Below are 144,179 nucleotides of genomic sequence, written 5' to 3' on the forward strand. Positions count from 1 at the left end.
ATTTTTTCTTTTGGGGCGAATTTCTCCATCTCATCTTTTTTTCCAGAAAAGAAAAGAGAAAAGAAGAGGAAAGAAAAGAAAAGAAGAAAACAAAAAACACAACAAACAAAGAAACAAACAAAAAACAAAAAAACTGCATCCTGAGTGTGTTTTGGTCTGCTTGTTACAAGAATCTAGATCCAAAAATAAAATTTAATTTAATTAAAAAACAATAAAATAAATAAAAGAATATGTAAATATTAAAAATGTATATATAAAATACTAGGAAAAAGTAAAAAAAAATTAAAAAAATAAGAAAATAAATGAAAAAAATAAAGAATAAAAGTAAAACAGAAGTTAGATCCTATTTCCCCTAGAGCTGCAGCTTTTCAGCATTATTCTATTGACTTGATGGAAGAGAGTTCTTTCTCCTGGTCTTCTGGGGGCGACACTTGCTGCCCTCATTCTCAGGCTGACTTGTTTCTGTGGAAATGCACCTCCAAACTGCAAGGGAGCAGGGCTTGGTGTAAGTGGTTCTGGCCTCCACTAGGTGACACTGTTTTGCTCCCTGAAGTCTTTCAGCTCTAAAGGAAGGAATGAACATGGCCCCACCCCTCTTGTAACCCTGGTTTGCAGCAGAACCCCACATTCCCGCAGCTGGTGTCTAAGCTTTTATTATTATAGGCGTGTGACTGAGTTTCAAAACTCCAAATTTTAGGGATTCCTGGGGTGCAGAGCCACATGGCTCCTCTGGCAGAGCGTCTCCTCACACTTTTGCTGGCTCATGGAAAAAAAAAAAACAGTGGCAGGACTGCACAGCTCTTCAGCATTTCTGTCGAAACAGAGCAGAAAGCCAGCACCCCTGCTTGCAGCCCTCAACTGGAGCAAATTCCCTCTCTTACGTCTGGAAACAGCACTGAACATTGGCACAACCCATCTTTCTTGCAACCCAGGGGATTCTTGGACCACTGTGTCACTCCTGGTATTCTACCATGCTTCACCACTTGAGCACCTTTTAGCCAGGCACTTCCCCCATGGGTAGCATAGTGCTAAAAGTTCAGATTTTGTGCTGCACAGCTTATACTGCTTTGCTGTAGCCTTGGTAAGCAGGCTTCCTCCCTGCAGCCAGACCCAGAGCAATTTCTCTTCTGATAAACTCTCTGTACCTCCTGCGTTCTAAACTGTGATCCATTTTCTACACGTGACCTTGCAGTTTTTGTTCATTCAGACCTCCGGTTGATTTCTTTGATGTTCACAGTGATTTGATAACTATGTAGCTATGTTCAAAGGATGAGACAAGCTTAGGGTCTCCCTGCTCTTCTGCCATCTAACTCCTTCCTCCTGTAAAACTATTAACACTAAAAAGAGTCTGGCAAGATAACCAGAAAGAAGATCAACCTCCCTATAAGCCATTGCTCTTCTGGTCAATAACCAGTTGGTACTAGACAAGAGCAACTAAATACTTAAGATACTTAGAAAAACAATTAATAGAGGTGCCAATGTGGCTCAGTTGCTTGAGCCTCTGACTATTGACTTTGGCTTAGGTCATGATCCCAGGGTTGTGGGATTGAGCCCCACCTGGAGCTGAGGGTAGAGTCTGCTTGAGATTCTCTTGCTCTCTCTCTCCCCCACTAGTGCTCTCTTTTTCTCTCAAGAAAAAAAAAGCATCTAACAGAAAATATTCAAATCTTACATGAAGAAAACCATAAAAGTGTTAACATTCCCTTAAAATTCTGATCAGTGGAAAGGTGTAATATTAGAATGATGTAATATAGTAAATATGTATATAAAATAAAACCCTGATTAAATATCCTAGGACCTATTTGTCTATTTGAATCCAAAAGAACTATATATTCATATATGTCATTTATATATGTTACATCTGTTTGTTTTTACTTATTCAACTTTTTATTATAAAAATGTTCAAATACACAGAGTAGATGTGTATATATACATATTTTAAATAAACAACCATAAACTTAATAAAAACTTAACAATTAATACTAATCATATGCATTTATTTACTTGCTGAAGTATATTATAATAAGGACTTAAAACATTCCTGTATAATTTAGGATAAATTTCTTTTTTTTTTTTTTTCTAGGGATAAATTTCTAAAACATAAGAACATTTTCCTACATGGCCACAATAAAGGTAGAATGTTTAACAAAATTAATAATAGTGCTATATGAATACCTAATTCATATTCAAATTTCCTCAGTTGTCCTAAAAATGATCTTTCCTGCTCATTTGTTCAGATAAGGATCATAGAAGGATCTACATGTGGCATTTGGTTGTTGTATCTTTTTTCTCTTTTAATATAGGGTGGGACTCATTCTAACACTCCTCCCATACACACACACACACAATTTTCTTTTTTTGTCATTGACTTGTTGAAAAGACCAAGACAGTTGTGTCAGCTGTCCTGTGTTATGAACGATGCTTGGAATTTTATTGTTTTTCATCATCTTGTTTAGACTCTTTCTCTTTTCTATGCCCTGTATTTCTTAAAAAATAAAAGTTAGACGTAAAGGCTTTCTTAGGGATAGGTTTAAGTTTTTTTTTTGGCAGAAGTGCTTAATAGGTGATGTTGGTTTTACTTATATCACATTTAGAGATATAGAACATTAGGTTGTCCACGGCTGTTGTAGCTATGGTTGATTATTGGACTGGAGTGGTAAGAGTCTGATTGCTCCTCTGTCAAGTTAGATTTTTATTACTTACAATCATAAAGTAATCCATAGACTCGTACTTTGTCACCATGTAAATATTGGGGTCCCCAGCACCTCTCCCTAATGATTTAGCATGCACTGATAAGCTTTTCCTGAATAAATTATTTCAATATAAGTTGCAAAAAGAAGTTATTTATTTTTTAATTGTATTACTTAATCCATATTGATTAGTTTCCATTAGAAAGAAATCCCTTTATAACAGAGACAATTTGGGTATCCTGAAATTCATTTACAATTAGAATGGGACAATAAATACTTAATTCTTTCTTCTTGATTAACAATGTAATGAGTATCTTAAGGAGTTAGTGTGATAGTCATCTCCCCTGATAACAAATAAGGCTTTTATTTTATTTTTTCTTTTCTGAAATCCTTATGAAGTGTATCCATGTGTTTCAATTATAGCCATTTTTCTTTCATTGGGAAAATTGCTTCATCTTTGGAGTCCTTGGTTCCTCTGCTATTTTGACAAAACTTAGTAGATCCTTAAAAACTTCCTTGCTTTATGGCACAACAAGCTCTCTTTGGCTAAACCTTTATATGACCTGGTTCACACCTGAAAATTGCCATAGTCCTAAGGAACCTTGTTATTTAGAGGCCAAAATCAGAGTACTAAATAGGTTCATTGTCAGAGGCAGCATTTTTTCCCTTTCATGTAGAGATTTAGGAAATATAATTTGTTATTAGAAAAAAAATGACTGCATATGGTGTTTCCAACACATTGAATATTACAGGGTTTTCCTTTAGATTATTTTCTTTTATAATGATTTCTTTTTGCCTACATAAAAAATGAAATAATACTATTAAACTAAATAAAATTAGTATATTGAGTGCAAAACAATAGTTTCTTAATCCTTAGAATGTATTACTTCAAGGCACCACAACTGAAATAAAATGATATCCACACAAAATTATTAAATATAGACCAATGAAAGAAAATAAGGATTTCAGAAAAATTTTTGGAAGGCATTTCAAATCAGTGGTGTCTTATATTGTTTGGGATGTTATAACAGAATACCATAAATGGGATAGCTTATAAATGACAGAAATTTCTCATAGTTCTAGAGGTTAGAAGTCCAAAATTGAGGTGCCAGCGGATTTATTGTCTGGTGAGGGCCTCCCCCCTGGTTCAGAGAAGGCCATCTTTTCACCATAATAACACACAGGAAGTAAGCAAGGGAGCTCTTTAGGGTCTCTAATAAAGGTCTCTTTAAAAGGGCACTAATCCCATTATGAGGGTCTACCCTCATGACCTAATTATGTCCCAGAGGCCTCACTTCCTAATATCATCATATAGGGTGTTAAGCTCTCAGCCTATGAATTTAGGGGAACACAAACTTTAGTCTGTAGCAAGTGATAGCTATATCAAGATTCAATAAATGATGTGCATGTATCCAACCACACACTTGGAAACAAATATGTTAGATTCCTCTGTCATAATATATGTAAAAGTAAATTTAACTTGGATTCAAAAGCTAAATGCAAAGAGCGAAAGTATATTACAATAAATACATTTTTTTAACTTTCAGTCTTAAAGAAAGGAATGCCCTCCTCAAGAATATAAAAAACCCAGATTCAAAAAAGGTAAAGATTAAAGACTACTTACAACAAAAGTATAAGAAATGGGACACTATGAGAAAATATTTTCAAATGCACTATGCCATTATACAACAAAGAAGAACTCCTATCAATTATTTTTTTAATGTTTATTTTTGAGAGAGAGAGAAGCACAAGTGGAGAGGGGCAGAGAGAGAGAGGGACAAAAGATGTGAAGTGGGTCTGTTCTAATATCAGTGAGCCTGATACAGGGTTCAAACTCACAAACTGTGAGATCATGACCTGAACTGAAGTTCCTATAAATTAATTTTTAAAAAACAAAACTTTAATTAAAAAAAGAAAGATGTGAACATGTAATTTACAAAAACAGAAATACAAATAAACATCTGAAAAGGTGTTCAATCTCACTAATATTTAAGAAAATACAAGTTAAAATAAAAACAAAATAAGATTTTGGCAAAGATATTGACAAAAGTTGATGACTTGAGCCACAGAATTTGGCAGGTACATGGTCTGGAGAAGTGAACTGGGGGAGAGAGAAACCATAGAGGGTAGGGAGCTGTTTTTGCAGAGAGAGGACAGAGAAAGAGGAGAGAGTGCAGAAAAAGCCCTCCCCCCAAAAGTAGCTGGAGAGGAAGAGAAAGAGTGGAAACACCCACAAGGGACTGAAAAAGAAAGGGATAAAGAAAGGAGAGGGTTTCAATACCATTAGGGCTTTATAAACAGAGTAGAGCAGAGTGGGAAATTCCACAGGTTAATACTTGGTGGTGCTCTGGTGGGAAAGGTGAACCCCCAGGAGTAAGCAGAGAGATCTGAGGGGCCCACAGGCTACACAGGGAGACGCAGTTCCCCTGCTGGGAGCACCTTAGGTAGAGGCCATATGATGTCCCCATAGGCAAAGGTCCCAGCGGAGGCCAGAGACAACATTTGCTGGTATTGGAACAAAGACTCCAGGGTGCAGTGAAACCAGGCCCTGGCTGTGTATTTTGTTTTGTCACAATCTCTGAACCTCTGCAATGGTGAGAATGTACGAACGTTCCCAGGTGCAAGTCAGCACCTGGCCATTGTCTGGTGAGATCCTCCCCTTGAGCGTCAGAGCCAGTCCAAGCTGCAATGCTCTCAGAAGTGAGGGGTTTGGAAACACAGCCCCATATGAGATATAATTCAGGAGGGAGGTGCTGCCTGGCAGGCTGATGGCTTGGACATGGACAGTATAGAATCAGGGAGTGGATGGAAGATGGACACAAAGGAGGGGTGCTTGATTGCTTGTCAGTGAGAGTGTAGAGTTCCAGTGCCAGAGACTGGGAAGCTGGATGAGGCCATTTTCACTTTTCCCTTGCATGTGCACACATGCATACTCATGCCACACGGTTGCACCCCAGTAAGCTAAGCAGTGCCACCTAGTGGAGAACAGAGCCATTACATCAAGCCCCGTCCGACTGCACCAACCAAGCTCAGGCCTAGAAGACCACTGCAAGTCTCTTCGCCTGCTTAGTGTATGGAATATAAAGTGCTTCATAGTTAGACTTCCAGGGGAAACTGGATGTAGTTACATTCGGATCTCAGTCTGTTCACTGATCCATCTATTTGTTTTTTGTTTTGTTTTGTTTTTCTTTTCTTTTTTTAACTTGGATACAGAAAGAGAAAATTTTATTTTTATTTTATGTTTTTTTATTACCTTTAAATTTTTTACTATTTTAATTTTTTAAATTTTTTGTAAAGTTTTTAATTCTATTTCACTTTCTTCATTTAATTTTATGCCATTTTTTGTATACGAAAATTTTAACATTTTCTTACCTTTTCTCTTTTTTTTTCTTTCCCTTTTTTCTCTATTCTCTTGAGCTTCTTTCAAAAACTAGACCAAAACACACCAGGATCTAGCTTCCTTTATTTGCTTTTTGTGTTGTCTTAAAATATTTTAATTTAAATTTTTTATTTTATTAATTTTTTTTCCCTCCAAAATGACAAAATAAAGAATTCACCCCAAAAGAAAGAACAGAAAGAAATGACAGCCAAGGACTTAATCAACACAGATATAATCAAGATGTCTGAACTAGAATTTAGAATCACGATTATAAGAATACTAGTTGGGGTTAAAAAAAACATAGAATTACTTTCTGTGGAGATAAAAGAAATAAAACCTAGTCATGACAAAATTAAAAATGCTATAACTGAGATGCAAACTTGAATGGATGCCACAGTGGCAAGGATAGATGAAGCAGAGCAGCGAATCAGCGATGTAGTAGACAAAATTATGAAGAATAATGAAGCAGAAAAAGAAGAGGGAAACTAAGGCAAAAGAGCATGATACAAGAATTAGAGAAGAGCAACTCATTAAAAAGGAAAGACATCTGAATCATAGGAGTCCCAGAAGATGAAGAGAGAGAAAAAGGGATGGAAGGTTTATGTGAGTATATTAGTGGAAAACTTTCCTAATCTGGGGAAGGACACCGACATCAAAATCCAAGAAGCACAGAGAACTCCCATTAGTTTCAACAAAAATCAACCATCAACAAGGCATATCATCATCAAATTCACAAAATACACAGACAAGAAAAGAATTATGAAAGCAGCAAGAGAAAAAGTCCTTAACCTAAAAAAAAGATCAGGTTCTCAGCAGACCTATCCACAGAAAGTTGGAAGGCCAGAAAGGAGTTTTAAGATATATTCAATGTGCTGAATCACAAAAATATGCAGCCAAGAATTCTTTATCCAGCAAGGCTGTCATTCAAAATATAAGGAGAGATAAAGAGTTTCCCAGAAAAACAAAAACTAAAAGAGTTCATGGCCACTAAAACAGCCCTGCAAGAAATTTTAAGGTGCACTCTATGAGAGGAGGAAAAAAAACAAAACAATAAGACCAAAAGCAACAAAGACTAGAAAGGACCAGAAAGCATCACGAGAAACACCAACTCTACAGACAACACAATGGCACTAAATTCATATCTTTCAATAATCACTATGAATATAAATGGACTGAATGCTCCATTCAAAAGACATGGAGTGTAATATTGGATTTAAAAAAACAAGATTCATCTATATGCTGCCCATGAGAGACTCATTTTAGACCTACAGACACCTGCAGATTGGAAGTGAGGGGATGGAGAACCATCTGTTATGCTAAAGATGCCAAAAGAAAGCCGGAGAGGCCATACTTATATCAGACAAACTAGACTTTATAACAAAGACTGTAACATGAGACGAAGAGAGCATTATATCATAATTAAGAGGTCTGTCCATCAAGAAGACCTAACAATTGTAAATATTTATGCCCCCAATGTGGTACTACTCAAATATATAGATCAATTAATCACAAACATATAGAAACTCATTGATAACAATACAATAATAGTAGGGGACTTCAACACTCCACTTGCTGCAATGGACAGATAATCTAAGCAGAAAATCAACAAAGAAACAATGGCTTTGAATGACACAGAGAACTGGATGGACTTAATAGATATATACAGAACATTTCATCCTAAAACAGCAGAATTCACATTCTTCTCGAGTGGATATGGAACATTCTCCAGAAAAGGTCACATACTGGGACGCAAATAAGCCCTCAACAAGCACAAAAATATTAAGACATACCATGCCTAATGCTATGAAACTTGAAATAAACCACAAGAAAAAATTTGGGAAGCCCTCAAGTACATGGAGGTTAAAGAACATCCTACTAAAGAATGAATGGGTTAACCAGGAAGTTAAAGAAGCAATAGAAAACTACATGGAAGCCTTTGAAAATGACAACACAGTCCAAACCCTTTGGGATATAGTAAAGGTGGTCCATAGAGGAAAGTAAATTGTGATTCAAGTCTGTCTTAAAAAGCAAGAAACCTCCCAAATATATAATTTAACCTTAAACCTAAAGAAGCTAGAAAAGGAACAGCAAATAAAGCCCAAAGCCATCAGAAGGAGAGAAATAATAAAGATTAGAGTAGAAATAAGTGATGTAGAAACAAACAAACAAAAAAACCCCACAGTAGAACAGATCAACAAAACTAAGAGCTGGTTCTTTGAAAGAATGAACAAAATTGATAACCCCTAGCCAGACTTAAAGAGAAAAGACCCAAATTGATAAAATCATGAATGAAAGAGTAGAGATCACAACCAACACCACAGAAATACAAATAAGTATAAGAGAATACTATGAAATACTATATGCTAGCAAACTGGACAATCTGGAAGAAATGGACAAATACCTAGAAACATATAAACTACCAAAACTGAAATAGAAAAAAACTATATTTGAACAGACCCATAGTCAGCAAAAAAAAATTGAATCAGTAAAAAAATTGAATCAGTAATTAAAAATATCCCAACAAACAAGAGTCCAGGGCCAGATGCCTTCCCAGGGGAACTCTACCAGACATTTAAAGAAGAGTTAATTACTATTTTCCTTAAATGGGTCCAAGAAATAGAAATGGAAGGAAAACTCCTATACTCATTCTATGAAGCCAGCATTATGTTGATTCCAAAACCAGACAAAGACCCCACTAAAAAGAATTTCAGACCAATATCCCTGATGAACATGGATGCAAAAATTCTCAACAAAATACTAGCAAACTGAATTCAATAGTACATTAAAAGAATTATTCACCTTGATCAAGTGGGATTTATTCCTGGGCTGCAGGGCTAGTTCAATATTCACAAATCAATCAACGTGATACACCACATTAATAAAAGAAAGGATAAGAACCACATGATCCTCTCAATAGATGCAGAAAAAGCATTTGACAAAATACAGCACCCTTTCTTAATTAAAACCCTCAACAAAGTAGGGGTAGATGGAACATGCCTCAACATCATAAAGGCCATATACAAAAGGCCCACAGCTAATATCATCCTCAATGGGGAAAAACTGAGAGCCTTTCCCCTGTCGTCAGGAACAAGACAAGGATGCTCACTCTCACCATTACTTTTTAAATTAGTACTGGAACTCTTAGTCTCATCAGTCAGACAACAAACAGAAATAAAGGGCATACAAATTAAATTAGGCCTTATTTCTCTACTGGACTAACTTCTAACTCTTTATCATCTGTAAAATAACAGATGAATGGTGAAAGACCCAGAAGACTATATGCAATCTTTCTTTTTTTGTTCTTTTTCTGTATTCTTGAAAATGTTTAAGGATATCATTTAATGCTAATTTAATATTTGGGTTAGTCTGCTTTTCACAGATTTTAGCCAAAGAGAGTAATTTTTTGGTATTTCTATTTCAATAATTATGATGTAATGTTTGTAATGACTATTTCACAGGGATGATGTGGGACCCATTATAAAATTCTTTAACAATTCCCAAGGAGGACATCAGAATTATCATTTTTTCTTACTGATATTGTTTTCTCAATGCCAATAAATGTATTTTATCATGTTAAAAAAAGAATAGCAAATAAAGGACATTTTCTCTCTTCCTTCAGCTATTTATTAGTTTCTTCTGGTGGAAATATATTAAACTACATTTTTTGGTAGATTTTTACAACTTTTTCTTTATACATGTGTATATATATGTATATGCACACACACATAGAGAGAGAGAGAAAAATTAAAAATATAAACAATTAAGTATATACATATAAGGCGTTTGTAAGATAATTTGAAAAATTATCTTACAATATCTTTAATATATCTTACAATTATCTTTAATATATACATTTTCAGGTTTTGGTATTAGATGCACTTATTTTTAAAACTTCCTGAGAGATGGATATTCAGAAATTTTTCAATTCAGTGTAGAAAGCCATAAATATACCAGCTTTGAGTACAATTCTAAAATATTTGGGCTTCATAAAAGTTACATTTTATTTTCCTAGGACACAGATATTTTAAAGTTAAATTTTTCGTTTTCATTAGCAATTTCCAAAAATAAATCACAGTAAACCACCCACTGTTAGAACAAGGTCATCTGGATTAATCAGATTTAAATGGGAGGCAGAGCTCAGGAACATTTTGTGAATTGTGAAGAGGTTTTGTAATCAAGACATAAACACTAAATTCTATAGAACTTCTTAAGAACACAAAAAGCATTATTTTGATTTCCTCCTTTCCAATATTCTCATCAAGATGCAAATACATGGTACTTAGTATTTCCTAATTATAACTTATTAATCAAATATTAAAAAACAACTGCACTTTAGGAATTTGCAGGTAGGCATTAGTCTTGGTTTTGCAATGCAAAGAATAAAAGGGGACCACTTATGAATAGGAGGAGGAGCTCAGGTTTGCTTCCACATGTCCCAGGAAGAAAAGCTTCCTGGTGAAGAAGGCAGTAAAAAGAAATGTTGGCCCATGAACAGTTAGAGCAGGGTGTTAAGAGTGCACTTTTCATCTACATGGAAATTGAGGGTAGACATGTGCTATTTGTTTGTCTATAGGAACAAAGAAGTTGTTTCATAAAGCAGTGCTTGTCAAAGATTTCTTTTCCACCAAAATGTCCCTCAGAGGAAGAGATTGAACTGAGTCTGTAACTGTAGCCCAAATCTCTCCAGGAATAGGAAAATTTATTTAAAATTTAGCTTATTATTTAAAATATTCACTTGAATGCTGTATTCAACTGTTTCGTGTATCCACGTCTATATTCTACTTAAAAAGTTTTAACTTGTTTGCTTTTTTTGCTTCCAGGTAAAACTGATATTCTGAAAAGGTATGAATTTGTCCTGTAGCTTTGAGAAGCCGCCCTGGAATATCAATCCATAGGGGGTGTGCATTTTCCAGTTTGTGATGCCACTGATCTCATTGCCCCAAACAGCAGTAAACAACATTGATTGTATATTCAGTATGTTCCAGATGCTGTTCTAAGCCCCTTAAATATATTAATTTATCCCACCCTAGCAGTGATGGATAGGGTTCTTAAATTTTAATTTAGGTTGAGGGTATTGAGAATTGCTGTTATATAATGGAAGTTTGCACAAATAAACAGTAATGATGAGATATCTTGATGACTTTGGTAACTTTTTGCATTTTTTCAATTCTTGCCTTGGCCTACCCTAAAAAAGAGAGTTTGTAATGTTTAAAGAAATTCAAATTGCTCAATACCGGTAACAATTCTGGAATAGATATATGTATAAATTAAATTTTATATGTAACTTTTTGGCTAAGATTTCTTCTCAATTTTATATCTTTTGATCTTTGCTAAACATTTGGTTTCTGTTACTTATATATAAAATAGTTGATTAGGTATAAATTTAGTGACTAACTAATGACATTTGGTGAATTTTTGCTTCTGAATTGCTTTGTCTTGATGCTATTTTATCTTTATTGTTTAGTTTGGGTCAAATGGATTGGTTGGGGGAAAGTTGGAGAGATGTTAAACTTAATGTAATTGAAATGATGTTCAATAACCGAGTTTTCCCCATAGCAAGAATTGTTGATCTAATGGATACAAATGATTTAACCAAATGAATTGTACAGTACAAGGCAACAACTTTGCTAAATAAAACCACTAACTTGTTTCCGTACTGCAGGCTTACTTCAATTTGCACATAGCTCTTTGTTTGGGGTCAACGGCTATGTATGCCCTGATAGTAGAAAAATAGCTTTCTTTCTAACTGAGCTTTTTCAAAGCATCCTCAAGAGATAGTAAATGAGTGGGTAGTTTGATTAAGGAGTTTTACATATGGATAACTGTTTTGTAAGATTGGGTTAATATAGCAGAAAATCTCAGCTGAGATTTTAGATTACAGCAGAGGTAGTATGCCAAAGAAAGAAATTGTAAACTAAAGAAGACTTCCACTGTCTTAAAGTCATTAAAATGCATCATATTCCTTCATTTTGATTTAAATACTTAAAAGCAATAATTTTTTTATGCCTCTGATATTCAGAAACCTCCTTAGAAGTCCCTAAAAATGTGGTACTGGTATTTGTGGGAAATTTTGTACTGAAGCAGAGTCCAATATTAGGGTGGGTCATGCCATATTTGTTTGTTTTCCCTTGATTTTAACAGATATCTTGTAATGATAAATTTTGAAAGGACACTCAAGGCATGGAGGTATTAAATAAGAATTTGGTGTTGAGAATTCAGTAGTAGAATCTGGCACATAGTATGTGATCAACAAATTACCAAGTTCTAGGTGCTGTTTGAAGCAATGGAGGTTCTGTGGTGAACAAACAGGCACAATTTACTGACCTCCTGAAGCTTATATTCTGGTGGAGAGAGACAGGTGATAAACCACAAAGTAAAACATATTCTATATCAAATAGTATAAGTATGATGGAGCAAATGAACCAGGAAAGAGGATTTAAAAGTTCCGGGGTAGTGGAGTGTGAAATTTTGAATAGAGAATTTAGAAATGTCCTCTGAGAAGTTTCAATTTTAGCAAAGACCTGAAGCAGGTGAGTGATCCTTGCAAATAGCTGTAGGAAGGCATTTCAGGCATGAGGAACGGCAAGTAAAAATGTCCTGAGGCAGGAGCCTGTGCAGCATTTTCCAGGAATAATCAGGCAACTCTGTGGAAGGTCTGAGTGATTGGAGGGACCAGTAGCAGGGGATGAGATCAGAGGGATAATAAGTGGGGATTTTTATTCCATGTGGAGATTATAGGCTGTGTGAGACTTTTGCTTTCGTTTGGAGTGAAATAGGAGGCCACTGGAGGGTTCTGAGCAGAAGAATAAATATTCTGACTTACATTTTTATGGAACCACTCCAACTTCTGTGTTGAAAAACACTATGGCTTCTGTATTTTCTTCTCACCTCTGAAGGAAAGGGGTTCGGATAGATCAGATGAGAGATAATGGTGTTACAGACTATCATGGACAGAAATGTAGGATTTGGGATGTATTTTTCAAGATAGTACTAGAAAGATTTACTCATGGATTAGATGTGAGATGTGGGGGAAAGAGTCAAGAGTGAACTGGGTTAAGTCACTGAATGTTTGAAGCAGCCACTTATCAAGATGAGAAGATTGTAGGAGAAGATTTGGGGAGGAACACAATATATGAGCAAGTTCTGATGGTCCTGTAGGAATTCACCAGGAGAGAACAAGGGTGTGGAACCAAAGATACGTAACAGCAATGAACCTTGAAAATACTTTATTTGGGAAGTGGTGAGACATTCTGTACGGTGTAAGCAGCACACATTAGGGGCTGGCAGACTATGGCTTGCCAGCCAAATCTAGCACACTACCTATTTTTGTCTGGCCCATTAGCTGTGCAAAACGGCTGGCAAAATCAAAAGAAGAATAATATTTTGTGACATGTGAAAATTAGATGAAATTGACATTTCAGTCTCCATAAGTAAAGTTTGCTCAGAATGTGACCATGCTCATTTGTTTACATATTGTGTATGGCTGTTTTTGCACGAAAATGTCAGACTTATGTTGTTAGGACAGAGACAATGTGGCCTGCAAAGGTGAAAAATTTACTCTCTGGCCCTTTACAGAAGAAGTTTGCCAGATTCAAAAGGGAGCATTAGTTGGAGGCAGATGTGAAGTATCTTGTGTACTTTGCTAAGGAGTTGGGACTTGATTCATCAAGGGTGACTATCTTCCGAAATATAGCAAATAATGCAGTAAAATTCTGGTCCATCATAATTCCAAATGGAAAACAAACACCGAGACTGCAAGTGATTTGCCCAGAGCTTCCCAGCACTTCAGTTCAAAGTCTAGGTGAGGACTGCAGAGTCTCAACTCCCAGAATCATAGTTTTATTCCTGTTCCTCATATTCTACTTTGGAACCTCTTTAAAAAAATTTTTTTTTAACATTTATTTATTTTTGAGACAGAGAGAGACAGAGCATGAGCGGGGGAGGGTCAGAGAGAGAGGGAGACACAGAATCTGAAACAGGCTCCAGGCTCTGAGCAGTCAGCACAGAGCCCGACGTGTGGCTCGAACCCACGGACAGTGAGATGGTGACCTGAGCCGAAGTCGGAAGCCCAACCAACCGAGCCACCAAGGCACCCCTGGAACCTCTTTATACAAGAAAGTTCTTCCAAAAATCTCATAGAATACATATGTCTGCTCTAGAATTCCAGGGGAAATAGAGTTCAATGTTTTATCCTAACCTACCTACATATTTATTTCATAATCAATCAAATTTATATGAGAAAAGAAACTTCATAAACTTTCAGTAAAATGAAAATGAAAATTGAGCTATTATTTTTAATAAAGTTTGTTCCTGAGCAAAGCTGAAATAGGTTGAGATTTGGCACTTGCACTTTTGCCTGTTCTTATTGAAATAGTCTCATTTGACTCATTATTCTTTCTTGCCATCCTATTTCTCTTAAGCTATGAAAAGGAAAATGTTAGTGATAGGTCTGTAATAGAGTCTTTAATTATTGTCATGGATTCTTACAATTTTTAAAATCTAGATACTGTTGAATGGAGATTTTATGGATTGACAAATTATTCCAGGGAGTGATCCAAGGAGAAGCAATAAGAATTATTCTGTTATTGCCAATGCTATGCATGGTTAAACAATATATCTGAACCAGAAAACCCAACCATGGGGAAAAGGATGGGTTGCAAACAGGTTAATAAATGGAAACAGGGCGATATCATAGCAAACAGAGGTGGGGCACCATGCAAAGGAGGAATGCAGTAAGAACAAGAGAGTAATACACTTAGCTATCTCTCTCAGGTCTGATGCTGACTAATGGTGGATGCTGGGAAAAATCTTGATCCATTTTTTCTAAAGGAAAACAACTTATGAATCAACTTCTTCCGGCTAACCACAGCTCTCATTCTGTTCATCGTTTACAGGTTGTGCTTACCACTGTGATTATTTCTCAGTTGGCCTGTGAAAATGAATCTTATTGGGTAGAAATGCTAAACTTCAGCCTTCTGTTTGGGCATAAGTCGTGGTGATGCATTGCCACAACAGCTGCCTGGGTATGATGGAAAGTAGATTGCTGCCTCCTGCCAAGTGTATTAGAGCTTGATTTGTCCCTTTGAGCATATCAAATGTAAATGTGCACATAACACATTTAAAGAAAGTTGAAATGGAACCCAGTGATCCAATATTATCAGCAAGTCCATTCTGGAAGTACACAGAGGATGTTTATGGGAGCCAGTATGGTATACTTAGATGAAGCTGTATTTGAGGGTTGAATATATACCGTCACTGAGAGCCTCATGTGATCACACAATATTTTTCACTGTAGACTGTATTTCTAAATTGAAAAACGTATCATACTTGTCAAATGGCTGCAACATACATGGCAGCTTAATAAACAGTGGCTTTGCCGCTCCAGATGTTCTGTAGAGATTTTAGGAGATGGCTTTGAGTATTGATTCAGTTTGAAATAATGTTCCTGGTTGATCATCTTGATAATGAAAAGAACTTGTTAACCCAAACAGTGACACCAGAGGGAGCTCTCTTCCAGAAATCACTGTAGAGAGGATACGAAAGCTATAAGTAAAAAAATTAATTAATTATTCAGTCAGAGCACCATAATCATTGACAATAGGAGAGGGTTTGTGCCTCACCAAGGAAGGACTATCAGATATTCTAGTCAGTAGTGAATCTGATGTTTTTAAGTGCCACTGTCCCCACACTGGTGTGGGTTGGGACAGTACACTTATGGGAATAAAATGATAATCCTAAATTATGGCAGGTTGTCACTGGACAGGGAGGCTTTTATCATTGTTTTCTAATGACTCAGGCATCATGGATACAAAATGAATTTGTCTTCCTTTTGTAATTGGTTTGGTTAGGACAGATGATGAACTTACTGTGCCTACCTATCTGAGGTGAGAAGTGATGTTAGAAAATGACACATGGCAATCTGTATCTGTAAATACCTGTATACTGGTATCTAGGATATGGTTATATCAAAAACCAAATGGAATCTAGAATGCCCCCCAAATAATGCCTTCTAAGTCACCATCCCAATTATTGGGAATGTGTGATACATGGAAAATGTTGTTTCTGTGTAAAGAAATGGAGAATGACACTGTAATTTTAACTCATTTCATGGTGTGTTAAATGTAACTTTAATCTTTCTGCCAAAGACGTATAGTGTAACAGATGACTAGTTAATTGATGAAATTATACTGTTATTAGAAAATATTTTGGGGGGGCGCCTGGGTGGCTCAGTCGGTTAAGCGTCCGACCTCGGCTCAGGTCATGATCTCACGGTCTGTGAGTTCGAGCCCCACGTCGGGCTCTGTGCTGACAGCTCAGAGCCTGGAGCCTGTTTCAGATTCTGTGTCTCCCTCTCTCTCTGCCCCTCCCCTGTTCATGCTCTGTCTCTCTCTGTCTCAAAAATAAATAAATGTTAAAAAAAATTAAAAAAAAAAGAAATCATTTTGGGAGGTTGATCTGAAGCCCACAGAAGATATATCTGGAAACAAATTGGTCAGAAATATGAGTGAATTTAGGCTTATTTTAGAAATAATTACACACACAATTAAATACCTTCATTAAAACATAAACTGGTTCAAATAACCACAGGTGATAGCGGAAGAAGAGTAATCAGATTTGTAAGAGAATATGAAAAGATCTGTGAAGAAACATGGCTACAATACATGCTTTGTAGAGGAAATTTGTATTCTTCATTGGATGAACTGAAATTATGGTAGTTGTCAGGATGTTAGTAGACTTATTCTGTATAAAATATTGTAAGACAAAACAATATTGTAAGACAAAGAATAAATGAGATAGCTGAGAAATATGTGTCAAAGGGATCCTGGGTGATGTCAGAGTGTGGGCCAGAAAGGAAAATGTTAATCTCAGCCCTGCAAGTCATTTTCTCCTTTTGCTGTGAGATGCCTCTGGAAGGAAAGATATATAAAAAGCCTTTGTAAACATTGTAAGATAGAACTCCTGGCAAACACAGTAATGTTATTTACTAGCAGAAGAATTCTCACACATGAGTACTTTAGTACATGTATGTACTAGGATTGCTTGTATGGCCTAGGATTGCTTGCATAAAACCTGGAAATATGTGAATTTATGGGGCATGGCTACCTGGAACACAAGCTATGTAATCATCTGTGTATGAAACTGGAGATGTTTCAGGACAGAAATACCTTTTTTAAATATAAGCAATGCTTCTGCATGTAACACTTATAGCTCATGTATTAAATCTAGACCAGAGCAGATACTAACACAGCCACAAAAGGATCTGGGGAGTGGTATTGGTTATCCCAGACTTCTCCACCCTTCTCTTCTCTCATGATTTCCTGTCTCCTTGAAATTGTCTGTACGGTTTAATTCTGAATAACTTCTCTGATCCTTGTAAATGCGATTTGACAGTTCAACCCTTTTATATCATTTCAAACTACATCCTTCAATGCTGAAGATTTGTCACTATAACCCCTTAAATTGCCCAAACCTTTCCTCTTCACTTTAGTCTTAGCAAAACTTGCCTGCCCCTTGATCCAAGTTCTCTAGATCTTGCTCTCAACTGATAAATTGATCGTTAATAATTAGTATTCACTTTTATTATTATTTTTTTAATTGAGAGTGTTCTATGGTTAAAGAAACTGATCTGGAGTCACTTATCAAAGAACCTTGGTGACAGTATGTATTATTTTCTGGTTTTCTTCAAATGAAGGTGATTTTTTTTTACCTTTCGAACCATTCATGTAACTTTTTGAATGCCTTCCCTTGACACAGTCAGCCTTGAAATAACTGTTTTGTCGTTAACATGTCTTATTTACCACAGGTAAGGTAGAAAGGTATGTCACCATTTTCAAAATCTCCCACAATGTTTAGAAAAATATTTTTTGTGTGGAGACACTTCATGAATATTTGACAAATTAAATTGAGTGGAAAGATAGGCCTCTTGGTTTTTCTCAAACTAGGAGAAATTGTAGTGATAACATTATTAGCATAGGTGGGCAAATTCTACTCCAGTTTATTTTTTAAGGTCCCATCCTTAGAAAGAAGAAGATGAAATGTCTTTCCTCTTTTATGTTTTATTTATTGAGAAGAAAGAGACAAATGTTTATTTTTCTTTTCAGCAAGGGTGGGGAACAACTTCGAGGAGTTTTACTGAGGCTGTCCAGCAGGTTTTAGATAACTCCTGAATTTGCCAGTAATCAAAAATATGGGAAAAAGGAGAAATGAGAGAAATAGAGAAATTAAAAAGCCTATTATGTATTACTGATTTGATAAATCAATAGCCGAGGTTTAATGAAAAGTCACTGAAAAGGCAACAATGGGGAAAATTGGCATTTAGAGAAACTTGTAATTTGTTTGTTCCTAAGAAACATTCATGTTGAAGTCCAATTAAGATCAAAATAGTTTTTATTGGCAGTTCATTAAGCCCAACAGATGGCCAGTGATTTCTGTTGAGGGAGTTACAGTTTACAAATGAGGATTTTAGTGAGTATTTAGATACTTGAGTATCTCCTCTTAACAGCACCTCCTATTTTCCCCATATCCACTGATGTATAAAAAGTCCAATCTAGCAACTTGACACTGAGGAGCAGTGGATGTGGCAAGTTCAGAAGTCAGAACCTTTGCAGGTTAGAAAGTGCTGGGAGAAAACAATCGTTAGTACTTTCCTGCTTCAGTCACTTTTTCTCTGGCAATTAGACCTAGGTTGGGAACCTTTGGTATTTTATCTATTTATGAAAACAAATAGCCATGTGGGGAAAAAAAGGAAACAATTATGTTAACAGAGTTGTCTTTATTCTCTCTTCTAAAGCTGTTAATAAAACTCAGCAAGTATAAAACCACTTTGTTAGGAAAATAATTTATCATATGTAGCCTTAGGCTCTTAAAATAAAAAAAAAACTTCTTCCTTTTTTTTCTAAGACTTTATGATATCTTTGTGAAATAGATGTATATCCCATGTTGTGCATTTTCTTTAAACAGGGATCTTGATGTGGGCTGTAGTTTCAGTGGGTTCTATTCTTATCAGCTATTTTACTAGCCATGGACAAAGAGACCTATCGGTATATTTGTGGTTTCTCTATGTGAATGCAACATCAATATGAATTATTAAATTTTATTCTCCTGATTTCCAGAAAAAAAATGAGAATGACGACTTCCTTTGTCAATATATCTCAGATCAGGATTCAGGATATTTCCCTTTCTTTAGAAAATGATTTTTAAAAATTTTTCATATTTATTTATTTATTTTTGAGAGAAAGAACAAGTGGAGGAGCAGCAGAGAGAGAGAAAGGGAGAGAATCCTAAGCAGGTTCTATGCTTACAGCGCAGAGTCTCATGCAGGGCTTGATTTCACAAACTGTGAGATCATGACCTGAGCGGAAATCAGGAGTCAGACGCCTCACCGACTGAGCCACCCAGGTGCCCCTAGAAAATGATTTTATGTTAGGATCATTTCTGGAAGGCTCATCAAAGTTTAATGTGATATGTTCGCTTTTACTCTAGAAGTTGGTATTTCAACACTACTGTGTAATACTCAAAAAGCCCTAAAATTTAGTCTCAGAGTAGTGTTGTGATAAAAAACAAAAACAAGAACAAAAACAAAAACAAAAACTATAACCTAAAAATCATTTCATGAAAACTCAAGTTTTTTCCTTGAACATCATGAAAAACAATGATTTTGCCCAGGTAAGTCATGACTCAAAACTCTTTTTGCTCTCTTAATAATTAACTTTTGTTTCTTCACATAAGTTTTGAGGCTGTTTAGATGATAAAACTCTTCTCACAGGATTACTTCATGTATTGGTACACACTTAAGGAAGGAAGGAAAGATCATTTTCCAGTCATGTCCTGAGAACTTGATGGCTGGGTGATACCAAGAACCTGATGACTTGTTTCCTTGTTTGCAGGCTAATTAATTCACCGTCTTCTTGAAAACAAATGATGACAAACAAGCAAACAAAAACCACACAAAAACAAGCGTGCTTAAATACTGCTTTCATCGGATTGCTTCTAGCTCAGAAGCTCAGTGAGTGACTATTTCATGTTTTGTTAGAACTAAATTTCTCCTTGTGGCTTTTAAGTGTCTTTTTACATTCTGGCTAAATTGTTAACTCTCAAATTGCTTTTTCTCCAGCCTGATCTCTGTATGGCTTCACCAACATGCCATATATATTCATTCTTGCGCACCTTTAATAGAGGTGTTCCTTTGTTCTGGAATTTCATCCTTCCTTCTGCTTATTCCCAACTAGTCCAAGAAGAATACAGGCACTAACTACCAGCTTCTTGGAATCTTCCCTGACAACGCCACCACTTTTTGAACCCTCTATTTAAATTCCTAGTACATTCACATTGAGTTAGGCAAAATGTTTTATTTGATTAATGCAACATTTCATTTATCTGTTATTGTTGCAAATGATTATGGTCACAAGACTTTTCCAGATGATGAGAGCACTGCAAAGTATTCAACATCTCTGCCTAATTAGATAAAGAATATGGAGCATACTTAAAGTTATTGATGATTCACGATCATTATTGTGTATATCAATTGTTACACTATGCTATAATACAGTATATGCCAAGTGTATAGAGCTATTTGCTCTATGTAAGCCTTTTTCTGAATTCACGTTTTCCTGTTTCTTTTCTTGATATGGACTTTTGGTTGTAATCTTCTACTCTGTGACCCATATTTCTGCCTTTAAAATAAAACTACATTTTCCCCTCCATCTACTGTAACCCTTTGGGATGGGGCAGACCCTTCTTGTTGGTGGCACAGTGGTCAGGACAGCACATCATCTTAATTTCTAGGGCCTTGGGACAATTTGTCCACATCAGGAGAATAATTTCTTACATTTTCCAGCCCTGGGGTGTCCCTTTATGCCATTCTGATAGCCAGATGGAATGGGCAAGTGGATACAGAAGCATTTATTTATTACCATCAACAAACCTGTGTATCTTTAAAAAAATGTTTATTAACTGAGAGAGAGAGAATGTGTGTGTGAGTATGAGAAAGACAGAAAGAGAGGGAGAGAGCGTGAGAGAGGATCCCTGGCAGGCTCCATGCTGCCAGCACAGACACCTATGCGGGACTTGATCCCATGGACCATGAGATCATGACATGAGTGGAAATCAAGAATCGGGTGCTCAACTCATGGAGTCACTCAGGTGCCCCAACAAACTTGGGTATCTTTGAGGTCCTTGTCTTACTTGCCTGGTCTCCATTTGGATCTGAGATTATTTTAAATTTGCTTTTTAAAAATAGTACTTCACATCTTTCTATCTTCAATGTGATAAGAATATAAAAATGTCTTTTGAGCATTTATGATAAAATAGGTTAATTCTGGAAAATGATGATGTAAAATGATAATGCTTTATGTCTTTGTTTGCTTTATATTGTAGAAGATTTCTCATACATTACCAATCTAAGTCTTATAGTCACACTGAATGGTAATTTCTGATACATTCATTGCACAGATGAATAAAGGGAAGTTTAGAGAGAGAAAGAGGTTAAGCTGCTGGTAAGTGGGCTTCAGACTCATCTTATGGCCCCTATTCCTGTGTATCTTCATTTACTACCTCACCCTCTGAGCAAGGCATTGTGCTAAACTTCAAGAAGCTTTTTGGCTACTCAGAATGGATAGAATGATCACAGAATAACCACGTCATTAGAATGTGATAAGTGCTCTGTAGATGTGTGGCAGTGCAGTGGAAATTCAAAGGGCATGGCCTGGTGTGTGTGTGCCTGTGTGCACACATGCATTTGTATGTATCTGAGTGTTTGCCCAAAGCAAAACATATAAGAAGGTCATTGATATTGATAAGGAAGATGTATCCTAGGTAATAGGCCTTGGTGTGTGTATGAGCTGGAACAAGATGGTAGATGAAGCCATAGGTTGGGGAAACACAGAGTTGTACAGTAAGACTCATACAAAGTATACCAAGAAGATTTGTGGGGGGTAAATGGAGACTTAAGGAAAGCAAGGAGGGTGGTGATTACCATGCTGAGGACTCTGTCCTTAAAATTTTCCCACAAGGGGAGCATGGGTGGCTCAGTTGGTTAAGCATCCAACTCTTGGTTTTGGCTTAGGTCTTGATTTTGTGGTTTGTGGGTTCAAGCCCCACATTGGAATCTGCCCCTGGCAGCATAGAGCCTGCTTGGGATTCTCTGTCTCCCTCTCTTTCTCTCTGCTCATTCCCTGCTCATGCTGTCTCTGTTTCAAAATAAATACACTTAAAAAGAAAACTGCTTCCCATAAATGGGGGACTTGGTTTAATTGTGAGGAATGGAATTAGATATAACATTATAATGAATTTATTTTCTTCTTTGGTTGATGAAAAGGTGGGATTGGCACTTAAACTTTCTGAATAAGAGGCTAGTATTGAGAATTGCTCTTGATTACTATGTTCCAGACAGCATTTGTTTATATCCTCATGCAGGGAGAGTTTAGAGATGTCTTGATATTTGTGTAATCCAATGCTCTTGTTTCCACTCCAGACACAGATTATTTAAAATAGTCACTGGAGAAGAGATCAGTAATGCCATAAAGACCCCTCACTGGGATTTTAATTAAAGATAATGTATTTATGCTCAAGAAGAAGGTTATTGGAAATTATTAATAACACAATATAACTTCATAGGAAGAATTTTATATTTTTCAATAACTTGTCTTTAATATGGGTGATGTTTACACCATTCCCACTTTCTTTTTTCACCTAAAGCTTTAGTAATGCTCTTTTCTTTTCCTAAATAGTAATTGTATTGACCAGCTACTAACTTTAAAAAAAAATTTGTCTCTTTACGACAAATTAAAACCACCTACTTGACTGGCTGCTTGGGTAAGCAGCTAACACAAGTAAAATTAACTCTTTAGTCCATTTTAGGATGAAATCTGTAATATATAAAATATAACTAAGCCTTCTTTTTCTGTCTCTTCATTTTAGTGGGTGCACTTGGATTTGCCTTGCCTTATCTTCTGGTAAGACTTTCAGGATTAAGCAATTCCTAGCAAAGAAACGAAAGCAAAATCATTCCCTTCCTCAAAGAATTCAGATGAAAACTGGTAATAAGATGAAGTATAAGCCCAGGACACTGGGAAAGAACCAAATCAGCATTGCAAAAAACAGCCTGTATGATGCTAAACATTTTTGTGTTATGTTGAGTTCAAGCTAGAAAGACTCTTAAAATACTTCATTGCAGTTTTTTTTTTTAAGAAAAATATCAGAGATTGAGGCTTTTTAAACTATTATTCATTAATTGAATAAAAAATTTAGAAATATAGGGCACCTGAGTGGCTATAAATATAGCACCTGAGTGGCTCAGTTGGTTAAGTGTCTGACTCTTGATTTTTGCTCAGGTCACAATGTCATAGTTCATGGGTCAAGCCCTGCATTAGGCTCTTAGCACAGAGCCTGTTTGGGATTCTCTCTCTCCCTCTCTGTCTCTGTTCCTCCCCCACGTGCTTTCTCCCTCTGTCTCAAAGTAAAAAAAAAAAAATAGAAATATATATAATATATATGTAGGCCACTTTGAACTAAAAGTAAAATCTGAAACATCTTATTTGGTGGCACACTTTTATAACAAGTTTCCAAATAGGAATAAGCCCTTTGAAGATCAAATAATCTTTTTGACTATAATTGGGTCTAGTTCTATTGGTGCCTAATATTTTCAGACTTCAGTGGGCAATATCAAGAAACTTGATTTTCTATATGTTACTTTAAATTTTGAGCCATGGTTTTTAATTTTTCTAAGAGATAAAATCAGGACATACATCATATACCTGTATAATGCCATTCTATCCCCTTTAAAGAAGATTTATAGAAAAGCTATTATATCTTGTTATTGCATTAATTGCAAACAAGATATTATATCTGTATCTTAATGTAAGTTCATAATATGATTCTATTAATTTGTTACTTTCTCAAACATGGTTTTTCCTAAAAGTATTTTAATCCAAATTTTTGTGTCTTTTATAAATATTCACTAAGAGATATATGTGTGTTTAAACATTATCTCTCTAGCTCTTTGCAAATATCAGAAAATGACATTTCTGGATTTTGTATTCCATCTATTAATTGATGATCTCAAATTTATATCTCCAAACTGAGTTGCTCTCCAGAGCTCCACATTCACATAACCAGCTTCTTATTTGATGTCTTCACTTGGAGATCTAATTGGTATTTCAAACTTAGTATTTCCAATTAGGAATATAGACAGACTCTCTAGTCTCTCTACCTCAGTCCCAAATCTAATTTTCTCCAAGCCATTATACCTCAACTATACCAATTGCTTAATCAAAAGAAGAAAAGAAGAAAAAGAAATCAAGAAGTCATTCTTGATTTTTTTCTTTCTCTTATTCTTGCATCCAGCATGTCAATAAACTCTACCCCCCTCTTCTAAAATAACTGCAATTCTAATCTGACCACTTCTCCTTTATTCAGTTTGCTATCACTCATCCAAACAACCCTCATTTCTTGCCTTGATTTCTACAATATCTTCCTGTTACTCTCCTGCTTAAAACCTTCTGAAGGTTTCAGATTGTGCATGAAAGTTCATTTTTAAAACTATGTATACAAAGTGTGCACATAGTATACACAGTGGCAAAGAATGCTGGTGTCCCCAGCATCCTCCTTTCTTCTCTTCTTTTTAAGCACATAGCTAAACTATATTCCCTACCTCCCTTGTGGAGGTGGGCTGAATTTGGGCAATGGAATGTAGGCAGAAGTGGTTGTTACTTCCAGGCCTGGCCCATAAAACATGTCCCTCTAGTTTCCCTTCCTTTTGTGTGGTCAAGTTGAAGGCCTGTGTTAAAGATGGTATTCCCACAAGATGAAAGGAAGATGACTTCTTCACTCACCATGGAGCAAACCACCTACCCCAGGCAACTAGAATGTGACATGTATAAGAAATAAAGCTTTACTTTATTAAGCCACGGTTTTAGTCCCCCCCTGATTTGGCTCCTGTTCATCTCTTCAAACTCATGATTTTTGTTTATTTTTTTGTTTTTAACTTTTCTTTTTTATGTCTCTCCTTTCTCACTAAGCACCAGTTACTCTGTCTCCCCCCCAACCCATAAATTCACACAAATCAGAATCTTTGCACTTGATATCTTTATGCTTGGATTGTTCTCCCCTTCAGGTCTTTTACTTCCCTTCTACTTCTTTCTCTTCAATGAGATTATCAACTCAAATGTCATTTCTTCAAAGAGGCTTTCACTGACCACCCATCTAAAACAGCCTCCCATAGTGGTCTACCTTATATTGTATTACACTAACATGTCTTTGTTTTAGCAATTATCAGTACCTGAAATGATCATATTGTGCTTATTTTTTGCTCCTGTCTTCCTAGAATGTCAGCTCTTCATAGATTCTTCATATTCACTGTTATGACTTAAAAAAGTGCTTGGCATATATTAGGTAATCAATAAATATTTGTGAGCTGATTGACTATGATACATAGGTATGTTATTTGAAGATAGGAGTTGTGTCCTATAACTGAAATGTATATAAAGCATAAATCTCATATAAGCCATAACATTTCTAATATAATGTCTCATTTAATTGTATGTAAATAAGGTACTAATAGAAAGGAATAGGATTTGGAGGCAAAAATATCCAATTCAAGTTTTGAAACTATTGTGTGATCCTAAAAACTCATTCTTTCTCAGGCTCTATTTCCACTATTTACACACTGAAAGTCTATAATATATAGCTTATTCTGATGGCAATCTCATGAGATAAGGTGTTTGTGAATAAACAGTTTAAGCTATATAGAGTTCACTTAGTATAAGAGTTAAGGCCATGAATGTAAACACATACAAAATACTTTGTGTGTAGATACCTTGTGTCTAAATACTTTGTGGGTAGGCAATGCTGATAAGTGATATGTATGTTAATGAGAAATATTATTACATATTATTAAAAGGCAAAGTTCTCTGAGGTGTATAACGCTTTCAGTCGTCAGTTTCTTTGGGCCTGAAAATAAAAAGGTTCCCCCCCCCCCTTTCCACCGGGGTTTTTTTTTCTCCTTTTTTTTTTTTTTTTTTTTTTTTTTTTAGCATGCTTCTGTTTCTGTCTGGTAAGGGTAAATTGAGTGTCAATATATGGGTGAAAACCTGAATTTTTATTCTCATAGAAATGTAAAAGTTTCTCTTCAGTGATTCTATTTAGCATTATTCTGAGAGGCCTATGCTCAGATTGTCCTTTATTGGCTTAAAATCTCTCCAAACTCACCAAACTGGTAATAAACAGTATCTTGGGAACAAATATTTGTTGTTCATAAGCAAGTCTTACAACTGGACTATTATCTGTGTGTCCTTTCCCCAGAAAACAATATATATTACAACAAATAGAACATGTAATGCTTGTAAAATTCCTATGAGAAATGCACTTTGAGAAATTAGTCCTGCATGCTGTTTAATATTGTTGCTGGGGAAGACAAAGACTTGTCCCCTGAACCTGTCCCAGCGAGGAAGTGAATGAGAATTGGTTATCACCACTGTTCCTTGTTGTGCTCCAGAGAATATAATGAAGTGATCAGAATATCTCCTGCCTTTGAAGTCCCTGTTTCACCCTCAAGTGAAATTGTAGGCTGTGGGCAGTCTTCTCTCTGTCTGCCTCCAAGAGCAAGGGGCCATGCCAGCTCAGAGTTGAGACTGGAGATGGTCCCAGATTGCTCAGAATTTTCCTTTTTCAGCAAAAGGCTGAAATGCAATGTGAGATATATCCTAATTGATTTTTTTTAAGGCATTGCTTCAGGGGAAGGAATAAAGGAGAGTAGAATATTCCTTTGACTGGTTTTTGTCTCCTGATATGCTGAAGCATCCATCTTATTCCTTATTAAAAAGACAATCAAAATAAGCCTAGTCCTCACAAGAAATCATTTCTGATTTTGACAAGGCCCCCACACAAAGTTGTTTTTAAATGCCATTATGCAAGTTTTCACAAAGCAAGTGTTATCTGCTTTGTCCTATTCTGTAATATTGGCAAAAGAAAATTTTCTTGATTTTGTTAATGAAATCTACAAATCAAGAACATTTGAATAGAGACCTAGGAGAGCACTTCTATTAATGTTTTATGATTCTTATTTAAAAGAACATAAAGGAACCTGAGAGATTTTGTGTCAGGATGGAATTGAAATGCATTATTGCTTACCAGTGAGAATATACAGGAGGTTTTTCCATAAATTGGATTCTAGCTAACCTAATACTCTGCTATAAAGAGGCTTTTACCTTATGGATATGTATTATTAGCAAACTTTATGGTGCTAAGTATATTGCACTTATACGTCTAGTGGGGCCTGATCCAGCTTTTGAAAATTGTGCTTAATTAAACACTTGTGCCTCACTGAACATGCTTACTCTGGAGGGAGGAAGAGAATGTGATCATATTGAGCGAGTACTGTGGGTACGATATGGGTTAGGTATGAGTATTTGTTTATGCTTCATTTTGCACCAAGAAACCCTACCATGGCTAACCTGATCCTTTTCTTCCATACTTGACAGTTCTTGTTGCATTAAAAAAAGTAACTTTTATCAGGAAAAAAAACACAAAACAAAACCAAAATTCGGAGGGGCCCAAACCCTAGCTCTTTGGACAAATTCCATAGACATTTTAGAAAATGCTGTAAATGCACAGAGTCAGCAAATTTAGATGGTATAGTGAGTGTAAAATGAACCTGAAGACTTACCCTCCCATTTGCATTCAAATCCTGAACCTAAGGTTTGCCACTCTTGAACCTGTCTTAATGTATGCATTGTGTGCCTGAATCCATGTATACATAGATACATCCTTATATATCAATAAGAAAATAAGCTTTAGAAATTGTTTGTGAAAGGAAGGATGCTATCATAGTGTGTTAAACTTGACTTTTGAAATTTAGTTCATCCTGGGGAGCTTTTGTTAGCAAAGAATATAGATCTACTTTTGTCTTTTCAGTCAATATGTACTAATTCCATTGTGTGGATGGACAATAATTTATTCAACCATTCTCTTATTAATGAATATTTAGATTTGTTTTTCTTTTGCTAGGACTAATAATACTGCTCAATAGTCACCATATATATTTCAGTGAGTCTTAAACAGAATAAATTCTCAGAAGTTGAATTTCTGGGTTAAAGGACAGATACACTTTAAATTTTGGTGATTTGGCCCAATTCCACTATAAAAAGTTGTAGGTGGTTTACAGATGTACCAGTCATATGCCAGACAGACTCTTCCCATACTTCTACCACAACTGGCTTTTACTAGACTTTTAGTTTCTGGTATATGATGGCAAACTTAGAGGTTTGGACAAGGGTAACCTGATTGGTGAAATTTTTGCAAAGTAAATTAATAGAAAGGTAAGCAATTGCTTTCCTTTCAAATAACCATAGAGATTTGAAAGCTGAACCAAAGAGTTTGTCTTGTGGTCATTAAAAACTAGTAGATGCTTACCAACCTGGGACAGTCTGTGGGACACTTTTCTTCTTGGGAACATCGAGGGAGGCTTAACTGTGTCTTTAGTTAGTCTTGGAAGAAAACATTCTTGATGCCTGCTGGGATTTTAAAAATATTTTCTAGCCAATTCATCTTAATGTATCTATTATTATTCCTAAACTTTTGCTGCAAATGATAATATGTTTAGCAAAATGTTTAGCCAAATAATTACCCTCTTAATACTAACAGCTACAAAAGAAAGAGCTTTACAAAAAGTTATTTTACTCCAAGTTATTTTATTATTTCAGACTAGGCCTACAAGTTTTCCTATAAAATTGGATGGTCTTTGAATTGCTCCATTATCCACATCTAGCTTCACTGGAGGAATCTGGCTCTGGATGGTTGCTTAGTCATAATGTGGTTCATCTCAGGAAGATTTTCTTTTGTTGTTGTTGTTGTTGTTGTTATTATTACTATTATTATTATTGTTTCTGTTTGTTGTTTAATTGTTGGAAAAAAAGCAGCAACTACCATTGTGACTTTTTCTTTTCAAAGCTTTTCACTAAATCCAGGGAACTAGCAGACTAGTAAGCAATTTCCCCTTAAGCCAAAATGAGTTTCAGGGTTCCTTTTATCTCTAGAAATGGTGATATTATGAAAAGTTTCTTTTTGGATTTTATGCCTACTTGGAGAAGACTGATGTCATGTAAAGCATTTGCATTTCAATCACTTGGAGGGTTGGTCTACAAGGGCAACCTTTTGTCCATAATTAATTTTAGTGGGTTCTTTCATTTGCCCTTATCTACACAAGCATTTCCACTTGTCTGGCTTCTATCTCTTCTCTCATCTGGTCTTTCATTAGACCTGGTTGACCTGAATTGGCTCTGTTCTCTGTCTTTTATTTCACATGTGCTCCTGTGACTCCCTCTGTCAGCTAGTCTTGGTGGTGGGCATTCATTTTATTCTTGGCGGAGTTCCCCATGTGGAGTTGTGTTGCCATGCTCCTGTCTTGTGATGACAGTGCTGAATCTCCTCCTTTACCTCTTCAGTTACCCTTCAGCTAAACTTCACTGCAGTCCAACACCTTTTGTTTCATGGTAACCGGGTCATTTTACAGCAGGAACTGCTTTTTCAAAATTTAGTTTTGAAAGTCAACTCTAGAGTTGAAATAGATAAAATAAGATAAAGCTTCGACTAGTTAAACTTCCATATTTTCTGACATCTTTTGCATACATCAAATGTACTATTAGGCTTAGTCCTTGACAAAATAAAATGAAGCTAGAAAAAAACTTTATTCTCTCCTGGGGATAATATTGCTTCTAAATCCCAGATAGCTATTTTTTCCCCCTCCAGTTTTATTAATGTATAGTTGACAAATAAGAATGTTATATATTTAAGGCATACAACTTGATGCTTTGATATATGTGTACATTGTGAAATGATCACCACACTCAAGCCAGTTAACATATCCATCATTTCACACAGAATTTTCTTTCTTCCTTGTCTCCTTCTTTCCTTCCTTCCTTCCTTCCTTCCTTCCTTCCTTCTTTGCTAACAACACCTGAGAAGTATTTTCTTAGCAAATTCCAGTATACAATATAGTATTTTTTTTAAGTTTATTTATTTATTTTGAGATAGAGAGTGTGAGTGGGGGGAGGGACAGAGAGAGAGGGAAAATCCCAAGCAGGCTCTGTGCAGTTAGCACAGAGCCTGATGTGGGGCTGGAACTCACAACACCGAGATCATGACATGAGCTGAAATCAAGAGTTGGAAGCTTAACCAACAGAACCACCCAGGCACCCCTACAATATAGTATTGTTAACTATAGTCCCATCTCTGGAACTTATTGATCCTGCATAACTGAAACTTTATACCCTTTCTATTTCTCTTTCCCTCTGCTCCTGGCAATGATCATTCTACTCTCTGCTTTTATGAGTTTGACTATTATAGATTCTTTTTTTTTTTTTAAAGTAGGCTTCATGCCCAATGTGGTGCTTGAACTCATGACCCTGAGATCAAGACCTGAGCTGAGATCAAGAGTAGGATTCTTAACTGACTGAGCCACCCAGGCACCCTGACTGTTTTAGGTTCTATGTATAAGGTAGGTCATGCAGTGTCTTTCTTTTTGTACATGGCTTATTTCACTTAGCATAATGTACTCTAGGTTCATCCATGTTGTCACAATGTGAGGATTTCCCTCTTTTTTATGGCTGAATAATATTCCACTGAGTGCATGTATGTGTATATCACGTTTTTTAATGCATTTATCTGTTAATGAACATTTAGATTGTTTTCATGTCTTGGCTATCTTGAATAAAGCTGCTGTACATGAGAGTGCAGATATTTCCTAGAGATGCTGGTTTCATTTTTTTTTTCTTTAGGTATATACCCAGAAGTAGAACTGCTGGATCATATAGTAGTTCTATTTTTATTTTTAGAGAATCCTCTGTACTGTTTTTCATAATTGTTGTACCAATTTACATTCCCACCAATAATACACAAGTGTTCCCTTTTCTCCACATCCTGGTCAACCCTTGTTATCTTTTGTCTTTTTGATAGCCATTCTAACATGTGTGGTGTTATCTCATTGTGGTTTTCATTAGTCTTGTTGAATACCTTTTCATATTCCTGTTGGCCATTAGTATGTCTTCTTGGGAGAGATGTCTATTCAGGTCTTTTTTTGTTTTTTGTTTTTTAATTAATTTATTTACTTTAAGAGAGAGAGAGCAGAGGAGAGCAGAGACAGAGGGAGAGAGAGAATCCCAAGCAAGCTCCGTGTTGTCAGTGTGGAGCCAGATGTGGAGCTCAAACTCATGAACTGTGAGATCACCACCTGAGCTGAAACCAAGAGCCAGTCGCTTAACTGGTGGAGCCACCCAGGTGCCTCTCTTTCATTCATTTTTAAATCAGGTTACATATATATTCCATTGAGTTGTATGAATTTCTCATATATTTTGCATATTAGCCCTTATCAAATATATGGTTTGCAAATATTTCCTCCCATTCCATAGACTGTCTTTGCCTCTGCTGATTGTTTGCTGTGCAGAAATGTTTTAGTTTGATGCAATTCCACTTAATTTGTTTGTACTTTTGGTGCTATATGCAAAAAATCATTGCCAAGACAAATTTCAAGAAGTTTTTCTCCTGTATTTTCTTCTACGAGTTTTACAGGTTCATCTGAGTCTTATGTTTAAGTATTTAATCCATTCTAAGTTGATTTTTGAATATGGTGTGAGATAAGAGTACAATTTCATTTTTCTGTGTTTTTCCAAAAATATTTACTCAGGCAACTAAACTTTACCCATTGTGTTCTTTAGCACCCTTGTCAAGATAAGTTGACCTTAATTGTGTAGATTTATTTTTGAGCTCTCTATTTTGTTCTATTGGTCTATGTGTTTTTCTTTATGCCCATACAGTACTGTTTTGATTTCTGTAGCTTTGTAATATATTTTGAAATTAGGAAATGTGATGCCTTCAGCATTTTTCTTCTTGCTCAAGATTACTTTGGCTATAAGGAGTCTTTCGTGTTTTCATACGAATTTTAGTTGTTGTTTTTTTCTATTTCTGTAAAAGATGCTATTGAGATTTTGATAGGGATTGCACTGAATCTGTAGATCATTTTGGCTAGTATGGACATTTTAGCAATATTAATTTTTCCAGGCCATAAATATGAGATGTCTTTATCTGTGTCTTTTTAAATTTCCTTCACCAATATTTTACAATTACAGTGTGCATGTCTTTTACTTCTTTGGTTATTTCCTAAGTATTTTGTTCTTTTTCGTTGCTACCATAAATGGGATAAAAAAACTCTTTTTTGGATAGCTTGTTGTTAGTGTATAGAAAGGCCACTGATTTTTGAATGTTGATTTTATGTCATTCATCTTTTTTAAAAAAATTTTTAAATGTTTATTTATTTTTGAGACAGAGGGAGACAAAGCATGAGTGGGGGAGGGGCAGAGAGAGAGGGAGATACAGAATCTGAAACAGGCTCCAGGCTCTGAGCTGTCAGCACAGAGCCTGATGTGGGGCTCAAACCCACAAACTGTGAGATCATGACCTGAGCCGAAGTCAGAGGCTTAACCGACTGAGCCACCCAGGCACCCCTATATCATTCATCTTTACTGAATTAGTTTATTTGTTCTAACAGTTTTTTTTTCTACTGTTGTTTTGAGACTTTTGGGTTTACTACATATATAATATGTCATCTGCCAACAGAGATAATTTTACTTTTTCCTTTCTGATTTGAATACCTCTTATTTCTTTTTCTTATCTAAATGCTCTGATGAGGATTTCTAATACTACATTGAATAGAAATGGTGAGAGTGGGCATTTTTGCCTTATACTATATTGTGGAGGAAAAACTTTCAGTTTTCCATATTGATTATGATGTTTGCTGTGGATTTTTCATTTATGGCTTTTATTGTGTTGAAGTAAATTTCTCCTATACCTTTTTTGTTGAGAGGTTTTTTTTTTTAACATTTATTTATTTTTGAGACAGAGAGAGAGAGAGAGCATGAACAGGGGAGGGTCAGAGAAAGAGGGAGACACAGAATCTGAAACAGGCTCCAGGCTCTGAGCTGTCAGCACAGAGCCCGAAGCGGGGCTGGAACTCACAGACCATGAGATCATGACCTGAGCCGAAGTCAGATGCTTAACCGACTGAGCCACCCAGGCGCCCCTAGAGAGTTTTTATCATTAATGAAGGTCAAATGCTTTCATAAGCAGAAAAAGTTAGGAATCTTCAGAAAAAGAAAGAAGTCATTTTAGGCCTCCAGCTATTGTCTGTGATCTATGTCCTACCACACTTTTTGCAGAACAACTTTGGAGGAGGTGTCAGAATTTCAAAGAAATACAAAAACTCCAATAACCAGAGATTTTAAGGGAACAAAGGGAATGCAAAAACTAACAGTCTCTACCAGGCCAGGAAATAGCCTAGCAATAAGTTAGTGCTAAAACTCCCAGTGCTATTTCAAAAGTAAGCAAGGCCCTGCATTTCTTTTTTTTTTTTTTTTAAATGTTTATTTATTTTTGAGAGAGAGAGAGAGGGCGCACGGGCATGCATGTGGGGGAGGGGCAGAGAGAGGAGACACAGAATCCTAAGCAGGCTCCAGACTCTGAGCTGTCAGCACAGAGCCCGACACAGGGCTCAAACCCATGAGTCATGAGATCATGACCCGAGCTGAAGTTGGACACTTAACCCACTGAGCCACCCAGGCACCACAAAGCCCTGCATTTCTTACCTGAGATAAGGAGCCCAAGACCCCATCCAGTTTATACTGGCTTGGTCTCAGAGCCCCAGAGCCCCTTCCCCTTGGTCCCAGTTACCTCTACCTTATAACCTTAAAATCTCTGCCCAGGGAGGAGCACAAAAGGCATTAACATAACTTAGGATGTCTTTATAGGCAATTTTCGAAGTACTTTGTGCCACCTTATGCTCACAATTAGTCTTTCCATGTGATGACAAAACTCCCCTTTCTGAATATTCATCCTAATCCTAAATGAGAGGAACCTGCTCAGCCAGATGCAGGGAGTCAAGGCTTTGGAAATTATTCCCCATGATTTGCTGCAAATAGTTTCCTTTGTGTGACAACTCCACCTGGTGTAGTCTCTAACTCATTACATTAATGTGGTGTATGGCATTGATTGATTTGCATGTATGCGTTGAATCATTCTTTCATTCCAGGTATAAGTCCTACTGGACCAGGGTTTACAATTCTTTTAAAGTACTATTGATCACATTTCTGTTTTTAAACATTTATTTTAATTCTTTACTGGGATATCTTTATTAACTTTATCTATCCACCATCCATTTACCTATCATTTATCATCTATGTATTTATCATCTATCTCAGTTTAATGTACGATGATTCTGGCTGCAATCTTATTCTAAACAGTTTGTTTACTGAACCTCCAGAAAGATGCTTTAAATCAGTCTCTCTGTAAGGTAATTTAGTTTTTTTTTCTTTTTTTAAAAAATATTTATTTTTGAGAGAGAGAGGGAGAGAGAGACAGAGTGCAAGCAGGGGAGGGGCAGAGAGAGAGGGAGGCAGAATCCAAACAGGCTCTAGACTCTGAGCTGTCAGCACAGAGCCCGATGTGGGGCTTGAACTCACTGACCCCAGGATCATGAGCCAAAGTCGGAAGCTTAACCAACTGAGCCACCCAGGTGCCCCAGTAATTTAGTTTTATTTAAGTCTGGGTACCAATCATGTCACTTAGAGATAATTGGCCTTGGGTAAATCACTTAGCCCTGAGTTCTCCATTTTCTTATTCATAACATGGAGACAATGATCCTTATCTCAAGCACTCTTAAAAATAACAAATGAAATAATATATATGGAAGTGCTTTATAAATAGAAGTGCTATATAATGTTAAGCATTATTATTATTATTTTGGGGTAGATTATAGGATTTGGAACTTATATCTTTAGATATCTCCTAAAAATCACTTGGAAGGTGTCAATAGGAAAAGCATTCATCTGTGTAAATTCTTCAGTTCTTTTAAACTTTTCTATTGTTAGACTTTCATCCAGGGAAAAATGATTAGCGCTGGTTGAGAAAAAGAGTGCATGTGGGGGAGAGGGGCAGAGTGAGAGGGAGAGAGAATCTTAAACAGGCTCCATACCCAGCTTAGAGGCTGACAGGGAGCTCTATCCCATGACCCTGGGATCATAACCTGAGCTGAAATCGAGAGTTGGATGCTTAACTGACTAAGCCACCCAAGTGTACCTATTGAGAGATTTTAAAACAAAGAGGAACATAATTAGACCTATGGTTTTGAAAGTTCACTCAGGCTGCAGCCTGAGAACGAAGTGGGTGTTAGTGTGAGTGGAGGCAGAAAGAGTGAGGAGATCATGTAGGAGGCAGTTAAACTGATCACACCAGCAGATAATGGCATTCTGGATTTGGCAGCAAAGACCAATGGAAGTGTCAGCTTTGCAAAATTTTAAGGAGGTGGAATCAACCAGATAGGAAGAAGAAGAGTTATAAACAACATACTGGATTTTGGCTTGATTAGTGAGTGGAAATTTTATAGCTTTTTCCTGGGGTGGGAAACATAGGATGGTTTTTGTTAGCAGGATTTTGCTGCTTTTCATGGGGATGGAAAACACAGAAGGAAGAACACATTTATGGGAGCAGTTATTGGTTTATTTTTGTACAAGTGGAGATTGAGACATTTAAGTGGATAAATGTCATTGCAATCACATAACTTTTCTGAAACTTAGGAGGACACTGAACTAGTGGTAGTGGTAAGTGCAGCCCTAAGAGTAAATGAGATTATTTAGGGAGAGAGTTTGTAGACTAAAAGAGGACAAGGAACGAGACTATCGACATTTAATCAATAAACAGAAAAGGTCCATCCCCTGCCTATCCTATTTGAGAAGAAGTAGCTAAGATCATCAGGAAATTGTGGTACTGGCTACATCAAGAAATGATAGAGTTTTTTGTAAAATGGCAGAAATACGGGCATGTTTAAGTTGTCTTTGGATGGATGACAGAACAAGAGAAAAAAATAATATAGGAAAAAGAGAGAGGGGATAAACAGAAAGAGGCCACTGTGGATGGATCTAGAGCACTGCATGAGGCATTAGTCCTAGGAAGTTGATACCTCCTTATGAAAAGGAAAAAGGAAGAAGAGTAGGCACAGATGCAAAGAATTGAGGTAGTTTCCCTCTGGGGCTTCTGTCATTCTCTGTAGAGGAGGAAGGAAAACCATTTACTGAATGGTGAGGGATTTGGTGTAGTTTGAAGGTAACAGAGAGATTTGAAATATGTATTTTGCAGAGTGAATGAAAAAGCTAAAGAAGGAAACATGAAGATGCTTGGAAGCAAGTAGCTCTTTGTCGACTTGGAGACCTCAAATGTGTCATGAGACTAATGTGCCTGTTTGTATAATTTTGCTTGAAATGGCTCCCAGTGTGTGTGCCGGCACAGAGAAGATGAGAAGTTGGATTCATCTTGTATTGGCATGTAGTTAGGAAAGACTGATGGAAGGAAAACAACGCAAGCATTGCAGATGGTAGCAAGGGAGTTGTTGATGTGTTGAACTGTGAAGTCCAGGGAGAATAGAGAAGGAAGAAAGGTTGAAGATAAGAAAGGATCCAGGACCAGTGGAACAGATGTTCTGGAAGTTTACTGTGTGAGAAATCTTGTTGGAAAGAAGTTGTGATCAGAGAGGTTAATATTTGAGTCTAGGAGGTTTGGGTTGGATCAGTGCCTAGTAAGTAAACCTGAACCAGGAAGGAGGTCCAGTATATGGCTGTTGAGAGTAAAGATGAAATGGATGTCCCTGGAATGCAGGATGTTAAAAAATGATGGGATTAACCTGATGCTTGAGAAATCCTATTTCTTGTTGAAGCCACCAAGACCAGTGGTGATGCTTGGTACACATCGGAAGACTGTGATATGAACTCTAAGGTTTTGTTGTATAAGAGAGAGCTGCCAGGCAGTTAAAAGATGCAGGGAATTGGAGAGAGAAATGATAATCTGAGGTGGGGAAAGTGGCAGTCTGGGGTCAAAGTTGGAGCATCAATTTGTTTTATTTGGCTCACCTTGTGTTTTTAAAATTTGATTAATTGCTATCATTTAAATATGTGAGTTTTCATACACATGTATTCACATGCACTTGTACATACAGGCACACGTGTACATACAATGCATTGCCAGTTTTGCTTATAAATCAGAACAATCTGGAAACAACAGCACAAATTTTCCTAAGCAAGAACTGTATGAGGTAAGTGCTTGGCAAAAATTTGAATAAAGAGCAATTTGGCATTTAAAGACTGTTTTCCCCCTTGCTCTTCCTTTGTCAATAGGAATACATATTAAACTTAAGATATACAGAAATTACATACATTTGCAACAAGATATGAGGTGAAGTCTGCTGAGATATAGTGAAAAATTTTAACATCATAGTTCATTTAAATATTATTATATTCTATATATTCTAATTTCATGATTTTTAAATAGATCATTATGGGCTTATGTCAAAGGACTTGCTTCTTCTATTATGCCTTTGATAACATTGTTCTAAGGTGATTTTGTGCTCTGAGCTACGTTATTTACTGTTCTCTTTTAAAATTTTTTTTTTTAATTTTTTTTTCAACGTTTATTTATTTTTGGGACAGAGAGAGACAGAGCATGAACGGGGGAGGGGCAGAGAGAGAGGGAGACACAGAATCGGAAACAGGCTCCAGGCTCTGAGCCATCAGCCTGACGCGGGGCTCGAACTCGCGGACCGCGAGATCGTGACCTGGCTGAAGTCGGACGCTTAACCGACTGCGCCACCCAGGCGCCCCTCTGTTTAAATTTTTTAATTTTAATTCTAGTTACTTAACATACAGTGTTATATTACTTTCAGGTGTACAATATGGTGATTCAACAATTCCGTATATCATCCTGCACTCATTACTATTCTATTTTTGAAGGACCACAGACTTCTTAGCTCCTCTTGGCCTTGTTTCCTTCTGGACAAAGAATTGCAAGAGAGCTGTTTGTTTTGTTCCTTCAAGACAGGCCCTCTTCCATCAAGAACTTTACTATAAAAAGAAATTTGGTGGCTGACATAAGATTTAAAGATTCTACTTCTGTTCTTCTGACTTTTTTTCTTAGAAACATATGTTTCTGTACTCTCTGAATTCTAAATTTAATCATTTTCTCTGCCTTTCTAACATCCGAAAAATCTTGTCCATAACTTCCCACAAGGGAAGCATTAATTTATGCATAAAAATATAAAAAGTCATATATGTTTATTTGGAAAGATGTTGTGATGGTTAATTTATGGGTCAACTTGACTGGCCACAGGGCACCCAGACATTTGGTTCAACATTATTCTGGGTGTGTCTTTGAGGGTGTTTCTGGAGGAGATTAACATTTAAGTTGGTAGGTAAACTAATGCAGGGAGAATCTCATCCTATCTGTTGAAGGCCTGAATTGAACAAAAAAGCTGACTCTTCTTTGAATAAGGGGAACTCCTCCTGCTTGATTATTGAGCTGGGATATTGTTCTTTTCCTGTTTTCAAACCTGAACTGAAAAATTGGCTCCGGTCTGCAGCTTGCTGACTCTTAGACTAGAACTTACCCAATTGGTTCTCTGGGTTCCCAGACCTTTGAACTTGACCTAGAACTACACCATTGGATCTCCTGGGTCTCTAGCTTGCTGACTGTAGATCTTGGGACTTCTCAGCTTCTCTATTATGTGAGCCACTTCCTTACAATAAATCCCTCTCTGTGTAGATATATTGGTTTCATTTCTCTGGACAATCCTGACTAATATAAATGTCAAATGGAGATAAGGTACTTTTCTAAAATTTGATTCTTTTTTTTTTTTTTTTTTTTTGGAATGGAGAGCAGGGAAGGCAGGTATCTATAGAGACAGAGCCTGAACATAGATGCTATTATGTCTTACAGAACTGGTTCTCAGCAGATGTCTTGAGTAGTTTACATTAAATGGGACTATATAGTAAATACTCACATTTTAAATTTGAACTTAGCTTGTTCATTTGAGAATGTAGAGATAGAGATAACTATCTTTGATGTTCTAAAGATTTATCATCCTACTTATCTAGTCTGTGTGCTTATTATAAATGATTGCTTCAAATAAATGACTAGAAAATCATTCTGATAAAAAGCATATTTTTTTTCTAATCCATCAAATACTTGTTTCTTTTTAGAATCATGACAAATGTGAAATTCAATATTCAGATTAAAGTGCTTCATTTCTATTGGGATCAAGTGTCCATGAGGCTACAATGTCTTCCTTAAAACGTTTTTAAATCTTATGTGGTCTGATATTAGTCTCAATACTTTCAACAAAAGCCTTGAAATATAACTTTTTTATTGGGAAATAAAGACATTCATTTAGTAAGTAGATAGTGTGACAGATGATAATAAGATCAGAGATCTTAGACTTGGTCATAAATATATGCCCTTTTCAGGCAAAATGCTACCATTCAATCTTTCAACCAGTCAAAATCTTGTTCTTGAACTAGTCTGCAAATTTCAAGTTGTATGAATTCTATCAGGATACATTAGTACACTAAAGAGGTAAAATATCTCTACCACAAAATTAAAGGGGATCATTGTACTTTTGAGAACTTTAATTTTGATGTTTATTTGTTTATTTTGAGAGAGAGAGAATCCCAAGCAGGATCGATGCTGTCAACACAGAGCCTGACACAGGCTCCATCCCACGAACCCTGAAATCATGACCTGAGCCAAAATCAAGAGTTGGACACTTAACTGATTGAGCAACCCAAGTGTCCTAAGAATTTTAGAATTTTGTATTGTTTTTATTTTTGGTCCTGCAGAAAGATATATCCATTTGTTATTTGCTTAAAAAAATAGTACAAGGATACAGAATATGTATGTTCTAAGAATTTTAAACAAGTTCACAAATAAAGATTTCTCTTTGGTTCTATTCCTTTTTTCCTGTGACTATGTTTTTGTTTTTAAATTTCAGCTCCAATCATGACCACTGAGTTGCACATATGATCCTTAAGTTTTACTTCAGCCTGTTTGTGTATGAGTGTGCTCATGCTTTATGATACTAGTTGAATTGCTGGTGGACATTGTTTTTAGCTTGGAAAATCTTGCTATGGCTTGCTATTCTGATGCCCTTTTAACTTAGAAAATATATATTTTTTAATTACCAGAAGCATCCTGGAAATATTTCTATGGCTGCCATATTACAATTATTAGGTGGTTTTAAGGTATTTTTAATTTGATATAAAAGGAGTGTTTTTAGCAAGACTTTTGCTAGGGTGTGTAGGGCTGAAAGTGTTATGGACAGACTTGTGTTCCCCAAATTCATATGTTGAACCCCTAACCACTGATATGGCTGTATTTGGAGATAGGGCTTTTAAAGAGGTAGTTAATTTTATTTATTTTTTTATTTAAAAAAAATTTTTTTTAACGTTTATTTATTTTTGAGACAGAGAGAGACAGAGCATGAACGGGGGAGGGGCAGAGAGAGAGGGAGACACAGAATCGGAAGCAGGCTCCAGGCTCTGAGCCATCAGCCCAGAGCCCGACGCGGGGCTTGAACTCATGGACCGCGAGATCGTGACCTGAGCCGAAGTCGGACGCTCAACCGACTGAGCCACCCAGGTGCCCCAAGAGGTAGTTAATTTTAAATGAAATCATAATAATAGGACCTTATTCCAATTTGACTGGTGTTCTGTGAAAAGACAAAGAGTCACTAGGAGTGCACACACACCAAGAAAGGGTCATGTGGGGACACATTGAGAATGTGGCCATTTGTAAGCCAAGGAAAGAGGTCTCACCAGAAATTGACCCTGCTGGGACCTTGGTCTTGGACTTAGAGTCTCCAGCACTGTGAGAAAATAAATTTCTGTTGTTTCTGTCTATGGTATTTTGTTATGGCAACCCTAGCAAACTAATACACCAGGCAAACATTTTTTACAAACCATCTTTTCAGGTGGAATGTTCCTGGCCAATTTCATATTTTACAAGGAGAAGTAGGTAGCAAAACTGTTATTACTCCTGATGTCATTGTTTTGTTTGTATTAATAATATAGATCTTGCTTCTGCAGTTTCCCAATGCCATTTATTTAATGCTGCTTCATTATCCATGGTGCAAAATCATTCATCATGCCACCCATGAATATTAGTGTCCCATGACTCTTTCAAAGGTTGTTACTTTGCTTCCTTGATAATGACTACAAATTCAAGACATACCCAGAGTGTGCAGGAAAATGTGAAGCATACCTAAATCATTTTCTGGACATACTAAATTGATCTTTCAAAAGCTTTAGAATAAACATAGACCAACACATCATCCAACCATGTCTTTTCTTGGACTCTTTAAGCTGCAATTATTGCATTCCTAGAAAGTGATGTCTTTTGATGGTAACCCCACCCCTGACTTTTGTGAACTCCCATCTCTCCACACTGCCATCCGTGGGATAACTGAGGTGCTGATAAGAGCAGTCCTGGATGTAAGGAATGTTCACCCCTCATCTGGAATGACTTAGGACTTGTAGGGGAAACCATAGCATCACCATGATGCGAGGCAAGAGAGGGCACTAATGAAAGGACCTTGTTGGTATTTGCAAGCAATAGCTCAAAAAGCCTTCACTGGAGAGACGCATAGCTATCTGTGGTTAGTTCAAGGAGAGGTGAAGTTTACATCCTGCCACCATGGCAGTTATGTGTGGGCTCAGGGTAAATAATGCCTGCCACCACCCCCTGTCACCCTTGGGTATTGTAGACTGAGGCATGTTGTTGGAACACCAACCAGCAAGAACAATGCATGTGTGGCTCACAAGGGTTGGTATGGACTGTAGGTAACCCACATCACCAGATTCATCCATAGTGAGACCTGAGTGAGATACCTCAAACTGTGTACCACAATAGTGAGTGAGAAGGATCATGGAACTGGGCCCTCCATGGGGACATGATATCATCCCAAAGGTCTTCTGTGCCTCTGGTTGTAGAGGGGGTCAGAGTCCCAAAAGACAGAAGCAGAGTCATGGCCTCCACAGATTCCCATCTTGTTTAGCCCAGGCATCCTGCTTTGATGGCATTACCTGGCTAAGCACTCCTGATACTGAAAAAGAACTTGGAAAACTTAAAGAAAGATATCCAAAGCTTTAGAGCCCCTGAGACAATGACTTCTCTGGATCTAAGGGAGACTGCTCTTTAGCACCATGCTAGTGATGGTCTATGTTTGGCAGTTGGTCAACCGGTTCTGCCCTCTTTTCACTTCCTAATTTTATTCATTTCTGTCTTCGTGGATATGTTATCAGCACTGCCAACCCCTCCTTAAATTAGGCAGGTTTTAGACTAGCGTCTATACAAGGGTTAAAATTTCCATTAACCCTGCCTGAAAACAGCAACCAATTAATGTTTGACTCGGTAATAGCATTTTCTTCTATTACAAGTATGTCATGTAATCTTTCTTCTGAGTGTTCTTATGTATATTATAATATTGTATTAAAACATGGTTGTATTTCTATTGTTTTCTATTGCTATTATAACAAATTACTAGAAATTTGGTGACTTAAACAGTACAGATTTGTTATTTTATAATCTCATTGGGCTGAAAGGAAGATGTAGGCTTCTTCCTTCAGGAAGCTCTGGGGTAGAATCTAATTCTTTGCCCCTCCCGCCCTTTTTTAACCTTTTAGAGGCTGTCTGCATTCCTTAGGTAGTGGTCCCTTTCTCCATCTTTAAAGGTGCAACACTGCATCTCATTAATTCCTTTTCCCTAGGCACAATTCTCTCTACCGCCTGGAAGGATTCTTTGCTCTTAAACACCCATGTGAGGAGACTGGGCCCTCTTGGATAAACTAAGACTATCTCCCCATCTCAAGTTCCTCAACCCTAATTACATTTGCACAATTTCTTTTGCCATATATGGTAATATATTTTCACAGGTTCTAGAGGATTATGGTGTGGATATCTTTGGGGGTTAGTAGTATTTTGTCTACCATAACAGTTTTAACAAAAAAATAGGGTGGCAGGATCTTTATGCTCTTTAGAGTCCTGCCCATCTAATGACATTAAAAAAAATCATGCTTAAATCCTTTGATCATTTACAGGTAAAGAAATTTAAAAAAGCACCTATGCTACATGCTTACAATTTTTTTAAAGATTTAAAAAATTTTTTGAGTAATCTTTGTAGCCAATGTGGGGCTCAAATTTACAACTCCAAGATTAAGAGTCACATGTTCTGGCTGAGCCAGCCAGGTGCCCCACAATTTTTTATATTAAAAGATGTGAATATATCACAAATGGATTATTCTGTTTCATTTTTTGTGCCCTGAAGTACAACTTGAATGATATAACATCAATAATTATTACTGACAGTTTCCTTTTCATTCTATGAACTAGAAAATGCCAGTGTTGACATTTACTTAATATTCAGTTATGTGTACAGAAAGATTAGAGCCCTAAATTTACCACAACCCCCAAACCAAAAGGAAAATTTCAGCCCTGACAAGGAACTGTTCATCACCTAAGGCATCTTGTTAATTTTATTTTGGGATCAAGGAATAAAGGAATGATGGGCCCAAGTGCCTCCAACCAGGGCCTCCTGGGGCTGGTTGATTGGAAATGTAGCTCAAAGAACATGGGAGTTTTTAGTTAAGAAATGAAAAGTTCTTTCGATGTCTTGAAATGAGAGAAATGCTCTGATATCATGAATGTTGGTACTATGATGCCATAGAATTAATAAAATTCCTGACTTTTGTTTTGACCCCATAACTAACTTGTGTAAATAAAGTGATTTACCTGAGCCCATTTCTTCCTCAGGGTAAATGAGAAACTTGAGGTACACTATCTCCAAGGTCTTATTTAGTTTTAAAATTTTGTAATTTCCCATGTTAAAAAATACATTGCCTTGGAATATAATTTACATTGATTGCCATTTTCAAAAAATTAGTTTTAACTCAAAATTCATCCCCCTTCAAACCTAATAGATAAGTGCTTGATAGTCCCATGTGTGTGTTACTATACTGACCTGAGCATATATCTAGAATAACAGTCATATTGTGCAGTAGTCGAATTTATGGGTAACACTCTCTTCTCTGGGGTACTCTGTTTCTCTAGGCTGGCTACTCTACTCAGTATTCATTATGTGTCTGGAATTCAGCATAGGGATTGTAATGTGGTAGGTCCTAAAAAAATATTTTTTGAATAAATGCATTAATGCACTATTTCTCAATGTAAGTTCTGTGTATATAATAGTCTGCTGAGATCCTTTGCAAAAGGAGTTCTATAATATAATGCTTGTTAAATGTGACTTCTCGTTCTTTATATGAATATTTACAATTAACTAAGGATTTGAGAAGTTCTGCAGGAAGGAAAGTGATTTAATTTTGTATAAGCTTGAATTTTGCACACATTGGACTATGAAATCATTTAAAATAAAGATGACTATCCATGCAAGATGCTTTGTGAAGCAGTACATTGACTGATTAAGCATAAAATTCTGATAAATATGACCTTTGGTAATTCTAAAGGAATTCCATATTCTTAAGAAATTTATTATATCAGTTATAATATGATCTTTGCCTACCTCATCTCAAAATATTCTCTCCAGACATTATTACTCTAGTTTCACAGGACTTCTCAAGCCAGCAAATAATTTCCTGCTCAGAGTCTTTGCACCAACTTTCCCATATTCTCAGACTACAAATTTGTTGTTCTCTCTTATAGTGTCTTGTTAGTTTCCTTTATAGAATTTATCACTGTTAGTGGCTCTATTTAATATTTGTCTTCTTCATTAGACTCCATGATAACATTGGTCATATATATTTTGTTCACCATTTTAACCCAATTTCTAGTCTATAATATGAGCTTAATAATACTTTTTGAACAAAGAGAATAAGCTGGTTGCTTATGATAAACCAGTTTGAATAAACTAAGCTGAATGATAAACTTTGTTTTTTTTCTTCTTCTTTCTTCTTCTAGTTTTAGGAGTCATAAAGTTGTAGGATATTCAAAGTGTGCAATGTGATAATCTGATATATATATATATATATATGGAGAGGATTCCTCTATCAAGATAACACATTCATCACCTCACATATTTACTCTTTTTTTTCTGATGAGAACATTTAAATTCTAGTCTGTCAACAAATTTCAATTATAGGATACAGTGTTATCAGTTATAGTCACCATATTAGACGTAAGAGCCTCAGACCTTTTTGTCTTATAGTAGAAAATGTGTACCCTTTTACCAACCTCTCCCTATTTCCTTTGCCCTCAAATCTTTGGCAACTACTTTTGTACTTTGTTTCACTGAGTTTGGCTTTACTTTTTTTATTGTTTATTTATTTTGAGAGAGAGAAAGAGAGAGAGAGAGGAAGTGGGGGGAGGGACAGAGAGGAGAGAGAATTGGAAGCAGGCCCCACGCTATCAGTGCAGAGCCCGATGCCAGACTTGATCCCATGTCCGTGGGATCATGACCTGAACCAAACCCCAAGAGTCAGATGCTCAAATGACTGAGCCACCCAGGCACCCCTTCATTAGAACATTCTAACTGCAAAGTACTAGAAAATAGAATTTTCATGGGAGCAAGAGAAGAGAAAAATGAAGCAAAACAAACTGTTTGGTTTATAGCTTAGTAGAATGGAATTACATCCCTTGAACAGAATTTAAGAAGGAACCCAAATTTTAGAGGCCTTTTAAAATTCTATTTCTATAATTACAAATTCCTACATGAAGTTGAATGTGTAGGAAGTAGAAAAGAATTCAGATATTTGAAAGCTTTATTATTTTATCAATATTTATTGTGATTAACCAGAATTTTACGGAGTGTTCAGATAGATTGGGCATCTTTCTAGGTATGAGAACTACAAAGCCATTTGTATGTATGATGCTTTGTAGTTTATATTTTTATGATTAACAGTGATAACAATTAAAAAAACACCAAAATATCAAGATACTATAACAATTTTTTCAAACATAAGCCTTAGCAATTCTCTGTCTCTGAGGTAGGTGGAAATGACTAATGGATTAGCTCCTTTGAGCAAGAGGAGAGCTGGGCCCAGTGGAATTGTGACTTAGTCCTGGTCAATAGTACGTACGGGTACCACTGGAAATCGCCCTGTATTTGCTGATCTGTTCTTCTTATGCTGTACTGATGAGTTTGTCTCTCTCTTTCTTTCTCATCAGCTTGATACTTTGGAAAATATTTTAGCCTAATATTTTAGGCAGGGTGGAAAGCTCAGGAGCTCTTATTTCAAGATTTATTTCTTGGGAAAAAATAAATGGAGTCAGCAATCATTTTCTCCAGGAAAGTCCTCTTGAGGCAGCTGAGAGTTGGTGGGTGGAATGAATGCCATGCTATGTGCTTTAAAGCAATCATTGCAAATGAGTGTACTTCCATAATAATATGTCAAGCAGTTTCTAATACCCAAGGTGAGTGAATTACAAAGAAAATATTAAAACATATATATGAAAGAGAAAGATTAATTCTAATCCATTTCCTGCTTCTGATATATATTTCTTGAAGCTTTTACATGTGTGGCAGTCCTGAAAGCTCTGAATGCTCTGTGAAAGAAGATATGATCTTTCTCTAGGGGTTTCTTTTGTGTGAAGCATGAAGTGCACAGAGCATATTCATTATTTTGTTGTAAATTATACCTTCCTATCTGGGTTGTTTTCATTTAACTAGTTTTGGTTTCCAATGTACTTAATGCTTATGATCACAACTGGTGTCCCATTATTGGCTGTTAGATGCTGACTCAAAGGTCTTTAGCAGGGTTTTCATTACTTGAAAACATCATTTGTTTCTTCAGTAAACATTTCTTGAGCTCTATGTGCTAGGTACTCGCGTTCTATGAGTTGGGTCACTACCCTGAACAAGCAGGCAGAAAGCCCTATTCTGGCTGAGCAAAATAAAGAAAGAAAGTATATTGTATGCTGGATAGTTATTACTGCTGAGAATACAAGTCAAGGAAATGAGGTATAAAATGTCAGGGATGGCCAGTGAAGGGGTCACTGAAGAGTAGTCTTTTATGTAAAGACCTAAAGCAAGTGAAGGAGCTGTATATCCCTGGAAGAGCAACTGAAGAAGATGGAAGAGCAAATGTAATGCTCAGAGGCAGGAGCTTGCCTCTTGTCTTCAAGGAATGGAGAGGAGGCCAGTGTGTTTGAAGTGGTGTGAATGGTGTGAATGAAGAAACATAGTAAGAGATAAAGTTAGTGAATGTGGGCCTCATGTTGGGCTTTGAGGTCATGATGAGGTTTTTGGGAGTGACAGTGGGGTTTGTGGGTGCAGAGCCAACAACCAAGAAAGAATTCTTGAAGACATCTTTGGTGAGAAAAGGTGATTTTTATTGAAGCACAGGAACAGGACCCATGGGCAGGAAGAGCTGCCCTGGGACCATGAGGAGAGACTGGTTATATACTACGGAGTTGGGAGAGGTAAAGTCCAGAAGAAGTTTCTAGCAAGATTTTCCTATGCTTAAGAAGACTCACAGGATAGTGTTGGCCTAGCTATTGTCAAACTAGGATTGTTTTTCCCTCTAGCAAAGCATTAGAATTAAGACAGTAGGGAGTTCTTGGAGAAAAGTTTTACTCTGCCTGCCTCAAGTATTTGCCAATGGGCTGCAGGTTATAAGGAAATTGAGTTCTATCTGCCATTTCCTTCTGCCTTTGTTCCCCCCATCACTAGGGAGGGGCGATGGAGATTTAGGTCCTTCAGGACTATGATCTCTATAAGTTAACCATTTGTTTTTCCCCTTTCCTTTGTTTCTGGGCAGCCAGGAGTGCCTGAGGAATATCACACCTATCGCACCTGGTTGGGGGTGGGTGTTTGCTGCTGGCCGGTCAGCTTGCCTTACTTATGTTCCCTCATCCGGCATAGTAAGGTCTTTACAGTAGAATCATCTGGGGATCTCAGGACACCACCAGGACCAATTAAATTAAAAACCTGGGGAATAAACACAGGCATTGATAGTTCTGAAGCCACTCAATGTGCAGCCAAGATTGAGAAACGTTACAATTAACAGTGGAATAATATGATGTGAATGACATGATGGGATGTCCATTTACAAATATTCACTTTAGCTGGTACTTTGAGAATATTCTGAAGGGGGAAAAAAAGAACAGTGGTTACCAGTTGGGAGGTCACTGTAAAATTCCAGGCAAGAGATGGCAGCACTGTGGGATGGCAAGAAGTGGTAGAATTTTGGATATATTTTGATGTATAAGTTACATCCTTTAAAAGTTCTGTATGCTAGTCTGCAATAAGTAGCTTATGTAGCTCAAGTATGTGAAGTATCCTGGCACTGATTCCTTTGTAGCCAGCATAACTATAATGGTTTCGAGTAAGGGGAAACTGGCATTGGAGGTGCTTGTAATCTTCTGTTTCTTGACCTGGATAATGATCACAGGTGTATTCGGCCTGTGAGAATTCATCAAGTCGTACATTCATGATTTAAGCACTTTTTTGTATGTATTTTATTCTTCTCCATAACAAGATGGAAGAGCCTATTTTAGAATTAAGAAAAAAAGTACAGAGACTTAAAAATACATTGGTAGTGCCTCTGTCTCGTTTGATAGCTGCAGGATGGTGCAGGTGATCATGAACATTTGGACATCCTTGCTTTCTAACTCCCTGATGAGCTATACCTTTCATGTGTGCCAGTTTTCTATAGAGACCTTTGTTGACCTTTGCCATAATCATGAACTTGTAAGATATCTGTTCTGTTGTGATGAGGTTACTTAGATGAAGCTCTTTCCCTTCTCATTAGTATCAGACCTGGTGGGATTGAGGCCTTGTGGAAGTGAGATGGATCTTTGACTTGGTGATGGGGGTAAGAGAGGGCATGTCTAAGGTCACCATAGAGCAGAGAAATCACTTAATTTGAGAATCTTTGCTCTCTTTAACACTGACTTTGCAATGTGACCTTGCACTTTACTACTCCTGCTGTCTTAAAATGTGACTCTGTACTTTGAGGGAGTTCAGTGAAAGTTAATATTTGAAAAGGTTGAATGGACCCAAAAGACAAATGACTATAATAGGATGATATCCTGAAATGCACTAATGTGCTTTTTTTCCTAATAGACTTAAGCAAAGGTTGCATTTACAAACAAAAATGAATAGAGTGAAAGATTCTTATCTTGTAGAAAGGAATCGATATACCAGACATAATTCTCTGGGATACTCATTTGTTGGTGAATACAATGCATTAAAAGAGAGAATTTGCAAGAAACCAAGTCACAGTGAATACATTGGCACTATTTCATGGATCTATACCTAGAAAGAGTATGCTTAGAGGGACCTGCCAGTATTTGCTTGGCATTGTGAGTAGGGCACTTGAAGGGACAAGTTGGATACTAGAGCTTTGTGTGATATTAAGGGAGAGCATCATTTGGATAACCACACTCAATTCTGTTCTCTATCCAAATGGTTTGAGTTGGTTTTGAAGGTAGAGTTTCTCTGAAAGGGATGCCTATCCATGCCTAATGACTTTCCAGGGCAATATCTGATAATCCTTACATGTCAGTTAATCAACATAAAAGCAATCTCAAAGAGGATTTTTATGCTGGTTTGTTGTTGTTTGTTTGTTTGTTTTTTAAACCTTGCCTCTAAAAGCTTGTGAGAAAGGAGGGAGGAAATCTTTCCTATACTGAAAGAGATGCAAAGATACCAATCATTGGCTTTTGCTGGGCTGACAGTGCACTTAACTTCTGCTGCAAATGCATTTTATTTTAATAGGATGATGTGGAAAAGGATGCTTTGCCACATACATGAAGGCAAATATTGCACCACAGGGCTTGTATTAATTGCCATATATACCATATGCTCTGCTTAATCAAATGCATTGCCTTGTGCAAATCTCTTTTCCTGATAAGCCTAGTGTAGCCATCTTTCATTTATTTCCTTTTTAGGGTTTAGTGTAGGCATTCAAGCTAGTCAGTACTAACACTTAATATTTTGGAAACATTGTCATTTCTTTATTTTTTCAAAAAAATTGTTTTCTAGACTTGAAACACATAATAAAGAAAGCAGTGGGGATTTTGAATATTTAGATTTTGCTTAATTAAGTTTTGTGGGCTTTAAGAATATGTTCGGTATTTATAACTTTGAGGTTTTTAAAAAAAATTTTTAATGTTTGTTTATTTTTGAGAGAGAGACAGAGTACAAGTAGGGAGGGGCAGAGAGAGAGGGAGACACAGAATCTGAAACAGGCTCGCAGCTCCGAGCTCTCAGCACAGAGCCCAATGTGGGGCTCGAACTCCCGAACCGTGAGATCATGACCTGACCCAAAGTTGGATATTTAACCGATTGAGCCACCCAGGTGTCCCTGTAATTTTGAAGTTTAAATTAATTTTTTTCTTTTTTTTTAACCTTTACCTCCTGAGTAAAATAAATCATTCTGAACAAAATTCAAAATAAAAGCAGGATTTTTCCATTTACTTCTCACATAATGGTACCATATGTGGCCTGTGCTTTCTGAGCTTCCATAGGAACAGAACCTTGAGGATGGGTCTCTATTTTGGTTCTGGATTATCTGAAAGTATTTTTCCGATCTGATGAAATTTAGCATCACTAATAGCACTGTTGCCAAAGATAAAGGGGACACTGTAGTCCATGACATGCTATGGGTAAAATGCTAATGCTTGGTGTTGGGAAACACAGTTCGGTGGATCTTTCAACCCCCCATTCAGTCTCCTAAGTATGGGTGTTGGGCCTTGGACAGTTCATTACCAGGAGGTAAAGAGCTCACACAGGCTTGTGCCAGAGTTATCAACTTGTGGGAGAATATCTTCCTCTGGTTGTAAGCCCAACATCTTTTCTTTTGTTCTGCATGAGTCAGCATCCTATGGACCCTGGCCAATATCACTGTTAGGTCTGTCCTCTGAGAGGAGGGGATGGGATTCTTCCAATGAGACACAAGATAGAACAGCCCTGTGTTGGCTGCCAGTAGTGGCCCACTGGCCATGAGGGACTGACACCCACTATTGAGGCTGATCTTGTTCTCTCTTCTCTATGTGAATAAAGCATTATTCCATCCAGTGCTTGCGTTGTGTTTTCCCTGGTGACTCTGACACCAAGATGCAATGGGCAGAAGTGTTTGGAGTCCTGAGACTGGTAACAGGTGCATGGTGTTCTGCTAGATAGGCTGTTTCTAAGTGTACAGGAGAACTTGAAGGAAGAAAATGGTGGTCTCAGGTCTCAGGAGGGACTAGAGTTCATCTAATTGGCCTATGTAAATTTTTATTTAACATAAACAGAGGGCTGAATTTTCTGAAAACCAAACCTAATGTCTAGCCCTGAAGTTTTCTAAATTTTTTTGCAGAATTTTTAATGTTGATTACATGGATTTGGAAGAAGTAGAAACTAAAAAATTGAGATGGGGACATATAGACTGATCTGATGAAACTGAGGACATTGGCTTTCTTAATTCTGTTGAGCCTCCTAGAAGAGGCTCCTGTCCATTGTGTGTGGAGGTTGGTTTCTACTTCTTTGAAGAACATCAAGTCTCCTTTGAAGTAAAAGCCTTGCAAAGCACTACTGATCCTTCTCAAGACATATGTCTATTCAATATGTTCTAGATCCATAACCAGACTGAAATCCTGGGGCTGGCCCTGGGGTTTGAAAATGTGACACATAAAATAGTGCCATGTACACAAAGATAACTGCAAGATTTTCCCCAATTTTTATTGATAGAATCCTGGGTAACATGTATGGGAATGAATCCTAAGGTAGAACAGTGTGAGAGAAATATAGTCATGGATTGAACTGAATTTGTCAATATAGATGAACTAAGCAGAGATTCTGGATTTCATGTTTTAGCTTAAGCAGCTAATATTGCACTAAGAGTACTTGGTTAGTTCATTGAAACATGGGCCCCAAGATGACCTACACTAATTAAAGTTGAAATTTCAGGAGTTCTTGGATGTACTATAGACCTAGGAGAGGCTTAAGAAATTGTAATGTAAGAGGTGGTATGTTACATAAGATTTATGCACCTAACCCTGAACTGTATTTCATAGGAGGATCCAGAGAACACTTTTTGCATTTAAACTATAAGAAATATATTTGTAAAGGAGACCAGTATCCTTTAAGACCTCTGTAGTGGCTATTCTTTATAGATCAGGACTGATAGTGGGTATGCTGTCATTAATAAGGCCGTTAAAATTCAAAGGCGATGATGAGATCCTGAGTGGCAGGGCCACCAAAATGTGGCCCTTAATTGTAAAAAGCAAGGTGGGTGTAGTTACTATATTAGACAGCAGAGCTGAATCAGTATTCAGAATTTGATCTACAGGGAGAGAGAGATTTTTGGTAATCATGGTGTCTGTCAAACTGAAATATTTTTACAGCCTCTTATAGTCTTACTTGAATTGTTTAAGTGGCAAATTCTAGGTCTGGGAACAAAAGCCTGACTTGAATAACAACAGTGGAGTCATGTCCTCTTGATTAATTCCCAGACATGAGCCAGTTTCCAGATCCAGAATTCCTTGAATGAAGGGGAGGCCAGGTTCCCTTGAGGAGTGATCCTTTAAAATAGCCAACATCTTATATTGGAAATCTCAACATTCCTTAAAGGGACCTATTGTTATTTACCAGGGTAGTAAAGTGAAGAAGAGAAACAACCAGTGTTTTTGGCAATTACTGGATAGTGGTCTCATAACTGACACTTACTTCTAGAAACCCTCGATGCCATTGTGGTCCACAGTCAGAGAAGTGGCTTATGGATACAAGGTAATCAATAGACTTTTGATTTGGATATGAGTATACCAATGGGTCCTTGAATCCATCCTGTGATTATTTCCCCAGTTTGGGAATGCATCATCATAATAGGCATCCTCAGCACCTCGCGGAATCCCTACATTAGTTCACCAACCAATGGAATGGTGGCTATTTTAATAAGAAAGGCCATGTGGTAGGTAGCTCATAGACCCTTTTCTGTTTACCAAAAGAATAAATCAAAGACAAAGTACACGTTAGAAGTCATTTCAGAGAATATGGCAACCACTGGGTCTTGCAAAATGGTGACTCACATCTTCACCCAAGTTGCATATTGGCTTGTGCAGCAGACAGATGGGTCTTGGAGAATGTCAGTGGATTGGCATACCCTTAATTGGATGCTAATTCCAATTCTAGCTGCTGTTCCAGATGTGGTTTTGTCTTTGGAGGAAACATACTCTCATAACTTGGTATGTAGCTATTTACCTGCAAATGCTTTTTTTAAAACCCTCTATTATAGTTAGTAGAGACCAGATAGAGTGGTGAAGTGATCTTTTGAAGATGTTATTATAGCACCAGCTATATGACAACACACTGAAGGGTTGGGACAGTATTCTTCAGGATGTGGTATATGCTTTCCATCAGTGTGCAATACATGGTCTTGTTTTTCCCAAATCCAGAATTCAAGGGTCCTGGAATCAAGGAGTGAAAATGGGACAGGATCCTCTCATAGTTCCCCTAGTGATCATCCAGTAGCAAAATGTTGGCTCCTTGTCCCAGTGACTTTAGGCTCTGCTGATTTAGAAGTCAGAGTTCCCAAGGAATAATGCTTCTACAAGGACACAGTACTGGTTCCCTTAATTTGGAAGTTGAGACTGGTCACTTTGGGTTTCTCATGATAGTGAATCAGCAGGCACAGAAGGAGGTGCTGTGGTGGCTGGGTTGTTTATCTTGATTATCAGGGGAGTAATTATGTTGCTGCTATGCTGCTTGGGGTTGGGAAGGGTGTGTCTAGAGTGCAAATATCCTTGGGGTACCTCTTGGAAACTTCATAAGAGTTAATGGAAAAAACATAATAATCTAATATGGATGGCCCAAACACTTCAAAAATACAGGTTTGAGTCACCTCAACAGGTGAGGAAAGTTGAGTAACAAAATTGCTTCTAGGGCAAAGGGAAAGTGTAATGGATGGTGGAAGAGGGAAGGTATGCATACCAGCTACAACTGTATGACCAATTAGAAATAAGAACTGTAATAGTCATGATAATTTATCACTTATTTTGATATGAATGTGTTTGCATATACATTGTCTATCTATCTGTCTGTCTGTCTATCTATCTATCATCTATTTATCTCAGTTCCTTCCATTCCCTCATCTTCTATTGCTTTACTATCGACATAAGATGTACTCTTAGTGGTTAATGTGTACTGTAGAACATCAAATAGGGAGTTTGATGCTGATCTGCTGGCTCATCTTGTTGGATGGAGTACAGCATCATCTGTGTTTGTAGCCTCTCCAGATCACCCTTTTAGTTTTCTGAGTCTCAGACCAGGCACATATGGTGACAAGTACCAGTCTCATTTGTAGGTCACCAGTGTGATAGAGGTTGTAAGTATTCCAGTGGGTTCATTGATTTAGCTTTGTCTTTGAAGATTTTAGTCCATCTTGTTCTACATCTTTTTATATCCAACTTTTATTCCTCACCATAGGCCCTACTGACCTATAGCCACTTTGGGTTCATCAACAGACGCAGAGTTAACAGTCATCCATAGATTTCATCAGGTCCCCTTCCTGTCCTCTGGGGCTGATTCCCCAACCTTTGCCTTCTGGACTTATACTTTGTGTCTCCTCCCACCATTGATTAAGTCTAATATCTATAATAAATCTCTTAATTTGCAACACGTATATTGCTGGGACCCTGATACAGCAGTCATCCTAATCATTAACATTAAAAATTTCTGTATTGCCAATATTGTTATAGTTTAATTTTTATTAGATCTGAAATTAAACTATAAAAATGGGTGTTTTGAGTATTATTAGGATTTTGGTTTCATTGAATAAAATGTGGTTGGTTTTAAGAAAACGTTTAAGATTTGTAACTGTAAGGCTCAAATTGGATTTTTACTGTTTTTTTCATCCCTCACTTATTGAACCAAAACAGACCATTCTGAACAAAATTCAAAATATATGCAGGAATTTTCTATTTAATTCTCACTCTCTGGAGCCAACTGTAGGTTGTGATTTTCTTTTTTAGTTATATTGTTGACTTTTGGGTGAACCTATAACTTCTGTGCATGTATTTTTTGAAGGTTGACCTTAAGAGTCCAATATCACAGGATCATGGTGAGAAAGTGTCAGTTTCGCTGTGGTGGCATTTTGTGACTTTATTGTTATATTTAAATGTTAGTAGTGCTCCCAAGCATGTGCATTTCATTGTGCCTGGAGCATAGTATTTTTGCTAGGTCATGGACACATTAGCAAAAGAAATGGAGAGAATTTTTCTATGCTTTTATCCACTGTAGATTTGATCTGTTATATTACATGCTTCTTAAATTTAACAGAAAGTAATGTTCCCCCTCACTGTATATTTCACTGAGGAAGAAATCTAATAAATAAAACTATTTGGTTCCTGGAGAGAATCCCAGGTAGATTCATCACAGTAGAATGCACTTTTGACTTAAAACTAGTATATCCACCTTACATTGCAGTGAAAGAATCAGGCTACATAGAAGCTGTTAAATAAATGTTATAATGTAGGCATCCTAATAGTGATCAAAGTTATATTAAAGAATCTTATTATAATGATATATTTGCATAATATCTAGTGTTTTATGTTCTCTGATTATCACTGTGAATCATCCTTGTTCATATGAAGCTTTTTAAAAATTGTGCTATATTGCATGGAGCTTTATGTAACATTATTTCTTGGACTCCAGAAAAAAGATGAAAGATTTCTTGTTTCTTAAAAGGTAAAAATTGAGACGATTTTTAAGAGGTCAGAGAATGCTTTATTTTTGACATACATACAGGAAAGAAGAAAGACTCCTTTTCACATTTGCAATGGAAGTCATTCAAAAGTCAGAAGTAAAGAGGAAAACCATTTCTTGAGCTTTGGCCTGATCAGATGCCACTGTGATTTGGTGTAGCATTCAACTATTCACCGTGTGAACCGCTGGGATGTAACTCTGATAAAAAACAATAAAAGTAAAAAAAAACCCCACATAATAATAGTTGTCTGTAATGTTTATAAAATTGGTCAAGGACTTGAAAGTAATATCTTTGATAGGTCAGGTCATAAATTCTCTAAATTTGACAGTCCCCTCAAAAGGAAAATGCAGGCTTTCAGACAGCTGCCAACTGGTAAAGAATTTTTATCACTGACTAATCTTACCTTGTGATTTAGGAGATGCTAGGGATTACATGAGGCTTAAGTTAGGCCAGCTTCCATTACTTTATCTCCTGTATCCTCTTTTCAGTATTTTGCTGTCATCAAGAAGTTACATAAATATTCCCAGGGTATAATCAGTCAGGCGGCCCATCTTGAGCTTTCAGCTGGCTGTCAGGTCATTCTAGGGAAAATGAAAGCTTTAGAGGACAGGATAAGGTTATGCATTGCAGGAAGCATAAAAAAGGTATCTGCTCATGTGCTAAAATAGACTTTACTAAAATGATAAAAATCATTTCTCAAACTGCAGATGTTGGATTTTATCCTATTTTGGCTTACTAAAATTGTGAAAACATAGTTGCATTTCTGGACAAATCCTTGCTTCCTGTTCATCTTTTCAAGCTCTAAAATGAGGAGTGGAAAATGAAATGCTTGTTCCATTTTCTTTCCATTTCAGTCTTAATAGTATATGAATCAGTTTCTCTTCACTATATTTGTTTCAAATAGTCTTTCCCCCCCCTTTTTTTTTAACAGGCCAACTTATTTTTATAACAACAATTTATGCTTGGATTTTCTTTGTTTTACACACACACACACACACACACACACAGACACATCCCTACAGACATACTTCTTTTTCTCAAAAAGCACACCTTGGGAAATCTTCGTGTGTGCTATGTTCTTGAATCTAAGATCATGTATACATGGACTAAAAGATAGTACTAGTGTTTATTGCACCCTCTTTAAGATATGGATCACTTCACAGGTGGAAAGAAGTGTTAATCTAAACATTGAGAGTCTACCCTTATTTCCTGAAGAATGGGAAAAGAACACAGAGGAGGAAACTCACAGGGAGTGTATTGGGAGAAGAAAGGTAGAGTTTTGGAGTTGGAAAGCCCTGTACAGGGTGAATCATTGAAATAAACACAATTGGGAGTTAGTGTACAATTTGTGGTGTTTGTTGCAGTAATTTGTTAGATATTGTGTTTCAATAATAGTATAGTTGGAACTTTGAGATTTATCTATAGTGTGCCTTTAAATTTGAGATCTAACACAATGTTTTGTAGAAATTTTGACATCTCATAAACAGACATATGAGTGTCAGTGCCTACTAGAAGCATGGCAGGTGTCCAATAATTATTTATTGATTTATGGATGTTATTAGCTAAAGGACCCTTATTTATATTCAGGGTCACTATCATTTGCTGGCATGGCTGAGAACTGAGGTCCTAAGAGTTGTGACCTACTCAGGGAACCCAGAAGAGTCAGGATTAGAATCCAGATTTTCCAAAATAAATTTATAAATAGTACTATCACCCCAGTCTTGCAACAGCAAATTTATGCCGAGATGTAAAAAAAAAAATGTAATGGTACTGGTGTCAGGTTATGTGTTGTGTATTCTTGTATGTAGTAGGCAGGTCAAGCAAATGCTGTGCTCTACTTGCCAAGTCCTATTTTTCTCTTAGTCTTATAGCTTGGATTTTATTACAGTGACAGTATCATCAAGTAATTTTCTAGATTAAAAATTGTGGTGTATCTTTCATTGCAGGTAAACCAGAATAAGAACAAATAATCTGAACCATCATAAAAAGAAAGTGTCATTAAAGGTAATCTTTCTTTTTACTTTTTGAGACCTATGATTTTGACAAAAATTGTAGTGATGGTAAAGGTGTGGCCTAAAATGGCTGGCTGTTTCACTCTTTTCTATATGCAGAAGATTGAATTTTGTCAGGGCCAGAGCACAAAGGGCACATTTGCTTTATTTAGCCCACCCACAGGGAAACTGATCACAAGTCCCTATTCATGTATGCAATTTTCAATTTATTTATATTTCATCTTTTGCTAGGTAGCTATAATATAAAATAGCAGGATGAACTGAATTAACAAGAGTAAGAAAAATGAGTCCTAGCAAAAATAAAGGAAGGGAACTAAAGTAACTACAGGTAGGTTAGTTCATGGAATGCACCTTCTTAAATCCTACATGCAATATTACCAATATTAAACTAGACTCGTCTTTAAGATTTCTAGCAGTGAGTGAATAAATAGGCAGTAGGACCAGTCTTAGTTTCTGTGTCACAATGTTGACCAAGAGAAACACAACCATATGTTATACTAAGGACAGACATAGGCACTGTGCACCAAAATGAACAATGTCCTTGATAAAAACAAAGAGCTTCATTGAGCTCTTTCTTATAACCTTCTTCAATCTAGGTCCTTAATGGTAATTCAATCACATCAATTCATAGAGGTCACCATGATGTTGTGTAGGTAGACTGCTCTCTTGAATGGTCTAATTTAACTCAGGGACAAATTTTAAAGAATCCAGAGGAGAGATTAGATGGCACATGCTTAGAGCAGTCTTCCATAGTTCTTGTTTTCCACTGAAACTTTTGCTAGGTTTTGAGCAGCAGTGAATTTGGCATTGTGGCCTAGATAGCAACTGGCATGATGTTCTTTGGCATTGCTGCTCCTGTGCATGGACACATGCTCTAGCACTTTAGCATACTGGGGGCAAGGTAGAGATCTTACTGCAAAAAATGAGACACTTACCTAGGGTGCATTCCTGAAGAGAAGGCCACACACCATTCTGGGGATGTTGGCTGGGATGAAATTATGCCAGCCCAAGTTTTTCTCTAGGCGGTACCTTGGGATTCTCTAACAAACAAATAGTTGTGCAGTAGAAGCCTACCATCTACTTCATAACCAATGGCCAGAGCAACTTAATCTTAATATATTTTAAGTGGCTATAGTTAAATTCTTATATTATAAAAAATATTCTTAATAAACTACAATAAAATAAACTTTCTGGTACACAGTCAAGTTCCAGTCAGGGATAGATGTGACACCAGTAATTTGAATGGGGAAACTGACAATTTTTTTCATTTTATTTTAAATTAAGATATAATTTATATGCAGTAAGATATACTACTCTTAGTATGCAGTTCTATGAGTTTTGATGAATGCATTCAGGCATGTAACTACCCCACAATCAATACATACAACAGTTCTATCATCTTAAAAAAATTCCCCAACCCTCATTGTGGTCAATCCCTCTTCTCACCCTGAGCCCTGGCAACCACTGATCTGCTTTCTGTCCCCATAATTTTGCCTTTTTTAGAATGTTATGGAAATGGTATCACAGTATATAATCTTTTGAGACTGGCCCCTTCAGTTAGCATAATGCATTTGAGAGTCATTCATTTCGTTGCATATATCAGGTGTTTGTTTCTCTTTATTGTTGAATACTATCCTATGGTATGGATAGCCAGTTTGTTTATCCATTCTGCAGGTGAGGGAGATTTTGGGTTGCTTCTATATTTTGATGATTATGAATAAAATCACAAAAAGTATTTGTGGGCATTCTTTGGTGTGAGCAGAAGTTTTCATTTCTCTGGATGTAAAGTTTGTCATAGAGATTGTTTTTAAAATTAATTACAGTCTGCCTTCAAATAATGCTATACCACTTACTGTACAATGTAGGAATCTTCCAACAATGTGTCCCCAATCTTCCTTCCCATCTTTCATACTAGTTTTGCTACACATTATACTTTTACCTAAGTTATGATCCCATAAAATGCTGCTACTATTTTTGCTTCAGACAATCAATGGACTTTGAAAAGTATTTGAAACAAGTTGTTTATTAACTTTGTTTATGCCACTTTTGGTATTTTTAACTTCCCTGCGTAGATTGAAGTTTCTTTCTGGTATTATTATCTTCATGGGAAGAATTTTCTTTAATCTTTCTTATAATGCAGGCCTGCTAGTAACAGATTCTGTTTTTGTTTATTTGCAGTCTTGAATTCTCTTTTACTTTATAAGCTATATTCACTGCATATACAATTTTATGCTGACAGTTTTTTTCCTTAAGTACTTTAAAGATGTCACTCTATTAAGCAGGAATATTTAATACAAAAAAATTAATTTGTAAAAGTGGGTAATGACTAAAATGAGTAGAAAAGGATCCTTAGGAATATGGGAGTTGCTACTATGGGACTGAGGAGCATAGCCAAGGAAGGAACAAAAAATTTGCAAGACATTTCCTCTATAACCATAGATTCCGATCTCATGGGACAGGGTGTGGCTATGGATTATAGATGGTGGAGAAATTCTTTTAGGCCTTGAGGGATGAAGCTTGTCTGCAGACAGCTGCCCTCGGGAGGGTCACAGAAACTGGCTGGAAAGTGAGCATCTCTGGGAGCCTTGCATGCCACCAGCTGCCATCCCAGAAGGAGGGGAAAAAATCACTCCAGAACTGGGAAAAGAAGCCCTTTTCTGTGCTATTTCTTCCAGTGTCCCTCTAACCCTCTCCACTGGCAAAGCCTGACACTGTGCTAGCTAACAAACCAGGGGTGTTTATGGGGTTTTGCTTTACTCTAAAAATGCAGGACAAAAAATAAATTATGGACTTGGAGCAAAGAAGCAATAGATTTATCATCAGCGCACATGCCAAAATAAATGAGAGGCAAAATATACAAGGGGTCATATGAGACTTGTCCACATCAACAGCTAGAAAAGTATATATTGAACAACCTGCCCTGATGGCTTAAGCAAAGAATCTTTCCTTGCCTCTTCCAGTGACTGGTGGCCCCAGGCATAGCTCAAGCCTCTGCCTCCAACTTCATGTGGACTTTTCTGTGTGTGTCTCTCTGAGTCCTTTCCTCTTCTTATAAGAGTACCAGTCATTGTATTTACCCAGCTAAATCCAAGATGTTTCTATCTTCAGACCCTTACTGAATTATATCAGCGAAGATGTTATATCCATGTAAGGTCACAGTCTGAAGTTCTGAGTGGAGACAAATTTTGGGGAAAATTTTTCAACCCACCACAATCATACAAAATTCAATTGCAGTTGTACATACTAATAATAAACAATTGGAAAGTAAAATTTAGAAAACCACTTATAATCACAATTAAGGATAAATTCAGTAGCAGATATGCAAGTCCTATATCCAAACCTATGAAAAGCTGCTGGGAAAATTAAAAAAGACCTAAACAAATGGAGAGATACACCATATTCTTAGATTGAAAACCTCATTAGGGTGGCATCTTTCCCCACATTGATCTATAGATTTAATGCAATTTCAGTGAAAATTCTGGCAGACTTTCTGGCAGAAATTAACAAGCTGATTCTTCAGTTTTATATAAAGTGAGCAAAGAGGTTGAACAGAATATTACTAAAACAAAATACGAGGGGTCAATATGTACTTGAAAGGATGCTCAATGTCTTTAATTATCATGAAAATGCAAATAAAAATCATAATGAGACCCACAGCTAACATTATCCTCAACGGGGAAAAACATCCTGAGATCAGGAACACGACAGGGATGCCCACTCTCACCGCTGTTGTTTAACATAGTGCTGGAAGTTCTAGCATCAGCAATCAGACAACAAAAGGAAATCAAAGGCATCAAAATTGGCAAAGATGAAGTCAAGCTTTCACTTATTGCAGATGACATGATATTATACATGGAAAATCCGACAGACTCCACCAAAAGTCTGCTAGAACTGATCCATGAATTCAGCAAAGTTGCAGGATACAAAATCAATGTACAGAAATCAGTTGCATTCTTATACACTAACAATGAAGCAACAGAAAGACAAATAAAGAAACTGATCCCATTCACAATTGCACCAAGAAGCCTAAAATACCTAGGAATAAATCTAACCAAAGATGTAAAGGATCTGTATGCTGAAAACTATAGAAAGCTTATGAAGGTAATTGAAGAAGATTTAAAGAAATGGAAAGACATTCCCTGCTCATGGATTGGAAGAATAAATATTGTCAAAATGTCAATACTACCCAAAGCTATCTACACATTCAATGCAATCCCAATCAAAATTGCACCAGCATTCTTCTCGAAACTAGAACAAGCAATCCTAAAATTCCTATGGAACCACAAAAGGCCCCGAATAGCCAAAGGAATTTTGAAGAAGAAGACCAAAGCAGGAGGCATCACAATCCCAGACTTTAGCCTCTACTACAAAGCTGTCATCATCAAGACAGCATGGTATTGGCACAAAAACAGACACATAGACCAATGGAATAGAATAGAAACCCCAGAACTAGACCCACAAACGTATGGCCAACTCATCTTTGACAAAGCAGGAAAGAACATCCAATGGAAAAAAGACAGTCTCTTTAACAAATGGTGCTGGGAGAACTGGACAGCAACATGCAGAAGGTTGAAACTAGACCACTTTCTCACACCATTCACAAAAATAAACTCAAAATGGATCAAGGACCTGAATGTGAGACAGGAAACCATCAAAACCTTAGAGGAGAAAGGAAAAGACCTCTCTGACCTCAGCCGTAGCAATCTCTTACTCGACACATCCCCAAAGGCAAGGGAATTAAAAGCAAAAGTGAATTACTGGGACCTTATGAAGATAAAAAGCTCTGCACAGCAAAGGAAACAACCAACAAAACTAAAAGGCAACCAACGGAATGGGAAAAGATCTTTGCAAATGACATATCGGACAAAGGGCTAGTATCCAAAATCTATAAAGAGCTCACCAAACTCCACACCCGAAAAGCAAATAACCCAGTGAAGAAATGGGCAGAAAACATGAATAGACACTTCTCGAAAGAAGACATCCGGATGGCCAACAGGCACATGAAAAGATGTTCAGCGTCGCTCCTTATCAGGGAAATACAAATCAAAACCACACTCAGGTATCACCTCACGCCAGTCAGAGTGGCCAAAATGAACAAATCAGGAGACTCTAGATGCTGGAGAGGATGTGGAGAAACGGGAACCCTCTTGCACTGTTGGTGGGAATGCAAATTGGTGCAGCCGCTCTGGAAAGCAGTGTGGAGGTTCCTCAGAAAATTAAAAATAGACCTACCCTATGACCCAGCAATAGCACTGCTAGGAATTTATCCAAGGGACACAGGAGTACTGATGCATAGGGGCACTTGTACCCCAATGTTCATAGCAGCACTCTCAACAATAGCCAAATGATGGAAAGAGCCTAAATGTCCATCAACTGATGAATGGATAAAGAAATTGTGGTTTATATACACTATGGAATACTACGTGGCAATGAGAAAAAATGAAATATGGCCTTTTGTAGCAACGTGGATGGAACTGGAGAGTGTGATGCTAAGTGAAATAAGCCATACAGAGAAAGACAGATACCATATGGTTTCACTCTTATGTGGATCCTGAGAAACTTAACAGGAACCCATGGGGGAGGGGAAGGAAAAAAAAAAAAAAGAGGTTAGAGTGGGAGAGAGCCAAAGCATAAGAGACTGTTGAGAACTGAGAACAAACTAAGGGTTGATGGGGGGTGGGAGGGAGGAGAGGTTGGGTGATGGGTATTGAGGAGGGCACCTTTTGGGATGAGCACTGGGTGTTGTATGGAAACCAATTTGACAATAAATTTCATATATAAATAAAAAAAAATAAAAAAAATAAAAAAAAATCATAATGAGATACTGGAAGATACCTAGAAGAATGGCTGAAATAAAAAATACGATAATATTAAGTGTTGATCAGGATGTAAAGCAACTGGTACTTTCATACATTATCTGTGGGGATATTAAATGGTACAACTTTAAAAAGCCATTTAAGCAATTTTTAAAAGTGTAAACATACATTTGTCATATGATCCATAAATTTCACTCTTAGGTTTTGATGAAAGCAAAATTAAAATATATGTCCATATAATTGTGAATAAGAATGTCGAGAGCAGTTTTATTCATAAACTCCAAAACAGGAAATCAAACCAAATGTCCCTCATCATGTACATCCATATAATAAAAAAAACTACTCAGCAATAACACTAAGTGAAATATTGATAATAGATAACAAATGGTTCACAAAAATATTACGCTAAGTTAAAGAAGTCAGTCATACAGCAATGCCTGCGGTATGAATTCCTTTTATATGATAGTCTAGAAGAGGTAAAGTTAATCTCTAGGGATAGAAGTCACATCAGTAGTTCCCTAGGGTGCTCACTTTAACGGTTGGTAGGGGCATGAAGGAATTTTGGGGGGGTGATGTTAACGTTCCATAGTCTGTAGTTAGATGCGTATATAGTTACATATTTAATAGCTTTTTCACTGTACTGTGCACTTTAAATGAGTACACTGTATTTTATGTAAATTACATGACCACGTAGTTTATTTTTAAAAAATCCAAACAACCTGAGAATAATTCCCATCCCGTGTCGAGAATGAGTGCCAGATTATATGTTTTGCAGAAGAGAATGGGACTTGAGAAAATGGAGGAAAAAACACTAAAAAAAATGTTTATTTATTTAGAGAGAGAGTGCACACGCGAGCAAGCTTGGGGGAGAGGCAGAGAGACACCGGGACAGAAGATCCAAAGCAGGCTCTGTGCTAACAGAAGACAGCCTGATGCAGAGCTCGAGCCTGAGCCACGCAGGAGCCCCAATGAAAAAGACATTTTTAATTCCTGATTCGTGGAGCGTGGCTGGAGGTAAATAGGGCCCCAGCTAGGGTGATGCCTGTGTGAATTTGGCTGCAGTAGGAAAGAAGCTAACAGGCAGGGCCTAACTCCCAACTCTTCCTTCTGACCTCAGTTCAAATTTGCTTAAACACTTTTAGTCAGGGCAATTGAGCCCTGGTCCACTGTGCCTAAAGCTGGAGCTTCCTACCCTCTGGAACAGTCTTCCCTGCTCTCTGCCTGGAGAAGGGAGAGGAGCAAGAGGAAAAAGGACAAATGTTTAGCTTCCCCTCTCTGTGGGGCATGGTGCCAAGCACTTATTTGTCATCTCATTGAATTCTTAAAACCTTCCTGGTATGGGGTAATATTACATTTTCCTGAGTTTTAGAGAGAAAACAATGCATGAACTGTCATATAGCATATAAGTGGCCCAGGCTGGATCTGAACCACCTTCTGTCTGCCTCCAAAGCCCATCTTGAGTACATAGTATTGTGTGTTATACTCCTTTTCCAGATTCTTTCTTTCTTGCGCATCACCTTATAATTGTTCACATCTGTATCCATAATAGGATGTGAAGAACTTTTTCATTTATCTCTTATTTTAGGCACCTGAAATGGTTGGCCCTAGGTCAATGTGTATGAGTGCATTAGTTCACAGTATAGAAAGATCAGAATTGTGCTTAGAATTTCCGATTTACAACTGCAGGGCCGACTGGATAGAATACCACTGTGTTCTCATAATAGGGTTTATAGCAGAGTATTCAAGTCAAGTTGAAATAAAAAAATCAGTAACAAAGGGTAGAGTAAATTGTTAAAATCTCAAGCTGAGTTATATCTGGTTCAGTTTCGAGTTCTAGAGAATGATGTTTATTAGTTCTTTGATATAATCTAAACTGGCCATTCCATTTTGGGGGAACAATCAGTGTTTAACTTGTCAGCACGGATATTCTTTGCCGCAGCTAGCCTTAGCTCTGATACCTCTTGATCAGATTATAGCCACGGGTTGTACTTAAGCTGGAAAACTGCTCAGAAATAGAAGTAGTAATATGCATTTGTTCTGGTTAGCTGTATTTTTCACTGTGACTCTGTGTCCTAAAGTCTGCAGTAATTGCTTAATCCCAGGTAGGGGAGCTCAGCATGCTGACTTGAATCTATGGAGTCTCATGTCACTGGGGATCTAAACACCTTGGAAGCCCACAGGCATCTATCTCCTGGTGCTTTATTATGCCAGCATGGAGGGCAACCAGAGGGCTGGATTGTAAAGTTGAAACTCTACATCACTTTGGGGAAAAAAGAGAAATTACTTTTCTTGAAATGTCCAGTTGAGCCAAATGTTTTGACCTCTAGTATATGCAAAGTATGGTTGTGACAGATGCTGTTTGTTGCCTACCAACATTCTGCTTCTTTGTTAACAACATCCTGATTCTATTCAGGCTGCAACTAAACCAGCCCCAGATGAAGCTGGTTTGTCTAATTCAGTGTGGTAATCTGGTTCCCTTAGACATTGATTGGCCTAAGTGTGAACATGTGGTTTATTTCTAACCAATGAGAATTCATGGAGAATCTGCTGGGGGGAGGATTTAAGGAACTTGCCTTTTCTCCCAGATAAGACGGAGTTTGCGAGCTAGCTGTGGAAACGGGATTTTTCTGCCTCTTGTGTTTTGGATGCCATCAACTGAAGCCCATTCCTTAGCTCAGGCTCCTTTAGGGAGCCCATCTACTCACACATCAACTTTCCATGGGATATACTGCTTGGAGCTGGCAGCCAGCACCCTGAGGCTACGAAGAAAAGAGTAAGCAACTTAGTCTCTGGGACCCAGTGATTTGACATATTTGTGCTATTGAACCAATCCTTGAACTGCTACTTGAAACTTCTTGTTAAATGAAGAAATGGGATAACTTTATTACTTAAGCTTCACATGATCAAGTATTTTGTCACTTGCTGTGGACAGCATTCTGACCATGAATTTGCTGGTTAACAAGATAATTGGTTTCCTCCCCCCCTTTCTTACACCTATAAAACAGAACGAAAAAATAAAAAAGTCAGTGTCACTGTACTGTTACCTTACAATTGAGTTTCAGTGAAGAGTTGAAAGTGCTGCATTTTTGTTCTTAAGGTTTTAGTATTCTTGAGAATCTTTAAGAGATGGAGTCACTACAAAGTAATTATCTAATTATGCATTTTTGGGGTATCTGTTCTCACTCAGTGAAGATATGTTAAAATGATGAGGCCTTAAGCCATTGTCTATTTTCTTTTTTTTTCAACGTTTATTTATTTTTGGGACAGAGAGAGACAGAGCACGAACGGGGGAGGGGCAGAGAGAGAGGGAGACACAGAATCGGAAACAGGCTCCAGGCCCTGAGCCATCAGCCCAGATCCTGACGCGGGGCTCGAACTCACGGACCGCGAGATCGTGACCTGGCTGAAGTCGGACGCTTAACCGACTGCGCCACCCAGGCACCCCAAGTCATTGTCTATTTTCAATGCTTACATTTAAATATTGTTATTCATGTCCTTAGAGTCTAAAGTGACAAGAAAGTGAGAATTGAATAATTAGAATCAGATGTATCATTTGGTATTGGCAAGATTTATGCACGTGTGTGTGTTTTCCAATCAAGGCAACCTTTAATTCTTGGAATATACCTTTACTAAGCTCCTATTTTATCTTATACTTGTCTCAGCATTTTTTTTCTGTTATTTTTAAGAAAATGAAGTAACTTTTCAGAGCATTTGGAGACCACTGTAAATAATTTACACCTTGACAAATGCCTGCCCAGTGAACAGAGAGCAGAGCACGTGTGGGGTCTGGCCACTCATTACTTGGACTTGCTGGCAGCCCAAGTGTACCCGAAAGTCAGGGGAAACTTTTGTCTCTCCCCATGTGTATTCTTCAAACAGGACATGGATCTTTTGAATATTCTGAAGATTTATTTTTCTGCCTGGTGTAGATGGCTTCCACTGATATCTTAAACCCTGGCCAGAAAGCTACATGGCCCTTGGTATTGCTATTAAGACAGAGTTATTAATATAGAAATGCATTCTGTTTGATTTTTTTCCCCTCTTTGGCATGCATGCTCTTTATCCAGGTAGCTGGAGTATTTGTGCAACATGAGGTATATTTATGGTTACTTCATTACTACAAACAAAAATACCTAGTGCTCTTGTTGTGGGACAGGGAGTGCCTGTGTATGGATCCCCAAACCTCCCCAGGATCATTGGTATATGAGGGATTCCAAGTAGAGTCCACAGTGATTCTCCCTTAATGTTTCATTGCTCTGGTTTCATTTGGGGAGAGCACTCACAAAATAATGTGTGCTTTAGTCCTAGTGTCTGACCATATAGACTTCTGTATCAATAATGACGTGGAGGCATGTGCTTATAGATCTCACATAGATGAAAAATATGCAATACTTAAGAAATAATTTTTTTATTCAGTGAAAAATTCAGGGTAATGTCCCATACAAACTTTGTTATATTTTATTTTTAGTCCCTTTGCTTTAAAGAGTAACTTTATTATATTGGGTGTTTGCAGTTTGAATATCACTCTTTTAAAGTTTTCATTGACTTTATACCTGAATATTACTTCTTTAGGGTAAAGTACATAGGTAGTCTTTATTTCTGGGGTCTAAGTATCTGTAATGACCACTTTTTCTTAAGGAAGGACCACAAGTTTCCAAGTGAAATGGCAGTAGAGACTGAGATTATGGGCAAAGGTCCCCAGTGACATAAACATAATGAATGATGTCATTTCTAATAAAGTTGGTGAGGTTGTGCCAGTGATTTTTGGAAATGACATGGAGAGTTAGGTTATAGCAGGAATGTATTCACTACAGAAAGTAGTAAAACGAGAAAGAGTCAAATAGCTAAGAATATGATGACTCAATAATTTGTACATGTAACTTTATTCTTAAATGATTTGTTTAAAACAACGCCTTGTGGGAGGGGGTTGGAATACAGGCTATTTACTAAGTAGTACAGAAATATTTCAATATTTAAGAAGTGGATATGGTCATTCCAATGAATGTCAACTAAATAAGTTGCCTTGGTTTCTTGGGAGTTAAATATCCCTCAATGCCAAGGGATCAGAACTTGATGCTTGACAGAAAGGGTGTTGGTGCCTCTGCTGTGCTTTTGTTTCTTTTCATTTCTGAGCCAATGTATGTATTGCCCTCATTACTGTTTTATGTTTCTGTTGATTGTCTAGTCTACACAAAACTGTGTCTTGTTTTTTGCCACAGTTACAATTAATTTTTTTTAAAAACTATTAAGGCAGTGTTGGGAAAGTGCTTAAGTATACATTCAAAAATACCACATGAAATGGAAATCTCCTTGGCTGTATCGTCTTATTATGAAAACCATGCTTCTTCTATCTGTGCTATGTGTTTGGTGCAAAAAGTTTTCCCAGCTTGGTGTCAACTGAGCCGGAAGTCTTCTTTTCTCTTTAGACCACTCCTACTTTGCTGCTGTTCTCACCACTGCACCAATATGGCAGATGACCCAAGACTCAGTCTCCAAACCCAGCAGATGATTTGAAATCCTCTTGCTTGTACTCATAGCAGCTTTTGGCCAGTTGACCTTCCACTCATCCTCCAAATGCTCTTTTCTTTTGGCTTATGGATACCATGTTCACACTTTTCCGCCTACCTCTGTAATTATTCCTTCTTAGCATTCATCATCTGTTTCTTCTTGTGTTCTTGACTTTTATATTTTGGAAGGCCTCAGGACTACCCTTTTGCTGTTCATGCTATCTTTTTTTCTCCAGGTGATTCTAACTACTTCCTCAGCTTTCAACACTATATTCTGATATTTCCTGAATTCATAGAGAAATTTTAGCTTCATACCTTTATACCTGTCTGAGAAATCTTTGTTTAGATAATTCCAAGTAATTTTGATCTTTACATATATATGAAACTGAACTTTTAATCTTTTAGTTGTGGATTTACTTTTCTTCTAGTCTTCTGCCTCTCAGTGAATGCCACCAATATCCTAGTGTTCCTTCTTGGTAGAAATTAAGAAATCAATCTCGATGCCAATTTTCCCATACCCTCACATAAATCCATCACCAGGATTCATTATCTTTTGTTGCCAAAGTATATCTGGAATCTGACCACTATAGCCACTGCTACCACTGGCCTACTGCAAGCCGCAAGCCTTGCTCTTCTAGCTATTATATGAGCTTCCTATTTGGTCTTTGCTCTTGCAATTTTGTTAAATTTGAATCCATTCTCCACAAACCAGGCAAAGAAATCTGTTTAAAATAGAAATTGGGTTTTGTAATTCCCTTCTGGGTTATGTTGAGTTTGGCAAGGCGTAGACACCAAGGTACAATTAAATGAGTGTAGATTTTATTAGGGAAACTCTAATGAGGAAAAAAAAAATGGGAAGGGAGCTGGGGGAGGTTGGAGAGCCATGAGACCAGGAGACAAGACTATTCCAAGAGAAGGAAAGGAGGTTGGGTGTCAGTGTCCCGGACTGGTCAGTCTAAAGACATGTGGTAGGGCTGTGAAAGAGTCATTGAGACAACGTGGCTCATCAAAGGACTGTGTGTCTCCCAGGAATTGGTCTATTTTGCACATCTGCTGCAGTAGGTCACTGGCTTAGAAGAGCCCATGAGAAAGGTGGCCTTGGGGCAAATGCCCCTGTGGATATCAGAATGAAGTAGCTGGGAGCTTTATACTACCTGTAGATGGAGAGGTATAGGGCATATTCTCATGGCCATCTGTATTAGTTTTCTAGGGCTGACATAACAAATTACCATAAGCTGGGTGACTTAACTACAAAAATTTATTCTCTCATAATTCAGGATGCTAGAAGTCCAAGGTCAAGATATTGGCAAGATTGACTCCTTCTGGAGGCTCTGAGGGAAAAATTGTTCCTTGCCTTTCTCCTAGCTTCTGGTGGATGCTGTCAATGTTTAAGATTCCTGGATTGTGAGGCATGATTCTAATCTCTGGCCCCATTTTCACACTGCCTCTCCCTGTGTCTCTGTGTGCCCTCTCATCTTAAAAGGACAAAAGTCACTGGATTTAGATCTCACCCTAATACAGTATGATGTCAACTAATGACATCTGTAAAGATCCTATTTCCAAATAGGTCTTATTCTAAGTTTCGGGGTAGACCAGAATTTCTGGGGGAACCTGTCCAATGTACTATATTGCCACACCTCCTTAAGTCTTCAACAACTAGAACACAGGTAGGTTAAAATGAAGTTTAATGAAAATGAGTATTATATAAAAATGGAGTTGGGATGGTGTTAAGGAGGAAAGGGAATGCCTCAGGTTCAGCAGAACATCAGGTAAGGGGATCTGGGAGTCTGAGAGATGGCATGTGATGTTACAAATGGAGTGGAAGAGATGGTTCAAAGTGAAAATATACAGACCCTGACAGCTGACTACATAAAGGAAGTGAGGGAAAGAATATGTAAATGGTCGATCTGACTGGCAGACAATAGCGAAAGAAGAAAGGAAATGACCAAGAGCGTCGGTCTTTCTCAAACACTTACTTCATCTGTTTGTCGTTAACAATTTGTGCATGTGGAAAGATAGGGGGAAATATCTAAGAAGAGATAACCTGGGTTAAGATGAAAGCAGCCAACATGATAATGAAGGAGCTCCAAAGTAAGAAAGGGTGGGGGAATACCATGCATTATGATTCCTATTAGTCTTGGATTTGAGAAGAGTTTCCCTCTTTAGCCATAGAGGTACATCTTTTGAATAGTGAAAAGTCATCTCTGCCCTTTGGTTTGAAGCACAAAGCAATAAAACAAGGCAAAGCAGCAAATGTGAACCAGTCATTAAACTGGGGAAGAGAGTTCAGGGTTCCTATAAATTAGTGAAATGGTGTTCTAATTCTTGAACAGCAAGATCCCTGGGCAGGGATCAGAAAAGGTAGAAACACAGGCATTTTAATTGCTTACATTTCTGTGTTATAGAATATGTAGACTCTGTATAGTGCAAGATCCTAAAATATATCTGGTTAGTAGATTTCAAGTGAAAAAAAGCTCTGTTGTCCATCATATATGTATTTTGCACAAAGCTGAGCTGTTTTCCAGCATTTTCTTCCACAGCACTTCTACATTCTCAACCAGAGCAAGGTCTAAATCAGAGTTCCTCGACCTTGACACTATTGATATTTCATTGTATGTTTGGTGGTGGTGGTGGGGACCTGTCCTGTGCATTGTAGGATAGTTAGTTGTGTCCCTGGCCTTCACCCACTAGATGCCATTAGCACATTCTCCTCCCCCACAGTTGTGACAGCCAGCATTATCTCCAGACATTGCCAAATGTCAAAATCACCCCTGATTGAGAACTGCTGGTTTAAATCATGGCTGTCACATGCAAGATACACTCGATCTGTAGAGTAGGAAATCCTAACATGATAACATAATGAAGGAAATGTGTTAAACAGATTATATATCAGGTAAACAGGATTTGATCTAAAAGCTCTGAGCATTGCCAGCTGTGATGATGATGGCTGTATTGCAGCCAGCGTGCTGTAGTTAAACTTGAGAAGTTTCTCAGTCAGCCTCCAAGCTTTGGAAGAAAGATCCAACAAATGCCCAGACATTTCCTCATCTACTGGCCCATAGGTCCCATTGCAAAATTTTGAGTAGGGAGATTACCTGAGTGCTACTGATGACTACAAATGAATGCTTAAGAATTGTCAAATTAGCCTATTTCACATATCATCTTGTTTATAGTTTGCTAACTGTCTTGGGTAAAATCTCTCAAGATTGAATAAGCCCAGGAAGGCTTTTTGATTTACTCAGCTCTTAATGCTCAGTCTCATTAATGTAAATGTAATTGATACCTTCTGCTTATTATCTGTAAAGAAGGTCGAGTTTTGAAAGCTTTTCTGATTTGCGTTTGGGATTTCTTGGTGAGATTTGTTGATCCTCCTTTTCTCTAACTAAGAATCTTGGCCCAGCAGGTCTTCTCTCCCTCCATTGTGAGTTCAATAGAGTTTGCGCCCTGCCAAAGCAGGCTTTCTCCTTCCTAATTCTCTTTCTCTTTTATTTGTAGCTTTTGTTCTGTGGGGATCCTGAACCTACAGTGAATAAAATGTGGCAGATATCAAAACTGCTGACATTCTTTCAAAGCAGACTGAGAGAGCAGCCAAATTTCAGGGTTGTGCTTAATTTGAAAAATTGGTTAGGAAGTCTTGCATGCAGGGAAGCATCTGGGATGTTTGAAAAATGGCATTGGCGTTCCTAGCTGGAGAGAGGAGGCTGGTGGCCAGTGTGGATGGAAGTTGGCATGCAGCTCTGCATTCCAGAACTTAGAAAATACTTCTTCCTTTTTTTTTTTTTTTTTTAACTATGCATCTTGGCTCCTTTTATCATGCACCTTCCTATCTCTCTGGACTTGATGGAAGGAGAGTAGCTAGAGTGGATCAGATGTGAGGGGACCTGGCACAGGGTACCTGTCGTACATCACACTTCTTCCGCACTGCTGTTACAAATGCTGAATGGCAGCCTCAGAAGAATTCTCCCTGTGGTGTCTCCTGCAGGAGTTTCCTTGACTGTGTAATAATCAGATCTGACCAGATGGTGATGAGTCCGGGAATGCTTTCTGAATGGATGCTTTTTAATCATTCCTGCTGGTCTTCCTAACTCTGAGTGGACCATTCAGCTTCAGGCTGTTCATGTTGTAAGAAGTCTCACAATTTGGACTCAAAGATTGTTAGCAATTGTGATTTCCCATAGTTCAATGGGAGGGCAATTTTCCCTGTCTGCAGTAATTTTAAGTGACTGAAGTGACAGATTGTGACAAACTGAGAGCTGCCATGTAGAAACCAGATGATGTAGGCTTGGATCCTGTCAATGCCTTTTTATATAGCTAGCCTATGAGAAAGATCGCTTCTCGTGGGGTCTCTGAGTCTCTCCACTTGATGATCTTGGCTGTTGCGTTGGGTGCTGTGGAACATCACCCAGATCTCTCTTCAGAGTCCTGTACTCATGAGCAGAGTTTTGGGCTGCTAGTGGTTCACAGCTTGATTTCTCTCCAGAAGGTAGCTACTTCCACCAAGATTTTTCTCACTCCCCTTCTTTCCTCGAGAAACCCAGATCCAGCGATTGGGCTGGGGTACAAGGGTCCTTTGCTTCGATCCTTGGCACCTCTAAAGGACCATTCCCCACTCCTGAGTTCTGTATGGGGTCAGCCAAGACCTCTTCTTCCTCTACCCAATCCTGCTGCCCTTACTCCATCACAATTAACACTTCCCAAATGACTTTCTGCATGCAGATCTCCTTTTCCGAATCTGCTTCTGAAACCCAACTAAGGCCCCCATTTAGGGAAAAACAAAACAAAACAAACAAAACCAGCAGCGAATGTCCTGTACTCTCTTGAAAGAGCTTTTCAGTTGCAGCCTAAGAATGATGTATCAGACCATGATAATCTTTCTTTTAATGCTAGAAGTAATGGAATTTTTTTCCCCATCATGTAAAAAGCTATGGTAATCCTGCAACAGACGGTAATTGAGCATCCTATCCATGCTAGATACTGGGCTGGATGCAGGTGACATAAAAATGATAGGGAAAAGATGGTACAACTGCGTCCCCCCCCCTCCAACCTATAAGGGGCTGTGGCAAGAGGCAGCAGTGAGAAAGGAAGACAGTGCAGGAATACACATGTAGGGATACATGCACAAATGGCAAAGTCACAGCTTAAAGCCTGCTCTTCCTCCTTCCAACCGCCACTCCCCCCCCCAACATCTCTGCCTCTCAGGATTGTGGTGCTTCCTATATTCTTGTAGTTCTTTTATTACTTGGAAATATACTTTGTGCTTGTTGGTTTTCATTTGGTAGATTAGAAAAAGGCCAATATATGTTCTACAACTTTTTAGAAATTCTGCTTTGCAGTGGAATGAGCATTGCATTTCATTTCAGTGCAAATGTTTCCTGTGCTTGGGTACTTTTATTGTAGTTTGGTAAAACAAAATTTCTTATTTCTTGATTATGTACAGTGCTCAAGTCTTTATGAAAATAGTTGTCTAAATTTTGTGTTTAAGTTTTAAATTGAGTTTGGACATTTGGAAGATGAAATGTTTTTGCAAAATTCTAGTTCTGTTCACATCTGTTTATCATCTATTTTATATCATTAACATGAGTATGTTTTCAGTGAGAGTGAGGCTTAAAAATACTAAAGCCTATTTTGGATGAAAACTGTTGAGTCTAAGAAGTTAAAACTCCTTTCAGATTCTATACAAGTCTTTGCCTAAACTAGTTTCATAAGTACAATTGAAAGGAAACTGTGTATTTAGGACATTTAATTTAGGTGACACATACGGTCTAAGGGACTTGGCAATAAAGAAAAGTAGAAAGATATCATTTTGTAAGAGATTAGTGAAAAAAGAAATGCAAACAAAGTCCTTCAGATTTGCTCATTTTTTCTTTTGCTAAATGTTTTGATGAACATGTATTAGAATAATTTTTGACTCCATATTGAAAGGAGTCGGGTGTGCAAAACTGATGGGATGGAAAATGATCAATCACCTTTGGAATAGTAAAGGTCACTAATGCTTTTTATGCTAATGAATAAAACCCTAATAGAGTCTGCATCTTTCAGATGCTGAAAAACTTTCAGTTTTTATCTGAAAGTAAGCAGAGCTGTGTGGAGTCATAGTAAGTTAAAGTGCGTATATGTGTGTGTGTGTCTCCCCCACGATTTTTCATTGACTGCCACATCACTGCGTATCTGGCTTCTGGCTTCTTATGGCGGCGGGGGGGGGGGGGGGGGGGCGGCGCGGCGGGCCGGGCCTGGGCAATGCAGCCTTTTATGGGAGGAGACACTCTGGTGATTGGGAGAATGTGGTCAATTGCAAATGGTCCCCAGAGGTGTGGGATCTGACCCAACACACGTGTGGTGCATTCCTTTACTAGTGCATTAGGCACAGCAAGAGGATGGTGGGCTTGGGGTGGAGGACAGGAAAAAGAAGATGTAATGTCAGAGAAAGCAAGTGCTAGGTCCAGGCTCAAATTAGTCACCTGATGGGCAGTAACAACTGTAAGATCTTCAAGCTCACTCTATTCCTTAGCTATAACTCAGGAACAAGTGATTTTCCTCTGATAATCTCTACTCTGGTAGGACCATCCTGAATGTGCATGTGTAAAGCCCAAAAGTGACCTTTCTATACTATTTGATACTCTGTGTAATGTGACACTGTTAATTCTGTGTCCACTGACTCCGTTCTCCTTTAGAGTAGTTCACCTGGGAACGTGTGTCTGGACCACTTCCTTCATCTTTGCTATAAAGCAGAATTTTCCAAAATCGTGGGCCGTGTTCCAAAGGTAGCACATGAGATGACTTTAGGTCACTCACAGGGCATTAAATAATAACCTATCACACAGTGAAAATTCATTTCTATCTCCTTTTAAGTTACTTTTAGTTGGTGCTATTTGAGATGGTGGTAAGTTTGTCTTCCCGGTCTTGGTAGGAAAAAATTCTTTTCACAAAGAATAGCTCTCTGGACGTGAAGTACATGCTGAAGTATCCTAGGTAATACTGGGTTAAATATAAACGTTTAAAATTGTATTTATTTTAAAGACTTAATTTTTAGAGCAGTTTCAGATTTATAGCAACATGGAGAGGAAGGTAAAGAGATTTTCCTTATACCTCCTGCTCCCCCACATGCACAGCCTCCCCACTATCAATTTTCCCTACCTGAGTGGTCCATTTGTTACAATTAATGAACTTACCTTGACCCATCCTTAAAATGTATCTTAATGGTAATTTTCCACTTATTCCAGTATTATTGTAATACTAGGTTTTTTAAATACTAGAGATAGAATGTTTAGATCTGCCAGTTCAAAGAAAAGTATTACACATTAGTACAGGTGATACACTAAAATGGGAAAAAATCTGAAGGAAGGTCTTGAATAACTGAAGTTTGGAAAACAGTGATCTTTTGTCTGCTTTTTGCTTTTACTATTGTTCATAGGGTTCTCGAGTGAGTCCCATGTGTTTCAATCGCTTTAAATATCGCCAGTCTATTAAGTTTCCCAAATACATGTCTGTCTTCTGAGATTCAGGCTCACCTGGCCAAATGTGAACTCCTTTTTTAAATGATAAAGACCTGCCTCTGCAAGGGGCTCCCAGTCTGATTAATGGCAAGCCTCCCCCATCTCCCTCAAGGTTAGCTACCTGAGACTTCCTTATTTCCCGTCCCCCATCCCATTGCTTCCCATACAGAATCTTTCTCTAGATTTTCTGGCCTCTTTTTCTTGAATCTCCTTGGAGTCTGTTGTCTTTTGTCTGTATGTATCGACAGTGCTGTAACTCTAGCCCTCACAATGTGTGTCTTGGACCAATATACTTGCTTCTTAACTGAATTCTCTGCCTCCTTTATTGATTCTCTCTCTGTCCATTCTGCTCACCACTGCCCAAGTTATTTTTGTAGTGTATATAAATCAATACATGGCATTCCATTGTTTAAAACCCTTTGGTGGTTTGTACTTGCTTACTTGAAATGATAGAAAGTCCTTTACTTTCTGTGTGAAGCCCTTCATGGTCTGCATTTTGACCACCCATCCATTTTTCATTTCCTGACAGACCCTTCTGATTTCCCACCTCACACCATATATTATGGCAACATTTATAGTTTCCTAGTGTAGTGATTGTGCTACACCTCTCTGCTTATGTACACATGACTCCATCTACTAAAGAGGAAGTCTAGATAGTGATTAAGAGCAAACGATTTGGGTTTTATGCCTATCGTTGTTACTTATAAGTATGTGATCTTGGTCAGGTTACTTAACCTTTTTATGTCTCAGTTGCTTTATGTAAAATGGGGATACATACTAAGAATAATACACATCTCACAGGTTGTCCTGAGGATATAATGATATAAACAGATGAAGTGCCTAGAATAGTGCTAGAAACATAGGAAGTGCTATATGAGTTATTATATCTATCACTCTGAATGCCTTTTTATATCAACTGAGTGAACTATATTTTTTTTCATTTTTGAAGTAGCTCGTTTTACAAATTTTATATAGTATAATGTGTAAAAATGTCAAATACAGTATTGAATGAAGGACTAATAAAAAATTTATAAGGTGTTCATATTTATGAAGCAGACATAATTCAAACAAAACAACCTTGAGAGGAAATTAAAATATATTGAAATTTTTGATAAATGATAATTAAATATCAATGTTAATTTTTTAGAAAGTATTTATTTTAAATCGTTGTCTTTTTTAATTAAAAATTTACAAAGTTTTTGGAGTTCTTGCTGGAATGAGATAAATTTTATCATAGATGTTATTCATTTTTCTATAGATGTAAATCATAAAATTTCTCCTATAAAAGGATGAAAAGATAAAATAGATAAATTGTATAAGTAGATAACTTAGAATGAATGAAGCCTTTTTCAATTCTCCAGACTCTCTTAAAGTACATATTCTTAAACTACTTTCATTTTATTCATTAATTCAAAGATATTTATTTAGATGATTTTCAGGTATTATTTTCATTTTGGAGTATTTGCTTTCACAAACTTGATACTTTTAATTTATTAAAACGTATTTACATATGTTACTGCCAAAAGTAGTTCTGTTTAAGTGAGTAAAAGTCCTATCATTTGATAATTACAATCGCAGTATTTGCTAGCTGATCTCTTTTCACATCAAATAAAACATCGCATGTTTTCTTTCCCTGATTCCGGTTAACATAGAGTATAATATTAGCTTCAGGTGTAAAACTTAGTGATTCATCACTTACATTCAATACCCAGTGCTCACATAGCAAGTGCCCTCCTTAATAGCTATCACCCATCTAGCCCAGATTCCACCTACCTCCCCTCTAGCAGCTCTGAGTTCTCTATAGTTTAGAGTCTGTTTTACAGTTTACCTCTTTCCTCCCCACTATGTTTATTTGTCTTGTTCATTTTTTAATTTAATGTTTATTTTTGAGAGAATGAATGTGAGTGGGGAAGGGACACAGAGAGAGAGAGAGAGAGAGAAGAATCTGAAGCAGGCTCTAGGCTCTGAGCTGTCAGCATAGACCCTATGTGGGGCTCAAACCCACAAATGGTGATATCATGACTTGACAGCCCTGATCCAGGCACCCTGATTTGTTTCTGAAATTCTACATATGAGTGAAATCTTAGGGTATTTGTCTTTGTCTGGACAACTTATTTCGCTTAGCATAATACTGTGTAGCTTCAGCCATGCCCTTGAAATGGCAAGATTTCATTCTTTTTTATTCTTCTTTCATTCTTTATATAAATAAAATATAAAATATATATGTGCACATCTCCTCATTCATTCATTTAGCCAATGGACATTTGGGCTCTTCCCTTTGGCTGTTGTTGATAATGGTGCTATGACCATCAGGGTGCATGTATCCCTTGAATCAGTATTTTTGTATCCTTTGGGTAAATGCTAGTAGTATTGCTAACTCCTAGGGTAGTTCGATTTTTAGCTTTTTGAGGACACTCCATACTGTTTTGCAGAGTGGCTGCACCAGTTTGCATTCCCACCAACAGTGTAAGAGGGTTCTCATTTCTCTGCATTCTCGCCAACATCTATTGTTTCCTGAGTTGTTAAATTTTAGCCATTCTGACTGGTGTGAGGTGATGCCTCATTGCAGTTTTGATTTATTTTTCCCTGATGATGAGTGAGGTTGAGTATCTTTTCATGTCTTTTTGCCATTTGGATGTCATCTTTGTAAAAATTCTTATTCATGTCTTCTGCCCATTTTTTTAACTGGATTATTTGTTTTTTAGGTGTTGAGTTTGATAAGCTCTTTATAGATTTTTGGATACTAGTCCTTTATCCAATAGCTTATTTGCAAATAGCTTCTCCCATTCCAAAGGTTGCCTTTTAGTTTTGTTGATTGTTTCCTTCACTGTGCAGAAACTTTATCTTGATGAGATCCCAATGGTAAATTTTTGCTTTTGTTTCCCTTGCATCAGGAGACATTTCTAGGTAAAAGTTGATACAGCCAATGACAAAGAGATTGCTACCTGTGTTCTCCTTTAGGATTATGATGGCTTCCTTTCTCATATTTAGATTTTAATCCATTTTGAATTCAGTTTTCTGTATGGTGTAAGGAAGTGGTCCAGCATTCTTCATGTAGCTGTCCAGTTTCCCCAATACCATTTGTTGAAAAGACTTTTTTTCCCATTGGATAATCTTTCCTGCTTTGTCAAAGATGAATAACCATATAGTTGTGGGTCTATTTCTGGTTTTTTTATTCTGTTCCATTGATATCTGTGTCTATTTTTGTGCCAGTACCATACTGTCTTGATCACTCAGCTGTGTAATATACCTTGAAGTCTGGAATTGTGATGCTGTTGGCTTTGCTTTTCTTTCTCAAGATTGCTTTGGCTATTAGGGATCTTCTGTAGTTTGTGCAAATTTTGGGATTGTTTGTTCTAGCTTTGTGAAAAAACGGTGGTGGTATTTTGATAGGGATTATATTGAATGTATAGATGGCTTTAGGTAGTATAGACATTTTAACAATATTCTTTCAGTCGATCTGCATGGATTTTTTTCCATTGTCTCATCTTTAATTCATCAGTGTTATATAATTTTCAGAGTATGGATTTTTTGCCTCCTTGGTTAGATTTATTCCTAGGTATCTTACAGTTTTTGGTGTAATTGTAGATGGGATCAGTTCCTTGATGGCTCTTTCTGCTGCTTCATCATTGACATACAGGAATGCAACTGATTTCTGTCCATTGATTTTTGTATCCTATGACTTTATTGAATTTCTGTATCAATTTTGGCAGTTTTTTTGGTGGAGTCTTTAGGGCTCTTTACATAGAGTATCATGTTGTCTGCAAATAGTGAAAATCTGACTTCTTCCTTGCCAATTTGGATGCATTTTACTTTCTGTTGTCTTATTGCTGAGGCTGGACTCCTATAAATTCTTAAAGACAGATAGAGTATCACCTCCTCTGTGAAATACATATCCATATCTCCAGGGGCATATTGTTTCTCTGGCAATGTGCCTCCACTGGAACTATAATGTACTTACTTGAGCAAATACCATATTTCATTACACTTCTTTTGTTTTCTGTTTTTCCTCACTACTAGACGGTGGGCTTCTTGAAAGAAAGGCTTGCATTTTACTTACTTTCGTCTGCGAAAAGTATGTGCTCAGTTTGTCAAATGAATGAATAAATAAAATTATGTGATCTTGAAAAACAGTTTTTCATCCTGGAAAATTTCAAAACCAAACAAAACTAAAGATGCTCATACAATGAACCATCATATACCCCAAATCTAGCTCCAGCCATCAACATATTGCCATTTTTGTTTTATCTAATCTTTATTTTTGATAGACTATTTTAGAGCAAATCTTATTTGTTTTTATTAACAAGTCACTAGATATCATGAACAGGTAAGGACTTAGTTTAAACAAGACCACAGTGAACAAACTGGTGTCATATAATACCCATTTTGTATTGTTTTCCCTAATTGTTCCCCCAAAATCTTTGAATTGTTGGTTGGGTTGCATTAGAATCTTTCCCCACCACACCCAACACCCCAAAGTCTATATATAGCGTTTAGTTAATGTGTCTGTAAACTCTTAATGTCAAAAAGCATTCCCTCTTACTTAATTTTTAAATAAACTAGATCATTTGCCCTTGAGCATTTCCCACATTTGGGATTTGGTTGACTGTATTGCTATATTACTATTTAACATGTTTCTCTATCCCTATATCCTATAAAGTGACATCTAGAGAATTAAACTCAGGTTCAATTTTTGTAATAGAATATTTCATAGGTCATAGTCTATATCTTCTGTTCCATAATATGAGTAGTAACGTGATGTGGGATTGTTCAATTTTAGTGATAAAATTTTTCAGTCGGGTTTGGGTGATGTCAACTTCATTTGTCCATTTAAAGAGTTCATCATCATCCTTTAGTTCAACATTTTAGCAGCCCATGAATGACCATTGTCTCAACCCATTATTTCATTAGGAGTTGAAAAATGGTGACTTTTCTAATTCTACCAGGTTTTCTGCATTTGTTACCTCGGCTTATTATATAAAGAAGATTATTCCTCATTAATTACTGAGTTACCTTCAGAAAGAGTTCATAAAGGAAAGTAAAGATAAATGCATCAACTTTGCTTTTGTAAATTTTTATAATGATGGAACGTGTGCTAGCAATGTCTAATGGTGATCAGTACAATTTTTTCAAACATGATTTTGACCTGATGGAATGTTATGTATTTACTATGTTTCATTCAATTGCAATAAGTATTCTTCATGATACTCAGGTTATTCAAGCTTTGGATTATAGGAGCTGTTCAGGTACTCCTGAGTCCTTTTGATAGGTCCTCGGAAGTCTTACCTTGTTTTCAGGTACAGCAAGATAACCTCTTGTATATTTCTTGCCATAGACCTGGAATTACTCAATTGTATCATTGTACTTACTTCCCTTAAGCATGAAATGGTATTTAGAGATGACAATCTGAGTCATAGGATGGAATAGCATTGTTTCTAGGCCCTTTCAGTGGATGGAACTAGGAAATGCATATCTTACTGAAAGAAAAATGAATGCGATAATACTTAAATCTCCAGTTTAAATGATTATAGGGATTTTATTTAACCTTTCTGATTTTTTTAAAATAATTATTCTGAAAACTATGCTTACTAACTATATTAATGCAATTATATATGTGCTTTAATATTTTATAGTAGTTTCTTTTTTTTATAGTTATTTCACTTAAAAAAACCTGTAGTACTACTACTAACAAAATCATTATGTTAAACTTTCTGTATGTGTGCATGTGTGTATTTGGTCTTCAGGATGTTAAAAATAATAACACTTTTTCAGATAATTGTTGATTCACACATACTTGTAAGAAAGCACACAGACAGATCCCATGAATCCTTTATTCAGTTCCAATGGGAGCATCTAGTAAAACTATTGGTTGATAGGACAACCAGCGTACTGGCATTGTTACAAAACGTTTGCATCAATACAAAAATTCTTCAAGTTATCCTTTTATGGCCCTCCCCACTTCCTTTCTGCCTCTACCCTCTCATTACCCTCTGGCAGTCGCTTACTGTTCTCTATTTCTGTAAATTTTCCATTTAAAAATGTTATCTAAATGAAATACAACTGAATGTTAACTTGTGGGATGGGCTTTTTTCCATTCACCATAATTCTCTGGAGATTCCTCCTAGTTCTTGAGTGTATCAATTATTCCTTCCATTTTATTGGTGATTAGTAATCCATGATATGGATCTACTGTAGTTTGGTTAACCATTCACCCATTGGAGGACATCTAGGTTGTTCCCAGTTTGGACTGTCAGGCATAAAGCTTCTATAAGCTTTTACATACAGATTTTTATGTGAACCTAAATTGTCATTTCTCTGGGATAAATTTATAGGAGTGTAACTGCTGGTTCAAACTGTAGTTGCATATTTAGTTTTTAAAGGAACAAATTATTTTCTAGGATGGCTGTACCATTATATATTCCCACAAGCAATATAAGAGTAATCCAGTTTCTCAGCATCCTCATGAGCATTTGGTGTTATCATTTTTTGTTTTAGCCATTTTGTAACCTCTCGTTGTGGTGTCAACTTGCATTTCCCTAAAGGCTATGAATGTTGAACATCTTTTCATGTGTATGCTTAGTGTCTTAGTCTATTTGAGCTGCTATAACAAAATCCCTCAGACTATTAACTCCCTCAGCTGGGAGTCCAGGGTCAAGATGCCAACACTGTTACATTCTGATAAGAGCCCTCTTCCTTGTTCATAGCTATCACCTTATCACTATGCACTGACATGGTAGAAAGGCTAGAGCACTCTGTGGGGCCTTTTTAATAAAAATACCAATTCTGTACTTATGGGCTCCACCTTCATGATCTAAGCACACCCAAAGTCTCCACTTTCAATTACCATCACATGAGGCTTTGGGATTCTAACATTTGCGTTTGAGGAGGACACAAACATTCAGATCATCACACTTGCCATCTGTTGCTATAATAATCAGTTCGTGATTATTTGCCCAATTTCTAATTAGATAATTACTTACTTTTCAGTTTTGAGTGTTCTTTGAATGGCAGGTACTGGTCCTTCTGTTTTGCAAATACTTTATTCCCCTTGGTAGCTTTTCTTTTCATCATAACTTTTACTCTGCAAAATACTCTGTTAACTTTGAAGTCAAATTATTAGTTTTTTCTTTTATGGATTGTACTTTTACTATCCCATCAAAGAATCCCTCATCTAATTTTCATAGTTTTATAATTTAGATTGAAGTCTACGATCCATTTTGAGGGTTTGTTTGTTTGTTTGTTTGTTTAAGGTGTGAGACTTAGGTAAAGAGTTTTTTGTTTTACTATAGATGTCTTGCTCTAGAACCATTTGTTCAAAAGTTTATCTTTTTTTATTGAGTCACTTCTGCACTTAAAATCAGTTGTTGATATTTGCATGCATCTATTTTTGGATTCTTCCATTGATCTGTGTGTTTATCCTTTGGTTAATACCACATCATCTTGGTTCCTGTAGCTATATAATACATTTTAAAATCAGTATTCCTACTCCTACCACTTTATGCTTTCTCAAAATTGTGTTATCTATTTTAGTCTGTCTTCACATACAAACTTCAAAACTAATCTTGTCCATATTTAAAAAAATCTTGGACTTTCAGGCCAATTGCATTAAAGTTGTATCTAAAGTTGAGGAAGAATTCACCTCTATGCTAGATTGAGTCTTCCAATCCAACACCTATGCTTCTCCATTTCTTTAGCTCTCTTTTTTTTGTCACTGTTTCATAGTTTTCAGCATTCAAGCACCCTATATCTTTTGTTAGATTTAAATTTATTGTTATATTTAAATCTATTTCATTTTTTGGAAGGGGTTGATTATAAGCGTACTTTCATTTTAGTGTCCATGTGTTCATTATTTATAGAACTAAACTTGATTTTTGTACTTTAGTCTTGTATCCTTTGACCTTATTGAAGTCACTCATGAGTTCTAGAAGTTTTTGTTGTTGATATCTTGGGATTTTCTACAGAGACAATTACGCCACTTACCAGGATGGACAGTTTGCCACCCCCACCTCCAATTTTGATTTATATTGTTTGATTTTCTTGACTTGCTAGAATTTCCAGTACAGTGTTAAAATAAGAGTGCTGAGAGCATATATCCTTGCATTGTTTGCAATGGAAACAAGGGAGAAAATAGTCTATAACTATTGACAGTAATGTTAACAGTAGAATTTCATATATATTCTTTACCAAATTGAGGGAGTTCGCCTCTATTTGTACTTTTCAGAGCATTTTTGTCATGGATAGAAGTTGAAATTTGTTAAATGCCCTTTCTGCATCAATACACTTTACTTTTCTCTCTATAATTTTGTGAATTTGTGTGTGTGTGAGTGTGGGGGGAATCTGTACATCTCCTAATAATTGTTAATTGAGTAAAGAAAGTAACGAACTTGTTGTGCTTAGATGTCCACTAATTCAAGTATGTAACGGAAATGTTGTGGTGGATTGCTGCTGAAAATAAAGGACTATAGATTTATGAGTTAGCATCAGACCTTATTATTGCTATAGTATGTGTATAGGTGTATATGTTCCTATATACATACGTAGGTGTTATACGTACCTATATATGTTTATAGGTGGACAGTCTGGTATATAGGAGTGTGTCTGTCTCTGTTTTTATGTAACCAAAGTCCAGGAATGTGTAATTACAAGCTTTTAATGCCTGCCTCTTCCTCTTTCTTTTTATTCTTCCTTTTCTCCCTGATGCAATTATTCACTTAAAGAGTAAGTGGTATCTGCTATTCTGAACCCTCATCCTAATTGCACTGCTGCTGCTTCCTCCTCTAGGACATGAAACTTTGCCCCATCTTCCCACTGAGGATACTTTACTAAAAGTGCTGAAAAGTAATTCCTATTCTTACTAAATAGAAGTTCTGTAAGAATAGTGATAGTGCTCATGTCTCTTTCGTTCACTGTTTTATTTTGTAGTGATAGCATAGTATTTGGTATATAATAAGTGCTTAATAATACTTTCTTCATGAATGGATGAGTTAATCCAGTGGTGGCTAGCTGTGCTGGGCCCTAGAAGGCATTTATTACCAGTTTTTGTCTAAGAGCTTATGATTTTGTTACAGAGATAAAATGAATTTCCCTAGATAGTTCAACAGATGATAAAAAAAAAAAAAAACCAAAAAAACAAAATTGCTATTATCAGTGAGCTGGAATTCAAAGATGGGCCAGAGCCTGTCAGTTGTTCCATAGAGGATGGTAGAGTAGAATTTGAATGGGAAAATGTGGTAGAACAGCAATAGTTATGTGCAGCTCAGCTTGGTGGGTTCATGAAAACAAATAGTGATAGGAAAATGTGGATTAGAGGGTTGACCCCCACTCCCCAACCCAAATATTGAATCAGACTTGTACACCTGAAATAAATCCCACATGGTCATGGAATATAATAATTCTGATACTTTCCTGAATCCTATATATTAATATTGTCAGGATTTTCACATGTATATTCTTGAGAACTACTTGTCTCTAGTTTTCTTAGTACTGTCTTTTTCTGGGTTTCTCTTTGAAAGTAATGCTAACTTCATAAAGCTAATTGAAGTATACACTCCTCTGGTTTCTAGAAGAGATGGTCTAGAATTGGTGCTCATTCTTTTATTTTTGGTCAATTCTAGAAAAAAAAACAGATCAGAATATCCTCTTTTTGGAAGTTTTAAAATAATAAATTCAGCTTCCTCTATCAATTCTTTTAGGGTAGGTATGCTGGTAACAAGTTCTTTTAGTTTTGCATCATCTGAGAGGGTTTTGATTTCCCCTTAATTGCTGGAGGCTATTTTCATTGGATGTAGAATTCTGGGCTGATAATTTCTTTCTTTAAGCATTTGAAAAATGTTGTGCCACTTTCTGGACTCCATGTTTTCTAATATAAAATAGACTGCCGTGCAGATGTTTTTCTCTTGCAAGTAGGTGTCATTTCTCTCATGCAGCTTTCCAAATCTCTTATTTGTTTTTCTTATTTGGAAGTTTCATTATGATGAATTTTGGGGTGGATTTCCTTGACTCTGTCCAATTTTTAGACCACTTAGCTTCTTGAATATATAGGTTTGTCTGTTGCCAACTCAAGAAAGTTTTAAGACCTTATTTGAATACTTTTTAAGCCTTATTCTCTTTCTACTCTAATTCTGGGACTAGGATTTCTTGAATGTTAAATATTTGGTTAGAGTCCACAGGTCCCTGAGTATCACTTTTTTCTTTATTGACTGATGGAAATTGGTAGTTGCAGGTAACAGAGTCTGAATTTCTGAAAGAGAATTGTTTTCCTTTTTTTCTTCTCTGTCTCACAAAATTATTGGGAGGACCAGAGATGGGAGCTTGAGGGTATATACCTGGAAGTGGGATTGTTAGATAACATGGTAATTCTATTTGTAAGTTTTTGAGGAACTTCCATACTGTTTCCATAGTGACTATATCAACTGAAATTCCAACCAACAATGCACAAGGGTTTCCTTTTCTCCATATCATTGCCAATATTTTTTGTCTCTTTGAGGATAGCTTTCTAACAGGTAAGAGGTTATATCTCCTATCATTGTGGCCTTAATTTGCATTTAACTGATGAAGTCATGGTGAGAATCATTTCTTGTTCTTAGTGACCATTGTTGCCTTTGAAAAAGTATATAACGCTCCTCTGCTCATTATTAATCAGATTGTTTTTTGCTTGTTTTCTTCTAGGCTGTAGTGGTTCCTTATGCATTTTGGATAGTAACTCTTTACCAGAGTTAATACAGGAATGGATACATTCCTTAGGTTGTTTTTTGATTTTGTTAATTATTTCTGTGCAGAAGTTTTCAGTTTCATATAGTCCCACTTATTTTTGCTTTTTTTTGCCTTTCCTTTGGTGTTTTATCCAAAAAAATTATTAAAAAATATTTTTAACATTTATTTTGGAGAGACAGAGACAGAGCGCGAGTGGGTGGGAACAGAGAATGAGAGGAAGGCGGAATTTAAAGCAGGCTCCAGGCTGTGAGCTGTGAGCACAGAGCCCAATGCAGGGCTCGGACCCATGAACCATGAGATCATGACCTGAGCTGAAATTAGACACTTAATGGACTGAGCCACTCAGGCATCCCTTAACTTTTCCTCTTTATTTCTACAGTGGTTCATTCTGTGGTGTCTCTTTCTACTTGGATTCCTTCTAGAGTAATCTTCATTTGTCTCTTTACACCAACTCTGTTGCTTAACCATCCTGAATGCCTCAACATTTATGATGTAAAATTTAGATTGATGTTTTATTTGATAGCTTCTATACTTCATTTTTTTGGGAATACTGGGTTCTAACTTTTTGTTCACTAGTCATATTTTTTTCTGATGTGATTTCATTTTCATAAGTATATAAAAGTATATGTAAGTATTTCAAAAGTATATAATTAGTATATAATTTAGATTTCACCTTTTATCTTGCAATATTTTTAATTGGCTTTAACTGCAATTTTTTTCATTGTTGATATTAAGTAGGACAGAATTTCCTGTATTTGAGGAGAAAGTGCCTGTTGAGCAGAAATGAAGGTCACAATTGCTTTTCCAGCTTCAAAACTAGATTTCCTCTTAGGTTTCACTGTAATAAATTAAAAAAAAATACTTATCTGCATAGCTATATCTTTAATTATTAGATCACCTCTGCAGCTTTTTTTTTTTCATTAGGATGTAAATCTGCTTTCTCTTTCATACCCAATAGTTTTTACCCCAAAGAAGAGGTGATCTGCTCTGACCAGTTTCTGTTCATTGTAGAGTTTTGACTATTTTTGAAATCCTGGCTGCTTCAGGCTGCCCCAACACCCCCAGACTTTTCTGCAATCCTCTTGTACACACCTACTAATAGGAACTTGTGAAGTTTCCCAGTGGTTATGAGTGTCCTCTGTTTGGCCATTTGAGTCTTCCATTCTGAGTGAAGACCTCTTTGAGAATGAATACTTGGGATTCCTAGCTTCCTTGGTTTTTAGAGCCCACCGGAGTTCTCTGTATTCCTTTTGCTTATTCCAGCCTAGTTGTTGTTTTCCCTAGGATTTTGCTGCTGTCAGTGTTTTAAATACACTTGTTTTTATACTGGGATTTACAGGATAATTTATCACCTCGTTTTACAGTCTATTCTGTTTATTGCTGCATAACAAATATGCCCCAAGTGTATTGCCTTAGAACAATTTATTATTGGTATTTTTGGGTCATGGATTCAGGCATGGCATGGTATGGGTGTCTTGTCTGTTTCACAGTGTTGGAACTGCAGGTGAGGTGACTGGAATGGTTGAGAGTGTGGGAACATCTGGGACTTGCCAGGCCTCCCTTTATCTCTTCACATGACTCACACTGGCTTCTTCAGACTAGAGTAGACTCAAGGTATTTGAAGATCTTACATAGCAACTAAAGTCTCCAGGAGACCAACATGAAAGCATCCAGATTTCTTAAAAGCTCGGCCTGAAAATGACATAATATCTCTTCTGCCTGTTGTAACTCAAAGCAGTCACAAGCCAGCCAAAACTCAAGGGCAAGGCAAATAGATCTGCCTTTTGATGGCAGGAATGTCTAAGAGCTGTGGCCTCTTTCAATTCACTATAATAACCTAGTTAGCTTTTTAAAAATAACAGCTTTATTGAGATATAATTCACATATCCTGTAATTCATCCACTGGAAAATGCACAGTGTAATGATTTTTGGTATATTAATAGAGTTGTGCAACTTTTGCACAATTTTGGAACATTTTTATCACCCACAAAAGAAACCCTGAACCAATTAACAGTAACTCTGATTTTTGTTAGCTTTTTAAAAGGGATTTGGAGACTGAAATAAAAAATGACACAGGACCACCCCCATTTTGCTCAAACTTGTGATAGGTTTTTATTTAAAGGGACTATTTCTGGTTTCTGAGATATGTATTATTGAGAATAAGGCACAGATGCAATTTTAAAAATACATCTGTAATATGAGAATTTTATCTTCCTGTTTTCTACCAGATGTTATAGGGGAACAAATGAAATGATGAAAATAAAAACAGTTTTAAAAAGTTGAAAATCCATCCTGCATGTATTATTTGTGGTTCCTTAAATTTTAAACAGAGGAAAATGAAGTATTTTGAGAACATATTACCGTAGATTTTGTATATTTCTCAGTAGTTATAGTATCAATCTTCCTGTATTAAATTATGCATATACATATTCCTCGCATTTAAAGCAGTGAATTCTAAAATTTTGCCAATAAAGTGCATGTTCACCTATACAATCCTGTTTTCTCCTGAGAACCAATTTTAAAGCTGAACTTAAAAATCTAGAAAATACATACCGACAGATTTCGAGTGTGGTTTGTGCAGCAGTGCCTTGGTAAGGAGAGCTTGATCATCCAGTGCTGGGGCTCCTACCCTTCCTTTCCTATACCTTCTGTCTTATCCCAGCCTGGATCTCTGCCACAAGGCTGCCTAGGTCCCAGGCATGGATGGCCATGTAACTGACGACTTTCCTAAATTCAGAGTTGATAAAGGGGAGAAGCTCGATCTTTTTGCACTTACGATTGGAGTAATCATATGATACATACTACCAATTGTGATGCTTTTGTCTTGGAGAAACGTTAAACAGGACACGCCCCTGGGGATAACAGATGTATATTGGGCTACTCCTGAGCAATCAAAGTGCGTGGCCACTACCTAAAGATATATCTTACTTTGTTTTTCTTTTAAACTTTCTGTGTCACTTGGTGACTGAAGCATAGGGTGCTTTTCTCTCTGGATAGTCTTTCAACAAAGAGATTAGTCATATTGGGCATTGGCACCTGGGGGAGAAGATGGATTTAAGGTGAGGTATGCCTCTACCAATATGGAGGTATAAATATGACATATAGTCACATATTGACTAGTTTGAAGTGAAATGGTGACCTAGTCATTTAATTAGTCAGGTTTGGAAGGTGTGTTTTTTTTTGTTCTGTTTTTACCAGATTCACAGATACTTGGTTTTCTGTAAAATTATGCATAAAAAATTCCTAATCATAAGAGAGTGTCTATTATGAACAGGTAGCTTAAATTCTGTCTCCAAATTTGATTCTCCATTTGTCTGTTGCTAGAGATTGTCTTGGGCTTAGTACATGTCTAATCTTAGTTTTGTTCCCTTAAAAAAATAAGGATAATACTAGTCCCTACCTCACATGGTTGTTTGAAGGCATACCAAGGTGAGATATGCAAAAAGCCTTCTATGTACTTAGTCTTATATAAATCATATGGGAGGTATTACTATTAACTGGTAAAGCATTTGGGCTCTGAAATGAAAATTCTTGGTTCTAAATTTCTGTTTCATAATAACTTATTTGGCATGTATCTTCTATATTAATCTCTCACTGAAACTCAGTTCTATCTATAAGATGAGGATACAACCAATACCTTCTTCATAGGATTGTTTTAAGAATTGAAGGATATATAATGTATGATAATATTGTAGCCTAGTGCCTGGAAAATGCTAAGCACTTGTACATGTCAGTTACTACTAGTGGGATCATTGGTCACATTAACAAGGACAATAGAAAACTAGGAAAGAACTTGTATTAAAACAGGGTTTAATCGAGATTGTTCTTTGTTACTTTTTTCCTACGGAAGTCTGACAAAGATTTGAAGGTTTTTTTTTTTTCCTTTTGTCAGGCTGTAGGTATGTTCTTTTGATGTATAAATATGGTTTTCTTTGCTGCATTAGAATCTTAAATCTGGAGTCATAAAAGACCATTAAGTGAAAAAAGGATTATCTACTTGTTCTTCTGTCAACCTGTACATCAAGCATGACTCTATCAGGGGGCCTTGGCTTGTAGGACACACTGGAGCAGAGGACCGTGGACTTGCTCTATCTCCACTGCTCAACCCAGCACAGTTTTTGCCACTGAACCTGCACAAGCCTGGACTCCTGGCCCAGGTAGGATCCGGTTCCCAGGAGGAAGAGGTGGCCCCCTGCCAGTGACCTAGAATTAGGGTATTGTGATGTTTCACCATTTGATCTGCTGATTTTTCTCAGCTATGTTGTGGGCCTCTCCTGTTTGGCCATCAGTACCACAGTGTGGTTTCGTGTGTCTCCTACCACTGACCTAAATCCTCTTCAAAACAGACCGTAGTGTCAGAACTCTGTTTCTAATGCATGATTTGAGATTGATTTCATAGCTAGGGCAAAGCTAATTTGGACTCCCCCAACTTATAGTTAGGGAAGAATCTGTAACTGTATGAAGATATTTTATCTGATTTAAGCACTCAGTGTATGTCTTACAAAGGTCTCCACCTTCAGATATATAAAGAAACAGCTTGTTCATGTCTTACAAGTGATCTGATCTTGGTCACAAGCTACTGACTGGGTTAAAACCGGCCCCTTCAGGTTTATGTTCAGTGTTTCAGGATTCTACTTGCTTTTCATATTTCTCCCTGAAATGGAGTCAGAGTGTAAAAAGGTGCTCACTGTCTTCCTTGGCATCAGAAAAAGGGCTGTAGTTGTGTGTGTCTGTGTGTGTCCTTGTGCTACTCTCTGGATTCATTGCTGGGTTCTGGGTTCTGCAGCGATTCTTACAGCCTTTAATAGCTAGATGTGCTGGCATACTCTGCTGGAGTTTGAGGCTGAAGAACATGAGGTCTCTCCTCTCTTGGCTTGGACAGGACCTATGGTCATATCTGCCGTTTTGACCCTAACTCAGTTCTTCCAAGCACAGTGGTTGCCACAGAGGTGTGGCTATGATTCTCTTTTGCTTACTAGCCTGCAACGTCTGAGGCCTTCAGATACAGGTGTTAATTTCTGTTAGTCATCCCATCGATCACCAGACATCTCACCAGTTACCTTCCATGACCCTCTTTAGGGCATGTGAGAATTTCTGTTGTTGTTTTTTTTTTTTCCATGTCATCTTAGCCAAATTAGAGATCTCTATTCAGGCCCTTTCTCTCCCTAATATGGCCATGTCACTGACTTCATGCTGAGACAGCTTCTTTAGGTTGACTGTTCTCCTCCCCAAGTGTCAAAGCAAATGTGGAGGAAAAGCCCTCCCAAGCTACTGAGAATGGAAGAGAAGTAGGACTTGTCTTAGTTCTTCATTGATTAATACAGACTATTTTCCTTCCTGCCTAGCTAAAGAAAGGAACTCTGAGTTTTGAATCTTTTGTTACATATTCTACCTCTCATTAGTTCTGCTTCTTAAAGTCCTTGACTGTCTATATGTCATTTCTCTTCATTTTCGGAAGAATTCAGCTCCTATATCCATTTCTTCTTCCAATGCCACAACTGTCCTAATTCTTGATGATGCCCAACATCTACAAGATCCTCCAATATCTTTGGTCTTCTATCCTTCAATGACAACTGGTCTTAATTCTGCCACTCAATCCTGTTTATAGCCTAGATTTTTGTCATTATTATTAATGATACCTCTTGTATCATTTTAATATCTAGCTTCTCCTTCTCTGACCATCCCTTTTAACTCTCCAGTTGACTTGCTTTAATGGTTCTGCTCCAACAGCCCTTTGACACTCAGGGACTTGAAATGAGCTCATCTACCACTTTTTCCTCACATCATTTTTCTGTGACAATTCCGTGTTTCACTATTATAATAATTCCTTTGCTAAAAAACCACAGTTCCCTTAGGTCTCTCTTGTTTCAATATACTACCTGCCTGTAGTTAAAGCCAACGGTTTGTAGTGCCCATGCCCATGCATGAAAAGTTCAGCATGGTTGGAGAAAAACTTTTCACCATGTTGACTGATCTCATTTTAAATTTGACACCTTCAGGTGCGTCCTAATGATGCCCAGCAACCATTTACATTTCCCTTGTATATTCACCCCCTCAGTCCTTATATAACTTTTCAGACCTTTTCTTTCCTCCAGAACCTTTATCACCTCTTCTCTCATTATCCTTCTCTGCTGATGATAATAAAATAAAAACAATTAGAAGACAATTTGCCTTGGTTTATTCCTTCTCCAGTTTCTACCTACGTATATCAAGATCCCATGTTCTGCCTTAACTCCTTTATGTGAATGAATTGTCTAAATTCCTAGCAAAGGAAATATCACTATTTGTGCACAAGACTTAATTCCCTTATCCTTTAAAGAGCTTTCTGATGATTTTCCTTTCTCATTCATGAATCATCAATTCTCTTTCCTTTGAACTTTTCCATGAGCCTATAGTGATTTCTCGTAACAAAATGAAACAAACTGCCTCTACTTTTTTTTCCAACTACTACACTTATTTCTCTCATTTATAGCAAAGCTCTTAAAGATTTGACTCTGTGCATTGACTCCAATTCTTTCTTCTCTTCTGGACTGAACCTACTGAAATAAGATTTCACAGCCAGCACTCTTTTGAGAATGTTTGTGGTGTTCACCAATGATATCCAAATTGCTAAATGCCATGGCATTTATTTGAATGTCTTAACAATTCAGAACTAACATGTTTCATCCTGAACTCTTCATCTTGTCATCCCCATCTCAAAATCAACATCATCCTTTACTTGTAAAAAATAATTCAGATTCATGCTTGAGTACCCTGTTTACCTTTCAGTGCACATCTAATCTGGCAGCACATCAAGCAGGCTCAACATAAAAATTACACCTATGAAATACAAAAATTTTAAACCACCTCCACTTCTACCGTTGTTGAGTAAGCACATATCCCCTTGCTTTGTTAGCAATACCATCTTGACTCTATTCATGTCCTTGACTTCGTCATCCTATTTGCAGTGAAGCTGCCAGATAGAGACTTTTAAAACACATAAATCACTAATCTGTATGGTACTGGAGTGGTGGATACATGACTCTATACATTTATTAAAATCCATACAAGAGGTTTGTTTTTTAACTTCATGGGGTAAAACATAAAGCAAAAATAATTCAATTCTTTTGTTGAAACTCTCTACAGTTTGAGCCCAAGTCCTTAAAGTGGCCTACAAGTCCATTGTACTTTAGTCCTACTGAACCCTCTGTACCTCAAACACAAAAGATAGTCTTGTTTTTAAGTTTTTTTTAAACATTTATTTATTATTGAGAGACAGACACAGAGCATGAGCAGGAGAGGGGTAGAGAGAGAGGGAGACACTGAATCTGAAGCAGGCTCCAGGCCGAGCTGTCAGCACAGAACCTGACGCAGGGCTCAAAATCACAAATTGTGAGATCATGACTTGAACCGAAGTTGGTCACCCAACCAACTGAGCCACCCAGGTGCCCCAAAGGATAGTCTTGTTTTAGGATCATTGTACCATAGTCAAAGAATGTGGACTTAATATTGATAATTAAAAATATATTTTCATAATTGATCTAATATGTGGCCAGTTTTTCTAAATGGCCAGGGAGCATTTTAAAGGGAGTATTATTTCTTTGTGAGAGTAGGTCTAGGAATAAATTTCTAAAACCAAATTTATTATTTGTTATTAATTATTATCTCCATAGTATCATTTTACTTTTGGCTACTTGGTCAAATACTGAGAAAGGACATTAAAATATTTCACAGAAGTGAAATCTTCTTATATAACATGATTAGGACTGGAACGAATGAATTAATCCAAAATGTCTGTTAACACAAGGGATAAAGAAAACTGATGTTTGAAAACGTCTTCTTCTTTTTCCTTTTCTTTTTATCTTGTGTTTTGTTTTTTGGTTGAAAGCATTATGTATATTTACTTGCTAATCTTCTGATGCAGGGCCAAAGTCTTACAGTGTGGGCCCTAATTTGGAGTTCTGATATTTGTGTGGCTTACACCACATCACTTATGTAAGGTCTGTCATACTGGATTTTTAAAGTGGAGAATTCAGAGACATTATTGAAAGTGATCTGAGTATAGAACAACACGTCTAAGTTTTTATAATTAATATTTGATCTCCCAATAACTTAAATTTGTGTCCCACACCTAATCTGACAAGACTGTTTAAGAAAGCCACATTGATTTTTGGCTTAACAAACTCTTTAAGTTTTAATTAAGTATAAACTTTAATTTTAACATACATTTAATACACAATATATCTATATATATTTAATATACAGTAGCAGGTTCAATATCAAGTACAACAGATGTAAGCATGTTTGGGAACAAATGTGACTGACCCTTGGTAAGCATACAGTTTAATTAGCGGGAGTGGAAGAATAGAGCATCCAGTGGGAGCAACCCATCAGTGGTTAGTGTTTGGACCATAGATGTGTCAGCATGTTTTTCAGAGGAATAGAAATTGTCAGTTAATCTAGAGAGTCAGTTAAGAGAGCTCTTACTGCATTATTATGTTTCTGTTAATGTCAGCTTTTATTTTCAACACATTTTTTCCTTTGTTTTATGCTTTATTTGATGCATAAAAGTTGATGACAGTTCCAGTCTTTGAGCATTGCCCTTTCATACATAAAAGTAACATTCTTTGTTCCTTTGAAGCTTTCACCTTAAATTTGAATTTGTCTCTTACTGTTACTGCAACCTTTCTTTAATGCCCCTTATCTCTTGGCTTTGTTTGCTTTTATAGCTGGAGTTTGATAGTTATGATATTTTTCCCTTTTATAATTTGGAAGGCCTCCAAATTGCTTGAGATGAATTTTAAGAATTTAAAAAACTTTGTGGATTTGGTATTACTCAAAAGTAGAAGCTTCAATAACTGTCAATTTTCCTCTTTTTGATGAAGTATTGGCAAACTTCCAATTTCTTCACTCTTACCTAACTTAAAACTTGTAACATTTTCCATAATCCTTTCCATACTCATTATGATTCTTCATAAATACTTATACATGAACACATACACGTGTATGGTCACTTGAACACATGTGTGCACACATGCACACACATTTAATGCTCCCTAACGCATTCCTTCTTCATTGGCTACTTATCTTGGTTAATTTACTGGTGTATAACTTTAAATTGCTTCCTCCCCCTGCAATGGCACATAAATGATGTACTTTTCACACCATATTTTTATCTGAAAAAATTGCTTCTATTTATTTTCCAGAATGGCAACTTATTAAACTGTAGATTTCATGAATTGGAACCCTTTCCTTTTAATATGAACAAATGTTAGTAGATATTAGGTTTTTTTCATCTTGACTGCATTAAATGCTATGTGATCAAATTGTTCTTCTTTGTAGGTGAATTTTTTTACCCTGTGGGTACTTAGAGCCTTTTTTTCCCCCTTTTCTCTCAAAAGTGAATAATTTGGGTCACTTGGGTGGCTAAGTCGGGTAAGTGCTGGACTCTTGGTTTCATTTCTCAGGTCATGATCTCACGGTTGGTGACACCGAGCCCTGTGTTGGGCTACACACTGATGGCACAGAGCCTACTTGGGATTCTCTCTCTCCCTCTCTCTCTGTTCCTCCTCCACTCATGTGTGGTATCTCTCTCTTTTTCAAAATAAAATAAAAAAAAAATGAATAATTTTACCAGGTGTATGGTGAAGACTTTTTAGCTATAGATTTGATCCTAAATATGTTCTCTTAGTGTACTCTGGTTATTCCAACCCATCTGTTCTGTTTTCCCCTGCAGGAAATCTTATTCTGAATATTAAATTTCTGCTCTCTGTTCTCAAAGTCTTTTGTTTTTTCCTTAGACCATATTCTGTGTGATTAATAAAGCCTCTCATCCAAAGCAGTGATTGAATTTTGATATTGTTGATTGTACTTTGTTGTTATTAATTTGAGAGTGTTTGAGAGCAAGAACATGAGCAGGGAAGAGTGGCAGAGAGGGAACCTTTGAGTAGGCTCCACTCTCAGTGCAGCCTGATACAGGGCTTGATCCCACCACGTTGGGATAATGACCTGAGCCCAAATCAAGAGTTGGGTGCTGAATAGACTCAGTCACCCAGGTGCCCTGCTTACTTGGCTTTTAAATAGCTTCTGAGCCTATATATCTTCTAATACCATTTAAAACTCTATAGAGCTTAAAATTTTTTTTAGCTTTACCTGCATGATCATCTTTGTCTTTATGTAAGTATATTTGCTTATCAGTCAGAGTCTATTCAATTTGAGACAGCAAAGCACTTTTTGTCCAGTTTTCTTTTGCTGGACAAAAGAAATGGACAGCTTCAAATGCACACTTTTGCATCTGTACTTTAGATGTTGTAATTACTTTCATTTTTATGTGGCAGATTTATTTCATGAGTTTTTATATGAATGCATTGGGGAAACTCTAATTAGTTCTGCTATTTGTTCCAAAATAGTAGATGTAGATTCTCCTTGGTTCTTTCTCTTCTTTGTTTATGAAGGTCTCATAATTATGCCCTTGAAAATTTAACTAAAATGCTAGATTCCATAAGTAAATGTGATGAGTTTAGTTATTAACTAGCCTGAGGAAGTGTGGGCATTTTTCATTGTTTTAACAGATATGAAGGGCCTGTAGTCCTTACTGGGTTTTCTTTTCCATCTGCTTTGAGTTATAAACTATTTGTTTTTATATAGTCCTTTTAATTTCCAACCTGCTTAGTTAGAATGCTGTATCCCTCATCCCTCTGGGGATTTGGCCCAAAGTCTTCATTGTAAATCCTCCTTCTTGATCTTAGAGTGGGGTTAGGAAGGGAGCAGTGGTGCATCTCTTGTCTTTCCTGGGACAGATTGATTGCGCCAGCCTGAACTGCTTCAAATTAAAGCGTTTTTGACAAAATACTCTTGGTTTACAACACTACTGATACAACACTACTCTGATAGGTTGTTAAAAGCAGTAGCCCAATTTTCTTTTATTCAGTCTGTATTACAGCTTGCAGGCATTCCTGTGTTTGGTCTCATCCTTTGTTTTCAGTGTCTTGGAATCTCTTTGGTCATCACAGTTGGTTTCTGGCTTGGAGTATTGAAATAGACCCATGGATTCCTCATGCATGATCTTTTCCAGAAGACACCTTCAATATGAATTTTGTTGCTTTCTATGCATTATTTTATCCAGCTCTTCCTCCTTCGCCCATTTCATAAAGTAATTAGTCTAAATGTTCTCTTCTTTTTTCCTTAATACCAAACTCCTCTCAATCCTTTGTACAGAGGCAAGTCAAGCTGGTGACTTTCTATCTTGGTCTACTTTTGAACATGTCATGACCTCCAGCCCATTGAATTGCCACTGTGGAGGGGAATTAGGACTTACAACTAAAACATAAAGCACAGTGATTGCTATGTGGGACTTAATAAATGTGAGTTCCACTCCCCTTCCCTTCCCAGGTGCTTTTATTACCTAGTTCCTCTTCTGTTCTCTATATCGTGCAAACTAATTGCTGAATAATTCTCTTTAAAACATAGCTCTCTTGGCACTTGAATCTCATATTGGTTACAAAACCACTAACAAACTCTGTTGTCAGCAATTGTTTACTGTTTTGTAAGCATTTGCTTGGGTTCTTTGTACATTCCTAGATGATAGATAGCTAGACTACTTATAAGAACAGAATAGGTACTCAGGAAAAGAATTCACTAATAAAACGGAGTATTTTTGGCTTTTTGGCTTTTTAAAAAATTGGGTATCATTACTTTTGGACTCCTTACACTCAATGGCATTTGTTTTCCTTCCACTCTTTCTTATATCTCAGAGGGGGTTGGGAGAACCTATGCAATATTAAAACTATTACTTTTTTCCCAAAGAAAATCTCATGAAAATAATATTTGATATATATTTTTTTTGGTTTCAGTGGAGGGTTTTTTGTTTTGTTTAAAACTGAATAAAATATTTTCTGTCATTTTTGGGCTATATAGAAAGTACATTTATTTTTTTCTTAAGCATACTGAATCTTTTAAAAATGCTATATTGTGGAAAGCAATTAGTTACATATTTCAAATTTGTTTCAGGAAAGAAAGAATCTGTAGCTAAAGACAAAAGATGCATTATCTTGTAAACGATCAAGTAATAATGTCTGTGTTAGGAAAAATGCTTCTTAGTTTAACACAATCTCAGTGTCTAAGTTTGAAAGCATCGAAAGAACTCATGAAGGTTCAAATTAGATTAGAACAAACTCTAGAGTGAGTCAGAAAAGAGCTCTTGTTTTGCTACTGAGAAATGTACATACACTAAATTGTTCTCCTTTTTAAAAAGTTTTCAGTGTGGAGAATTATCTTTTCAATGATTTCTTTGTGATCTAAGCTAAACTACTGTGACTGCAATTTAAAGCTTTTTCCTGGACCATTATATTTCTGTAGAATTAGAAACTTCATCTGACTGTAGTAGAGGCTGTCTTCCCAATCAATGGGTGCATTTAAAGGAATCTGAGGAAAATACTGCACAAAATGCTTTTCTGTAAGACTTTGATTCTTCTACATTGGTTACAATTGGCTATTTATTGCTTCCTTCCCCTATTCCTTCCCTTTTATTTTAGAATCTTGTTTCTTAGGTAGCTTAATAGATAATCAAATACATTACAGAGAAAAGTTCAAGTTAACTAAGGAATAACTTTTTTTAGAGATACGTACTTTGCAAAATCATTACTGAATATTGGTCATAAATTTCAGAGATTTTTTTTTTGAAGCATGCCTTTAGGTTTTTGTTTTTGTTTGTTGTTTTCCTGAAAAGCATCTGTATGGTAAAATTCTACGCACTCATATTCTTTGCTTATATGACCAAGTATTTTAGAAAAGTATAAGAAAAAGATAAAAGATTGAAAGCAAAACCACAAAGTTTTCCTCGATGAATATCGCTGCTTCTGATTTTGGAAAATTCAGGAAATAGATACTGAACTAACAGGGTCTGGTGGTGGTAGTCAGAAGGAAATGTAAGTTTCTTTTCACTGTATTTATAAAGTCCTAGTAAATATGAAGTCTATGGGTTTTGTATAAGATGTATTTCACAGTATTTAAATTAATGTGTTAAGAAAATTTATAATTATCATAGGATACAATGGAATATATATTTTAAATAATAGAATAATTAAAAATAGCTTGTATGATTGGTACATTGGCTGAAATCTTTCTAATGAAAGAAACTTCACTCAGATATCCTGCATGGTTTTTCCCTTCCTAGCATCCTTTCTCATTCGTGTGGTAACCTAATATTTTTTGTGGGAGAAATTCCATATGATTTAGTTGAAGGTCACTGATTTCCAGTAACCACAGCTTGGACAGGTGCCCCAGGTCACCAACCAGAGCATTGTATTCTGCCCTCCTTACCAGTTAGAGAGATGGACAATGGCTTAAGCAGAGAGCTCTCCCTAGAACTTATTTTGAATTACGGAAGAAGAGGAACACTCCTTGCCTGAGATTATAGGGATAAAAAACTTTTTTTTTCTTATTTGAAACAAAAATTTTTAAGTAAATTCTGTACACCCAACATGGGGCTTGAACTGATGACCCTGTGATGAAGAGTCCCATGATCTATCAACTGAGCCAGCCAGGTGGTCCTAAAAATACTTTGAATCACGAAATTTCTGGAGCCATCTTTGCCACCCACTGAATGAGGAAAATAAAGTAGTCATTGTAGGCGCATTGTTTGAAACCTAGATCAAATCCACCCAATACTGTATGAACTTTATTGCTTCTTATTAAAGTTGTTGCTGTGTTTTGCTTGTAATTAGTTACATTTGTTCCTTTCACTTGCATTAATAAGGTTCTGAATAGTCCCAAAAAAATGGTCAGTACAGCATAGTATTTAAAGAATTCACACTTGGAAGAGTTGGCCTTGGTCTGAATTCTGGCTCTGTACTTGGAGCTGTGTGATCTAGGCCAGGTCATTTAACTTCTCCTCTTCCTTTTTCTTACCTGTAAAATAGAGATAAATGTAGTATCCACCTCAGGGGACTGTTACCAATTATTGGGTTATAAAGTACCCATAAGAACTACTGGTGCATAGTTTGTACTGTACAAATGCTGAAAAAATACGAATTATGACTGAGTAAAAAGTAGGCTTTTCATACTATACTATAAAAGAGTTGATGTTAAATTATCTTTGATTTTATCCTTTTAAAATGAGCATGGAATATACACAGCATGCTGCATTTTTTTTTCTCTTGGTAGCTAAATTACTCTTCATTATAAAGTTTAAGGCTCAGGACACTCTTTAATGATTTTCTGATTCACTAAGTATTCTACTTTTGAAATACCATTTTCATGTTACTTTAGTGGGACATTTGGGTGTAAGGCTTTGGGTGCCAGCTACAAAGGAGATTTAAAGAATTCTCATCATGCGAACTTTTTCAGTCCTTTGAATTATAACAAATTTCTTACAGATGTAAAATCTGGTACAAATAAGCCTAAAAATTAAGTCAGGTCCTCAACACATGCCACACACTAATACAGATAGACTGTACATCTTTCATCAGTTCACCATTGTGTATTGTTGTCACTCTGCCACAAAGAATTCTCTGAAGAATTCTGAAGAAGAGTACATAGTGACAAAGACTTAAAACGGTAAAATCTCCTTCCTTCAGTGTACTTTCTGGAGTGATAGCCATACATCCTTAATCTTCTATATAGCCTTTGACTTTACATGTTTCAAACCACATACTCTTGTTTCTTATAAATGTTATAATTTTTGAAATTGATAACTCTTTTAACCTGCTCTTTTTTTTTTCTTCATGGCTCTGTTGAAACAGCTAAAATTTTGTTGGTAAAACTTGTGAAGTCCTTCCTCAACATTTAAAAAAAAAATTTATTCCACAGGTAGGAAGCAACGTAGCTTTGGACATATTAATCATGAATAATACATTGAAGTTTTTTGCTGGACTTGAGCTGATACTACACATAGGTAGCATATTTTCCCTCTGCATGCATATTGTAGCTCTTAGGATGTATTATGTATAGGGCGTTGTATTTACTCTTTGATAGCCTATGCTCAAATCATGCTGTGGTGAGGTGAAAAAGTCATAGTCATGCTCAAGGATATTGGGGTCTTCATTAAAAAATAGGGCTGGGGGCGCCTGGGTGGCTCAGTCGGTTGAGCGGCCGACTTCGGCTCAGGTCACGATCTCGCGGTCCGTGAGTTCGAGCCCCTCGTCGGGCTCTGTGCTGACAGCTCGGAGCCTGGAGCCTGTTTCGGATTCTGTGTCTCCCTCTCTCTGACCCTCCCCCGTTCATGCTCTGTCTCTCTCTGTCTCAAAAATAAATAAACGTAAAAAAAAAAAATTAAAAAAAAAATAGGGCTGGTCCTGTTCCTAACTTTTGCTGGTCTGGAGGTACAACTACAAACAGGTTTCTATACCATATATATAAAGATTTTAAAGTTATAAATTAAGCTAACTTATAATATGTGCTATTGTCTTACTTGAGTGAATATGGCTTCATCATGAATTCCAAGATCAATTAGAATTTAAAATCCTTTGACAAATGGGAGCTGCCAGAGAGAACTTAGACGTGTGACCTATGGTTGCTTGCTCATTCCGTCAAGCTCTGTCCAACGTTACAGGTGCTTGGTGCCTTGTGTACACACGTGTGCATCCTCTAGTCCCCATAGACCAGCTTCATCTACAGCTGCCTCTTTGAACAATTGTCTTTTTGGATGCTTTTCAGCTTTGCTTTGGTGGCTTAGCTCACCTTCTGGAAGATATGGCTGGCAAGAGACTAGCACAAGTCCTGGAAGCATGCTAAGGCTATTTAGATGGCTAATTCCAGGGTCCCCAAGTCCCCAGAGCCTTGCCTTGCAGGGCCTTTACCTGTGTGGAGTAACATACCACCAGGAGGGTAAGAGCAGACTGCTCATGCATTGGCTTAGAGCAGGAGCCTTGTCTAAGAGGTACTGCTGAGAGTACAGTGAAGAAATTAATTCTTCATTTACTTGATGATAGCTTTGTTTGGGGGTTGGATTTCTGTAATTTCTGTGATCCCAACAGAAAAGAGAAACTGTTTACTTAAATGCAGTTATTTAAAAAATTGGATTACCAAGGAAATTGAGTGATGCTAATATATATTAGCATATATATATAGCAAACATATATATTATATATAAGCATATATATTAGCATATATATATGGAAACTTATATCAGGACAGTAAATAAACTTCTGTGGTTTTGCACAATGTAGGTTTTACTTAAAATTTGAATACCAAAATTCAGCTATTTCCTGTTATCTATAAGTCATTGGACATTTGTAGTAATGAGAAGAATAACCAGAAGAATTGAATGATTGTACATTAAATTAGATACACGATTCACTTGTCCCCATGCCTAAACAGACGATAAAGTAACTGAAAAAGATTTTTTAACTGCCAGTAATTCTGAAATAAAAATAATTTTCCTTCTGGGATTACACCAGAGGAAGAAGCCACATCATTTTTTTTTTTAAACTTTGCTGGAATACACTAACACCACTGTTACCTAATCAGTTGGAGGGAGTATTTACCCAGATCAACTGTAGGTTACTGTATTCCACATCAGACTGAAAGTTTTATTACAGGTACAGTTAAGGATTTGATTTTTCTTCACTCATGTTTTATCAAACCACATTTAATGTTTATTTGAAAGCCTATCCCATGCCAAATAATAAGTTGTTTTATGCTTTACAAATGGCCAAGACAAAATCAACTTAAATTGGGTCAGCCAAAGGCTCGACACTATTGTGCTAAGAAGGCAGAACATGTTCCTCAAGCAAAGGCGCATTGTAGTTTCACCGTTAAAAGCATTTAGAGAGATGGATGAAGCAAAACTCTATGAAACGAGATCCAAAGGCACAGAGCCCTTGGTTAAAAAAATATATAATATATACAGACACACACACATGCACATATTGGGTGAGATATTATCATTTCTCCTGTATTGGTTTTGTTGTGCATTTGTGCTTACTGGCTAGAAGTCCTGCTCCTGGCACACAAAGATCTATTGCAAAAAGTGTGCTCTCTCATGCTGCAGGTCCCAGTTTTAAAGAACCACTTGTATAATTCATGGAAATATCACAGCAATCATGGTAGAGCAGGAACCTGAGTCTAAATAGAGTCCTGGCCTCATTTCTGTGGTCAGAGGATCTAATGGGGGAATTTCTTATTTATAGTATTCTCTAATCAGTGCCTCAGTCCACACATGGGCTTGAAGAGAAATTTTGTATTTGGAAGGTAAAACCATCCCTCAAAGAATAAACTCAGCTGTCATTAATTTCACTGACAGTGCAGTGACATTTATACGCACACCTTTCCATCATTGAAAATAAAATAAATTACATGAAGTAATTTCAATTACTTTATCAAACACATTTGCAGGATTTCATGACATTTAAATAATTACACACGGGCTATAGTAAGGAACATGTGTCTGAAATGAGATTCAGTCCTAAGGGAGTAACACAATTTTTTCTCTGAAGGGTTTCTGTACTGAGAACGAAGATAAGTGTTCAATCTTTTTGAATCTTAAGCTCCATTCACATTTCAGGTATAGGACAAAAATCATGGATTGTAGCTTTTTTGTTTTTGTTTTATTTTTTTATGCAGGGCCTACCATAATTTATTAGTGGATCATGTGGCAAGCCCTCTGATTGCCAGGTCTTACAAAGGAATGTTTCTTCTATCATCTAAAAGACTGAAGAAATAATAAAAACTATGCATCAGATTTTTGATTATGAGGTCAGAATTGGATACATTTTCTGGGCAATAAAGGTGGTGGGATGTGAGTCTCAGAGTCAGCCTCTGGGAGTTTAGGGTCTTCTTAAACCCTTTCCTTCTCTTGAATCCAAGTTGAAAGAGACCCAGGAAGTGTTTTGAAGTGGATGAATTCCATTGGAGGAGGCATTTGGAAAAGGTACGGTGATAGTGGTGATGTGCGGTCCTAAGTTGTTTCTGGTCTTTCTGACCATTAGTAGAAAGATTATGTATTATTTGTCCCAACTCCAGGAGCTGATAATCAGTATATCAGCTCCAAGCTTCAGTCTACACTACCCATCTGAAAGCCTCTTGTTGGACTACTTAGACTCTTTTCCACTAATGAGCGTTTGCTTAGGATGTTCTTTATCTAAACTACAATTCTTTAAACCGCCTCCAAAAACAGACCCTTGTAGACACTAACTGAGAATTAGTGTTAAATGCTCAGTTGGAGTATCTAAGTAATGGTGAGTGAAGCAAGTTTGTAAGAACAACTTTAGGACAACACTTGGGTAATCCTTCATGAAAGGTTGCATTATGCATGGGCTTTCGATTCAAGACAGGTCAAAATCAAAGCTCCTTCATTCACTAGTTTTTATGTAAATTAAGAAAAGTGCTTTCTTTGAACCCCAGTTTCCTTCAAAGTAGAATGAGGCTAATGTCACTTATCAGAATGTGAGGTTTGCAAATAACACATGCAAAACTACTGTGTTTATGTGAGCATTTAATAAATTGTATCCTCAGTTTAAAAAAAAAATGCAAGTAAGGTACAACTCAAAGAAGAGGCGAGCATTTCTAGTGAAAAAACCCAGATAGCTGTTAACATTTGGGAAATCAGGGTAAAGATAGGAATGCTAAGATTTGGGAGAGAGGTATTGTGAGCAAGTAGGTAAAGATGTAGACCTGAAACACAAACTAGTGTTCAGATCCTACTTCTACCACTTAACAGATGTGCTTTATTAGACAAATGATTTAAGCTCTTTTGATTTCAGTTTTCTCACCTGTAAAATGGGAATAATAATAATCATATCTACCTGATAGGGGTTGAATGAATGGATATTTGTAAATCTAAGTCCTAGCACATAGAAAACATGACGGAAACATTAGTTTTCATTATGATTACTTGGACTCCTGTGCACCATTTTGATACCTTTTCTTTTTGCTGTTTCCAATAGAGTGAAAGGGAAGATTGGTGATAGATTTTTTAATACTTGCAAGACTGTTGATTTCTAGTTTGGATGTAAAAATATCACAAGAGACCATAAGTCTCAAATTTACAATTAAACAAGCCAGAAAAGCTATAAAAATCACAGCTAAAAAAAGTCATAAAGCCAAGCTCATAAAGAAGTGAAAACAAACAAAACACCAGAGTGCTTGAGAGATGTTTACTGGATAGAAGAGACTTTCCACTGCTCTCCTCATGGGGGAAAGTCTTGCCACAGATAAGAGGGAAAAACCACCTGAAGTGCTAACAAATGGGTAATAGCTGTGTATGGACTCTTGTAATAGACTGGAACTACAAGGGACCCCAGCCATAGAGCAAGTCTCTCCTTACCACCACTTGGAAAATAACATGTTGAAAATGTACAGTAGCATTAAAAAGTGAAGTAAAAAAATAAATCTAATGAAAGATAGCAAAGATGTCCATAGTGAAAACTACAAAACATTACTGAGAGAAATTAAAAAGGACCTAAAAAGTGGATCTAGCATTCTGTTTGTTGAGAAAACAGAATGTCGTAATGTACTTCCTAAATTGATAGATACATTCAATTTAATCTTTATCAAAATGTCAATGGCTGGTGTAAAGAAGTAGACAAGATTGTTCTAGATGATATGGAGAAGGCAAAGAAAGTAGGAGAGCAAAACTGTCTTGACAAGGAATGAAGTTGGGGGACTTAAACAAGCTTATTTCAGAATTTACAAGTGTACAGCAATCAAGGCAGTGTGGTGTTGGCTTAACCATAGACAAAATTATGAAATAGAGTCTAGAAACAGATCCAAATGTATTTGGTGAACTGATTTTTCACAAAAGGGCCAAAGTTACTCTCTGGGGAAAGATTTTTCCATAAATGTTACTGGAACGACTTGGTATTTCTATGGAAGAAAATAGAGTTGACTCTGACCTCATGGCATAAACAAAAAGGTTTTCCAGATGGATCACAGATCCAAATGTAAAACTAGATTCAAAAAGTTCTGGAAGAAAACAGAAAAAAAAAATTGTCATTACCCCAGGTTAGGCAAAGCTATCCTATATAGGAAAGAAAAATAAATTGAGCATGCTTAAAATTCTTTCTTTTGTGAAGTATCTGCTCAACTCTATGGCACATGCTTCACTGGAGTTATTTGTGTTTTTATAGTTGATTGGTAGGAATTCCTTATACAGTCTTTTGTCAAATAGTCTGTAAATTTTATTTTCCAGTTTTTGGTTTATTTATTCATTTTTAATGGAATCTCTTAATGAGCAGAATTATTATAAAGAGCACAAAATATTTTTGTAAAGAACACAGATAATTATTTGCTCTATTGGTTTGTTAGCAGAACAGAACCTTCCCTTGTACCAGATCCTTTTGTCCTGACATATGTCACACTGCCTAAGCTCAGCCATCCTGAACTGTGTCTCTAATCCCCAGTGTATTTTAATCTCCAGTGCAGCTGATCTCCTACATCTGAATTGACTAACGTTTCTGCTCTCTTTGTTGTAAATGCAACAAATACTACTATTACAACACAATGTTTTATGCATCTTAGATTTTCAGCAGAAAGCAATTCTTTGCAATGCAACCCATCATGTTTTTATTATTTGGCACCCTTTTCTGCCAGCATGTGACGAGGGTATATGTAGGGGAGTTGAGGAGGTAGAAAGCTAGTGTGTACTGAGCTTCAGTTGGCAGGGATGGAGGATATTGTAGACCCTGAATAAGGAAAAGCTGAATATAATGAAATTATTTATCTAATTGAACATGGTAAGTTCTGAGTCTGTGAATGTTCTATCATGGATTGATGAATAAATTTATGTACTCCTCTAACTGAGAAACAGTTTCCTGCTGCATTATAAAGAGCGGTAAGATCTGCTTTCAAAACAGGTGCATCCTTTGCAGTCAGCTTGTTTTAAGAGCATGTAATTGTTCTAATGCTCTGGAAGACTTTTTATTACTCTCTTGTTACAATTCTGCCAAAAGCTGGTCCAGAGTGACCACTTTGGAGGCGCCTCGGTAAGTTTTTTTTATGCCACTGTCACTCCAGTTGAACTTTGAGCCTGATGAAAAGATCTTCTCCCTCTCCCGGTTTTGCTGAGAAGCGTCTAAATGTACTGTGCTCATTTCAATCAGATTACCTTGGAATTCAAGTTACACACCACTTTTAGCAAGTTTTTTCTTGGTAGAATTTTTGAGGAAAAAAGCATAATTAATTCTGATTCTATTTTTGGACTGAGTTCTTTCATTGATTTAGGATGCATCAGTTAGATATTTGTAGCCACATCTATCCTGAGGGAGAATTCCTGGTCTGGGAGAATGTTCTGCCCTGGGATGATCATGGTACTGGGTCAGAAAACATGACAGATGCCACCTTTTTTTTTCTTTAACTTTTTTCTTCACTTTACCCCCAAAGGGGGTTTCTTTCCCCTTCTTTGAGGGCCTGATGATCAGCTCTGGATGTGGTAGGTAAGGTGTGGGCATCAGTGGCATTTTTCCTAATTCATCTAACTGATGTTGGGAGGGCTTTCATATATAAAATGTGTGTGTGTGTGTATGGGTGTGTACTTAGGCATTTTAAAGTGTGTATATGCATAAACATATAAACAACATACATGCACATACACACATTATATTTAGCTGTTTGACTAGGTAAGAGTTACTCTTCACCATTAATTGGCCAGTTCATACAGCACTTTGTGGAGAACAAATGAGCAGGCTCAACCAAATTTGAAATGTGCATAACACTTGCCAAGCAATTTCACCTGAAAATCTATTCTACAGAAATCTTTGCACATTCTTTTTTAATTTTTTAATGTCTATTTATTTTTGAGAGAGAGAACATGAACAAGGGAGGAGCAGAGAGAAGAGAGAGACAAAGCAGGCTCCAGGCTCTAGCTGTCATCACAGAGCCCGATGTGGGGCCCAAACCCGCAAACCATGAGATCATGCCCTGAGATGAAGTCGGATGCTTAACCAACTGAGCCACCCAGGTGCCCCTATCTTTGCACATTCTTAGACATGTAACCATTCCAAACTTCTTATAATACCAAAAATTTGAAAGCAACTTAAATGTTCATCAGTAAATAGTGAACATTCCTTCCATCAAATACTGTGTGATTAGAAAAGTAAAAGTATAGGTCTTAATGTAGAAAGATAGCTTTAAGATGTTGATAAAAACAAAATGCAATTTACTGAGTAATATGTATAGCATGATTTTTTAAAAGTTTATTGTCTTTTAAGAGAGAGAGCACACGAGGGGGAGGGACTGAGAGGGGAGGGCAGAGAGGGAGAGAGAGAATCCCAAGCAGGCTCCACATTGCCAGCACAGAGCCCAATGTGGAGGTCAGTCTGAAAAACCTTGAGATCATGACCTGAGCCTAAATCAAGATTTGGACACTTAACCCATTGAGCCACCCAGGTGCCCCTTGTATAGCATGATTTTATTTATGATAAAACAATTAACAACCCTTTATGTGTGCACAAAATATTCTGAAAGGAATTTTAAACTGTTGTTTGAGAAGAGAGGAAATAAGGAGTTTTGAAGGGTAATCTTTTCTCTATACCTTAAAATTTTAAGATTGTGTATGGGTATTACTTGTTTAAACAGGAGGAAAAAAGTCATTAGCAAGGTATTTTTTCAATAGTTGTGACCTCTTAATGAAGTAGTGCATGCTCAAAATAGAACATCATGAATAAGGAAAATTACATGCAGAACATATTGGTAGAATGAAAAGATTACTATCTAAGTTTGCAGCTTCACAAGATATATTCGAGCCCTGAAGGGCTATCTTTTTTAAATAGTTGAGAATATGCTATTTATTTGCTTGTCAGTGTGTGAGATGTCTACCCACCTATACTCTATGAGTGATTGATTATGTAGACGTCTATAGTGGGCTCAGGTGGCTTCCCAAAAGATAGATCTAAGTTCTTTCCCTTAAAACCTGTGAATGTGATCTTATTTGGAAATAGTCTTTGCAGATGTAACTAAGTTGAGGATCTTGACATGAGGTCATTCTGGAATATGTAAGTGGCCCCTAAATCTACTGACAAGTGTCCTTATAAGAGTTAGGCAGAAACAGATTTGAGACTGAAGAGGAAGAGACACAGAGGAGAGAAGCCCATGTGAAGATAGAGACAGAGACTGCAGTAATGCATCCATAAACCAAATAAGATGGGAAGTCACTAGAGCTGAAAAAGGCAAGGAATGATTGTCCCCTGAAGCCTTCAGAGGGAGTATGCCCCCACAGATGAATTGATTTTAGTTTTGCTCTCCACAGCTGTGAAGAATAAATTTGTTGTGTGAACTACCAGGTTTGTGGCAATTTGTTACAGGGGCCACAGGAAACTAATATACCATACATGTAAATAAAAATATGATAGGTTTAGGGGCGCCTGGGTGGCGCAGTCGGTTAAGCGTCCGACTTCAGCCAGGTCACGATCTCACGGTCTGTGAGTTCGACCCCGCGTCGGGCTCTGGGCTGATGGCTCAGAGCCTGGAGCCTGTTTCCGATTCTGTGTCTCCCTCTCTCTCTGACCCTCCCCCGTTCATGCTCTGTCTCTCTCTGTCCCAAAAATAAATAAACGTTGAAAAAAAATTAAAAAAAAAAATGATAGGTTTAACATGCAGGAGAGATTAGAGCATTTTAAAGGTTAGATTATTTCAAAAATTTTTAGAGTTTTTTTCCTTTCCTCTTTTCTAAAATTTAAGTCCTTAGACTATTGACTGGAGGAATGAACATTATTCCATGTGTTTCCCCAGGATCACTGAACATAGCAATCAATTATTGTAGGGATCATCTGGTCCATTGGCCATACACAGAAGAGCCCATAGGTGTCAGGAATGAGTCATGAATATTGGATTAGGTTAGGGGAGAAGTGCCTGGTGAATGGTAGAAAACTGAAGTGTCTAGTCTACCCAAAGGCACTGCAAATCAAACAATTAAAACCCTGTGAAGGCAAGAGACCTATTGCTCTGTCTGGCTACCTGTGTGCCCAGGGGGGATCTAATACCAAAATGGAGAAGAGAAAAATGGAAACTGGAAGACAGTTGACTGTCTCTGCCCAATACTGAACCAGCTGTTGAATTAGTATCATAATCACTGGTTCCTCTCTCCTAATCTAGTGTTGTTCTGCCTCTGATTTGCTCTTTATCTCTGCTAAACAGAATGGAAAGAAACGAAGAGATATTGACCAGCATGTAGTGGGCACCATGCCAGGTTCTTTCAGATCAGTAATCTCATTTAATTTGCACAACAGCCCTGTGAGGTTGGTAGGTTTCCTCAGTGTTGGGTAACTTGCCTAAGGTCACTCAACTAGTGATGCAGGTCTCTGTGGCTGTGAAAATTCATGCTGTTTCCAACATAAAATACTGCTCCCAAAGTAGTGCTCAAGAAGCCATGAGACTTGGGGGAATTGTGAATATGTTGTTTTTCCAAAGACAGGTCATGGTTATTTTTAATAGTCTTATTAATTTTTAATGTAATGTAATTGAAAAAAAAATAGCATTTCTGCAGTGAAACAATCAGCTTCACTATTTTTTTCTGTTACATATCCTGTAGGGTTTCCTGTTATCTGTTGGGTTTTATAAGAGTTTCCTTTCCTTTAATAAATTCAGGACAACAGCCCTATTGCTTTTTCCCCTAATTATTCTGTAATTGCCAAAATTATCAAATTACTTTGAAATGTGATCTGATTTCCTCTGTACTTGCTAACTGAAGCAATGCTGTATATCTGACTTTATTTAAAAAGTTGTACCTTTAACAATTCCATCTAAGTGATTTTACACATGCTTTAAGAACTAAGTTGGGCTATGCTAGAAAAGAGTCATTTTTTTTTTTTTCATTGACACATGGGGAAAATGCACTTTTAGAAAATAAATTTTGGGAGGAGACTTCTGCCTGTAGTCATCCTACCAAATGACATGGGAATTTTCTAGTTATTTTCCTTATTTAGTTAACCAATAAATATTTATTCATGGCCTATTATGTACTCAGTTTGCTGCTTATGGATTATCTTAGGTGTTTGAGAAGAAATATAAAATATGAGTCTTGCAACTTAGCTATAGAAAGCTTGCAACTTAGCTATAGAAATAGGACTAACACATGGAGAATAAGAGAGAGGGGTGCCTAATAAAGCATTAAGGACTCCAATATCAAATAGCCCAGTATGAACTAAAGTAGTTAGAAAAGATTGCATTGAGATTTTAGAATTTGAGGTATACCTACAAAAATTGGGAGGATGGAAATTTAAGAATAGAATTTCTTAACTCTTAAGAAATAGAATAGAAAAGGTAAATGTGGAATTTGTGTATCTGGGGGACAGTGAATGAATTAACCTTACCAAAGAGAAATAAAGGGAGTAAGAAATTAGGTATAGTAGCCAAATAGGAAGACAATATATGCTTTAAAAACCAGTCTAAGGAGTTTTGATTTAAAGGCAATTGATTATAATGAATTCTCTTGTGCTGGAAGATGAAAAGATAAGAGGGATTTCTCAAGATTTAGTATCAAAACACATGACAGTTGGTTTAGAGGAGAAGCAGGGTCAATATTTAGGGTCAAGTAAGTATAGAATCTAAAATATTGCTATTTTAATAAGATTATGGTATAGGGAGGGACTAGACTACGGTAGTGGTAGTTGCAATGGATAGAAAAAGGCAAATTATTCCTAGAGGCATTAAAGGAAGAAATAATGAGCCTTCTTTAGGAATTAGGGAATGAAGATGTCTGTAGGCAGCTAGAAAGGACATAGTATGATTGAGTAGGAAAGGAAATGCAGATTCATTAGTGGCCAAATAATAGATGACATAGCTGAAGTAGTGAATGAATATCAGCCCAATTGTACTACGGCTAGAAAACCAGAAGGATGAGCTTAAAGAACATTCCACAGTTAGGGACTTAGTGAGGAAAAAGAGAGGAGAAATGGCATTAGAAGGATGGGAGAAACTCTTAAATATGCCAAAGAATGAGAGAACTTCATGAGTGGATAGTTGGTAACACTAACATTGTAAGATGTTGAAAATGTCTAAGGAATAGGTCAAGACCATCAATTTAGCAGGAAGAGATGATGGATAGTCTTCAAGGAAATCATTTTTATGGAGTTGCATGCACTGAAATAGGTGGTAAAGGGAATAAGAAGAAGACAGGAAAAGTGTAGATTGAACATTGGAATAGTCTGGGAGCAAAACCAGAGAGGGGCATTGCATTGGTTAATGAGTAGAATAGATAGTAATAAAAGAAGGATGCTATGATAGCTGGTATCCAAGATGGCACCCAGATACTTCCCCTCCTGCCATTCATGCCCACGTGTAGTTCCCTGTTAATGGAATAGGGCCAACCTGTGTAACCAATAATATATTGAAAAAATAATGGTGTGTAACTTCTGAGGCTCTGGCATGTTTTCTCATAGGTTGCTCATGCTTGAAGAAACCAGCCCTCATGTTATGGTGGTACTCGGGCAACTCAAGAAGAGGAACTGAAGCTTCCTTCCAACAGCACCAGGTTAGTGAACTATCTCAGAAACTGACCCTCCCACTCCAATTAAACCTTCACATACCTGCTGACATCCTAACTACGACCTTATCAGAGACCCTAACTCAAAACCACCCAGGTAAGCCATACCTGAATTTCTGACCCATGGAAACTGTAAGGCAATAAATGTTCATTTTAAACTAAGTTTTAGAGTACAGTGGACTCTAGAACAACATGAGAGTTAGGGATGCCAGTCCCTAAGGAAGTAAAAAAAATAAAATAACATATGACTCTCTCAAACCTTAACTACTAATAGCCTACTGTTGACCAGAAGCCTTACTGATAGCATAAAAAGTTGAGTAACATATATTTGCATGTGATCTGTATATAGACTGTATTCTTACAATAAAGTAATCTAGAGGAAAGAAAAGGGTAAGAAAACCATAAGAATACATTTACAGTTCCCTACTGTATTAATTGAAAAAAAAAATATGTGTAAGTGAATCCATGAAGTATAAACCCATGTCGTTGAAGGGTCAACTACAATTCTTCATGTGGTATTAGGTAATTAACAGAGTTCTTTAGATATTTTCTTTTGTACGTGTTTAGCTCTTTTTTTTTCTTTTTGACTGGTAGATATTTGAAATATGTTTTAAGGTCCTTATGGATATTGGAATGATTCAAGATGATGATATGAATAGGACAATTGTAGGAATATGCTCTGAGTATCTGGAAAAATCAGGGGGCTGAAATAAAGCTGAGGAATTGATTTTCAAAAAGAAGTCACGTATTTTCTGAAAGTAATGTGAAGTTCAAAATAGATATAGACTCTATTCCATCCTGAGATGAAGATAGGAGTACTTGGAATAATTCACTTCAGATTAGCTCAATTAACTAAATCCTCTATGTGTGCATAATACTATATTTTTATTTATATTTATATTTTTACCTAGTTAGGCTAGTAGATGCTCTTTTTATCCACAAGAAGACGTATTCTGTGATGGTATACTTTGTAAGATAAATAGTGAAAATGTTAGCTTCATTCCTCACAATGGTCAGGAATCTGCTAAGTGATTCATTAAAACAAGTAGTTTTATTTATGGCTATCTCTGTATTTTTTCTGTAGGGTTTACTTGTTACTATTTTTTTTAACCCACCTATACTTACCATGGTATCAGGGAGCTATGTGCATGAACTCTGTAGGGCCTCTCTGCTATCCAAAGGTCAAATGGACATGTGGTGGTGTTTTAAAAGGTGTGCTTGGCTGTTAGTCTAATAAAAGGGGTTGAAATGCACTAGAGATGAGGTTACATAGATTGGTTTTGTGGCCCTGTAAAGATTCTCAGGTTCTGTTGTAAGCTCATAGATATGTATCTTCAGGGAGGGTGTATTTACTTTATTGCATTCATCAATATCCTTTGAACATAATCCACATGTAGGGCATTGTGTGAATATCTCTGAAGGCTAAAAAGATCAATCAGAAAAGAGTCTGGCCTGAAGTGGCTTCTAGTCAAATAGCATTGCTACAGGCAAAGGTGGTGTGGGTGTCAGAGGAAGGGGTAGAGGAACAAGAGTGCATATGTGTCCTGAATGTCTCACAGGGTTACTGCCTATGTGATTGCCAGTACCAGTTCTTAGCAGAATGCTCTTTGGGAGGACTGGACAAGTAAGCAAGTGTGTCAGCCCTGGAACATGTATTCACCAGTAGCACGTTAGCAATATGGCATATTAGGCCTGGTGACCACGATGACCTTAACATTTCCCTCTGCTTGACTAGACTTTAGGCAGATTTCTTCTTTATCTTAGGCTTCTGATCTCCATTTTCGTAGAGGATTTACTTTAGAAAACTTGGAATTGTACACTCTTTCTCTGCCTCTTGAAATGTATGTAAGTCTTCTCCCAGCCTCTTGACAGTTTCACAACCCAGGAAAATATTTTCTTAAGGATTTGGTAACAATCTCTTTGAAATGTTAACCACAAAAATATCCCTATCTCTTAGTCTCTGCAGGATGGTAAGAGCCTAACTGATGGGCACCAACTAGCAAATGTAGATGGCCTAATCATAGAAACGTTTGGGGACTCAACCCAATGTTATCCACACATTCCATTGATGAACCTCCTCCCTAGTGTCCCCCAGTACCTTTCTCTAGATCACCCTATCACTTAAAAATCCTCCAGCCTTTTGTTTCAGTATAGCTGTGTCTTTATCCCCTATTGGAATAACCTGACTAATGTCATCTTTGCTGGCTCAACTTTGGTGCAGATTTTACTTTGGCACTGGAAAATCCTGATGTCATCTGGCCTTGCACACCAGTGTCAGCAAAGACAGAGTTTAGATGGAATCTTTTAAATCTACCTCTTTGATGTCAAGAGAAATTCAAATAAAATGCTGAGATAAATACGTAGATGTAAACTTGGATAAAAATTTACAGGGGTCTGGACATTGAATGCTGGACATTATTTCAAAATGATAGAGTGATAATTTGGTTGAAAAAAGAAAACACAGAAAGGTATACAGTGAAGAATGAATGTGTCCCCTACTTGTTGTTCCTAGTTTCACTTCTCAGGTAAAGTCACTTCTAACTGTTGGTTATTATAATGCTAATAATAAACTTGATTCAATGTTATTAATTCATCAGCTCTTGATATCATTTGTTAACTATTTCCTATAAAAAGTAGGACAATTAATGCATATGACTGCCTTCCTTTTTCCTCCCCAACAGACTCTGCTTTTGATTTTATTACATGTATTGTTGTATAAGAAGCTCTTCTTGGGGCACCTGTGTGGCTCACTCGGTTAAGCTTTGGCTCAGGTCATGATCTCATGGTTGGTGGGTTTAAGCCTGTGTCAGGCTCTGTGCTGACAGCTCAGAGCCTGGAACCTGTTTAAGATTTTGTGTCGCTCTGTCTCTCTCTGCCCCTCCCCCACTCATGTTCCTCTCTCTGTCTCTTTCAAAAATAAATCTTTAAAAAAACTAAAGAAACTCTTCTTACAGCTTTTCTATTTAGAATGCTTTTTAGACCTTTATTTCTTGATGTGACAAGATTAATGGTTCTCCAACTTAAGCATGCAACAAAATGACTTGAAAGTTTTGTTAAAACATAGTTTCCTGGGCCATATCCCTCTAATATGATTCAGCAGGTGTTGTGACTTAGTTAGATTAACATTGCTATTTACAGCCCTGGGCCTGGCTGTCAGACTGTCCTATGATGAGTCACAGGTCAACAAAAATGTACAAAGGAATTGAAATACATAACTTTATTAAGTCCTGGAGGAAGTACGTGGTATATGTAGAGGTACCGTGAAAGGGGGGGTCAAGGCAGGGTGCAAGCAGAGGAAAAAGTTGGTCATGGGGTACATGCCTTTGTTAGGGTCAGAGGGTGGAATGCTTTGAAATTCCTTGGCTAAAGCTGGACTGGCCAATTAAAAAAGGAGCAGAGTTTTGGTAAGCTTCATGGCTTAACTAAGGTGTACCCAAGGGGAAGGCCCTGGGATGTGGGGGAGAATGCTTATCACAAAGGTGGCTAGGGGAGTCTATCAGGAACTTACATTGATGTTTCTGGGGACTGTTGTCCCCAGGGCATGCACTCAGAGGGGGGCTAGCATGAGTTCAAGTCCCCCTGCAATGCCATCCAAGATAAATGCCAAGGCAGCACTATCATGGAGCAGCTTAGCTAAACTAACATTAGGTCTAGGGTGAGGCCTGAGACTTGGCATTTTTAAAAAATGTTTTATGTATTTTGAGAGAGAGAGAGAGGGAGGGAGGGGGGTAGAAGGGAGAGAGAGAGAATGAATGAGTGGGGGAGAGACAGAGGAAGAGAGAATCCCAAGCAGGCTCCATGCTCAGCATGGAGTCCAACATGGGGCTCAGTCTCACAACTGTGAGATGATGAACTGAGCTGAAATCGAGTCAGACGCTTAACCAACTGAGCCACCTAGCATGTGCCGACACTTTGCATTTCTAATTAGTGATCAGATGCTGCTGCTAGTGCTTGTCCCAGGTTCACACTTTGATAACTATCCCTTGATATTTGAACCATCCCTAAATACAACGGAATTTATTGAGTCATTGAGGTATATGATGAAGAAATTTGTGAATCTACCCATCTTTTTATTTTTCATTCCTCTTTCACCTCAACTTGGGTCAGCTGTACCATTACTTTTATGCTGTCTGTATTGACAAAATCACATTATTTCTGGTTATTATAATACAGTTGATTGAAAAATTTAAAAACCAATAAACAGCATTTACTATACAAAAATTAAGTTATATGGTGATATTGGATCTGTAGAGAAGAAAACATATGCCTGTGTAGCAGGGTCAACATTATTAATATTTTGAGAATCTTTGTCACTCTTACCTTCATCTTCAAATATTGGTTCTGGCTTTGCCCATTGAATTTCATTTCTTCCTCTGCTTTCTGAGGATATTCCAGGGTTGTCAGAACCGGTTTGAGGGCTTTGTGATGTAGAAACTAGAGGAAAGAAGGTAAGAGTCCTAATATCAAAAGATTTGTTAAGGCTGGGGAGGAATTTTGGGGGAAATTTAGAGAAAGGAATAGAAACATTTTTACATGTAAGGGAACTAGATGGGAGATTTCATAGGAATTGAAGTATTATTGTCTGTGTAATCCTTTAAAGATGGAAGAAATGCAAAGATGAAGAAATTACCATGGCTTTTTTCTTTTCTTTCTAAGGTCTGTATTTCTTTCTGTATCTTTTGTTGATGAAAAGATCAAATGATTTTTATCCTTTTATTATGAAGTTCCAGACTCTAAAAAAAAATTTTTTTTCTAATGTTTGTTTATTTCTTGAGAGACAGAGAGAGACTGAGTGTGAGTGGGGGAGGGACAGAGAGAGAGGGAGTCATGGATTCTGAAGCAGGCTCCAGTCTCTGAGCTGTCAGAACAGAGCCCAGTGTGGGACTCAAACTCACAAACCATGAGATCATGACCTGAGTTGAAGTCAAACCAACTGAGCAACCCAGGCACCCCTGAAGTTCCAGACTTTTAATAACTACAGTTGATAATCTGAAATGCAGCTTCTTTCTAAAGACATTCCTCACAGAAAATTCTGAATTTCTTCTATTTTATTCTACAGAAATTTTTTTAAAAAATTGATAAAGAATTTTTTCTCCAGTATTACCATAAGTGAACACATAAAACAGGAAATTGTAAGTGTGATATATTGGTAACTATGAAATTATTTTTTTGGTCTGTTGTATACTATTTTATTAAAAAAAATTTTTTTTAACATTTATTTATTTTTCTGAGACCGAGAGGGACAGAGCATGAATGGGGGGAGGGTCAGAGAGAGAGGGAGACACAGAATTGGAAGCAGGCTCCAGGCTCCGAGCTGTCAGCACAGACCCTGACACGGGGCTCGAACTCGTGAACCACAAGATCATGACCTGAGCCGAAGTCGGACACTTAACTGACTGAGCCACCCAGGTGCCCCTGTTGTACACTATTTTAAATAAAGGTCCCAAAGAACTTTTGTTTACATGAATTGTAGCTATAGTATTTACTATATTAAAAAATCACAAAGGAGGAGTGCCTGGGTGGCTCAGTCAGATTGAGTGACTGACTATTGATTTTGGCTCAGATCATGATCCCAGGGTTGTGGGATCGAGCCCCACACTGGGCATGATGCTGAGCATGGAGCCTGCTTAAGATTCTCTCCCTTTAAGTCTTGTTTCCTCTGCCCTTCCCCAACTTGTGTAAGCATGTGTGTGCTCTCTGTCTTGCTCTCTCTCAAAAATAAATAAAAATTAAAAAAGGAAAATACCTATACCCAAACTGTTATTTATTAACCCAAACAGTTTCAAAAGTTAACTATATTTTTCTAAAATAAAAATAAGAGTAGCATTGTTTTATAATCATATAAATTGCTTTAATGTCCAGCTTGGAAGATAGCTATATTCTCATATCTGCTTTTGCATCAGTCTCCTGCCATATATTGTTTTGATAGAAGTATATGATGAAAATCTGTTTTCATGCATGTAACTGGAAAAGAGAGGGATATTTTAATAGGCTTTTTGGTAATTGTGAATATTCTTAATGCTACACTGAAACTCAATAAGTGGTAGTTTCTTAAAGATTGGTTGCAATGTGGAATCTGAAATGATAGTTTAGTAGTTTCCTATTGGTGCTGCTGCTGCAGCAAATTAGTATAAACTGAGCGATGGATAAGAGAAATTTATTCCCTGGAGGCCAGAGGTCTGATTAGGGTGCCAGGTGGGTTATACTTCCTCTAGAGGCTCATGAAGAGTTTCTGTTCTGTGCCTCTTGCATATTCTGGTGGCTCTTGGCATTTCTTGATTTGTGACCTTGTCACTCCAATCTCTGCCTCCAGGTCACATCTGCTTTTGCCTAAATCTTATGACAGTTGTTACTGGATTTATGACCCACCCACATAATCCAGGATAAACTCTCAAAATCTTTAATGTAATGATACCTTTGGAATGTAATTCACTCTTTTATCATATAAGGCACAGGTTTGGGGGATAAAGACAAGGAATTAACCTTTTGATGGGCCACTATTCAGCAAATGACACATATCAATAACTTTGCCCTCCACTAGTTCATTAAAATTCACTGTTTTATCTTGCAACCTGAATGGTCTTTTACCACGCATGATACTATAACATCATCATTAGTCATTTGGAATATACTCATTTACCAAGTTATGAGGATCTTCCAAATATTGATACATAGTATTAAAAAAATCCCACTGTAAAACTCATCAGTAAAGTCTTTGAAGATTGGGAACATGCATGGTGGCAGATAAAAATTTTCTAAAACGATCATTTTCAACTTGAAAGCTCCAATTTTATCATTGGCAGCAAATCTAGTCAGTTCTCCTTTTTTGAAGTTGACTGGCTCACTTTGTTCATTGTTAAAGAAATGTTCTACCAAATATCTCCAATCTGAATAACTATCATTTGTTTGTCTGTCATTCTTTAAAAAAAAAATACCTTTCTTAAAAAAAAAAAAAAAAAAGTAGCTAGTTCAGCTTACAACTCAAGCAATTACATGGGTGCTGTTCCTAAAGGCCACCATCATTCTTTAGTATGCAGAAAAGTATGTTATGTATAATTCCCCTCGTCAAACAGAATATTTAAATGATGCATACCAAAGACTTGAGATTTAATTATATTAATGATCTCTATTGCTTCAAGGATATTTTTAAGTGAAACTGGACTTTTCCCCTTAAGTTTTTTGTACTGTTGAAAGTGTGGGAGTGGAGAATACGAACACTAGTACGGTCTGGTACCACCTGATTCATCTGACTGTGTCAGCAGCTTTACCCATGATTGCTCTTGAACCATCAGTACAAATGTCAATGTGCTGAAAGATGACAAATAACATACTAAAAATTATTTTCATTTATTTTTTTAAAAGTTCATTTGATTTTGAGGGAGACAGAGGCAGCATGAGCAGGGGAGGGGCAGAGAGAGAGCGAGCGAGAGAGGGAGGGAGGGAATCCCAAGCAGGCTCTGCACTGCCAGCACAGAGACCCATGCGGGGCTTGAACTCGTGAAATGGTGATATTGTGACCTGAGTCAAAACCAAGAGTCAGACACTTAACCGACTGAGCCACCCAGGTGCCCCCATACTAAAAATCCTAAAATACTTTTGATCTTGCCTACCCCTGAAAGGTCTTGAGGTATTCTCCTTTGCATTTTAGAGTCCAGCTCTTTTATATGGAGGTTTGTGATGCCTTTCTTTTTCCTTACAAAATTGTACTCTATATCATCGGTAGTGTCAATGACAGAGCCTTTCTTTAAAGGAGGCTCTACTGTATACTCTGCAATTTCCTTCCAAGTTTATAGTATCCATCATGTATGTATTGACATTGAATTTTTCACGTTCTTTCCAGAAATTGTCAACAGAAGGATTTCAGTCAAAAAGCAGGATGCATATTCCTTTCTCAAATAATTCCAAAGTTGTTTATGACTGAATACTTAAGGGGTTACAATTATCTAGCTATGCTACCAGGACTCAAAACTGAGGTCATGGCTGTGCAAGCAATGATTAGCATCTATGTGATATTGAATTGTATATGCACATATATGATATATCTCCCTTTTTGTTTAAGCTGGTTTTGTACCTGTCAGGAGCATAGTGTGGCTTTCCTCCTAGGGGTTTTAAACATTCCTAAGCTTGCAAACAAATGGTATTTGAATGGTATCCTCTTTTTCATTATATCCTCTAATTAGTTGTGTGTTGTGTGTTTACATACTATGTATCTTCATAGAAAAATTTAAAATCATAGATAGTAATATTTTCTAAATTAATAAATTTAATGCAGTCTCAATGGAATAATGAGAATTAACATATAATTTTCTCTATCTGGGAATAAACATGTTGACAAGTGATTTCATTTGGAAAAGCAAATAAGCAGCTATGGCCATGAATGTCCTGATAAGAAGGGTAGTGGTATGTGGGAGTGAACTGGCTTTATCTGATAATAAAATGTAGAAAGATGAAGACAGTGTATTATTGAAAGCTAAATAGACATTCAGACCAAAAGGAGAGAGTAAGAAAATCTATGAATAGATCCTAATCCTTGTGAATTTTTTTTTTTTGTAAAGTTCAGTATATCAAGTCAGTGGGAAAGGATTTATTTTTTAATAAGGGATGTTGGGATAACTGATTAGACATAAAGAAAAAGATAAAATTCCATTCATTCTCATACTGTATATCAAGATAAATTTCAGATGGACCAGAAATTTAAAGAACAACATATACAAATGCACTGGGAAGAAATCTGAGTATATTGCTTTGTAAACTGAGAGTAGAGGCAACTCTACTGCTTTTGTATTTAATCAGTTAAAGGAAAAACTGGTATATTTGATCACTTGAAAAATGAATGACAAAATAATTATGAACAAAATAAAGATAAATGATAAACCAGAAAATAAATTTATTTCAGAAATAAAATTAATATGATACAGAGTTTCCAAAGATAGAGAAGGAAAATTATTATAATTTCAGAGAAAAATTAGCAATTCATAGAAAAAGGGAGGCAAATGAATCAAACATGGAAGAGTCTCAACTTTGTTCGCAATAAGTAAATGGGGAATTGAAACTACAATGAAGTTCTGTTTCTGTTAGATTGGCAAAAATTCCAATTTGGCAACATACTCTTTGATCAAGCCCTGGGGAAACAGGTGTTCTCATATGTTGCTAGTGGGAATACAAAATGATACAGCGATGAGCAAGAGAAACTATGCAATATCTAGTAAAATTATGTATGACATTAAGTTTTGACTCAGAGCAGTTCCTCTGAAATGTGTCTCAAAGATAATTAGGCAAAAATACAAAAAGGATATTTGCATAGGACTATTTATTATTCTAGTCTCCTTTGATGGAATATTTGGGTTTGAGACTGTATAAAAAGCTATTATATCCACACAATGAAGTTTTAAATAAAAGTTATAAAAGAATAAGGAACTTCTCTAAAGATTGCTGTAGAGTAAAATAATATGGTAGGTAAAATTATATAGCATATCATTGTATATAGGTAAACATAAACATTTAGACTTACAAATCCATGTACAATACAAGCCTATATATTATGGTACATCTGTACACATACGTATGTATATATAAACATATATAAACGTGTAAACATATGTGTATTTTATATAAAAAGATGTATAAATATGGATATTACCTATTTATATATTTTCCCTTATATTAAAAGGATGGATGAAACCATCAGAACATTTTTAAAAGATGAACAAGATGTGGAGGGCACACAAATAGAAGCTGAACTGCTTGAATATACCACATTTTATGGATTTGACTTTGAATACATTTATTTAGTTATTTAAATTTACTTATTAAATTTGAGTTAGGTAATATACAGGCTAGTGTGGGTTTTGGGAATAGAACCCAATGATTCATCACTTACATGTAACACCAACTGCTCATCCCAATAAGTGCCCCCCTTAATGCCCATCGTCCATTTGACCCACCCCCCCCCTCCCCTCCCCGACCTCCCCTCTAGCAACCCTCAGTTTGTTCTCTGTATCTAAAAAGCTATTATGGCTTGTCTTCATTTATGTTTTTATATCATTTTTCCTTTCCTTCTCCTATTTTCATCTGTTGTGTTTCTTAAATTCTACATACAAGTGAAATCATGTGATATTTGTCTTTGTCTAACTTACTTCAGTTAGTATAATACACTCTAGTTCCATCCATGTTGTTGTAAATGGCAAGATTTCATTCTTTTTAAATCTGTTCATGTTTACTTTAACATAACCTTAGAAAATTAATACAAATATACACAAAAGCAGTGCATAGAATAAAAGCAAAATGAACTAATGAATCTAGGTTATACTCCTTATAATTAAATAAATAACATAGAGAAGAATTGTGATTTTAAAATTCTGGCAAATTTACCACAGATACTTGGAGGATTATATTTTAAAAAATACATAAGTGTTGATTTTTTTTTAGCAATTTTTGCTACTTAATATAATAGTGGGATTATTTTCTTACCAGTAGAATAAAAGAACTAAGGGGCGCCTGGGTGGCGCAGTCGGTTAAGCGTCCCACTTCAGCCAGGTCACGATCTCGCGGTCCGTGAGTTCGAGCCCCGCGTCAGGCTCTGGGCTGATGGCTCAGAGCCTGGAGCTTGTTTCCGATTCTGTGTCTCCCTCTCTCTCTGCCCCTCCCCCGTTCATGCTCTGTCTCTCTCTGTCCCAAAAATAAATAAACGTTGGAAAAAAAATTAAAAAAGAATAAAAGAACTAAGAAATATGTTAATATCACAAGGAACCAAAAATTTTCAGACTAAGGGAAAAGATAGAAAAATAATTTAAATTTGAATAGGAATCACTGATATGAATTCATACTTCATGCTGCATTTTCTCTTGTAAGAAGTGCATATTTCCTTGCTCTGTATACTGAAAGACCAAGAAACTTGAATGAACTTTCTAGCAATAAGCACCCATAATACTCAGATTACCATTTCTAAATACCAGTCCCTATCCTTTTAGGAACTAAAGCATCTTGGATAAATGAAAAAACTTGATTTTAGAGAAAAAATCTCTCAAAGACTAGTGTTTCTGTTTTATTTGCTTAGGATGCACTGTTTTGTTTTGGTTGTGTTGATTTATAGTTTCCATTTCAGATAATACTCTGGCTTTAGCTCTTTGAATATTGCCCCTTCTCCATTCTCACCCTTTCTAATTCAAGCAGACTAGCATTTGATTTCCTCATTCTGTCTTCTTTGTCTCCTTTTTATATTTTTCATCTCTTGATCTCTCTCTGGTTTCACTCTAGATAAATTATTCATATATCTTCTAGGTCACTAAGGGTCATTTGACTCTATTTTTCCTGTTGTGTTAAGCATTCATAGAATTATTTATTTCAAATTCATTTCTATAATTTCTATGTTTTGATTTTGTATGTTGATTTCTGATAGTTTCTTGAATTACGCTGATCTTTGGCATTGCCCAGCTGGTTCACAGGAACATTTCATACGTGGTTCTAAATGTTGGGACTGACAATTTCAAAATCTTTAAGCCCTGCAGGTATTAATTTTTAACTGATCTTTTATTTTTTGTTATCACTGGATTTGATTCAAAGTGGTTTATTTTCTTATGTATGTGACTGTCTTTGTAAAGTTACACATGCTGTTTGATCTTTTTTTTTTTTTTTTTTAATCCCTGGAAATAGCATAAGACTGCCTTGTAAGATGTTTGTGCTTCTTAAGGGTTTTGGGGTCAGAGCAGATAGTTAAGACTCTGCTTCTCTTCCCAGAGTCAATATCCCCAAACTGTGTTGCTAGAAGATTGTACCTCTGAGATTCCTGATTTCTTCCTGCTGTCATACATTTAGGCCATCCTAGTCTCCCTTACTCCCTGCCTCTCTGACTCTGAACTACTGACTCCTCTTTTCTCTCATCCCCTGGGCTGTAGCTGCTCCAGTTCTCACCTACCAAAGCCTTGACTTTAGAATTTTGAGGACTTAGAACACCTGAGTTTCCATCTCGGCTTCATCACTTACATCCTGTTGTTAGTCAATATTCACTATTTTCTTTAATTCCACAAATTAGGCACTATAATCATAATTACAATTTTGCTATTGTTACTATTACTAACAAGACATTTTCTTGTTAACATGTTTTTTGTTTTTGTTTGTTTGTTTTGCTCATTTTTTTCTTGGTTCTGTCCCGACTAGAAGAATGATTAACTTGGGGTCTGTAAGACACTCAAAAAATTTAAAAACACTTTGGGGTCCTCAAGGTGGTTATTGCTGCTTTAGCATTAGTGGAAATTTCTCTAGTGTATTTTAGTAAGTAAACAGAGTAAAATATTGTAGTGAGTGTGCAGGGGACAGAAAAATTCTGTACTCAGTAGGGAATCTTAGTTTGTGCCAGGGACCTCTCCCATAGACTTAATTTCAAGGAGAAAATCATGGCCTGTAGTTTGAGCCAGCAATTTACATATTATTAGACAACAAGATTTATTGAACTAAACAAACAAAAAAGAAAAGTAATTTTATAATGTATAATAGTCTAACCAAAAATTGTTGTCTACTCTAGTCCATACATAAATCAGTGCCTTATCATTTCTGTGCAGTCATGCCTAATATCTTTTACCCTGGAATCACGAGCAAAATCTTTGTAATACAGGCCTTAGAATACATTTTTTATGTCCAATCTAATAAGCACTTTTAGAATGCCATTTTTTCTCCTCACTTTTGTTCTGATGCTCTCCGTTAGAAACTCTGAGTCCGGTAACTCATTATTTGTATCATGAACAGATCGTAAGCTGCCCTGTGCAGGTGGCTGACCCTCCATTGAGATACATGACTTTGCATGGAGAAAATAGGAAACTCAAAATAAATATTTGAGCCTTAATGTTACCAGAGTTTGTTTTCTGTTACAGGAGGTGTTACTTTAGTGGTTATTATTACTATGATCAGGTATGAGCTGTTTGAGGCTGGTTTGGTTTTGCTATTTTCAATTTGCCCCTTCAGGGGTAAATGTTTTTCTATTGCTCATAATTCCATTATTCATTTCTGTCTCTGTCCTTTATTTATTTCTACTACTGCTCCAGCCTCATTTCAGAAATTGCTGAAGAAATATGTACCACATGAATTACATGTCTGGGTCAGATTGTATCAGCATTGTCAGTAACGTTGTTTAGAATTGCTTGAAACATTGCTTTGTAACTGTGAAAAACAGTGGAAATGAGAGATAATAATCAAGACTCTAATATTCTGTTTTTTTTAGGTGTGGAAAAAATGTTATGTTTGGGACATTTCAAAAGGATGTTGTTTTTGAGAGGAAATACTTTGCTTGTTTATAAGGCAAATAAGTAAAGCAAGTAATTTAAAAGTGAAAGCCAATAAGTCATATTTATACTCCAAGTTTGTGGAGTATTTCATACAGAAAAAACTTTTGGAAAATAGAAAAGATAAAGTGTTAAGATATATATGTACATTTTGGAGGCAAAATGAATCCCCACTTTTTTCATCACTGAGGCTAAGAAATAGGGCATTATTACCACCATTGGACCCCACCCTATCCATGATTCTCCTGGCTTCGATGCCCCTCATATTCCAAGAGGGCACGACCATTCTGAAATTATGAACTTGTGTGTTGCTGAAATTGTGAAATCTTACACTTTGCTTTCTAAATTAAAATATATATATAAATTTTTTAAAAATATGAAAACTTTTAAATATTTATAAATTTCTAATTTTATCTATTTTATAGTAATTATGTCTGAACAATATATCATTTTGCCTTTTCTTAAAATGTTTATTTTTGAGAGAGAGAGAGAGAGAGCACGAGTTGGGGCCAGGTAGAGAGCAAGAGAGACACAGAATCTGAAGCAGGCTCCATGTGAGGCTTGAACTTACAAACCGCAAGATCATGACCTGAGCTGAAGTCACACACTTAACTGACTGACCCACCAAGGCACCCCTCATTTTGCCTTAAAAAAATCACAAAATAATAAAAAAAAAAGAAAATTCATAAATGGAATCATATTGTATGTATTCTGTAAGTGTCTTACTATTTTTTTTTGTTGTTAGTCTATTTTTTACTATCCTATAGTATTCCATTGTGTTGATTTCTGTATACATGTGAATATATATGTATATTTCCATGCATGTATGTATGATGAATACATTATTTATCCATTCCACTAGTAGTAAATACGCAGCATGTTTACAAATAATGATACTGCTATGAATAATAACAGCTTAAGTTATATAATACTGTGTGCCAGGCATTGTTCCAAGAACTTTATGTATGTTAACTCATTTAAATAATACACAAGCCTATGAACTAGGCACTATAATTATCAACTTAGAGATGAGGAGCCTGGAGCATAAAAATGATAAATTAAGATAGAGCAAATGTGGAATTTCACTGCCAAGAACATGGCTATATAATCCATATTCAGAAATGCTGTGCTTTGTTGCTTGATTTTTGCAATGCTTTGAAACGCATGTCCAAATATGTCTGGTGTCGAGTGTAGAAACCTGGAACTGCTGGACAAGTAGGGTTTGTACATGCTCTGCAGTATTAGGTAATGCCAAACTTTCTCACAGGGTTGTCCTAATTTTACCCTCCTGGTAGCAGTGGATGAGAATTTTCCTCAGTGTACATCCTTGCCAATACTTGGTATCATCCGACTTCTTAAGTTTTACAACTCTTGAGGGTATTAATGAGTATTTGATGGGGATTTTAATTCTCAATTTCTTGATTATGAAGGAAGTGAATATTTTTCATACATTTATTAGGAATTTTGTGTTCTCCATGAGAAGTTCTTTTATCATTTTTTCCTATTTAAATATTTTTATTTTCCTTATTAAGAGGGTATTTATATTTCTTGTGGTTTATATATGTTGATAATATCCTTGCCTAGTTTATGACTTATTTAATTTTGATTAACAAAAGCTCTTTAGTGTAGTCAAATTTATGATTGCCTTTAGAGATGCACTTTTAAAATCTTAAAGTAATGAACATTTCTCTTCATATTGTTAATTTCAATACTTTTTCCTCTCAGTTATAAGTCTTTAAACCATATTTTTTAAAAAAAAATAATGTTTTTTTTTATTTTGAGACAGAGGGAGAGACAGGGTGCAAGCAGGGAAGGGACAGAGAGGGAGGGAGACAGAGAATCTAAAGCAGGCTCCAGGCTCTGAGCTGTCAGCACAGAGCTTGACGCGGGGCTCGAGCCCAGGAACAGTGAGATCATGACCTCAGCTGAAATCGGATGCTTAACTGACTGAGCCACCAAGGTACCCCTAAAGTGTATTTTTGTCCGTGATGATCCACTTTTATTTTTTATATGAAAACTAATTGACCTGGTACAATGTATTTAAAAATCCATCTTTTTTATGGCCAAGTAATACTGCATTATATGTGTGCATATGTGTATGTGTGTGTGCACATACCGCTTCTTTATCCATTCATCAGTCGATGACATTTGGGCTCTTTACACAATTTGGCTATTACTGATAATGCTGTTATAAAGTGTGCATATATTGCTTCAAACCAGTATTTTTATGTCCTTGGAGCAAATACCTAGCAGTACAGTTGCTGGATCATAGGGTAGTTCTATTTCTAACTTTTTGAGGAATCTCTGTTTTCCAGAGTGGCTACAATAATTGGCATTTCCACCAACAATGTAAGAAAGAAGGTTCCCCTTTCTTTGCATCCTTACCAACACCTGTTGTTTCTTGTGTTGTTAAGTTTAGCCATTCTAACAGGTGTGAGGTGATAGCTCCTTGTAGTTGTGATTTGTATTTCCTTGATGATGAGTGATGTTGAACATCTTCTCATGTCTCTGTTGGCCACCTGGATGTCCTCTTTGGGAAAATATCTATTCATGTGTTTTGCCCATTTTTTAACTGGGTTATTTCTTTTTTGGCTGTTGAGCTTGATAAGTTTTTTTATAGATTTTGGATTCTAACCTTTTATCAGATATGTCATTTGCAAATATTTTCTCCCAATCCACAGGTTGCCTTTTAGTTTCTTGATTGTTACCTTTATTGTGCAGAAGCTTTTTATCTGATGAGGTCTCAATAGTTCATTTTTGCTTTTGTTTCTCTTGCCTCAGGAGACCTATATAGAGAGAAGTTGGTACAGCTGATGTCAAAGAAGTTACTACCTGTGTCCTCTAGGATTTTAATGGTTTCCTACTTCACATCTATGTCTTCAGTCCATTTTCAATTTATTTTTGGGTATGGTGTTAATTAAGTGGTCCAGTTTCATTTTATTGTGTGTTGCTGTCCAGTTTTCTCAACACCCTTTGTTTAGAGATTACCTTTTTTTCCTGTTGAATAACCTTTCCTGCTTTATCAAAGATTAATTGACCATACATTTGTGGTTTTATTTCTGTATTTTCTATTCTGTTTCATTGATCTATGTGTCTGTTTTGTGCCAGTATCATACTGTCTTGATAACTACAGCTTTGTAATATGATGCCTCAAGTTTTACCCCTCTTCTTCAAGATTGCTTTGGCTATTCAGGGTCTTTTGTGGTTCCATATAAATGTTAGGATTGTTTATTCTAGCTCTGTGAAAATTGCTGTTTGTATTATGATGGGGGAGGGGGACAAAAGAGAGGCAGACCATGAAACAAACTTTTAATTCTAGAGAACAAACTGATGGTTACCAAAGGAGAGATGAGTGGGTGAGGGGGATGGGTTAAATAGGTGATGGGAATTAAGGAGGGTACTTGTAATGAGCACTGGGTGTTGTAAGTTCTGAATCACTAAATTCTATACCTGAGACTAATATTACTGTATGTAAACTAACTGGAATTTAAATAAAAACTCAGAAAAAGAGGAAGAATTCATGTTAGTAAACAGAAGCTCATGTTCTGTTACTAAGAATCACGTGTATTTATGTGATTGTGTGCACATGAATAGTATGTATGTTTATGGATTCATGGCCTGTCCTTCCCTTCATATGTTTTCTTTATTTTCTTTATGAAAATTAGTAATTTAGTTTGTAAGGCTTATCCTGTTTTTCTATGTACTTGATAAATTTTTGCTGTTTATAGCAGCATTATCAACAATAGCCAAGTTATGGAAAAAAAAATACGGGGGCACCTGGATGGCTCAGTTGGTTAAGCTTTTGACGTCAGCTCAGGTCATGATCTGGGTTTGGGAGTTCGATCCCCGTATTGGGCTCTGTGCTGACGGCTCGGAGCCTGGAGCTTTCTTTGGATACTGTACATCCCCATCTCTCTCTCTGCCCCTCTACCTGCTAACACTATGTTTCTCTCTGAAAAATAAATATTACAAAAAAAAAAGTTTTAAAAATAGCCAAACTATGGAGAGACACCAAATGTCCATCGACTGATGAATGGATAAAGAGAATGTGATTTTTACACACACACACACACACACACACACACACACACACACACACACACACATTGATACATACATACATACATACACACACACACACAGACATATATATAATGAAATATTACTCAGTCATCAAAAAGAATGAAATCTGCATGTGCAACAACATGATGGACATAGAATGTATTATGCTAAGCAAAATAAGTCTAAGACAAATACCATATGATTTCACTCATACATGGAATTTAAGAAACAAAATGAATGATGAACATATGGGAAGGGGGGGGGCAAGAAGAATGGGAAATAAACCACAAGATACCCTTAAAGAGACCCTGAGAATTTGTGGACTGAGATGGGTCGGTGATGAGTATTAAGGAGGGCGCTTGTGATGAACAGTGGCTGTTGTATTGAAGTGATGAATCACTGAATTTTATTCCTGAAACTGACATTGTATTGTATGTTAACTTACATTTAAATAAAAAAGGAGGGGCGCCTGGGTGGCGCAGTCGGTTAAGCGTCCGACTTCAGCCAGGTCACGATCTCGCGGTCCGTGAGTTCGAGCCTCGCGTCGGGCTCTGGGCTGATGGCTCAGAGCCTGGAGCCTGTTTCTGATTCTGTGTCTCCCTCTCTCTCTGCCCCTCGCCTGTTCATGCTCTGTCTCTCTCTGTCCCAAAAATAAATAAACGTTGAAAAAAAAATTAAAAAATAAATAAATAAAAAAGGAAAATAAAAATACTTGTTTTGATTTCCAGCAAAACTGTGATATTCTTATACCAACAATTACCTCCGTTGTGTTGTAAGTAGATAATTATATTATCTAAGAACAATGACTTGTTTTCTTTCTAATTGTGATCATTTTATTTTTCTTTTTTCTCTTACTCTAATGGTCAGAACTTCCAATACAGTGTTGAATAGAAGCAGTGTAGCAACCATTCTCAGGTCTTTCCTGATAATAAAGAAAATGATTTGATGATGTCACCACTAAATATGACATTTCCTAAGGATTTCCTAATCCTTAGATTATCCTAGAAATATCAATTTCTATTCCATTTTCATTTTGAAGTTTATCATTAGTAATTGAATTTTATGGAATAATATTAGTGTTATTAACTGAAATTATATTATCAATTTTCTTCTCAGCCTGTAAATGTAGTAAGGTAATTGATTTTTTAATATTATACTAACTGCATTCTTAACATTAATCTGTTCTTTCCTGCAGAACAATTCATTTAGAGTTGCTGTATAAAATGTAGGGCACCCAGTTAAATTTGAATTTCATATAAACAATGAATAAAATATGGATTTTTATTTGCTAAATCTGGCAAGTCTAAATTCATGAATATAAGAATGCTTTAACTCATAACCCCCTTCCTGTCTATGGCTATAATTTATTTTGAGCCCATTCCCACTTACCTGCACCCTGGACAATCTTATAGTCAGTATTTCTTCAGATTTACTCACACATTTACCAATATTTTTTTCCATCATTCTTTATTTTATCTCTGCTCTCTACCTAGGGTCATTGTCTTTCTTTCTGATGTATAGCTTTAACATTTTCCTTGAGTCCTTTGTGGTAACTCTCTTGATCTGAAAATATCCTTTTATCTACCCTCATTCTTGGATGATATTTTTGCTGAGAATAAAATTTTAGCTTGATGGTTCTTTCATCTCAGCACACAAAGATACCTATCAAGACCTTTTTCCCCCCCCTATTGAGAAGTCAGCCAGCAATACAATTAGCCTTCCTTTTGTTAGGTGATGAACTGTCTTTTTTTTTTTTTCCTTACCTTTTTTTTTTAAGCACTGCTTCACTGTTTTGCTATGATGTGTTATTTTGTTCTAATGTCTATTCCAGTTCACAGTTTATATCTTCAGCTAAGTTTAGTTTATATATTCTTAATTTTAGTTTAGCATTTATTTATTGAAGTTTTATTTGGTTCTTTTTTAAATCTTAATGTTCATTATTTATAGCTTCTTGATGCTGGTCAAATTATCAAATTTCTCTTTTATTTCTTTAAATATGTAAAATACAGTTGTTTAATAGTTTGATTCTTTTTTAAACCATTTTGTTGATGTACCATTAGCATACAAAAAGCCGTACATACTGGATATACACAACTTGATGAGTTTAGAGATAAGTATACATCTGTGAAATCATTGGAACAATCTATGCCACAAACATAAACATCATCTTCAGTTGCCCCCTGCCCTATTTGCTGGTTTATTATTTTTAATAACACTTAACATATCTACTCAGAAAAATTTTAAAGTATACAACATGGTATTATAAACTATAGGCACTATAGTTATATTTCTTGTATAGCTGAAACTTTGTACTGTTTGACTAATACTTCCCTTTTTTCCTTTTCCCTAAGCCCATGGTCACTGCCATTCTACCCTTTACTTCTATGAATTTGACTATGTTAGACTGATCATATAAATGGTTTCTCATAGTAGTTCTGTGTCTGGTTTATTTCACTTAGCATAATGTCCCCCACATTTATTTATGTTGTCACAAATGGGAAGATTTCCTTCTTAGAGCTGAATAATACTGTATTGTTGGTATATACCACATCAAACAACTGTATTCATCTATTTTTATTTAGCTTGCTTCTAGGTCTTGGCTCTCATGAATAATGTTGCAATGAACTTGGGAGTGCAGATACATCTTTGAGATCCTGATTTCTTTTCCTTTGGATATATACCTTGAAGTGACTTGCTGGATTATATGGTAGTTCGAATTTTTTGAGGAACTTCTATACGGTTTTCCATAATGACTGTACCAATTTACATTCTCATCTTCACTGTAAAAGTATTCTTTTCTCTGTATCCTTACCAGCACTAGTTATCTTTTTTTTGATAATGACCATCTTAATTGGCCTAATAGTTGTGGTTTTGATTTATATTTCTTTGATGATTATTGATATTAAGCACCTTTCATATACCTGGTGGCTACTTATAATGTTATCCTTGGAGCTCTAGCTATTCAGTTCCTATGCCAGTCTTTAAAAACTGTTATCTTTTTATTTTTATTTTTTGCAATTGAGTTGTTGGAGGTCCCTATATAGTTTGGAAATGAATCTCTTATAAGATCTATGATTTGTCAATATTTTCTCCCACTCTATAATTGGCTTTTTAATTTGGTTGTTGGCTTTGCAAAAGCTTTTTAGTTTGATGTAGTCCCACATGTCTATTTTTCTTTTGTTGCCTTTGTTTTTGATATCCTATCAAAAAAATCATTGCCAGTGTCAATGTTTAGAAGACTTTCCTTATGTTTTCTTCGAGGAGTTTTATGCTTTCTGACCTTAAATTTAAGTTTTTAATTCATTTTGTATAATGTTTGTATAATGTGAGAAAAGGATCGTTTTACTCTTTTGCAAGTAGATATCTAGTTTTACCTGCACCATTATTAAAAAGATTATCCTTTCCCCATTGTGTATACTTGGGACCCTCGTGGAAGATCAGTTGACTGTATATGTGTAGGTTGGTTTCTGGGGTATTTTGTTCTATTAGTCTATATGTCTTTTTTTTTTTTATGCTGTTAGCACACTATTTGGAATACTATAGTTTTGTAACTTATTTTGAAATCAGGAAATGAGATGCTTCTAGTTTTTTCTTGTTCAAAATTTCTTTGGCTATTTCAAGTTTATTTTTGTGTTTCCATATGATTTTTTCAGCTTTGTTATATATATTTGATGACTACAACTTGATACTTTGATATACACTATATCAAAATATTAATATATATTATAAAATATGCATATTTTAGATGATCAACACAATCATACCAATTAATATATCCATCACCTCACATAGTTAAATTTTCTTTCTCCTTTTTGTTTATATATGTTTGTGGTGGGAATGCTTAAGGTTTACGCTCTTGGCAAATCAGGTATACAATACAGTGTACTGTGATAGTCATCATGCTGGTACACTAGGTCTCCTGAACTTACCTATCTTGCATATCTGAAACCGTATACCCTTGGACCAACATTTCCCCATTTCCCTGTTCCCTGCCTGTAGTTTCTTAGATATTTTGGGTATTAAAAACTTAACAAATGTATCATTTGCAATTATTTTCTTCCATTCCATATGTTGCCTTTTGATGGTGTTGTTTGCAGAAGACTTTTAGTTTGATGCAATCCTACTTGCTTGTTTTTGCTTCTCTTTCTGCTTTTGGTTTCCTGTGCAAAAGATCATTCCCAACACCAATGTCAAGAAGCTTTCTCCTTATTTACAATTTCAGGTCTTAACCTTTGTGGGGGATAAGCTTAGGAATCCCCCAGGCTTACACCAATGGGTTAACAAGGCCTAAATAAATACAAAGTCATAAAATGCTCACACTCGAGTTGGGGTAAACCAGATTGGCACTCCAAGAATAGAGGGGTGCAAAGACACCCTGAGAATAGGGAGGCACAAAGGTGCCAGGAATAGGGAGGTGCAAAGGCACCCCAAAATAGGGAGGGGTGCTAAGTCCCTCAAAATATAGAGTGGCAAAGGCCTGAAATAGAAATAGCACAAAGGTGCCCAATACGTAGGAATGACAAGATTAGATATTCAGGGTGAAAGCACCCCAAATTTAGTACTATAGCAGAAAGCTGCTTTCATAGGAAAATAGGGCCAGGTTAGGTAAATTGGTGAATTGGACTATGGACCCCTGTGTTGCAGGCAAAGAAGCCCAGAGCCGAGATGGTTAACAAAAGGAAAGGTGCCTTATTAACCCTGAGGTTATTTCCCTTATCTGTCTCATCCCCTAGGCTAGCAAAGATAAACAGGCATGGCGCCTCCTGTTTGCTTTTAACAACCATCTACCCGGCACCCGGATTTTGTTTTATATTGACCCAAACCCCAAACACTGTATATCTTCAAAACCCACTTTGCCCCCCTCACGTCCCCAAGTTAATGTTCACAGTTTCTTTGTCTCTTTGTGCACGCCTATCATGTTTGTAAGCCTTCTGACCTGAATAAATACGAGGCAAGGACCCTTATTCAGGACTCTTGTCTTTTCCCGGGCATGGACATTACCCATCTCTTGTTTTAATCCTGTGTTGGCTCTTTTGCTAGACAAAAGAGAACTTTAGACTTAGAGTCTATGACAAACTTTAAATCTTTAATCCATTTCTTTGAAGTTCCCCCCACCCCCACCCCCCACCTTGGCTATATTGAAATATTATTGACATGTTCAAGGTGTACAGTGTTTTGATTTGATATACTTATATGTAGCAAAATGATTACCAGGAGGTCTTTAGCTAACACTTCCAACAGGTTGTAGAATTCTCATGTCTCTCTTTGTGGTGAGCACATTTAAGATTGGCTCTCTTAGCTACTTTAAAGTATATTTCAGGGGCGCCTGGGTGGCGCAGTTGGTTAAGCGTCCGACTTCAACCAGGTCACGATCTCGTGGTCCGGGAGTTCGAGCCCCGCGTCAGGCTCTGGGCTGATGGCTCAGAGCCTGGAGCCTGTTTCTGATTCTGTGTCTCCCTCTCTCTCTCTGCCCCTCCCCCGTTCATGCTCTGTCTCTGTCCCAAAAATAAATAAACGTTGAAAAAAAAATTTTTTTTAAGTATATTTCAGTATTGACTATAATCTCTACAGAATACCTACCGGTGAGTTGCTCTCTCTTTATCCAGGGGAGAATTCCTGTTCTGAGAGGACCCTTCATACTCCAGGGATCTGTTTTAGAACTGTGCGGGGTCAGGTTGGGGGGAGGATTGATGAGGATAAAGTGAAGCTGTTGTTCTTGACATCTGCAATGCATTTTTTTTTTTTTTTTTAAGTAGGCCCCATGCCCAATGTGGGGCTTGAACTCACAACTATGAGATCAAAAGTTGTGTGCTCTGGTCACTGAGCCAGCCAGGTGCCCCACAGTGCTTTTTGTTGTTGTTTCCATGCACTACTGAAGTAGTCTAAACTCTTAAATAGATTCTAGAGTTCTCATAAAGGCAATTTTATCTGTGGATGATCATTAAATTGATGTTTCCATGGAGGAAGCATGTTAGGACTTCTTATTCTGCCCTCTTCCTGATATCATTGCCCTGTTTAATATTAATTACAATTACAATAGCTAGGGTTTTTTTCCCACTATTATGTGCAGACACAAAGCATTATTTAATCTTTGCAGCAAACATACAAGATCTATTTTGATGCCATTATCAATGATAACATTGAGACTCAAGATCACAGAGCCTTATGTAGTAGACCTGTAAGTCTGACCCATGTATGCCTTTAAAACCAATACTTGTAACCTCTATGATATATCAACTCTACCACTTGTGTAGTATCTCCAAAATACTGTGGCAAAACCAAAGTGTTGTTCTTTGGTTTGAAGTAGGAAAATAATTGAAATACAGTATCTTGGAAAAGCTAATAGATTAAATCTATAAACTTTATAGTTAGAATACATATGTTCCTGAATGCTTATTTGTCAAAACAAAGTTTTCTTTGGTGATACTATATATTTTTAAACGTCTTGAAATATTATTTTTCAAAGTTGGTATTTTCTTCTAAATGATTTATTTCAGGGGTCACACAGTATGGTGGAAGGATTCAGAAATAAAGTAGTTTGAGTCTGGCATTGAAAGCTTCTGGTTGTAAAGTGCTTGATAGGATTGATGACTGAATAGGAAATAAGTTCAGTATGTATTTTCATAATTCTTTTTAAAAAAAATTTAATGTTTATTTTTGAAGGGGAGAGAGAGAGAGAGAGAAAGAGGGAGGGAGGGAGAGAGACAACACGAGTGAGGGAGGGGGAGACACAGAATCCGAAGCAGGCTCCAGGCTCTGAGCTATAGGCACAGAGCCCCATGCCAGGCTCTAACTCACAAACTGTGAGATCAGGACCTGAGCCAAAGTCGGATGCTTAACTGACTGATCCACCCAGGTACCCCTCATAATATTTCTCTAAGGGAAGTCTCATATTCTAAAACAACTGTTTTAAAGATAATGCACAGTGATGTTATTCTCTATTAATTCCTGTTTGTTTACTTATTTATTTTGAGAGAGTGTGTGCAAGCTGGGGAGGGTAAGACAGGGGGAGAGAGAGAAAAATCCCAAGCAAGCCCTGTGCCATCAGTGCAGGGCCCGATGCAAGGCTTGATCTCACTAATGGTGAGATATGACCTGAGCCGAGATCAAAAGTTAGACACTTAGCCAACTGAGCCACCCAGGCACCCCTATTACTAATTCCTTTAAGTGAAAAATTTTTGTTAGATTACTGTCTTTACAGAATATGAAAAGAATACTAACTTTTGGAATGAAATGTCCTGGTTGATGGGAGATTTCTTTTTTTATTTATTTGATTATTTTATTTTATTTTTTAATGTTTATTTTTGAAAGAGAGAAAGACCTAATGTGAGCAGGGGAGGAGTAGAGAGAGAGGGAGACAGAATCTGAGCTGGCTCCAGCTCTGAGCACAGAGCCCGATACATGGCTTGAACCCATGAACTGGGAGATCATGACCTGAGCTACAGTCCAACGCTTAACTGAGTGAGCCACCCAGGCACCTTGGGAGGTTTCTTTTTTTAAAGTACATATCATGGGGCGCCTGGGTGGCTCAGTCGGTTAAGCGTCCGACTTCAGCTCAGGTCACGATCTTGCGGTCTGTGAGTTCAAGCCCCGTGTCAGGCTCTGTGCTGACTGCTCAGAGCCTGGAGCCTGTTTCAGATTCTGTGTCTCCCTCTCTCTCTGACCCTCCCCCGCTCATGCTTTGTCTCTCTCTGTCTCAAAAATAAATGTTAAAAAAAAATTTAAAGTACATATTATGAATAATCTGACTGAGAATGTGTCATAAACACAAAGTTTCTGAATTGGTTAGCTCAAATACAGCTGGAAAAGACTGATGATCAATAATCTCAGATTGCATAGAGGATGTGGATGATTAATTAATCTTTTTTCTTGAACGCCTTCCATAGAGAATTAACCAAGAGAGAATTCAAAGTTTGAATTAGAGCTTTTCCTCTTGCTTAAAAAAAAAAAAAAAAAATCCTTATATACTCAGAATTTCCACTATCTAAACAAATTTTTAATTCTAGCGAGTATCATGCTTAGTCTTCTTTAAACACTAACTTTTGGTCTCAAATTAAACAGATGATTGTGCTCTGGTTTGTTTTCTAACAATCAGTGAGAAGGTACTTGAACTGCAAGGTGGCTCTGCTCGTCCTGGCAGTTCTGGGTTAACCAATTCGCATCTAATGCTTGGCATAAAAACATTAGTTAACAAGTTCGGGCTGCGAGTACCTCTCTCACACCCATAACCAGACACAGCTTAAGAATCAGCCATCCAGGGATAATGATTTTCCATCACTGTTGGTCTGGTTTGAGTCCAAATTGCTGCCCTGGAAGGACCACTGCTATGCGGTACATATTGCCTCTCGACTGTTCCATTTCCCCTTATTCCTGTGGTTTCTGTGCCAGTGGCTGCAATGTCGATCTCTAGGAATCTGCTAAATTAATAATTATATTCACTCCCAGATTGTTCTTCACCGATGCTTCTAAAATGTTTTGGTTCCTATCTCTTCAAGCTTTAGCTTTTAACAATTACAGAGAAACCTTTTCACTGGTAGAGCTTCCATTGAGAATGTGTGCTATTACGTTGCTTTTTTTTTTTTTTTTTTTTTCTTGTAGAGACCTTTACCATTTGGTCAGATGATTGGCAAACTCTGGAATTGAATGCAGAAGGAGCATTTGAAACGTCCTCAGCAGGGTTTTTAATATTTATTTGTGAAGAAATTTTCCCAACTAATTTTATTAAAACTATGTCCTCCTAAAGTAAATAATCACTTGTACTGTTGTGCTCTTCTGAGGAGAAATAAGTGGGTGCTCTTACATGCTTTTCTGAAAAGTACACATGGGCATAGTTATTTATAGGAAAGTGGTTGGAAAAAAGAGAGACTGTTGAGGCAGAAATGTTACAGACTTTTAAAACCTTGGGTCCTAAATTTTAGCCTCTATGTTATGTGTTGTACCTATGGTGTGGGGTCTGTCTTACAGCATGGTTATGGTAGGAAATGCAGTGTGGAAAGAGATAATACCTATTGTGGAATTATTGTGGGGTCACCCTTAATTGGGTGGTTTAAAACTAGTTGTCAGGGATTTTCTCTGAGGATAGCCAAGAAAGGGAAAGTAAAAACAGTGTTTTAGATTTTGTAGTATCTTTTAAAATTTATTTTTATTGACTATTGTTAACATACAATATTACATTAGTTTCAGGTGTACAACTTTAGTAATTTGACAAGTTTTTACATGATGCTGTGTTTAGCACAAGCACACCTATCATCTGTCCCATTACATCACTATTAAAATATCATTGACTACATTCCTAATTCTCTGCTTTTTATTACCGTGAATTGGTCATTCTATAACTAGAGGCCTGTATCTCCCTCTCCCCTTCACCCATTTGGCCTAACCTCCCCACTCCCTTCTGTCAACCATAAGATTATTTTCTGTGTTTACAGTTCTGATTCTGCTTTTTGTTTACTATTAATTTTTTTAGATGCCATTTATGAGTGGAATCATACAGTATTTCTCTTTCTCACTCTGACTTGTTACACTAAGCATAATACCCTCTAGGTCCATCCATGTTGTATCAAATGGCATGATCTCATTTCCTTTTAGGGCTGTGTAATAGCCATTATGTATGTACATCACATTTTTTTTTTATCCATTTGTCTATTGATGAACACTTAGGTAGCTTCCTTGTTTTGGCTATTGTAAATAATGCCACAATAAACATAGGGGTACATAAATCTTTTTGAGTTAGTTTACCCTGGGTAAATACCCAATGGTGGAATTATTGGGCTATTTGGTAGTTCTGTTTTTAATTTTTTGAGAAACCTCCATGATGTTTTTCCAGTGACTATACCAGTTTGCATTCCTTGCACGAGGGTTCCTTTTTCTCCATATCCTCAGCAACACTTGTTTCTTGTCTTCTTGATTTTAGCAATTCTAACAGGTATGAGGTGATCTCATTGTAGTTTTGATGTGTGTTTCCCTGATAATGAGTCATTTTGAGCATCTTCTCATGTGTCTGTTGGCCATATGGATGTCTTCTTTGGAAAAAAGTGTATTCAGGTCTTCTGCCCATTTTTTAAATCAATTGTTTCTTTTTTTGGTGTTGAGTTGTATAAATTTTTTATATGTTTTGGATATTAGACCCTTAAGAGAGAAATCATTTACAATATCTTCTCTCATTCAATGGGTTGTCTTTTGGTTTGTCCATGGCTACCTTCACTGTGCAAAACTTTTTATTTTGATTTAGCCCCAGTAGTTTAATTTTGCTTTTGTTTTCCTTGCCTTAGGAGACCTATCTCAAAAAATGTTGCTATGGCTGATATCAGAGAAATTACTGCCTGTGTGCTCTTCTAAAATATATTTATGGTTTCAGGTCTCCCACGTAGGTCTTTAATCCATTTTGAGTTTATTTTTGTGTACTGTGTTAGAAAGTAGTCCAGTTTCATTCTTTTACATGTAGCTGTTCACTTTTCCCAGCACCATTTATTAAAAAAACTGTCTTTTCCCTGTTGTATATTCTTGCCTCCTTTGTCACAGATGAATTGATGACCTAAATGTGGGTTTATTTCTAGGATCTTTATTCTGTTCCATTGATGTATGTGTCTATTTTTGTGCCAATACTGAACTGTTTTGATTACTATGGCTTTGAAATCTGGGATTAATATACCTCCAGTTTTGTTCTTTTTTCTCAGGATGGCTTTAGCTCTTCAGGGTCTTCCTTGGTTCCATACAAATTCTGGTATTATTTGTTCTAGCTTTATTAAAAATACTGCTGGTATTTTGATAGGGATTTCATGGAATCTATAGATTGCTTTGGGAAATATGGATTTTGACAACATTAATTGTTCCAATCCATGCGCATGGAATATTTTTTCCATTGGTTTTTGTTCTCTTCGATTTTTTTCATCGCTGTTTTATGGTTTTTAGAGGATGGCTCTTTCACTTTTTTGCTTAAGTTTATTCCTAGGTATTTTATTCTTTTTGGTGCAATTATAAATCTTGTTTGTTTTTTTAACTTTCTGTGACTTCATTGTTAGTGTATAGAAGCACTACTAATTTCTGGGTATTAATTTTATAATCTTGCCACTTTACGGAATTCATTTATTACTCCTAATAGTTTTTGGGTGGAACCTTTAGAATTTTCCACATATATGGTATTAGGATATATGCTCATATTAACAGTTAAACTGTCATATCTGCTCATCTGCTCATATTGCTCATATTGACAGTTAAACTTTTTTACTTTTAGGGAGGTCTCATTTCTTGTCAGATTGCTGTTGGTAGGACTTCTGGTGTCAGATTGAATAAAAGTGGTGAGAGTGGACATGCTTGTCATGAACCTGACTTTAGGAAGAAAGTGCTCAATTTTTCACCATTGAGCATGATGTTAGCTATTGGTTTTTTATATGTGGTTTTTATTATGTTGAGGTATGTTCCTTCTAAGCCCATTTTGTTGAGTTTTTATCATGAATGGATGTTGTATTTTGTCAAATACTCCTTAGACATTTATTGAAATGATCATAGGATCAAAATTGATGTGTATGTCGTTGATTGACTTGCAAATATTGAACAAACTTTGCATCTCGGGAATAAATCCCACCTGATATTGATGAATGGTACTTTTAATGTATGTGGTTTGCTAATATTGTGTTGAGGATTTAAGCATTTTGTTCATCAGGGATATTGGCCTATACTTGTCTTTTTTTTGTGGTGTCTTTGTGTGATTTTGGAATCAGGGTAATACTGGCTTCATGGAATGTAGTTGCTTTCCTTCGTCTTCTATTGTTTTGGAATAATTTGTGGAGAAAAGGTATTAACTCTTTAAAAGTCTGGTAGAATTCATTGGTGAATTCTTCTGGTCCTGAAGTTTTATTTTTTGGTAATTTTTTTTTTTTTTTTGATTGCGGATTCAATTTTGTTACTTGTAATTGGTTTGCTCAGCTTTTCCATTTCTTCCTGGTTGAGTTTTGGAAAGTTGTATATTTCCAACAATTCATCCATTTCTTCCAGGTTGTCCAATTTGTTGTGATATAATTCTTCACAGTAAGTATTCTTTTACAAACTTTTGTATTTCTGTGTGGTGAGTTGCTACTTCACTCTTGTTTCTGCTTTTATTTACTTGGATCCTTTCTCTTTTTGATCCCTTAATCATTAGGTAATGCCCTTCTTTGTCTCTTGCTATAGTCTTTGTTTTAAAGTCTAGTTTGTCTAATATAAGTATTGATACCCTGTTTTTTTTTTTAACTTTTATTTGCATGGTAAAGGTTTTTACATCCCTTCACTTTCAGTCTCTATGTGTCTTTAGATCTGAGGTAAATCTCTCATAGGCAGGAGATATATCAGTCTGTTTATCTTAGCTTGCCTAGGGGATAAGACAGTTACAGCATGTTCCTCAGGGTCAGCAAGGCACCTTTCTTTTGCTAATTAGCTCCACTCCAGGCAACTTCACCCTGCTGCAGTCTTTAGCCCTCTTTACCTGTTTACCTATTCTAATCCTTCCTCCTGTGAAAGCAGCTTTCTGCTATTGTACTATGTTGGAGCCCTTCTGCCCTGATTATCTAATCTTGGATGCTTTGATCCTGTGGCTGCCTATTCCTCTATGCCTTTGTTCTATACTCGGGGTGCTTCCTCCCATTTTACCTAATCTTGAATGCTTTCATCCTAAACCTTGTTAACCCATTGATGCAAACTCAGGGAATTCCTAAACTTATTCCCCACAATTCTTGATCTCCTTCAAATCTGGCTGATAACCCTGCTGGGTAGAGTAATTTTTGTTGTACGTTTTTTTTCTGGTAGCATTTTGAATATATCTTGCCATTGCTCTGGCTTGCAACATTTCTGCTGAAAAATCAGCTTACAGTTTTAAAGGTTATGTTTTGTAGGTAACATTTTGTTTCTTTTTCCTTCTTTTCAGGATCTCTATTTTTAACCTTTGATATTTTAATTACTGTACCATGGTGTGGACCTCTTTGTGTTCATCTTGTTTGGAGCTCTCCGTGCTTCTTGACTTGGAAGTCTATTTACCTCTCCAGGTTAGGGAATTTTTCAGTTTTTATTTCTTCAAATAAGTTTTCTACACCTTTCTTTCTCTCTGCTTTTTCTGGGACCCTGGTAATGTGAATATTTGTCAGTCAGTGTCTGAGATACCTCTTAATGATTCTCATTTCTTTAAATTCTTTATTCTTTTTGTTCAGCTTGTATGCTTTACATTATCGTGTCTTCCAGATTACTGATAAATTCTTCCGCATCCTCTAATCTATTGATTCCTTCTATTGTGTTTTTTATTTTAGCTGTTGTACTG

General features: G+C 36.7%; 1 long non-coding RNA gene across 1 annotated transcript; it reads left to right on the forward strand.

The window, feature by feature from the left end:
- Positions 1-22,986: 22,986 nt before the first annotated feature.
- On the forward strand, positions 22,987-113,755 carry LOC121028110 (uncharacterized). The gene is made up of 3 exons (XR_005789076.1): positions 22,987-23,021; positions 57,569-57,626; positions 113,455-113,755. It is a non-coding gene; the product is annotated as an uncharacterized LOC121028110 (long non-coding RNA).
- The last annotated feature ends 30,424 nt before the right edge of the window (positions 113,756-144,179 follow it).

The sequence above is a fragment of the Herpailurus yagouaroundi genome, unplaced genomic scaffold (genome assembly GCF_014898765.1).
Source record: "Herpailurus yagouaroundi ecotype Mexico unplaced genomic scaffold, PumYag 100, whole genome shotgun sequence".
Lineage (NCBI taxonomy): Eukaryota > Metazoa > Chordata > Mammalia > Carnivora > Felidae > Herpailurus > Herpailurus yagouaroundi.